Below are 121,216 nucleotides of genomic sequence, written 5' to 3'. Positions count from 1 at the left end.
CACTAAAAACATCCCTGAACAGAGCTGCCTTCAGATGTCTTTTGAAAAACACATAGCTGTTTTATCAGTTTGGCATCTGCTGGGAGGGCATTCCACAGGGTGGGCATACTGCCGAAAAGCCCCTCTGCTGGGTTCCCTCTAACCTCCCCTCTTGCAATGTGGGAACCACCAGAAGACCCTTGGCACTGGATCTCAGCGTCTGGACTGAGTGAGATGCTCTGGCCCCATTCACATTTTCAGCTTTCGTTTCACTATAATGTCTACAGACTCACATACTTTAATGCTTATGGAAATGCCCCTTTTGGCTCCCTCCTGCTTCTGGAGTAGAGCCAAGCACTGGATGAGGTTTTGGAGCAGTGTCTTGGGAAGCTGTGGCTCAGATGTAAGCCTGGTTTCCAGGGAAGACCATTGTACAAAAAGGAGCAATGGGACAGATAGGAAGCAGGGGAAAGAGGGCCAGGGCAGAGGGGAGAATGCAAAAGAAGAAAGCTGAGATGTTAAAAACGGGGAATGGAATAGAGAATAAAATACCGAGTGGGCAAGAAAAGAATGGAAGAAAGGGATGTGTAAAATAGAAGGAAAAGGTTGTGGAGAAAACAAGCAATGGTAAAATGGGGAGTGGCTCTTCTGAAAAGGCAGGTAGATGTGAAGGAGGAGGTGGAGCAACACCCTGCACAAAACGGCAGCAGCACACAAGCCACTTTCTGCTGTTCACCATCACCTGTGTCAGCTCCCCGTCCCAGTGGTTGTCAGTGATGTCTACAATTTTCCATCCCTCAGCAGAAGAGTGAACTGGAAGGAAGGGAAAGATGCAGCAGGCTCTACCAGCAAGCACCAAATGAGTTGCATTTGTAACCTCACAATGTATTTTGACAGTACAGCGAACTTGGGAAATTGAGAATTTTCAGGCAATTATCTGTGCAAACAGGACATCAAGATAACAAAGCACTGGTGCACTTCAAGTCAATGGGAATAAAAGCACGTTTCCGAGCACAATTCAAAGTGTTGGTGCTGACCTTTAAAGCCCTAAACTGCCTCGACCCAGCATACCTGAAGGAGCGTCTCCACCCCCATCGTTCTGCCTGGACGCTGAGGTCCAGTGCCGAGGGCCTTCTGGCGGTTCCCTCATTGCGAGAAGCAAAGCTACAGGGAACCAGGCAGAGGGCCTTCTCGGTAGTGGCGCCCGCCCTGTGGAACGCCCTTCCAGCAGATGTCAAAGCGATAAACAACTACCTGACATTCAGAAGACATCTTAAGGCAGCCCTGTTCAGGGAAGTTTTTAATTTGTGATATTTTACTGTATTTTTGGTTTTTATGGAAGCCGCCCAGAGTGGCTGGGGAGGCCCAGCCAGATGGGAAGGGTATAAATAATAAATAATAAATTATTATTATTATTATTATTATTATTATTACCAACCTATTCTGCCTTGCTCAGACCACACCTGGAATACTGTGTCCAGTTCAGGCTGCTACCATTTAAGAAAGCTGTTGACAAGCTGGAACGTGGGCAGACAAAGGTAAACAAGACGATCAACGGTCTGAAAACCAAGCCTTATGAGGAATGGTTGAAGGAGCTGGGGATATTTAGCCTGGGAAAGAGGAGACTGAAAGAAGATCTAGCCAGTGTTGGGTTTTTCTGTGGGAACTCAAGCACACTCGGTACCGGCACCTCCGTCTTCAGATATCTAAAGGGCTGCCACATGAAAGATGAAGCGAGCTTGTTTTCTCCTCTGGGTGGTAGGACCCGTACCAATAGATTCAAGTTACAAGAAAGGGTGTATATATAGGTGTGGGGGTGTCGTATTCAACTAAGTTTTACTCAGAGCAGATCCACTGAAATTAATGGGCTTAGCCATGTTCATTCAATTCAGCTAGTGTACTCGGAATAATACCACCCATCAACTACACACAAACAAATGTTGAGAAAAACATGTAGTGCATGCTTCTGGAACTATATGGACCACTTCAGAATGCAGGCAGTGGATCGTTTTTCTTGAAGAGAGATTTTTCTTCTTGAGCCAGTCTGTTCAGCTACTATGCCGTTGCTCTGTTGGCAAAAATAAGTCTTGTGGCTCCTTAAACACTATTTTGGGGGCAGAAACTTCATAATACTGCTACCCCTCTGTCAGCTTTTTTTTTTTAAAATGTACAAGTCTTTTTGAAGTGTAGGTGTCTATTTTTAAAAATAAAACAGACAGGAAAAGAGGAGGTTAAGGGGTGATATGATAGCCATGTTCAAATATATAAAAGGATGTCACATAGAGGAGGGAGAAAGGTTGTTTTCTGCTGCTCCAGAGAAGCGGACATGGAGCAATGGATCCAAACTACAAGAAAGAAGATTCCACCTAAACATTAGGAAGAACTTCCTGACAGTAAGAGCTGTTCGACAGTGGAATTTGCTGCCAAGGAGTGTGGTGGAGTCTCCTACTTTGGAGGTCTTTAAGCAGAGGCTTGACAACCATATGTCAGGAGTGTTCTGATGGTGTTTCCTGCTTGGCAGGGGGTTGGACTCGATGGCCCTTGTGGTCTCTTCCAACTCTATGATTCTATGATTCTAGGACAAGCCTTTGTTTTGTGGGGGGAAACCCAAAAATGATCAGTGTTCTTTGGCTGCCTCTAATTCCCTTTGTTTAAGTTTACAGTGGTGCCTCGCAAGACGAAATTAATTCGTTCCGCGAGTTTTTTCATCTAGTGAATTTTTTGTCTTGCGAAGCACGGTGTCGGAAAAGTTTTGGAAAAGCTTCAAAAATCGCCAAAACCCTCAAAAAAGGCTACCACACCACGTTCTATGAGTTGCTCCTTGAAGTCAAGTTGCAACTGTATTAACGGTGTTAAGAAAAAGGAAACAAACTTGCAAAAAACGCAAGACGTTTTCGTCTTGCGAAACAAGCCCATAGGGAAATTCGTCTTGCGAAGCAGCTCAAAAACCGCAAAACCCTTTCGAACCGCAAAACCCTTTCGTCTAGCAAGTTTTTCGTCTTGCGAGGCACCACTGTACTTGAGTTGCTTGGTGCTACTTACAGTCAGACATGACAGTATGGCATGGATATAAAATATACATGTCATAAATGCCCTCTAGATTATGTTTGTTAGCTGTCTGTGGGGTATACATCTTAATGAATTACAGTGGCCAGGTCTAAAGAGAACAGGTTGTTTAATGGGCATATAGAAGATGGAATTTATACATCTCTAACAGGTGTAACGGGCCGTGGGGGGCGCTGTGGGTTAAACCAGAGCCTAGGACTTGCTGATCAGAAGGGCGGCGGTTCGAATCCCCACGACGGGGTGAGCTCCCATTGCTCGGTCCCTGCTCCTGCCAACCTAGCAGTTCGAAAGCACCTCAAAGTGCAAGTAGATAAATAGGTACTGCTCAGGTGGGAAGGTAAAGGGTGTTTCCATGCGCTGCTCTGGTTCACCAGAAGCGGCTTAGTCATGCTGGCCACATGACCGGAAGCTGTACGCCGGCTCTCTCGGCCAATAAAGCAAGATGAGCGCGGCAACCCCAGAGTCAGCCACAACTGGACCTAATGGTCATGGGTCCCTTTACCTTTATAACAGGTGTAAAGAAGAGGGAATTTCAGCAAGTATAGCTTGTCATATAAGCTACTAGTAGTGCAGATAGGTAATCTAAGACTAGAGCCTGGGACTTCCCCTCCCCCTTCCCTTTAAGCATCCATGTGTATTACTTTACTACTGAATCACACAATTAACACTTTCCTTCTCCCACCTGCGGCCAATTACTGCTGCATCCCTAATAGGGCAAAACCAATTTGTCATTCCTTTTTTTAAAAAAACAATACTCTGAAGAACACAAATCATAACACCATCAATACAGGAAATAAAATGCGAGTTTTGCTTCTGCCAGCTTGATGCACAGGTCCTTTCAAATGAGCAGTTTTGTTTTTAGAAATATATAATACATTTTTAAAAGTTATAAAAATTACTGGAAGGAGCATCCATGAAAAGGCTCAGCCAGCCTCTCCCCTGTTAAATGTTTTGTATGGTTCAAAGTAGGGTTGCAAATTTTTCTTTTACTGTTTTGTAAATGGCTTTGAGGGTTGGTTTTTATTGGCAGTCAAGTGGTGAATAAATTGTGCGCATGCCTGATGATCGTCTTCCAAAGCAACTACTCTATTCCGAACTTAAAAATGGAAAGCGTAATGCTGGTGGTCAACAAAAGAGGTTGAAAGACTGTCTCAAGGCAAATCTAAAAAAAATGTAGTATAAACACTGACAACTGGGAAACACTGGCCTGTGAGCACTCTAATTGGAGAACAGCCTTTACCAAAGGTGTCATGGGCTTTGAAAACACTCGAAATCAGGACGCAAGGGAGAAACGTGCCAAGAGGAAGGACCACACCGTGATCAGCTCCTGCCCGGAAACCAATTTCCCCACTGTGGAACCAGTTACAGATAGGTAGCCGTGTTGGTCTGCCGTAGTCAAAATAAAAAATTCCTTCCAGTAGCACTTTAAAGACCAACTAAGTTAGTTCTTGATATGAGCTTTCGTGTGCATGCACACTTCTTCAGATACACACTTCTTCAGATACGTGTATCTGAAGAAGTGTGCATGCACACGAAAGCTCATATCAAGAACTAACTTAGTTGGTCTTTAAGGTGCTACTGGAAGGAATTTTTTATTCTCACTGTGGAAGGACGTGTGGATCCAGAATAGGCCTCCACAGTCACTTATGGACTCTTTATTAAAACTGTGTTTATGGAAGGCAATCTTACTCAGCTACAAGCGATCGCCAAAGAAGAAGAGATTTTACGAAATGTCACAGTTGGGTGGGGCGGGGGAGATGTCCCTGCCTGCCCCACTGCAACCTCCACCTGCTGAAAATCCCTCTGCAGAAAGAAAAAAAGGCAACCCTCAACTCAACCCTATTAAAAGTGCAGGAGCCTCGTCCACTTTCCCCAGTAAATAAAAATAATAGAAAACAAAGTACCCCGCCCCCCCCCGCCCAGTATGCAACGGCGGCAGCCTCATCATCCCGTAAACAGGGTCTGTAATCGAACGGATGGATATAAACTACACTTCCCATCGTGCCCTGCACGCCACCTCCGCCTCGAATGGAATCCGCGATCTTGCGCGTTGCATTCTGGGTTTAGCAGCAGCAGCAGCAAGCGGCCCCGCCCCTCCTCCCCGGCACCCGCTCGTCCTTAACCACCATCCTGAACTCACCCTAAGGAGGGCGGCGGCGCATGCGTCCTGGGGCCCGGGCGCGACCCGCGCGTGCGCAGTGGCGGCGGCTCTGCAGTGATAGGGGAGGGGGGAGCGGCCGCCATCTTGCCAGTCGGTGCCGGAGGGGGCGCAGCTGGAAGGACCGGCAACGGCAGCCGCCTCAGCGACGGCGCCACTAGGTGAGTCCGGCCAGGCGGTGGTCGCCGCCGCTTTCTTCTTGCGGCCCATTTGCCGGCCCCTTCGTCGTTAGGGTGGTTGTCATTGTGGCTCCTTCTCCTCTTCTGAAAGGGGGCCTCGCCGACGCGGGCTGGGCTCGTCCTCCTCCTGAGGGGCTTCTTCTTCGCCCTTGAGGGCCGCTGTTCCTAAGCCTCTTCCAGCCTTCGAGGGATGTGGTCGGACGCCCTTTCCCGGGAAGCTTTATAGTGTTTAATTACGTTTTTCTATATGTTGGGGGCCTCCCAGAGTGGCTGGGTCAACCCAGTCAGATGGGCGGGGTACAAATAATTTTATTATTATTTATTCTTAATTAATTAATGTGGCCTGCTGTGGCGACAGCCGTGAAGCGGGCTGAGGCGCCGGAAGCGGGTTTCTGAGGGAGAGAATCGCCCTTCGGCAAACGGGGCGTGCGAATAACGGGCTGCCTTTTCCCTGTTCTGGGGTGAAGCTTCCCATGGCCGCTTCGGCTTTTCAGAGCAAAAACACCACCGCACGTCCTCGGTAAGGATGTCTCCCCTCCGGGTGCTCGTGGCTGTTCTGGGTGGGATCGGGACGAGCCCGTGGCTCGTGAGGAGCCTCCCATTAGGCTTGGCACTCGCGGAGCGCAGGAAGCTGCCTCATGCCGAGGCCACCCAGCTCAGTGCTGGCGGCACTGGCTGGCAGCGGCTCTCCGGGGTTTTTGCTGGTCTTCCCTAGAGATGCGGTCAGGGGTCCTGATCTGGGACTTCCTGCTTCGCGAGGCAGGCTGTCTACCAGTTAGCTTTGGCCCAGAGGCGGGGTGAGAAGGGAGAGATTCTGTACAGAGAGACAGTGTGGTGTAGTGGTTAGTGTTGGGCCTGGGAAACCAGAGTTCAAATACCCACTCGTTGGGTGAACCTGGGCTATTTACTGCTTCTCAGCCTAATCTACTTTACAGGGCTGTCTTGGGGATTAAATGAGAAGATCCATGTGTGATGCCTTGAGGTCCATGGAGAAAAAGGTGTGCTATAGATGCAAGAAATGATTAAATTTAAATAAATAAATCAATCCTGCAGGGTGTGTGAGGCCCGTTGTTTTTGAACTTGGGTCAGGGGAAAGGCAGCGGGTCCGTCCTCATCACTCTCTTCATCCCTTATTTATAATGCTTCTGAAATTACTCAACTGGCATGCAGCGAATCCTCAGCGTGAGGTAGAAAGGCCTTGTGTGGTTCCCCCATGAGTAAGTCCCTTTGCCTTTTGTCCTTTACCTTTTGAGCGCATTAAGTCAGAAATTGTATTTTGAGGGCAGTGCTGGCTGTCCCAATGTTTGAGGCTCTATGCAGCTTAATGCAGAATTGGAAAGCTACAAATGTTTGCCCCCCCCCCCAAACTTGGGGTCCTGTTGATGTAATAGCTCAGGATTGTTGGGCTTCAAATTTGGCTAGCATTTGTGGGATCAGGGCCAAGTTAGTGTGACTCAATATTTGAGGGGGGGTGCTGTCAGCATGATTAAGCAAAGATGGTACTACTGGTATTCTTTATGGGGCAGGAGACTTTTGGCTTCTTGGTAGCTCTTCTCTTTTGTTCCCTGCCCCCACAACCTTGCCCAAAATTCCTGCGGTTTGGTGTCTTGCACACCCCGCTATAAGAAGCTTTGAAGATGTAACTTTATCATTTGAATGAGGCATGTGGCAAGTGCAAGAATAAGGGAAGGTTTTTATTTGGAAGTGTATTCAGTTTAATTGGCTAGATGCCAGGAATAACGAACTTCATCCAGAGCTGGCTGCATGTTGTTGACCAAGGCAGTGAAAAGAGGCATTTCCTTGGGAAGGAAGTTGGAATTGCTGTTAGTCCTCTATCCAAAAGTTTTAAGTAATTTATGTCCAAAGGAAATACAGTGGTACCTTGGCTTAAGAACAGTCCGGTTAAAGAGCAATTCGGTTTACAAACTCTGCAAAACCAGAAATAGAACTTTACGTTGGTCTAAGAACAGAATCCAAACGGTATAAGGGCACCGGTGGCGGAAGGCCTCATTAGGGAAAGCGCGCCTCGGTTTAAGAAAGGTTTTGGTTTAAGAATGGACTTCGAGAACAGATTAAGTTCGTAAACCGAGGTACCATTGTACCAGTAATGTCTCTGCAAGTGTGAAACGGGGGTTGGGGTAGAGGGTGCAGGAGGTTATTGCCGACTTGCTTGAGTTAGCATAAAATTCAGCTCCCCCACCTTCCTCCCAACATTTGTTGGTAACATGTATGTTTCTTTCGGTTGTGGAGTGTTTCTGGGTGGAGAGCAGCATATAAGGACCAAGTGATGTATGAAGTCTGTGCACATTTATTTTGGAAAGCAGTAGAAATATCACATTGCTGAGAAGATGTGATTTTTTTGTGCCTGGAATACCAGTCATACCAACCATGGTTGCACATAAGTATTGTGACTGAAAAAAATAGCTGGCTGAAATACACAATAAATCCTTTTCTCTTAAGCCAATTTCCAGTGTGCAGATGGCTACCTTATTTTTCTTTCCTCCAGAAAGGAAGGCAGGACTAGTAGCCGGCATAGCATTCTGCTGTGACTCTTCTTGCCTTAAAGTGCTAGTATCTCTTTTAAAAGTAGGTGGAAGAATGAATTATACAGGTTTCATAGTGCTTCATATTCCACAGGACCATGATAACTGCATGGGTGGTACTATTCCTACTGCCGCTATAATAGTATAGCTGTAATCCTGACTATAATAGTAGTGTTGATATCTTGCTGCTTGAGGGTGATTGTGACTTGGCCAAAGGTCACCAGAACTCATTAAATTTTAAGGCTGCTTTATTGTTTCAGTGGTCTGGTAAACCTGGATGAAGAGACGTGGGTGACTTTGTGGTCTAAACCATTGGGCCTCTTGGGCTTGCCGATTGGAAGGTCAGCGGTTTGAATCCGTGCGATGGGGTGAGCTCCTGTTGCTCTGTCCCAGTTTCTGTCAACCTAGCAATTCGAAAGCATGCCAGTGCAAATAGATAAATAGGTACCACTGTGGCAGGGGAGGCAAGTGGTGTTTCCTTGCACTCTGGCTTCCACTACAGTGTCAGGTTGCACCCGAAACGGTTTAATCATTCTGGCCACATGACCTGGAAAGCTGTCTGTGGACAAACACTGGTTCCCTCGTCCTGAAATGAGATGAGCGCCACACCCCATAGTCACCTTTGACTGGACTTGACAATCTAGGGGACATTTACCATATTTTTCACTCCATAAGGCGCATCTAGTTTTTAGAGGGGGCCTGTCTGCTTCTCCCAGAGCTTCTCGGGGCTGCTGGGGGAAGTCCAGGTCCCCCCCCCCAGCCCCAAAGAGCAAAGAAGCCAAGACAGCGAGCGGGATCCATCCCGCTGGCTGTCTTGACTTGTGTCTTGGCAGCTATCCCTGAAGCCTTCGGAGCGCAGCGGGACCTCCTGCTGTGTTCCGGAGGCTTCAGGCAGCTATCCCTGAAGCCTGGAGAGCGAGAGGGGTCGGTGTGCATCGACCCCTCTCGCTCTCCAGGCTTCAGTGAAAGCAACACGAAGCCTCCGGAGCGCGGAGGGAGCGCTCCCTCTGCGCTTCGGAGGCTTTGTGTTGCTATCGCTGAAGCCAAGGAGCCTGCATTCGCTCCATAGGACGCACACACATTTCCCCTTAATTTTTGGAGAGGAAAAAGTTCATCCTATAGAGCGAAAAATACGGTACCTTTTTAAACCTGGATCGCCCCACCACTCTGGGCGACACCCAACAAAATATTAAAAACACAAGAAAGCTTCAAACATTAAAAACATCCCTTCAGATGTCTTCTAAAAGTCATATAGTTGTTCAATTTATTTTTGGCTTTAATGCTCATGGACAAATCCAAAGGACTGGCTATATATGTATATCAATTGCATAGATACAGTGGTGCCTCGCAAGACGAAATTAATCCGTTCTGCGAGTCTCTTCGTCTAGCGGTTTTTTCGTCTTGCGAAGCAACCCTCTTAGCGGATTAGCGCTATTAGCGGTTTAGCGGCTATTAAAGGCTTAGCGGCTAAAAGGCTATTAGCGGCTTAGAAAAAGTGGGGGAGCGAAAAAAATCGCAAGACTCGCAATACTTTTTCCTTTTGCGAAGCAAGCCCATAGGGAAATTCGTCTTGCGAAGTGCATTGAAAAACGGAAAAACCTTTTGTCTAGCGGGTTTTTCGTCTTGCGAGGCATTCGTCTTGCGGGGCACCACTGTAGACTAGAAATGATTGATGGTAGCAGTACCACCTCACAGTCTTGCTAAAAGTTTACAAGGGGGCCTTCTGGGACTTGGGGTGTTTGTGTAATTGCCCATTTCTGTTTGAATGTTCTAAAATTATATTGAGATCACTAGTAAAGATCAGCTATCCTTGCTGGAGGACAAGGTCCAAACTCTTCAAAGAGCATCCTCTTTCCTGGAATGGCTTTCACCTTCCCCTCAGGTTTTTGCTAGTTAATAGGGAACCTAATGTAAATTGTCAGCAGCTGGGCTGAGAGGGGTGCCTTTAAGGGAAAGGTAGAGGGCTAATGGCAGAACTTGCTTGCACTGCCACTTGCTTTTGGCCTTTCTTTTTGAGGGCAAGCTGCTTCTTTTTTTGCATAGTCAGTGCTCTAGGCTTCCAAACAGGAGGCAGACTTGGAACAGTGTCAGTCAGAAATGCCAATGGTGGACTCCTCCATAGTTGAGTAAATGCCTTGGCTCACAGAAACACACACTTCTTTTTGTCCAATGGCTTCTCATTTTCAGTACTGAAAAGTGTGCCTTCAGTGTTCGAAACTCCCATTGTTCTAGGCACAATTTGCGACAGGGAATTTCATTAGTGCGAGCTGTTTCTGAGCTCTGGGCACAGTACTGCACCCCTAATTTCAGATTGAAACTGCAGAGTGGAAGGAAAGTAGAAGAGACCCTCTTAGGAGACCCTATTAGGAGGGTGGGCAGGGGAAGGACTAGACCATGGAAAAATGAACATAATATTTTAGCTGCAGTTCATTCATTTTCAGCTTTGTATTGTTATATAAATAGCAGGCCAAGACATTCCATTGTTGTGCCCATAACCTAGGTTTAAGGTGCCATTTAACTCTCAGCTTTCATATCTCAAATACTGTGTGACTTCTCTGTTAAGAGGTTGGAGAAATGCTACTATAGTTAACTGGGTAAGGGGAACAGCATTCATTATAAGTGATGGTGACTTGAGCTGATTAATCTGTGTAGCAGATGGCTCTCAGAGATCAGAGAGCCATATACTGTCATACCTCATATTACGTTTGATTCATGATACGTTTTTTCAGGTTGTGTCCTGTGGCGACCCGGAAATACCGGAAAGGGTTACTTCTGGGTTTCGCCGCATGCGCACAAGCACCAAATTGCGCCATGCACATGCACAGATACGGCACTTCATGTTGCAGGCTTTTCATGTTGCGGACGGGCCTCTGGAATGGATCCTGTTCGCAACCAGAGGTACCACTTTAAATCTAGGATTTTCCAACTGGGGCTGGGTGTTATGTTAATACATTGTTCCAAACCGGTTTGAAGTCCATATCATGATATTGGTTTCATAATTTTTGACCAGCCAAAAACCCTGAAGCCAGCCAATACCTCTACATAACTCCATCCTTATTTCAGACATCATGATTCATCACGATGTTGAAACATTGTGATATATCACATTGTTGAAAACCAGCTATCACCCAACCCTACTTCCAACAAAGTGTTTCTTTGAGATTAGGATAAGGCTAACTCCCTTTTAAGTTGGTGGCCATTTCTTGTTACAAATTCCATAGCTTTACTTCTCACTGTATGAAGAAGCTCCTTTTGACCTTCCTTGGTGTTCTACCACTCATTTTCATTGAATGATGATTGGCTTTAGTATTATGAGAGGTGGGGGGGGGAACCTTTCACTCCACTCTATGCATACTTTTGTAAATCTCTATCATATTTTCTCTTTCTGATGAGCCTGTTCATATTCTGCTCATTTGAGCTCCGACTACTTAGCTTGAGCTGAGCTGTGGAACTCCTTGTGACAAAGTTAGTCAGCAGCATAAATTTCTCTAATTTGTTGGGGTGTAAATAATATTTGATACATGGAATAGAAAGTGTTCCACTGTGTTGAGAGGAAGTCTTCCCAATAGGGTTGAGAAAAGCAGCAGTGCTCTAAGACAGTGTTCTTCAACCTTGGGTCTCCCCTCATGTTGTTGTGCTATAGCTCCTGTCATCCCTGACCATTGGCTATGTTGGCTCAGGATGATGGGGAAGCAAGGTTGAAGAATTGTGCTCTAAGGAGCATGAAGTTATTTGAGAGAGATACTAGTCTGTACTGATGCTATCTGCATTACCGTATTTTTCGCCCTATAGGACGCACCGTCCCATAAGACACACCTAGTTTTTTGGGGGGGGAAATAAAGGGGAAAAAATTATTTCCCCCCCAGGCGCGGGGCTGGGGCAGCCTGAGCTTCCCCCGACCCCAGCCCCCAAACAGGCAGCTCTCTGCAAGCCGTGGGAGCCCAGTGGTGGCTCCCGCTGCTTGCCGAGAGGTCCGCGAAGCCTGGACGTGCTGAGATCAGCGCGTGCAGGCTTCGGGATGCCGGCAACTCTCCCCAAGCAGCGGGAGCGTTCCCGCTGCTTCAGGAGAGATCCGCGAAGCCTGCACGCGCTGAGATCAGCGTGCGCAGGCTTCGGGATGCCGGCATCTCTCCCCAAGCAGCGGGAGCGTTCCCGCTGCTTGCCGAGAGGTCCGCAAAGCCTGGAGAGCGAGAGGGGGCGGTGCGCACCTACTGCTCTCACTCTCCAGGCTTCAGCGAAAGCCTGCATTCGCCCCATAGGACGCACCCACATTTCCCCTTCATTTTTGGAGGGGAAAAAGTGCGTCCTATAGGGCGAAAAATATGGTATTTGGAGAACGGAACAAAATATGCATGGCTGGCTGTGATCTGTAATTGCCATCAGCTCAAAATGGCTATGTGCAAGTCTGCTGTCTATAATCTCCCTTGCACAGTACTGTTAGGAAGCTAAGATAAGAGCCGTTGTTAAAATGGATGTGCTGATTTGTGTACAAGACGAATTTGTGCTACACCCTTCAAGCAACGATAAAGCCGCTTGCTTCTCTCAGAGCAGTTTGTGAAAGTGGTAATCCCAATTTGATATCAACTTGGATGCCCACAATTCTGCTTGCCAGGGCAGGCTAGCTTTTCCCTCCGACTCACAGCAGCGTCTAATAGGTGTTCGCTTGTGCAGTTTGGATAAGAAAAGAAAATGGCTGTAATTTCCTTATCTTTGAACCAATGAAGCAAGACCCTGTTGTGTTTGCAGAATCAGTAGCCAAAAAGGTAGAGACTTGGCTAGTAGCCCAAGCTGATACTTGTGGATTATTGTATAAGAAGCTAGGAACAGTGGTACCTTGGGTTACAGACACTTCAGGTTACAAACTCCGCTAACCCAGAAATAGTACCTTGGGTTAAGAACTTTGTTTCAGGATGAGAACAGAAATCGTGCGGTGGCGGCAGCGGGAGGCCTCATTAGCTAAAGTGGTACCTCAGGTTAAGAACAGTTTCAGGTTAAGAACGGACCTCCAGAACAAATTAAATTCTTAATCCGAGGTACCACTGTACAGTAGTGTCTTATTCCACCTAGTACTCTTAGAGCATGACATTGAGGGGGGAAATGCAAATTTAGAGCCTAAGGTTATTGATTAAGAAACAAGTTTTCTCTTTCATGTGAGAAGATATTTCATGTAAGATATTTGAAGATGGCTATTAGGCCTGGCCAGTGTATCGATGCATCTCAAAAGTTCTCACTCAACCCTCCCACCCATCCCAAAAAACTCTCAGCTGCACTGCTGGGAAACTACACAGAATGTGACTGATTGTGACATCTGAATCTGTGCTCATAGTTTGTGTCTCTCCAAACAAACCATAAATACTAGCCAAGTCACGTTGAGGCTTTTTTCTTTATAATGATCAGATGGTATATAAATTTTATGAAACAAATTTTATGAAACAATAAATTATTGGCTTACTGTTTGTGGTTTATTTGGAAAGCAGCAAACTGTGTGCCTCTACCTTGGATGTCATGATAAACCAGATTGTGTCTTGTTTCCCAGCTGCATGGCAGCAGTAGGCACTGGGGAGGAGCAGAGTAAGAATTTGGCTGCTCATTCACATTAAACCCTTAAAAAAACAAAAAACAAACAAACTTCTGTGCTATTCCATAATTTGGTACAAATGGTGGATTCTGTACCCAAGCCTACTTTACATTGTTTAAAATATAAACTTTCTTGCTACATATCATGAGCTGTTGGTTCAAGGCAGAACTGAGAACAAAGCTTCCTCTTCTAATTCCAAAGAACAGCTATGGACAGTTACTTGGAACATGACTTTGTCTTTATGTGGAACAAATCATGGCAACCTTCCGCAATGAGTCATCCTGCTGTGTTATGTACTACAATCTAATGTTGCCAGTTCTGTGTCTTACAAGACTGTTCTGTTTTTGGAGTTGCATACAGCCTGTCCCAACACTGCAGGAGAGATTTCTAGAGCCACCTGCTGGGTGGTTTCTAATTGAAGATTTAAAGTTCTGGGCTTCCCCAGGCTCTCCATGGAAACTTAGAGCTGATGAGAGTTCTCAAGTAGGAATAAGAAGTATTGATTTCATAGGGTCCACAATTCTCATGTTTCACCAACTCTTTATGTTGATAAGTGGCACGCTTTATAGGTTGGATGATGTAATGTTAGCTATGAAAGTGCCCTGCTAAGGGCTAAGAAGGCATGCCAGCCAGCCATAACCATTTTCAGAAGCTGCATAAGAGCAAAAATATGTTACAATTTTCACTTAGTGTGGCAGTGAGCTTTATGATTGTTCACCTAAGCAGATACAAGTGTGTACACTTGACTCAACTTTTTAAAACAGGAAGGTAGGCATCCTTCCAGGAGCAAAGCATCAAGGAGATAGAAACAAGAGAATATTGTTAGTAGCAACAACTGCCTCTCCACAAGCCTTATTCTTATTTGCCAGGATGCACCTCAGCTCTTTGAGGAACTCTGACAGATGCCTACCTCCAGCCAGAGAAACCAGGAGCTCTAGACATCTTAAGGAAAGTGGGGTAGGATAGATGCTTTTAGATAAGAATTCAAGGATGTACCACCACAGTTCTGGGAACAACTGGGCCAGAAAACTTGTGTGCATTCAATTATATAACAGAAAGGAAGTAGTTCAGGAGTAAGTGTCATAGATAGTGCTATGAGTATTCTGAACGAATCGTATGCAGATTCATGTAACTAGGAGCCTATTGAGTGGTGAAGCAACTTGCACTGTTTGCAAGTGTGCTTTCAAGAGCTGCTTTTGCAAGGCTGATACTGAAGTTAGACCTATGCAGGTACAGACGAGCAGCTACTTAACTCTTTAGCTGCACCTTGCAAATAAGTCTAGCTTAGACTCTAAGGAACACAATATGAAGTTTGCCTTGACCAGAGATCATAACAAAATATCTTATTGGACTACCTCATTTAAGTATTGCCGTTCCATGTGACTAATTAGGGGAATTGGACAAGCTTCCAAGCCAGTGTTTGCTTATTAGGCAAAGAGTAGTTTTGGGACTAGAAGTCCACTGATGGCAGTTGGTATTCTACCAAAACCTGAAAGGACTCAGAACCTTGTTCTGGCAATTGGATTTATAAATTTGAGCACTGCATATTATGGAACTGTCTGTGTAGTAGGGATTGTTGGTTAATGATGTAAGCATTAAGATGACAGCATGTTCTGTTAGGATGCATAAATACTGATCGTTTGGAATAGAAGTGCAATGCATATGCTTCCTTGATGGGAACAGGCCAGTGTCCAAGAATAATCTTGATCTGGTGAAATGGGAGTTGGTGAATTAGCCGACTTATCAAAGCTATTAAATTGTCTTAAGCCTATGCTCTGTACTGTAAGTCTCATAATCTCCTCTCTTGTATCTGTAGATATGATTTAAGCACCATGGAAAAGAAAGATTAAGATTTCAACATGATTGGAGGCCTATTCATTTATAATCATAAGGGAGAGGTTTTAATCTCTCGAGTCTACAGGGATGACATTGGGTAAGTACTTCAAAAACATTTTCACTCTGCTTTCATTCTGCACCCGCATCCAAGTTCTTGTAGCTTCTGAGCTGCTGCTTTAACTGTGTATGCATGTTGAGATTGTGTGCTATGTGTTGCATCCAGTCTGTGTCTATTCTGCTACGTCTCTGGGTATATCATGGCTTGAATCATTCCCAGTCAAATGTCCATCATGGTAGTGTAGTTGGGAATAGCTCTCCTTAAATGCCGTATTGATTCTAGTATGAGGAGAACTTCTTTAGGATGGTCTCTGATGGTTACAGGGCTACAGCCATCAATGTGACATTGATCATCGTCTGAACAGTTTCATAGGCTTTAATTTCTTTAGGAAAGTACTTAAAGCCTATGAAACTGCTCAGATGCTGATCAGTGTCACTTTCATCATTGTACTCCTGTGACCATCACAGACCTGTCTTGAATGCAGCACCTTGGTGTCTTGGTTCAGATTCCTGAGTGCTTCTCTGTTGGGTTTAGAGCATGGTTTAATTCTAGCGCCCTAGAAGTATAGCTGGCTTTTGGATCAGGACTAGATTTTAGTATTTTTTTTGTCTCCTATCTTCCTTCAGCTTAAGAAACCGATGCATGCTTTGTAGAATCCTAGAACTTGATCCAATGAGTCAACCTTGCAAGCATTTACTATAATTCTGCGCTTCAAGATTTATTTATTTATTTGGTCTATATACTACCCTTTATCCAAAGATCCCAGGGTGTGTACAACATTAAGAACATACCTTACACAGTATAATATTAAAAACATAATACAGTACATAATAGTAAACAGCATAATAAAATAATAATAAAAAACAACAACCCCATCCCAGCCCTCAAGCCTGCCTTGATGTTGTGCCACATACCTGGGTGGGCACAACTGGCTGAGAGCAGCTCCACACTTTTTACCCATCAAGGGCTCAGAGACTTACAATTGCTGTAGAGTAGTGGCTTACTCTCTGTTCTGCTTGTCAGGGCTGCTTTGCCTTCCCTGTTACAGCCCTTGTTCCAGCAAAGGAGGAATCTGAAGCCCATGTTAAGCTCCTGATTGTTCGCTTGAAGACCCACCCTTACTTGCTGCACATCTGATTGCATGTATTATGCTCGGTGTAGTGCAGCTGAGCATGGCTTCCTCTGAATGGTCTCATGGGCCAAATTGGGAAGCATGGTGGGTCAGTTTTGGCCTACGGGCCTGAGTTCCCTGCCCCTGAAGTACAAGTTTAGCATAGTTTCCCATATCTCTGCTTCAGACTTGGGCCTGCTGTGGTGATTGGTGTCTGATCTTTTCTGTTATGCTTTAGGCAGCAGGACCTTGGATCCCTTTGGTGACTGTTGGTCTCATAACCTGTTACTGTTAAGCACTGTTCTGGCAGAAGCTGTAGCCTTTAAGTGCATAATTATAGTCTTAAAGATGAGTTTTTCCTCTTAAGGAAAGGTAAAATCCGGTTCTTAAAATCAAGAAAAAATCATAACCATACATTAAAACATACAAAAGAAAGAAGAAAGGTAAATACCTCTTTACTAGTTATAGATTTGTGAAGTATAGCCACACTCCAGTAGCTGGCAGATGAGACGTAATAGAAAACATTCTGCACACCAGATGAGGGAAAGTAAAAGTCAAATTCTACAGCTACATAACTTCTTAGGGAGTTACTGTATTTTTAATGAAAAGAGTGCAACTATAACTTACAGCCAAGGCCACACTGTCAAATGAGTTTTTGATTTTGCCTGCAGTGTCTTATTCTGGATCTACTGGGCAGCTGCATGTTCAAAATATCTCCAAAATATCACTCCTCAGTGTAATGCATAATGCATTATGCGTGAATGTGTCTTAACTTTGTTCCTAGCCTTGGAAATTTGTGCCTTAACGCTTGGAACATGGCACCTGACACTTAAGCGTGGCTCTACCCCAGGAGCTCATGCTAAACTGGTTCTCATCTCTTTTTGTATAGCTAATGTAAGCCTCACTATTCAGGTTTGTAAATAGCAACTTACCCATTACCTGCGGCTATTTTATCCCTGCCAGGAGTCCTTACAAAAGTTGTTAAAGCAGAAAGTTGTTGGTATATGTGGGATAAGAGGTCACCTACTTCTTGTGGACAGATAAAGCTGGATCAAATTTATTATGATGAGCCCAGCATTCACTATTACCTAGTTGCCAGAAAGTTGGTGCATTTATTTTATTTTTTTAAAAAAATTCGTCTTGTCAAAGTGCCTCTTCTGCCTCCTGAATGGTACATTAAACTATTGGTTTTGGGGAGGGGAAGGGGTTTGAAGCCTGTACACTATGGACACACGGAATAAAGCTTCAAATGACACCTTTATCTGGTGCCTAGACATGATCAGGGTGACTAATGTAGACTGTGGATTGGTCACAGCTCAAATTTCTAAAAACAAAGAGGGCTAATAGTAGCATGCCTGCATGAGCTTGGAACTTCTGCACAGCTTATTACAGCTGATCTGTGCTGCCATCTTCTATCACAGGACTCTCAATCCTCTTCTCATAAGAGGGCTGTGATATGAAACTAGTTAACTATTTTGAAACATGTTTCCCTTTAACTATTTTTAAACGCACTTGGCTGCAAAGGATTGGGGCAGAGCTTTAAAAACCTGTAACGCTTGTGGCCAGTCTCAAGTGGAGCTTCTGGCTTTCATTGAACAGCATGTGTCTGCCTAATATGTGAAAGTAAATTCCATGAACTTCGCATGGTTTAAACAGTGTAAAAATTAGTGAGTCAAATTAAGAGTTCTGGATTTTGTCTGAGAGCTTTGTACTGTACAGATCACAGTTAACACTTTAAAAAACACACCGTTATGCATGTATAGAGAAGTGGGGTGTAATTTGCACAGATCCCGTTGCACGATTGTGTATCGATAGAAAACTAATACAGCTAATCCAGGATATGTAGCATGGGAGATAAGCCCTACCTGCTATTCTTGGGTGCATCTAGTGCATTATGGAAGTGCTACAAGTAGAAAATAGATGGTTGTATCTTACTCTTAAGCAGCCTGCTTGTCAAAGCGGAAGCTGCAAGGAAGCAGGGTTGCTGACTAAGCCCCAATTGGGCCAAATGATAGTGAGATGGGAAGGAATGTGCATGTTTGCAATAACGCTTGTCCAGATAGTGCTGTTATTTCCCAATAGATGCCACACTATTAATAACTCTGTCCAGGGCAGCAAAATAATGTAACAATGTTATAAACCTTATGTAATTCACTTGGCAACAGATTTGTTAGATAACTCCATCTCTTTGCTGAGATATAATTTTCATTCTTGACACTCCAGAAGCCACTGATGCAGAATTGGCTGCAGTTCTAAACAAAAGTGATGCCACTACTAAGTTTCTGCTTGCAGATTTTAGTATTACAAGCAGGTGTGGGGAGCAGAATTTATCTGTGCTGGTGTCTTGCAGAGAACATGCAAGGATCTATTGCTGCTAGCCATGCCTTTCCTAGTTTCTACAGAAGGAAAGCTTTATTGGACAAATCATAACTTCTTTTATCCATGAAATGTGTTTTCATGTATTGAGGGCAAATTACCAGAGCCATGTGGCTTTGGAATGTTGACCTTGTATGCCTATATAACAGTTTGATAAAGCAATGTCCTGAATTACTATACTGCTCATGCAAGACTTCTCTGGTCAGGTTTGTAGTATGCATGGAGCATGTCTGTCTAGTGTGCAGCAGTTATCTTCTAGCTGCATGTTGGCTTGGCAAAAAATAAAAAAATATTGCAGTACAGACAATCATATTAGGCAGCTGTGAAGTTTGGGTACCGGTCAGTCATTGTATTTCCTCATTAGCATTGCTGCCAGATACTGAATTTTGAGAACTTGCCCCTTCAGTAGCTTTCAAGAATCTGTTCCAAAACATAACTAGCATTTAGGTATTTGTATTTCTACCAGTTTATCTCAGTTAGAGCACACTTGTTCAGATTAGGATATATTTCAGTGCATTGACTAATTCAACGAAGTATTCTTTAGGAAAGGAAATAGAAATATCAGATTGCAGCCACCACTTTTAGATGGAAAAGGATGTGGCAAAGGATGTGTAGGCTAGATATAGGCTGCTCTGCCCACAACAGCACACTGTCTTCGTTTAAATGGTAATAACAGAATCTGAGCATATTCTAACTTGAACTTGCATATGTAAAGTTGCTGCCTTAAACATCAAAGGAAGTGAGACTTTACAACTTGCTACTTGAATTCTTTTAAAATTTGTGTTTCTTCATATTGCATTTGCATAGCAGAGTCAGAATGGCTTGAAAAGTGCAACCATCCCTCTGAATCTTCAGTTGATGTAGAAATTGTCAACTGGGGCTAAGGGCAAAGAAAAGTGTTTGGCAGGGACTTTCAAAACTCGAAGTATTTGTTCCAAGAGTTCTTGTTATAAATAGGATGAGGCTGCACTCATAGAAACAGAGTAATTTATTTCAGTTGGTGGTTTTGTGCCTCAAAGGACTTTCGAGAACTGGCAGTCTGATGCTTCCCATCTCCTAAAGCAGCTGAATTGCCCTCCAAAGTTGTAAGATGGACTTGAAAGCTAGCTAATAATGCAAACTCTAAAACATTCTGAGTTGTCACATTTACTCTTCAATATCTTTAGGGCATGAATGTTGGCATTCAAGTTTCTGCAGCTGAGGACTAGAAATAGTTAAAGCCAAAGCAAAGCAGGCTATTAAAAGTGTGGCCAAAGGCTAATTCAAGCTTTGGCTTCCTTGTCCCCTATTTTATCAGTGGCATCAAGTGCCATGATCTGTAGCTTTCTCTTGACCTTGAGTTCTCCATGAACAGTGTTAAACCTGTATGTTTTGCTGCCCCTGTAAGAGCTTCAGCTGCTGCCGCCTAGGGAATTTAAGTACCACTTTGAAACTTTGGAGGGGGAGGGGGTTGCTGTCTGTCGTCTCTTCTTTCTTTTCTTTCTTTTTGTTCAGATTCATTGTGCTTTGTGTGTATGTGTGTGTTCTAACCTTTCTCTTGTTGCTGTCACTCCTCCTTTTTCTTCGCTGGCGCCATTTCTGTTCATCCCATCTCATTGGCTGCTGTAGCAATAGGTAAGAGATGTATGGCAGGATGTAATGGGCACTGCAGTATGGGGGAACTGATTTGATATACCAAATTTAATAGTATGGCCAAAGTCACTGTAGTATTACATCAAAAGCATGTTAACATTAATGCAAATAGTCCGGCCCATTTCAAAGCAACTCATCACCCTCCCAGTTTAAGAGGTTGAAACCTACAGACTCTTAAGTCGCTTGTATAACACATTGTCTGACCTCAAGGAAACTGGTGTATTGAGAAGCTATGTACACCTGAGTCTCCTCCCATTATTCTTAGAGCTAGTATTACTTGGGCAGATTCATCACGTAGTAACGTTGATGCAAAAGAAGCTTGGAAAGTGCACTCTCTTAAGAGTGAAACAGACCCATATAACATCTGTCTGCAGCACTAAAGGCAGTTTGGAGCTCTGAGTAGAGCAGGCAGCTGAGCACCAAAGTTTCAACAAATCAGGTGTTCTGTCTTTCTGGCTTCACCTCTCTTGGTTTTTCCTTCTTCCCTGTCAAAAGGCAGATCTGGGAGGCTTTGGAGAAGATAAACTTGTACATTTTATAGTGCTCTATCCTTGCCTTGCTTTATTTATTACACCCTGCCCTTTCTCCAGTGTGCTCAACATAGCTTGGAAGGTGTCTCCTCCCATTTTATCCTTGCAGTCCTGTGAGGTAGGCTAAGCCAAGCAGGAGTGACTGTCCCCAGGTCTCCCGGTAAGCTTGGTTGCTGAGCAGAAATTTGGGCCTGGATCTCCCTGGTCTTAGTTGGCACTCTAGCCACGATGCCACACAGACTTGATTTGAGTTTGGTGGAGCATGTCTATTGCAACAGACTCTCACTCACTACTGCAACCAAATATTCAGTATGCATTGGCAGATGCATGGATGATGAGGAATGATGTGCTTTGGTACCTGAAAGCATTAAATGGTAAATAAAAGGTACTGCTTTGAAGTTTCTTACCATAGCAGAAAGGGACCCAGGAAGTTCCCTGTTGTTAACATTCCCATAGATGCTTGCAGAGCCTCCTGATTGACAATCTCCCCAGGGTGGAGATTCCTTGCCCTCCTGGGCAGCTTGTTCCACTGCTGAACTTACACCGGCAAGCAGTTGCTTCATGTGCATAACATACTGTTGTTCTGTCCATAGTGTTTTTAGTGCCCATAGAGCAGTGCTTTTCAACTTGTGATACTTCACCATATGCCTGACTGTTCAAGTGTCATTAGTTGAAAAGCTCTGATTAAGAGCTAAATTTTACATCTATTTAATAATAAACTTGGTATAGACTATACATGTAAACCAGATTAAATCCTTAAGAAGCATGCCTTCTGAAGTTGGAGGAATAGGTCAGCATGCCTGTGTCTGTCAACAACACTTTGGTTTCTTCAGCAGAGATATAGGTAAACAACTTGGTGGGATAGTATGTATCCTGTCTGCCTGGTGCTTTTGGTCTCTCACTCTTGTCTTCCTGCCACATTCCAATTCTCCAGGCGGAATGCAGTGGATGCCTTCCGGGTCAATGTCATCCATGCACGGCAGCAAGTGCGCTCACCTGTTACCAACATTGCCCGCACCAGTTTCTTCCATGTCAAGCGTTCCAACATCTGGCTGGCTGCTGTCACCAAGCAAAATGTCAATGCTGCCATGGTCTTTGAGTTCCTCTACAAGATGTGTGATGTGATGACTGCCTATTTTGGAAAGATCAGTGAAGAGAACATAAAGAACAACTTCGTGCTCATCTATGAGCTACTGGATGGTGAGGATGAGGCGTTCTGACTCAATGCTGGGGGGGCTTGTTTAGCAGTAGATGCCCAGAACTTGCATTGTAAACTTGGGGTTCTTCCATCAAGTGAATCCTAGATTTGGAAACAAGATTTCAACTCGTAATGTGCTTTGTTTGTAGAGTTTGTAGAATTAAGTTGCAGACTGAAGACTTTATTTAATGCAGGGTGTGTGTAGTACAAATACCACTTGTTTGGGAGGTAGAACTCTGCTGAACAGCCTTAGCTTACTAACTCCATAATTGTCACTAGTGTACTTATAGAAATTCTGCTTTAATGAAAGTCTCATGACTTGACTAGTCCCTAACTTGCACCAAGGAGACAATTGGCTGTATCTGAATTTGCTGCTCTAACTGCAACCTTCCAGTTGGCACCCCTAATTCTGTTTCTGCTGCATTATTTGACCATTCTGATGCAGGGACTCTGCAGAACTACCTGCCCTCAGATTAGATACATCGTGGAATGTTTCACATACAGAAAGATGTGATTAGGTTTGCGAGGGCAGGTAATTCTTCATATTACATGCTTTAAAAAGTGGACCGTGTGATCAAAAAGCAAACCTTTTCAGGTGAAAAGTGAAGTGTGCTTGCGATTCTAATTCAGGAAAAAATATACACCCTCATTTAACAGTCTGGTAAGCCTTGGTTTAAAGAATCCTTCTTAACAGCTGCTACTGAGAGATGTTTCAGTTCAACTCTATTCCCACAGGCTAACTACTACTCAAAAGGTTCAGTACTTTCATTTGCAAGGTGGCAGATGTCCACTTTAGTTCTTAATGCTGGCCTTTCTGTGATCCAAAGAATGTAATTAAGCTTCCTTAGTTCCCAGATTCTGTAGTCATGGTTTAATTACTGCTGTATCAATGTGACAAAGATAGTGGAATTCCAGGAATGGCACCAGTGTGCTGGAATTTATGAGTCTGGTTCCTAAAGCTTCATTCAAGCCTGTCTGGGAGAGAGAGTGGGAAGGCTTTATAGATCTTCAGCTTGCTGGAGTCTAGCAGGAAGCAGGTCCTCAAGCGCAGTGTCACTTCCTATTTGTGTTGCAGATCTGGATCCTGAGAGGCAGCTCAGAGGGTGGGGTTGGGTGGGGGCAGCTAATGGCAGTTTTCTTTTTCCCAAGCCTGGCTGGTCGGCCTGCCCTGCGACACCTGCTACTCTGCTGTTATTTTTTTAGGTTTTGATTTTTATGGTATGCTCATGCGAAAATCAAAACCTAAAGAAAACGCTGCAAAGATAGATTATTCTGCTGCTGTTGGATAATCCTGCTTCAGAGCAGGTTCCCTTGGATGTCTGGATTCCATCCTGTTAAGTGGACTGTCTGTCTTACCTTTGCTGCTGCAGACTATAGGGCAGCTCCGTGGGATCAATGTCGAACATGATTGCAGTTGGTGTGGGCAATTGGGTGGTTGCTTGTCAGCGTGAGCAAAGGCTGCAGTTGATGCACCAAACTTTCTGGTGGTTGCCTTTTCTCTGATAACTCTTTACCCCCTTCTGTAGAAATCCTGGATTTTGGTTACCCTCAGAATTCCGAGACGGGGGCCCTGAAAACCTTCATAACTCAGCAAGGAATCAAGAGCCAGGTAAAAAATGGGAAAGAGGGTAGGAAGAGTTGGGATATGGGGTGTGCACTTTTCTGTACATGATTAGTTAGAGTGACCACAGACTCTCAATGACTGTGACAGAAAATGGCTATTTTTAAAACATACTATGCCCTTTTAAAATGTGGTTCTTTTTTTGGGGGGGGGTTATTTGGTTGCTGTTTTTATTTTGATTATATATATTGTGGTTTTATATGTTCTTGTTTTGTGAATGCCCTGAGACCTCCGGGTATAGGGCGGTATATAAATTCAACAAATAAATAAATAAAACACGGAGCTCCTCCTATTGGGAGATGGATGGTTTTCTGGAGTCCCTCTTTTCTCATTGGGAAACAAGGTGTATGAATCCCTGAAGTGCTCTTACTGTCTTGGCTTATATCCTTGGACTGTTTTAAAAGAACAGCGTAATTAAAGGACCCTATTCAGCTTTGCCAGTTCTAGAATAACCTGCCTGCCTCCAGTTCTCTAACATGGTCCGGGTAGGTGCTTGTATAGAAGATCAAAGTTGGACGTCTGTGTGTTTACTCAGAAACCTTTCAGTCAAATATTTCAGGTGTTGGCTTCTGCATTGTAATGACTCTCTGGCGTTAGCAATTGTATCAAAATACAGTGGTGCCTCGCAAGACAAAATTAATCCGTTCCGCAAGTCTCTTCGTCTTGCGGTTTTTTCGTCTTGCGATGCACGGCTCTTAGCGGCTATTAGCGGCTTAGCAGCTATTAACGGCTTAGCGGCTTTAAGAAAAAGGAAACAAACTCGCAAGAACTTCGCAAGACGTTTCGTCTTGCGAAGCAAGCCCATAGGGAAATTCGTCTTGCGAAGCGACTCAAAAAAACACAAAACCCTTTCATCTAGCGAGTTTTTCGTCTTGCGAGGCATTCGTCTTTCGGGGCACCACTGTAAGCTGAGATGCTGATTAAAGACTAACACTGTTGTAATAAACCTATGTGAGAAAGTGACAGATCTTCTGCCCTTGGTCTCTTAGTATAGGTGGAAAGATAAGAATGAGATATGGCTTCAAGTTACAAGAAAGGAGTTTCCAACTAAACATCAGGGAAAACTCTGACATTAAGAGCTGTTTGACAGTAGAAGGGACTCCCTTGGGAGATGGTGGACTCTCTCTCCTTCCTTGGTTTTTCAGCAGAGGTTGGATGGCCATCTGTCATGGATGCTTTAGTTGAGTTTCCTGCATTGCAGGGGGTTGGACTAGATGACCCTTGGGAGTATCTTCCAACTTTACAATTCTATGATTCTATTTTTGGAGTGGAGGGCAAGAGAAGGATGTTGGAAATGGTCTGAAGCACAAGACTGGAGCAGAACTATAGCACTGTAATTCAAATGATGCTTTAGAAATTAGTTCAAGGTGGCATATGGAAGGAGTCATGAAAAGTGGCATGTTTTATGCTGTGAGTAATCTGGGACAGATTAAGTATAGATAAACAGGGCTTGTAAATTGGCCAAAAGATTTGACCTGCACTAATACTAGTGGTGCCTGTACAGCCTCCATGCAATGAGTCCTGGACAGTAATTTTGTTCAGTTTCTGTTAATTGGTTCTCGTGGGAAACTTGCAGATTCTAGCTTCACCAATTAACTCAAGCTGGTGTCAATTTACTCTTGGCAGAAAGCCCAGGTCTGCTTGACCTAGAAACTACTCACTCTGATTGGTTAACGACCAGCACTCAACTCTGTTATCAAGGGATTGCTAGCTCAGTTTGGTGTGAGGTGTGTTAGGAGTTAGAAGTGCTGTGTATGGTTTTGAGAGAGAGAAAGAGAGGATTTATTTTGCTTTTATTTGTATGCAGAAACTCTGCTGCTTTTATTTTTCCTTTTTAATAAATCCTGTAAATAGTTATTCTGAGTCTAGCTGACTAGTCATTACCGCCGCAACTAGCTTCCTCGCTGTGCAGGAAAACTCTGCTACGTTTGGGCTAAAGCCAGTAGGGCTATGCCTGACACTTCAAAGTTCCATGAAATTTGGCATGCTGTCATGAGGTAACAGGAATGTGGTTGATATGTAGATAAAAGGCTGCCCTAGAACAGGGGGACTAGTGAAGAGTTGTCACTGTGGGCAGCTGATAGGGATGAACAGTCTGGTGCTGGGAAAGAGCAGTGGAGACCAGATTCATATTGCTGCTCGGCAGGTATCTTTGGGATAATCAGTGGCCAGTTTTGGATGTAGTATTAAGCCAGCGATGGGGAAACTCAGGCCTGGGGGCCAAACCCTGCTGGCCTCAGTCTGTTTCTAGGGACTCTGCCCCCCACAAACCCCCTTCTCAGGCACACACCCCACCTGCCTTACTTTGCGCCCGCCTTCAATTTTTTTTACTTGGCTAGAATGTGTCCTTGAACTCTCTCGTAATGCCTCTTGCTAGCCTTCCTAGAGAATAAAGAGAGGTGTATGAGTCTCTCTAGAAACTAGCCTGCTGTTCAAAGGTAAATTTGACATTTGCTGTTCCGCCTTGTTTGCCCACCACTGGCATGTTACCCACCTCCTGGATACCAGATGTTGTCAAAGACATGGGTGGCCAACATGCCAGCCAGTTTTGAGAGGTGGAGTGTGTTCTGGTATTGATATAGGCATGGAGTTGGGTCAGGATGTAGGTACTTGCCATGTCCACCCCCATCGTTTAGCCCGGACACTGAGGTGCAGCACCGAGGGCTTTTTGGCAGTTCCCTCACTGTGAGAAGTGAAGTTAGAGGAAACCAGGCAGAGGGCCTTCTCGGTAGTGGCACCCGCCCTGTGGAACACCCTCCCATCAGATGTCAAGGCAATAAGCAACTATGCTACTTTTTAGAATACATCTGAAGGCAGCCCTGCTTAGGGAAGTTTTTAATGTTTGAAGTTTTATTCTGTTTTTAATACTCTGATGGAAGCTGCCCAGAGTGGCTGGGGATACACAATCAGATAGGTGGGGTATAAATAATAAAATTATTATTATTAAGAAGAAGAAGAAGCTAGCCTGTGGTCTGAATTGATCCATTGCCATGTGTCAAGTCACATGTGAATGGACAAATGGTCTCTCTCTCTATATATATATAGGTTGTAAATTTAAGAGGAAATCATCCTCTATTTCTGATGCTTCTCTCAAGGGGCAGATACTTAGCTTAGTACAGCATTTTCTGTCTCCAGATCACCTGAGTTGCAGAGGCATCCAGGCAATCTGGCCTTGAGTCTCGCCCTGCAGTCCTGCCTGTTAGATTATTTCTTCCCCATTGCTGGCATTCTCAGCCTAGTCTAGTTCAGCCTTTCTCAACCTGGTGCCCTCCACATGTTTCGGTCTGCAGCTCCTACCAGCTCTGCTCAAACCAAGTTGAGAAGGCAGGTCTACTAGAAGACTCCTCCCTCGGCCAGGCTTATTAACCGAATAGATGAGCAGCTTTGTAGAACCTGAGATTGTCCTGAGCATAACACTCTTCTCTCTTCCTCCTTCCCTCCCACTGACCTGCTTGGCTCCTAACCCTGTATGTGCTGCGCTTGCTGCTATGCATCTGTTTTTCTCACTCTGCGTGTGACTGGTGGACCTGCCTATAGCATCAGGTAGGAAAATTTGCAATTCCTCCCAGGTCCTTCCAAAGGGGCACCAGTTATGAGACGGTTCTGAAACGGGGACTGACCAGTGGCCTTGCACTGCATGAATGATTGTAGAGACTTTTTGGGATGAAAAACCAGTTGATTGGGCCGAGTGGGCAGTGACCTTTGCTCTGGCATAACTACATCTTCAGCCTCCTTGTAGTATTCAAATTGTGTTTCCTTGTCGTACTCATGGCTTGCAAGTGCCTGCTTCCACAGCACATATGAGGGCAGAGCGCACTTTCAATTGTAACATTTCCAAACCCAATGGGGGTGTAACTTTGAAATCTTGACCCTTAGAACAGATGCACCTAAGAACTTACCTCCTTTCCTAGTTGACGTGACTGATGTTCTCCACACTGATCTGCCCACAGGCCCGGTTGGGTGTTCATAGAATAAATGGGTAGTGGTTGCAGGTGTGTCTATTTGTAGCAAGTTTATTGTCATGCAGGGCAATCTTCTGTTGTTGGTAGAGTTTGCCCGTGACATATTGGGCTCCTAAAAGCATGTATGTTCTTTGTCCTTCAGACTAAGGAAGAGCAATCTCAGATTACTAGCCAGGTAACTGGTCAAATTGGCTGGAGGCGTGAAGGGATCAAATATCGTCGCAATGAACTCTTTTTGGATGTGCTGGAGAGTGTGAACTTGCTGATGTCACCACAAGGTAAGTGCAGCAAAGGGGCTCCTATTCTAGTGAAATAAAGGAAGGAGGTTGAGGGTGACGACACTTTCTTCTCTCCTGCTTTAGCAGTTGTTCTTTCTGCGTTTCTCTCCAGGTCAGGTATTGAGCGCCCATGTCTCTGGCAGGGTGGTGATGAAGAGCTACCTGAGCGGAATGCCAGAATGCAAGTTTGGCATGAATGACAAGATTGTAATTGAGAAGCAAGGCAAAGGGACTGCGGATGAAACAGGGAAGAGGTAGGGGTGGGGGCTGACTGTGGGCCCCAGTTGGCACAGCTGAACTTTGTGTGTCTTTCTGCCCTGTCTTGCTCCCTTCTCATTTGGGAAGCCACTCTAGGTTTCTTGAGGGTGATTGTTCTTGTTTTACACCCTGCTGAGACCAGAACCACTTTTGTTTATAACCCATTTCCAGTAAGCTAGTCGATTGTTGTCTAGTCTTGCTGCTGCTACTTCCAAATTGATGATGTTTTGAATGGGAGTGAGAACAGCAGAAGGTATAAATAGCGAATCTTGATTTAACGAGGTACCAAGCAAAGCTGATTTTTTCATTCCACTCAACATTCCCCTATTGTTGGCTTGGCCAATTAGCAAACTATCCTAATCTAGTGTGTATTATATGTTATGAGCCTGTAAATTAAGAGCCATGAAATTGCGTCCCTTCCCGCTGGGCTAGCTAGTCTGTGGAATGAATGGGAGTGGTGGGGTGGAATAATGCCACAACCAGCATTGGTCTGCTTCTCCCTCCACGTGTCAGCTTCAACTAAAGCATAGCTGTCTGTGGTCTTGTCAGTTTTCAAATGGACCACCTGGGGTGGTGCAGGCTGACTGGCTCTGAGGCCCTCCTTACTCCCTGATAACCACTTTTGTTAATGAATTCTTTTTTTTTCCTTTTTGTGTTCTGCTGACTCCAGTGAAACAGGAAGGTAGATAACCTGCTTACTGCTGTGTGCACGCACTCCTCACCCCTTCCCCATCTTTTTGCTTTGTGTGACTTGTGCATGTGCCACCATCTTTAGACACTTCCACACAGGTCATGCCTGTGATTGAAGGCTGAGCTGCCACTTGCCTGTTCTAGGGAACAAAGCCCACTACAAAGTGTTGCTGTCCCATCAGGCTGGTCTGTGGACAGTCCTGCGCAAGCTGGGCGAGTTTCATAAGGCTTTATAGTAGGGGTTACTACTCCTGGCGAAGGCTGTGGTTGGCTTCTTGCATTTAGCAGAGTAGCCAGATGGCGCAGGAACTCCTCCCTCCTCCCAGGTACAAAAGCAGGTGGGGAAACCCACGAGAGAAGTTTGAATAGGAAGATGAATCTAAATATGGTTTTATTGTGATAACAGTGGGCAGAGAAGTAAATTCATTGGGCTGTGGGAAAATTACTTTTCTTCAACACTGCATCATATGTGTGTGAGAGAGAGCCTGAATTTCAAAGAGAAATTCCCAGTAGAATGCAAGAGACAAGTTGCTAAGTGAAGCCTTTACCAAACCCTTTCGGCAAAAGATACTGGCCAGGCTGTTCAGCCAACTCCCTCTTGAAACAAAGCCTGAACCATATAAATATGAAGCAAGCTGTTTCCTATGCCCATTCCATGTCTTGGGCACCCCCTTCTGTACCCCGTGGCCCAGAAGCAACCCTTCTGTACTCTGGCACACCCTCCTTGAATGACGTCTGTGTCTCGAGTGTCATTCGCTTGCTCCCATTCAACACTTGCGCTAGCCAAGAGTTGCAATGAGATCTTGGTGGTGTTGGATTGTTCCTGGAGTTTTTCTTCTACAAGTGGCTGTGGGGAGCCTCCCCTGCCTCTTTCAGCAAAGGTGCAAAAAAGTGAGACCTCACTGGATGCTGCAAGTCACCACTAAACTCCAGTGACTTTGCTGATCTTTTAAGTCTGCTAGAGAGGAAATTTTCTGGCCCCCAAGTCCTTTCTGGTACATGGAAATGCAAAGGTTGGAGGGCAAAGAGCTCCTTCCGCCTTGTGTTGCTTAATGGTCTGAACAAAATCCCTCTTGTAGGGTTATGTTGCTTCTTCCACCCAAAGGGCTTGGGCAGGGCAGATTGGACTCCAGTCTGCCACATGAAGTGTTATGGGCAGAGCAGGAGTGAGCCTTGTATAGCGATCACTGGTGGGCTGCTGGGGAAAAGCCTATTACTTGAGTCTTGATGGATAGCCAAACAACCCTACTGCCTGTGAGGGAATCCGTTGGCTCCAGTTGCTCTCCTCTCTGCCTCGTTTACTTCATAATTCCTTCTGTGATGGCAAAGTGCTCTGTAGAGTAGTCTCATTGCAGCTGATAGCCTGAGTACTGCTGCAGCCTCAGATGCATGCCAGCTAGTGGTTCTGATTGTGACTCTCCTTGTGTTCTTGTGCCGTAGCGGGAAGCAGTCGATTGCTATTGATGACTGCACCTTCCACCAGTGTGTGAGGCTCAGCAAGTTTGACTCGGAGCGGAGCATCAGCTTCATACCCCCAGACGGCGAGTTTGAACTCATGAGGTATGGCTGGTGGGAATAGGCTGCTGCACAGGTTTGCCTCTGCCTTGGCTGCCATAGGGGAATCATTGGGGGGGGGGGGCTCCCTGCAAGTCACAGCTAAGTATTCTTCACTTGGTCACTTGCATTTTTGAGTACAGAACTGGCACAAGGGGTGGAGCTTATAACTATTGCATTGATCGTGAGGTGGTGATGATTGACACTTTTCTGCTTGAGACATTGGAGGCCAAATGGTGCCTAAAGATATACAATGAAGGCGCCAGGTAAACCTCCCTGGGGAGAGCATTCCACAAATGGGGAGCCACTGCAGAAAAGGCTCGTTCTTTTTTTTTAATAATATTTATTACTTTTAAACCTTACAAAAAGGAGAAAAGAAAAGAAAAAGAAAAGCAAAAAACAAAAAAAATACAGTACAATATATAAACAATACACAACACAACATTAACATTAACACATTAAACAAAACAAAAACAATTCAAAAAACACACATCATACCATCTCAATATCCTCTCTTTAATTCCCTTGTTTCATCGACCTCCTCTCACCTCCCTTTTTGTATTTCATTTCTATTACCGTATTTTTCGCTCTGTAACACGCACCCGACCATAACACGCACGTAGTTTTTAGAGGAGGAAAATCCGTAGGCATGCCACTTGTAGGCATTCCCTCCATAACACGCACAGACATTTCCCCTTACTTTTTAGGAGGAAAAAAGTGAGTGTTATGGTGCAAAAAATACGGTAATTATTTCAGCAGTTGGGCTTTGAACGAAAACTCTGTCTACCTCTCCCCAATAAATGTACATAAGCTCCACTGTTCTCAGCACCTTTTTGCCTGCTGGAAATAGATGTGGCTGCCTTTTCAGGTTTTTAAATTGCATTTTCATTTAATTGTTCTGCAAAGTAGACTGAGAGCAGTTTTTAACTTAACTGTACTTAACACCTGCTCTGTCCATTATGTCCTCTTTCCTTTCAAAAACTAACAAGTGGTTTAGCATCAGGCTGTCCTTTCAGATCAAGGGTCCTCTCAAGGAGAGGATTTGCAAGCTGTGGCATGGCCACCCTCTGTTTCTGTAAGCGAAAGCATATTGGTTTCTCTTCTTGTCACCATCCCGTGGTCAGACACTGGGATGCCTTCCCCTCCATCCAGTAAAGGATATTAAATCTTGACCCTCAGGTATCGAACCACTAAGGACATTATCCTGCCCTTCCGTGTGATCCCCCTGGTGCGGGAGGTGGGCCGCACCAAGCTGGAGGTGAAGGTGGTGATCAAATCCAACTTTAAGCCTTCCCTCTTGGCTCAGAAGATAGAGGTAAGTGCAACAAGGGCATCAGGTTTGCACAAGATGCAGCAGTATGTTGTAGTGGTGTTGGGAGGGGGCTTCTGTGGAAGGAGTCACTTCACCTCCAACTTGTTAGCCTATGAAAGATGGGGGCAGGGGCTGTTGTCCCTGCTTTTCCCTCTTGGTGCCTGAGTATAGACGCTGCCAGGCCTTTGCAAAGCCTTTGCTTTTTCTGAAGATCAGAGTGCTGTAACTGTCCTTGGATATGATGCAGGTTTTGGCTGGATATGTTTGCACTGCAACAGAACCACACTGCTAGTAGCTGAGCATGGCTACATTTCACTATCGATGGCAAAGCCAGCTGCTCCATATGTGTCCTGGACTGTTCGTTGACAAACGGGAAAAGTTCTGTTGAAATGACCATAGAAATGACATTTCTGTTGAAATGGAATTCAAACTACTTCTGTCTTCCAGGTGCGAATCCCAACACCTCTTAATACAAGTGGCGTTCAGGTCATCTGCATGAAAGGGAAGGCAAAATACAAGGCCAGTGAGAATGCCATTGTCTGGAAGTAAGTCCTGTCACGCTTCGTGCTCTAGGCAACTGTAGCCTAATAAGGGTATTGGTACTGGCGGTTCTCACACTCCCCTCCAGGCTTACCTGATTCAGAGAATGGCTTCCTCTTTATTCCCTTTTCTCCTTTCTTAGAATCAAGCGTATGGCTGGAATGAAGGAGTCTCAGATCAGCGCAGAGATAGAGTTGCTTCCCACCAACGACAAGAAGAAATGGGCTCGGCCACCCATCTCCATGAACTTTGAGGTACGAGGGCAGAGTCTTTTCCTGGATGGCTGCTGAAGCCACCTATGAATTATTCCAGCTCCAGGAAGGGGCAGCATTACTGCAAAAACAAAGGTGCAGTGAGCACAGGCATTAATTTCTTGTATGCCCCTGTTTAACAGAAGTCATAGCTTTTGTGTGTATGCCCCCAAAGGTCACTATAGGACTTTTCATCCTGATTCCCATTATGATGCAAGTTTAAGAAATCCCCTGCAAACCGAACTGCCATGCTTTCTGTCTTCCTAAGAGTTGAAAAGCTGGAATGAGAGAGTCATTAGCTTCCAAAAGCCACGGTAATTGGCAAGGTAGTTTGCTTAACTGGCATTCCACAAGGACACTACAGGGTAACTCTGGAACATGGGACAGAAGTGGGGGGTGAGGAAGGTCTCAAGTTGTACTGAAAGCAAAATTTGCACATTCCTATCACAGTTCAAGGTGGTGGTTCAGCTAATCATTAGCTACTTATGTATGTCCCTGCTGGGGAATGAACAGGATCCTGCAAGCCACCTGTGTATTTAAATCTGTCTCCCAGTTGTGTGCTTCTGGGTAACAGCTGCAGATTTCTTACTGGAATTATTAAAAGGTAGCCAGCAGTTTCACTTTTGACTTAAGGAGATCTTCAGAACTGCTGAGGTGGTAGAGAACTAAAAAAGACTCCTGCTATGAGCAGTTTCTTCAGTGCTGTATGTTGGGGTGAGCAGCTTTTACTCACGGCATCCAGGCTGTAGACTTATTTCTGCTCTCCATCCTTGCTCTCCTTTTGCACAGGTCCCATTTGCACCATCCGGGCTAAAGGTGCGCTACCTGAAAGTCTTTGAGCCAAAGCTGAACTACAGTGACCATGATGTGATCAAATGGGTGAGGTACATTGGCAGGAGTGGAATCTATGAGACAAGATGCTAGCCTTCAGCAGCCAGCTGACTCCCTCTTCCCCAGCCTCCCTTGGTCTCAAAGTACAATTGAAGAGCATCTCTCTGGCCCCTCCTCCGTACAGAGGCTGGAAGCTAGACTCCTGCAGCTTCTCTGGAAAAAGAACACTGGTGCCTGCTCTGGCTTCAGTCACTGTTGGAGTTTGCAGCTGGCGTTGGGTGGCTAGAGAGCCCCCCCCCCGCCACAGCTTACCTCTTGCTTCTGTCCCAGGGTATAAAAGGGCCAGTCTAACCACCACCCCCTTGTGGTCATTCTAGGGAACACCCACCACCATGTGATAAAACCCTCCTCTTCTGTTGGTGTCACTACTTGCATCATATCCTAGTATTTTTGGAAGTTCTTGTGCATATGTACTTGTAGAATAGGCCTGAAAACCATAGGCTGGGCAAACCTTGAGTTGATTCTGGCTCCTGTGCTTGCTATTGCTGTTGTGATTGTTGCTGTGCAGCCAGAGTGGGGCTCACACTTCCCCTCCCTCTTTGTTGTGTAGAGTCCTTGATAGGGAGCCCTGCTCTGGGAAGGTTTGTGACCAAATAGGCAGAGGGTTGGCATCTGCTCCTTGTTGGGCTGGGGTGGGTGGGCATAGCACAACATTTCAAAGCCTTGGGGCCCTGCACCTTCCCCTTCCCCACCCCCAATCAGAACTACACCCTCCTCCAAAAAGTAAACCCAGCAGGCACATGAGGACAGGTCAGCTTGTCTTTCAAAATCTCCAGGTTTTGTCCTCTTAATTTGGAACTGGCCAGTTACGTAATTCCTTGCCTCCATTCTCTTCTCTCTCCCTTGCCCCCGCCCTTTTTTCTTTCTGCCCAATCAGTTTATGCTTTCATTTCCCAAAATGCTTTTGGGTCAATAGAAATGCTACTGCAACCCACAGTCCTCTGCTTCTGATAGTGTGGTCTACCATTTTGTACACTTGTGATTTGTCCAGTTCTAAACCCAATAAAAGTATGTAGAACCAGCTTGTTTGTAAGTGGTGCTCTTATTAGGGGAGTCGTGGGTTGGATCCATCACCAGACAGTGGCTACCCTGTGCTCTAAAAACTGGGAAGGGACCAAAGCTGCATCCCTGTGCATTTGCCAGTTGTTGGCCTTCTGCAGAGCTTTCCAAACTTCTCATGTTGGTGACACACTTTTTAGACATGTATCATTTCAAATCAAATCAAATCAAATTTTATTAAACGGTCACAGACCAGATTAACTCGTACAGCTAGTCAGCGAAGCATAACACCGGAAAAAACAAAGGACAATTTCGATACATAACTGCAATTTAAAATTAGGCAGCATAAATAAAATTAAGTATTTGCCTTCGCCTGCATATTGACATTGGAAAGCTCTTGTTTCCTGCGCCTAATAGCGGCTACACAAAATTTGGCCACATTGATCGTAATTTCATGAACCTTATCTTCTACCAAGGCTCTCATACGTTGGAGTTCTGGTTCATTTTTAAGCTTTTGTAGAACTGGGGCAATAAAGGTCAAACGTAGATCCTCGTAGTAACTACAGTGCAGCAATACATGCAGACTGGTTTCCACTTCCGATGAGCCACATGGGCAAACACGTGACTCATATGGTTTGCCCTCATATCTGCCTAGCAGCAGGGCAGAGGGCAGAACGTTAAATCTGGCCTGGGTAAAGGAGTGTCTGTACTTAGGTATTTGTAAATCAGCCAAATAATTTGCGGGTGAGAACCCTCTCCCAAAGTCTCTAATTATGGCATGTTTATCCATTTTGCCCATATGACATTGCAGCTCTATGTCCCTAATGCGTTGGAGCACTTGACTTCTGGCTCTCTCATATCCTGCCGCTATCAAGATCTGCGGGGAGAATCCCAAGCTTCTTATCTTTTCAAACAGGGAAGCTTTCCAGGTGGAATGAAAGGTGTCTAAGAGTGTTAAAGGAGCCAAACCGGCCGGGAAAAAAATAAGTTTTAACCAGTAGTGTATCTTTAGAATCCACAGCCGCGCATTAACGGGTGGTTGTCCAACTTCTAAGCGGACAGCTATATTAGATACACAGGGGGGGATCCCCAATAAACACCGATAGAATTTTGTTTGAAATGCCTCCATAGGCGCAAAATTTTTAAAACTGCAAACCTGGGATCCATAAGTGAGTTGTGGGAGTATTTTTGCAGCAAAAACCTAATTCAGTTTTACTAGCAAGCAAGAGGTTAAACTAATTGCTTTCCAGCCCCTGGAGGAGCATGGAGAGCGTTAGCGCGACGCACCTACACACTGCAGCTGACACACTAATGTGTTGTGACACATAGTTTGGAAAGCTCTGTCCTATAGTGTCAGCAATCAAGCTGTATTTTTCAGCCTTGCAGTCATTGCCTACAATTGAGGGAGAGCAAAGTCTTGACAGCATTGGCACTCAGGGCCGCAACAGAACTGCCACAAAAGCACATTTCTGTTACTGATACACAACTCATATCTGCAAAGGTCATTGTGTTAAAGTACTGAGGTTTCTCTGCTAAACAATCCCCACATGACTGCTGTGGAGTTCTTGCCTGGTGCAGGTTTCTGGGAAGTGTTCTGCCATGCACTCTCAGTTCCGTTAGGGAACCAGCCAGACCTGTTGGGATTTATCGTAGCTCATAAGAACAGCATGAACGCCACACTGCAGGCCACCCCTCCCTTCAGGGCCGTGTCATAACAAGTGATTGGTCGAGGTGGAGAAGAGGTCTTTTGAGTAAAGTGTTTCAGTTATTATCACACTGACGGGAGTCATATCCAGCACATGTTGAGGTTTTTTGGAGAGGATCAGCCTTGGAAGCATTAACTTATGCTCAAATGTTAGTTTTTGCTTCACTATGAAAATCGGTCAGTAACTGTTGAGACAGTAGAAACTGCCTATAAAAACCAGGCAGCCAGCAGGGAGATGGCCAGAGTGAATTCTACTGTGCCACATCGCAGTCCTGGACCCTACAAAAAACGAAACCTTGAAGAGGATTTTTAGTCAAAGCTCACTTTGCACTTGGAAAAGGGTACTCTTCATATAACTTTGCTATAGGGCAGCCATCTCCAACCTGGTGCCCTTTGGGCTCTGATGTAGCTGCTTTAGTGCTTTACCAGCTCAACCTTCCTATTAGTATTTTTGGCTTTAGTGGCAGTTCACTGAGCCAATCCACCTCCCCTGCTTTTCCAGGCAAGCCAGAAAGTGGATGCTATCACGCTACACATTAGGCTGTGGCGTGGAGGTGTTCCTTATGTTGCTGTTGTGAATGGATTCTGGATTCTGCAGCGTCATAGAAGGCTCCAATTGAAAATGTTATCTTGCTGCTGTGAAGGAACTTCACCACCAGGGGGATTTATTCTCTGTGAAGCCTGCCAGCACTGTTTGAGCAGTTGGTGGTTGCACATGCTTCTCTTGGTCTCTCATGGCAAATCTAGCCTGAAAGGTATATTACATATTATAGGTGATTGGCAGATTACAGGGGAATAATTATCCAGGGTATCAGGTCAGGGCCAGGTAGAGTGGACAGAAACAATGATTCATCTCACTGAATGCATCAGCCTGTTTATGGGGGCCGTCATAAGCCACTTGATTTTGCAGCCTGGCTTACCCTGTCAAATGCCTAGCAGGCTACAATCTATAGCTGTCTTTGGCTAGTTGTCAGAGGTGCCGGATGAATGTCCAGACAGCTTGCGGATTGCAGTGGAAGTGGAAAGCTCAGTAGACTAGAGCCTCCTTATCTTTCATTGCACAGCTGCCTCAGAGAGTAGAGCAGTTGTGTCTTTACAACCTAGTAATAGCTGCCTCTACTTCCCTCTCAACTCCTAGTTCACCCAGATAGGAAGGAATACAGGGGAGCCCTAGGAAATACTAAAATCCTGAGACAATGCACCTTGTGTTTCCCAGCCAAATCCCTCTCGCTGTGCACAGAACCAGCCTATTGCACCCTGTCTTTCCCAGAGATCACAGCATTTACTGTTTTTTTACACCTGCAATCTTACGCTCCTATATGAACCCAAGTGGCTTAGACATATGGGAGATCACTAGATTCCCAGATTTTGGCAAACACACACTGCAGACCCCAGTAGCCAAAGTACAAGCAGTTTTATGAATAATAGAAGGAAGGGAAGGCGGCAAAGGGATAAGGCAGGGTGTTTTTTTTAAGGAGTGTTGTGGCTGAAAGCTACCTATCGCGACCTAATAAAAACTGGCTTCACAAGCAGCATAATGTAGATGGGCATGTTCTGATGGTTGAGGGCAGACGATGAACCCCAGTAGGGAGGGAATCAACAGACCCTGATGTGAGGAGTAGGGAATAAGGCGACAACTCAAATTTAAAGGGCTTTTTTTGGCACACTGGTTTGAGTGGTCAAAAAGAGACAGGTGTCATTCAGAGCCTATGTCACAGTTGATACCTTTGGTGGGGAAGTGGGAAGGTGCTAGACACCTTGGGGCAGATGGAGTTGGTTATTTTTCCAAATTTCCTGCCAGATAGCAATGGAAGGACAAGAGATCAGGCTCACAGTGGTTATTATAGGGCCTTATGCTGGGAGACCCAAATTCAACTCCCCACACTTCCATGAAGCTCACAGGCTGACATAGGCTAAGTTAGACTAAGAGTAACCAATCTAGTGACCGTAAGTATAAAAGGGTAGGGGAGTATATTGATGTATTCTGGCTTGAGTTCCTTCCAGGAAAGGCAGGATATATAAATTAAATAAAAATGGAATCCAATGACATCCTCACCAACAAACTCTGGCAATCTCACTTCAGGCTCAAGTAGCTTTATTTACACTTTCATGTTGATTAGCTGTTAGCATCAGAAAGAAGTTGAACAAGTACAACTAACCACTTCAGACTCGGTCCCCTGCTTGCAGTCAACCCTTAGTAACATTCTTAAGTGCCAAACTAGTAACAGGCTAATTTCATCCATCAAAAACCTGTTTTTAATATTAAGCACCAGAAAGTTAATGTAGGGTTCCCATTATTTCAAGAAGTGAAAATCCAGACACAAAAGTTGTTGAGCTTTTGGGAAGATCCTGCCATGGCTCAGCATCAGTATCACTAGCAAGATCTCCTGCTACTCGTGAGTGAGAGAACAACTTTTAGGCACTTTTGCAAACTTGGAACATTAAATTTGGCAGGGCTGGTGCACCAGATGGAACTCCTTCCTCCCTCCCTCCCTCCCTCAACATGTCAATTTATCACAGCTCCTCCATGGCTTCTATATTTTAGCTCTGGTCCTAACTCCACCATGATGAGTTCTCAGTCACAGAGGAGCCTGGAAGAAGAGGAGGTGGGGTTAAAACAGTGCAGGAAACGAGAGGAGCTTGAAAAAATAGCAAATAATGCCCTCCCCATCTCAATGCAGATTTCAACCAGAGTTTTGCATGCAGGCCAAAGCAGCACAAGTCTTCGCTTGTCTGTAGTGTTGATTCTGGCCTGGGCAGCTATTCTGGGACAGTAAGAGGCAGTGTGCAAATTCGGAGTAGGAAGCGGCAGGCCTTTGCTGAGCAAGAGGGGCTGCACCAAGAATATGCTGCACTCTCCAAAAGCTGCTGGCTGGGTACTCTGCTTGCAACTGCAGCCCACACAGAGGCCCTGAGGCCCTACATGTGGCAAGTGCTTGCACAGGCCAAAAATGTGAACATGGGACGCTGCCCTGTATTGCACCAGGGAACTCATCCATCTGTCAGTGTCGTCAACACTGACTGGCAGTGCGGCTTTCTGGGTTTTCAGTTGGGAATCTTGCCAGTCCTGCCTAGAGGTGCCTTGCAATGCAATTGAGATCTTCTGCAAGCTTAATACTAAGCTCTACAATCCTTTCCTTCCACGCCACTGAGGTTTGCTGGAGGACAGCGCCCCCTTCTGTCCTGATTGCAGCAGCGTCGATACTTGCTAACTGCTAACAGTTGCTTCTCCCTCCCCTTCTAATGTTTTCTTTGGCATGCTTGAATCTCTACTGCTGGGTCTTCCAACAGTAACTCCATTTGGTTTAGCCCCAGACCTACGTCTGGAAAGGGAGAGTCTTTTGACAGTTGGAGCACTGCCAGTGGTGAAGGCCTGGCAACACGGATGCGTGGATAGGCCGTGCCAGACTCTCCCTTTCCCTCCAGACAGAAACAGCAGCAGGTAAGATTAAGGAGGGCATCACCAGGGCTGCAGGACAAGATGCCTCTCATGCCTCGGGTAAGATGTACGCTTTGCATGAAGGATGGTGACCAAAACACTTAATTCAGAAGCGAAACAGAATTAAGGCTGTGAGCTGAGTTACATCTACATCAGTTTTCCATATTGAATGTTCTGCTTTTTTGCAAACACCTTTTTCCGCGGTGCTCATGTTACAGCCCTCTTGCACCTTCACCCTTTCAAAGCTGCCATAGTAGTAGTAGTAGTAGTAGTAGTAGTAGTAGTAGTAGTAGTAGTAATTTATTCTTTATGCCCTGCCCATATGGCTGGGTTTCCCCAGCTACTCTGGGCAGCTTCCAACAAAATAGTCAAAATATAATAAACCCTTTCCCCCTTTCTGACCTTGCTGTACAGCCTTCTCCTCTTCATCCCTCTTCCTGTGTTTCAGCACCAAAAATATTGCAGCAACAGATGAGAAAGGCTGGCAGCTTTAAGGCTGTAGGGAGGCAGTAAAGAGTTCTATGCTTGGGCCGGCAGAAGGTTCGTCAAGTTCTGCAACCTGCCACATGAAAAATCTCACAAGCTCAGCTAATACAGCCAACAGCTTTCTGTTCTTTTGTTCCTGACAACTGGTATTCAAACGCATCTTGTCTGCTGCAGAGGTTCCAAATGGCTTTTGCGGGTTGGCTCATCCTCTCTGAATTTGCCTGAATCTATCAAGGAAAGAAAAAATACATTGGTGGCTGTCACCACACCGGCTGTGGCAAACTGCGGGGTGGCCCCAGCCTGGTGGTTGAGCATCTGCTTGGCACCCCAGGGTCAACCCCAAACATCTCAAGGGAGGGCTGGCAAAGATTCCCCACCCGCAGCCACAGAGAGCCATCACCAGTCCGAGCAAACACTCCTGGGCTGGGTGGCAGCTTCCTCTGTAATTTCATACATTCGTTGCGCCTTGTGGTTGCGGTGCCGAGGAACTGGGATGTCGGCGGTTCTCTGGATCGTAGGGAAGAGATGGGAGTCTGCATCTGGAAGTTCCAGCAGGCGCCTGCTTTTGTTCCTGTGTATTTTGGACAGATGGATCCAATCTGGCGAGGCTGGGGGCTGGCCGTCTTGCGGCAGCAGCGGGGCTCCTTTTTGCAAGGCTGCACATCTTCATGGGGTAGGCGGCAGCGATGGGCGAATCCTAGAGGCCCAGGACGTTGGCAGGAGTGGCCTCCAACTCCATGCAGAGTCCTGGACTTCCTTCAGCTCCGAGGCCCCCTGTGTGCCCCAAAATGTCAAAGTGGGGCTGGGCAGCAGCGGTAGCCGCTGGAGCAGCAGTTGTATTCGTTCTGCTGCCCGCAGCTCCTTGGATTCTGCAAGATGTGGAGGCAGAGGTGAGTTGGGGGGGGCTGTGCTTGGCAAGGGAAGCTGATGGAATGTGGTTGACAGGAATTGAGGGGGGGAGGAATTTAGAGGGGGGTCTCTTCGCAGCTTTCTACAGAGAGGAAACATTTGTCCCTGGAAAGGGGATGCAAATTAAACAATAAACAGTTCCACTCAAGTTCATGGTGGAGGGAGGAGAGGTTGCAAAGGGGACTGGTCAAAGGTAAGACCTTTGCAGGGCAATCCTAGGCATGCCTGCGACTCAGAAGGAAGTCTCACTGAGTTCCGTGAGGCTTACTCCCAGGTGAGTGCGCACAGGGCTGCAGCTTCGAATTCCTTCTTCCACGCAAACCTCCCTGCCCCTCTCCCTGGTAGCTTCTCACAAACCCCTTTTCCTTGACAGCCTCAATTCGCTGGAGGCTCCCAAAAGGTAGGTGAGGAATTTCTCCACAGGGCAGCCAGCCAGGAAGACTAGCATTTGCATAGCTTGAGGTTAAGGGGAGTGGCACGTGTGTGTGTGAGAGAGAGAATGTGTGTGGGGGGGAGAACATGGGATCCTCCAAGTTTAAGACTAGAATGGGGCTTTCAGCTGGAATGGCTCAAAATATTTGCTGAATGGCCTCCCCTGCCCTTGCTTTTTTGCAGGGGGACGAAGCAGCCCAATCTGTTGTGGCTTCTGCTACTTGGCAACCCAACAAAGGCTTGACCAGAAGGAGGCGCTATGCAATCAACCCTCTAGGCTACAAATGGGACCACGTGAATCTGACCTACAAGTAAGCATGTTTATTTGGGGTGGGGAACCAATAGCCTGGTTATTGCAGGCTTACTAAATACAGTGTCACAGGGCAACTTATTGTTATAATAAATTTTTTTTTGGAGGTGTCATGTTCCTCTGTACTACTAGATTTGATGCTTTCCATCTCTGCTTGACAACTGGACTACCTCCCGGTGGGTGTGCCTGTTACCTCATGTAAGGTCCTCCAGACAATCTGTTTTTTGAGCATTCACCCTGATTTGCTTGTGCAAAGCTTCCATGGGGGTTTAATGTCCGCTAAGCATTTGTTCTGATTGGTTTTCAGGGAAGTTAAATGACAATGAACATTTGTTGTGATTTGCTTTTGCAGCAGTTATACATCTTATCATCAAACTATTTCACCTCTTTTATTCCATTTCTCCATCACTTTCCTAACTGCAAAAATTAAATTTTTTAAAAGTGGATTTTTGTGTGTCAGAGTACGAAAAAGAAAGTGAGCCAGGAAGGGCTGGGCGATGGGCTCCATGTGGTGGCAAATGCCTCCCTCTGTGAGGGAGTCTTCCCAGACCTGCTTAAAGAAGCTGCACCCAGCCAATACGGCCAACTATTGCCCAGTCTTAAATCTTCCATTCTTGGGCAAGGCGATTGAGTGGATGGTTGCTGAACAAATTCAGACACACTTGGAGGATGCGGACCACTTGGATCTCTTCCAGTCGGGATTCAGGCCTCATCATGTGACTGAAACTGCCTTGGTTGTGCTGGTTGATGATCTCTGGTGGGCCAGAGACCAAGGTGAAAGCTTTCCTAGTTCTGCTGGATCTCTCAGCGGCGTTTGATACCATCGACCATGACATACTTCTGGACCGTCCAGAGGAGTTGGGAGCTGGGGGCACTGTTATACAGTGGTTCTGCTCCTTCCTCCTGGGCTATGTCCAGAAAGTGGTGTTGGGGGATGAGTGTTCAGACCCCTGGGCTCTCACTTGTGGGGTGCCTCAGGGTTCTGTCCTCTCCTCCATGCTTTTTAACATCTATGAAGCTGCTGGGAGAGATCATCATGGGGTTTGGGCTGGGTGTTCATCAGCATGCGGATGATACCCAGTTCTACCTCTCTTTTAAATCAGAACCAGTGAGGGCAGTGAAGGTCCTGTGTGTCTGGAGGTGGTTGGAGGATGGATGGCGGCTAACAGATTGAGGTTGAATCCTGGCAAGACAGAAGTATTGTTTTTGGGGGGGACAGGGGGTGGGCAGGTGTGGGGGACTCCCTGGTCCTGAATGGGGTAACTGTGTTCCTGAAGGACCAGGTGTGCAGCCTGGGAGTCATTTTGGACTCACAGCTGTCCATGGAGGCACAGGTTAATTCTTTGTCCAGGGCGGCTGTCTACCAGCTCCATCTGGTACGCAGGGAAGACCCTACCTGCCCGCAGACTGTCTTGCCAGAGTGGTGCATGCTCTGGTTATGTCCCGCTTGGACTACTGCAATGCGCTCTACATGGGGCTACCTTTGAAGGTGACTCGGAAGCTACAACTAATCCAGAACGCGGCAGCTAGACTGTTGACTAGGAGTGGCTGCTGGGACCATATAACACCGGTCCTAAAGGATTTCAATGGCTCCTAGTGTGTTTTTGAGCATAATTCAAAAGTATTGGTGCTGACCTTTAAAGCCCTAAATGGCCTCAGCCCAGTATACCTGAAGGAGTATCTCCACTCCAGTTGTTCAACCCAGACACTGAGGTCCACCTCCAAGGGCTTTCTGGTGGTTCCCTCACTGCGAAAAGTGAGGTTACAGGGAACCAGACAGAAGGCCTTCTTGGTACTGGCACCCTCCCTGTGGATTTTGCCACTGGTATGCATGGCTAGACCTGGTGGTTTTTTGCGCGTGGGGTGGTGGTAACGTGACAGTATTCATATTTCAATGAAAGTGCTGAGGTTGCCATCACGAAAGAGAGAGAAAGAGACGTGAGTAGCATCACCCAAAAAATACTGGCTAGACTGACCATTTGAGGATTGTATCCTCCCTACAGCACCCCCTGGTGGAAGAACCTGCCAGCACAAGAGTTTGAAATCACCCCAGTCTTCCGCTGCTCATAATGTTCCTGGTTATGCTTTTCCCCGGCTTGCTCTCTCTACCACTTTCTGGCTGCAGGATTGTACAGTTCCCCAGCACCCTCAACAAGGTGGACACCGAGCGAGCCATAGCGAGCGCCTTTCGCATGTGGAGCGATGTTTCTCCCCTCAGCTTCCGGCGCTTGGCCCCTACCCAGCTGGCAGACATCACTATAGGTAGGAGCTGTATAATGAACCCATCCCTAATGCAATATTACTGTGTCAGGAATATGTTGCCTAAGGCACCTGCCATTGCACACCAGTCTGGAGGGGCCGCTGCCCTAATTCTGCCCATCACCCCATTCCCTTACTGTTGGTCATTTTCCCACCAGCTCCTCTGTCACTGCAGAGAGCAGTTTCCTAGTCGCTTTTCATATTCCAGGTGGCAAGTGAAGCTGTTGCTTCTAGAAACAGTTTTGAGGAGCAGGTAAGAACCTCAGGCGCTCCCAGCTGCTGCAGCAAGACAAAGGCCCATCGAGTTCAGCATCCCTGCTCTTGCAGTGGCTGAATAGAAATCATAGAATAGAATAGAATAGAATAGAATAGAATCATAGAGTTGGAAGAGACCACAAGGGCCATCGAGTCCAACCCCCTGCCAAGCAGGAAACACCATCAGAGCACTCCTGACATATGGTTGTCAAGCCTCTGCTTAAAGACCTCCAAAGTAGGAGACTCCACCACACTCCTTGGCAGCAAATTCCACTGTCAAACAGCTCTTACTGTCAGGAAGTTCTTCCTAATGTTTAGGTGGAATCTTCTTTCTTGTAGTTTGGATCCATTGCTCCGTGTCCGCTTCTCTGGAGCAGCAGAAAACAACCTTTCTCCCTCCTCTATATGACATCCTTTTATATATTTGAACATGGCTATCATGTCACCCCTTAACCTCCTCTTCTCCAGGCTAAACATGCCCAGCTCCCTTAGCCGTTCCTCATAAGGCATCGTTTCCAGGCCTTTGACCATTTTGGTTGCCCTCCTCTGGACACGTTCCAGTTTGTCAGTGTCCTTCTTGAACTGTGGTGCCCAGAACTGGACACAGTACTCACAGAACTGTAGAGTTGGAGGGGACCCTGAGGATCATCTAGTCCAACCCCCTGCAATGCAGGAATATGCAGCTGTCCCCTACATGGATCGAACCTGCAACCTTGGCATTATCAGCACTATGCTCTAACCAAGTGAGCTATCCGGGCTGATGCCTATGTGAAGCCCCCAGGCAGGACCCATGGGCAACAGCAACTAGCATTCAGAGCCTTATTGCCTTTGATAGGGCAGGTATATCTTAGAAGGGGTTGCGATCTTCTTGTCTCCAAGATCTACCGTATTTTTCGCTCTATTAGATGCACCAGACCACAAGACGCACCTAGTTTTTGGAGGAGGAAAACAAGAAAAGAAATATTCTGAATCTCAGAAGTCAGAACAACAAGAGGGATTGCTGTGAAGGAAAGCAGCAATCCCTCTTGCTCTTCTGGCTTCTGGGATAGCTGCGCAGCCTGCATTCGCTCCATAAGACGCACACACATTTCCCCTTACTTTTTAGGAGGGAAAAAGTGAGTCTTATAGAGCAAAAAATACGGTATTTCTGCATATCACATATGTGACTGTAGTGGTGCCATTTTGATTTTTATTCCACATGTGAAAACGCTCAAGGTTGGGACTGCCCTGGAAATATTAGAAAGTGCCTGTGATGGTGCCCAGATGCCGTGGGTTGGTCTGCCTTGTGCTCCCAGACGTGGATTTAGCTCAGCACAACTGGTTCCCCTGCCCTGGGCGTAGAGCTGAGGGAAGTGCCACAGGGCCTTGCAACTATGACACAAGGCGTGTGCAGAATGAAAGGCTAGAGGTGGGGGGACGGGGATGGGACGGGACACACAACCAAATGTTGACCTTGCACCACTGAAATTTGAAAGACCAAAGTCCACCCCTGGTGCTTCTCTACCTCCTCCCCCTCCCCTTTGCTACTGTTTTAACATCTCTTCCAAACTGCTTCTGGCGTAACCCAAAGAGCGGAAGAGAGACTTCCCCTGGCAGATTTATTACATCTGGGCTAGTTGGAGAAAGTTCAAAGGAGCTCAGCAGAGATGAAAAAGGCAGCAGAGGGAATGGAAGACACATGGAGAGAGGCAGCAGGAGTGGGATTTATTTCGCCTGGATGCAGGAGTGTGGGGGAGAACAAGAGAAAATGTTGGTCTAAATGGGTGATTGTTACTTAAACAGAGGGGCTGTAGGAGAATGACTTGTGTCTTGTGTTTCTGAAGGGAGATTTGGTAAGCGACAAATATCCAACATAAAATAAGTTGGGGATTCCTAGCCCTGCTTTGGTTCAAGGAAATGGTTTGTAGAGGTTGCCAACATGTTGCCTTCCAGATGTTGTAGGCAACCATTCCCATGGCCACTGGCCACTGGTCATGCTGGCTGAAGCCAATGGGAGCCTGATACATAACATTGGCTGTCCCTGGCTGAGAGTCTGGTGATGCTACATCTTTGTCCCATCTATGATTGTGGGATTCACACCTTTTCTCAGGTATTTTCTGTTGCATCAAGGCACCTGGGTCATAGGACAGGGGCTGAGAACCTATTCTCTTGACTACAATACAATGCTTCTTTCAATTCTGTGAGCTGCCCCAAGGGGGTGGTTGATGAAGGGCGATGTGTAAATTTAATAAATAAACATAATAAATAAAATAATCCTAATTTCAGCAGGGGAGAGGAACCACTGAGGGCATCAGGAATGGCCTCTGCAGGCACCATGTTGGAACACCCCCTACTCTAAGATAAAGACCATGTCTGTATTCATTTAGACTCGGCTTCTTGCACTTTTGCCAATCACTAGTAGGGAGGCTGGATAAATTTATTCACAACACACATACACCCCACGTGTTGTTAGACCCTTCTTCAGAGCCTCAAAATGCAAAGGAGAAAAGGCTCTGGTGTTAACGGATATAAGACCTTTAAAATGAAAGCACCATTTTTGTTCTTTCTGCTGCTTTCTTCTCTCTCTTCCTGCATTCCGATTCTATAGTTCTACAATTTCTCCCAGAGACCCCCTAAATTATGGCTTAGTTCTCAGTGAGGCAGGGAAACCTGATTCTGGCCTGTACCACTTCAGTTTGCTGGTGGGGGGGGGGGGAGGATCACAGGACTGAACGCTCCTCCAGAAAAAGTTCCAGCACACAGAAAATAAAAAATCTTGCCAGGTGGAATGGAATTGTTTTTATGTGGGCAAACATTCAATAAAAGGAGATTTCTTCAATAAAAGGAGATTTCTGAATGTCTCATATTTGCTTGGCTCCTGGTCTGCAGAACAGGGAAGCACGGCATTCTCTTACCCCACAAAAACAAAACGTAACACCTACCTCCATGGTTCTCTTAAACTGGTTCTGCTACCACCGTTCAGTCTAACTTATTCCCCCAGTAACCTGGCAGCTGTGAGGTACAGGAGTAATATTAAACCAGTCAGGTCCAGATACAATATTTAACAAAGGTATTTGAATAAATAAATTGAATAAATGAAATACTTGCATTTATTTATTACAAGATTATTCTGTGCCCAAGCTTATCTGGTCCCTTTAAAATAGCACTGGCTCTTTGGATGAGTCAACCCAAGAAGGTATAGGGTTATAAAGGCCAGGACTAGCTGCCTGAGAAACAGTTTCTACGCTAATGCAATTCTGGTTCTAAATGCAGCATAAGGAGTCGCTGTAGTATAGTGTATTTTAAAATGGGGTTTTAGAGTTTTTAGGGGTTTTTGAATGTTTTATGTAGTTTTGATGTAGTTTTATGTAGTTTTGTGGTAGTTTTATGTAGTTTTTCAATTTCATTGTTCCGCAAGGGACAATGACAATAAAGATATCGTAATCGTAAAAACTTGTAACTGTCACTTGAAATGGCAATTACTTATTGTCCCAGAACAGCTTGAAGGAAGCAGTTCATCCCCCCTATTAAAAACCCTTTAGCCAAATTACCGCTTTATTATCTCCACCCCCTGGTTAAACCTCACCAGCGGGATAACGGAGCCCTCCGCTGGAAAGCTCCTTTCCCAAGTGTTTACTGACCTGTACCGAAGCTCAGGTTTGCCTTGCTGCCCTGCCCTGGAAGTCTTCCCTCTGGTCCTCTTCCTACCAGTCACCAGAGGCTGACGTCCCACGCTGCTTCTCACGCCTCCCCTCAAGTGCTGCAGACGGGTTCCCCCACCGTCTCTTCAGCCTCTGTCTCGGGACGCAGCTCCATAGCTCATCTGGCAGAACACGAGACTCTTAATCTCAGGGTCCTGAGTTTGAGCTCCACGTTAGGCAAAAGATTCCTGCATTGAAAGGGGTTGGAGTAGATGGACCTTGGAGAACCCCTGTCTCACTCTACAATTCTATGATTCTAAGTCTTCTGCCACTAAGGCACTCCACCTGCCTCTCGGGTCTTCTTCCTCTGCTTCCTTTGATTCTCTGCTGTTTTCTTCTGGCTGACTCCAGCTAACTAACTCCTTTCTCCTCAGCTCCTGGCTATATATACACCATTCTTCTGGCCCCTCTTAGTCCAGCTCCAGCCAATCACACTGTCTAACTAAAAATTCCAAACCTGAACCCACCAATTGAAATATGAGTCCCTTCAAACCTTGTTATTCATAATGAGAATTCTGACACCAGCTGTCAGTTAAGGCCCCAAGTGACAGTTAAACGAACTTCTGCTGGACCAGAGAGAAGACTTCCCACACCAAATGCATTGCAATGCAGTTTACAATGCAGATGTTGGAAGACATGACACAATACCTGTTAAAGCTTATATCAAATGGATAGGATTTCGGCATGAAGGAAAAGGAAAAAGTTACAGAAGTCGGCCAAGTCCTCTTCAGATGTTCACACATCTTGGGTGGTAATCAACTTTTGTTGGCTTTTTGCAGTATAATAACGCTGCAGAGAGCTTGCTGGGGAGACCATGCATTAAAAAGAAAGGACTCAAAAATAACTTAAAGAAGGTTTTAATAAGAAAAACAAAAACTCCATTTACACTAAATATATTAACAAACAAACATGACCCAACCACCAACCCATCCCCCAGGGTAATGGGAGAGCTAGGTGCTGCTCCTTATATACTACACCCAGATGCTGACACACCTTAATCAAATGCAACTCAGCAGCACCTGCTATGTTTCACAGCTGTAAAGCTGGGTCTCGTTATCTTGCTCTGGCCCTTGCTCCGGCCCCTTAAAGACATACACATGGAGTGGAACAATGATGAACCTTTACATTTAAAGAAACCATTCAACATTTCCCCTGCGGTTCATCATTGCGGAACAAAAACATAAAGCATACTTTGTACATGTTTTTCATGTGTAACCTTTGGAAGTGCTTTAGTAAAAATGTCCACAATTTGATTGTCACCTGGAACATATTTAAATACAACCATTTCATCAGCAATTAGTTTCTTTACAAACTGTAAACGTAACCTTAAGACTCTAGTGCGCTGCGTATTGGTCTCTGAACACAGGATAGCAAGTCCGCTCTGGGAATCAAGGTAAACTTTTACTGGTAGTGTTACTTGCATCTGTAGGTCTGCAAATACTTGCAGATACCATTCTACATCACGAGTGGCCTGAACGCATGCACATAATTCACTCTCTGTTGTGGAGAGACAAATAATGGTTTGTGTCTGGGACTTCCATTCAAATGGACAACCGTTATAACAAAACACCATACCAGACACACCCCTGCAATTATTTTGTTCCACTGCATGAGATGCATCGCAGAAAATTTCAAAACCTTTGTCAATACTTGTTGTAAACTGCAACCTATAATGTTTGGTATGTTTAAGGTACATCACCACTCTCTTAAGAGCAGAAAAACATTGCGTAGTGGGCTTTTCCACATTGTGATGCATCTTTTAACAAAAGCTTAACTGTTTCATATTTTACACTTGGTGAATAGCATAAATCATAATCTTCGCCTGGAATTTGCTGAAAGCCCCTAGCAACTAGTCTTGCCTTGTACCTTACAACTTCATTTTTGTCATTCATTTTAACTCTATAAACCCATTTTGAATCAATAAGTCTCATATCTGGGGTTTGTGGTACAAGAGACCAAGTGTTATGCTCTTTTAAAGAAGCTATCTCAGAGTTCATAGCTTTATACCAATTTACAGCTTGGTGCTTAGGTAAATTCTGAACATCATTGTAGCTTTTTGGCTCAAAAACCACCTTATTGGCATACACAGTATTAAAATGTTCATCTGCGAAACGTTGTGGCTTCTGCCTCTTTCTGTCTGAACGTCTCAGTCCGGAAGGAGAGTCAGACTCCTCAGACTTAATGGGACTGAGTGAACTACTAGTTTCAGGTTGTAAATCATCATTGTCAGACTGAAGAGGTGCCTGTAGGCTAAGCTCACGGTCAGAAAACTCAAGAGAATCTAACCTCCCCTCAGGTGCCTGTGACTTTAAGTCAAACAAATTATCAGATTCAACAGGCTTTTTGTCTTTTTCTATTAATTCAGAATCACCATTTCCTCCTCCTCCTGCTGCTGCTTCCTCTTCTTCCTTAGTATCATTTATACCATCAGTATCTTGGAAAACAGCAACCCCATTCCAATTTACAGTTTGTATCATGCTTCTGGTAATATGAAATTTGCCAGTTGCTGGTATGTAAATTCTGTACGCCCCCTGCTGGTAGCCCATTAATTTTCCCTGAACACTACGTTCACCCAATTTCTGCTTAGCAGGATAATGCATAATTACATCTGAACCCCAAATGCGTAGGTATTTCAGATTAGGGCATTTTTTAAACAACTTCTCATAGGGGGTGACATCTAAACCAGAATGATAACTGCGATTTCTAACATAACAAAAAGCATGGAAGTGCTTCAGCCCAAAAGTCTTTGGGCAGATTAGCATCGTGCAGATAAGTTTTAACCCCTGCCTGCAAGTCACGCTGCACAACTTCAACAAGCCCATTTTGCCAGGGACTTCGGGGGCAAGATAACTCATGAGTGGTCCCCTGCGCTTCCAGGAATTTCTCAAAATCCTCAGAAACAAATTCCCCGCCCCGGTCAGAAAACAGGTTCTTAATAGGTTTGTTAAAGTGCGTTTTTACCCAGTTGCAAAAAACCTTGTACTTCTCAAATGCTTGGGACTTCTCAGCTATTGCATAAGTCCAACAGTATCTACTATACTGGTCTATGAGAGTAAGCCAGTACTTAGAACCTCCTAATGATGGTGGGAGTGGCCCAACTAAATCACAATGTACACGCTCAAATGGCTCAGTTACTTTCCTATCTGAGCACCTACCCTTGCGTGCAACCTTAATCTTATTCTTGCAACAGGATAGACACTGCATAAAGAATTTGCATGGTTTTAAGTTGAGGCCATTGACAATATTCTTTGTCTTAATTACATCAGCAAAATTCAGGTGTCCCAGAATTCTGTGCGCCTCGTGGACACACCCAGAATGTGGCCTTACATTCCTCAACCCCTGGCTTAACTGTGCTGCTCTGCAATTTATAGGCGATTGGGAGTAGGTGCGAAAATACAGTCTATATAAACCATCAGATTCCCAGGCATACAATAGACGTTTGTTCCCTTCAAAAAACTCACACATTGACTTTAAGAAACGCACAGTTATGCCTTGACGAGCAAAGCACCTTACTGATAATAAATTGTCCATTGACGGGCAGTAAATGCAGTTCGCTATTGTAATGTTTAAAGAGTCAAGTTTAACGGTACCCCTGCCAAGCGACTGCAAGACTTGTGAATTGGCTAAATGTACATTACCAGTTTCCTCTTCAAAAGAAATAAACAAGCTTCGATCATTGCAGATATGCCAAGATGCTCCTGAGTCGATAACAAAAGACTTCCACTTGTCATCTTTAATTCTTTTACGATCTTTAGTCCGAGCGTGAAAAGCTCGCGGCTCGTTTCTGTCTCTACTATACGATGCCGGCTGCTGGGCTGACGACCGTGATTGACGAACAGAAACAGGCTTGGGAGTACTTTGCTTTCTTTTGGATCTGCAGTCCCTTGCAAAATGTCCTTGCTTATTGCAGAACCAACAACGCTTTGCAGCTTTAAATGCAGTTGTATCACCACAGGTTTGCATATGGCGTTCCTCATTCTTTCTGGAAACAGGAGTGCTTATGGCACAAGCCTCCCTTCTATCCAACTCGCCCATTAATCTTGCCGTTACCCCTTCCACAGTTAATTGTGCTGGTGGAACGGCAGATATCTGGCTAGCTATACCATCAAAGTCCTCATTAAGGGAACAAAGGATGATAAAAACATACTGAATATCAGGTATCTCCATGTCCCTTCGAATTAACTCGCCGCGTATTGCCTCCAGACGTCTCAAGTGTGCTGCCAAATCACCACCAGGCTGCAACTTCGTCTGGTACAACTGCTTGAAAAAGGTCAATGCAGACGCTGACTCTTTTCTAACATGCACTGCTGCAAGACTGTCCCACATTTCTTTGGCAGTTTTCTTATTTCTTATATAGACTACTTGCTGGTCGCTGACTGCCAAATTAATTATCGCCCTGGCTTTTGCATCTCCTTTCGACCAAGCATTAGTTACAGGGTCAGGAGGGTCATCAGTTACATAGGTCCATACTTCTCTAGAGGTCAAAAGCGCCTCCACCCGAAAAGACCATAAACTATAGTTCTCATCTGTTAGCTGTGGGAAGACCAGAGCCTTCTCAGCTTCAGGAACCCGGTCAACCATTCTGGAACTCTTCCAGACCCACAGAACTACGCTAACAGGAGAAGGAGTTTTCAAACCTTTTTTAAATTCCAAAAATATGCAGTCATCCACTCAGCAGCTGGGCCCATAACCAAAGATGTTGGCTTTTTGCAGTATAATAACGCTGCAGAGAGCTTGCTGGGGAGACCATGCATTAAAAAGAAAGGACTCAAAAATAACTTAAAGAAGGTTTTAATAAGAAAAACAAAAACTCCATTTACACTAAATATATTAACAAACAAACATGACCCAACCACCAACCCATCCCCCAGGGTAATGGGAGAGCTAGGTGCTGCTCCTTATATACTACACCCAGATGCTGACACACCTTAATCAAATGCAACTCAGCAGCACCTGCTATGTTTCACAGCTGTAAAGCTGGGTCTCGTTATCTTGCTCTGGCCCTTGCTCTGGCCCCTTAAAGACATACACATGGTGTGGAACAATGATGAACCTTTACATTTAAAGAAACCTTTCAACACATTTTACTGCGAATAGACTCATTGGAAATAATGCCTCAAACTTAGCCAGGGTTGTTAATTTCAGTGGGTCTACTCTGAGTTAAAGTTAGTTGAACACCACCTGTTGGATTCCACGATACCAATCGCAGACTCACAAGTAACTCAAGTCCAAGCAAAATCTGACTGACTGCGCAAATTTGGTCTCCTCCACCAAGGGCTCCCTGCTGATGAGCAGAGATTTGGCAGTGGGCTGTGGGAGAATCATGTAGTTCAACCTCCTGCAATGCTCTTGTGGTCCCTTCCAACTCTACAAATTCTATGTTTGTGGCAGTGGCCCAAAGGGCCACAATCAATACAATAATGTGTATCCCTGTAAATTCTTGAGTATCCTTCTGATAGAGAAGTTATGGTAGCCTGTCACTTTAAGAAACTGCTGATTCTGCAAGTTGCCCCCTCCCCCAATTGGGGCAGAAATACAGCTAATATGTAAATCACAAAGATACAGCATAAAGCTAGAACATAAGTTGCTACATGATGCAAATGGCTACACGTAACACAGGTTCCCAACATGCACACTAACACAATGTATTCATGCAGGGTCATAGCAGAACACAGTGGGAATCAGAGCTTAGTCAGCAGAAACAGCCAATGCTTATGCGTATGGTTAGTCCAACAACTTAAATGAGGTAATGATGTATATGATTGGTGGAAATTGAAATACTTTCTTTGAAACTTTATAAATACCACTGCCCGAACCACTGGGAAGGACTGCAACCTTAGCGGAGCTATCCCATTGTAACCTATTGCTTTGCAGTAAGCAACGTTGGACTCCTAACTCCTCTCGTTTCTGAGTTTTATTGGCGTAAACTCAGGAGATAAGCTGTTTTCTGGCTTACGTCATGTTTAGTTGGAATCTCCTTTCTTGTAACTTGAATCTATGGGATCGAGTCCTCACCTCCGCAGTTTACTAGATGGTATTAGATTGGCCTGATCACTGCAGATGGTGACAGCAGTCACGAAATCAAAAGACGCCTGCTTCTTGGGAGAAAAGCGATGGCAAACCTAGACAGCATCTTAAAAAGCAGAGACATCACCTTGCCAACAAAGGTCCGTATAGTTAAAGCTATGGTTTTCCCAGTAGTGATGTATGGAAGTGAGAGCTGGACCATAAAGAAGGCTGATCGCCGAAGAATTGATGCTTTTGAATTCTGGTGCTGGAGGAGACTCTTGAGAGTCCCATGGACTGCAAGAAGATCAAACCTCTCCATTCTTAAGGAAATCAGCCCTGAGTGCTCACTGGAAGGACAGATCGTGAAGCTGAGGCTCCAAGACTTTGGCCACTTCATGAGAAGAGAAGACTCCCTGGAAAAGACCCTGATGTTGGGAAAGATGGCGGGCACAAGGAGAAGGGGACGACAGAGGACGAGATGGTTGGATAGTGTTCTTGAAGCTACCAGCATGAGTTTGACCAAACTGTGGGAGGCAGTGGAAGACAGGAGTGCCTGGTGTGCTCTGGTCCATGGGGTCAAGAAGAGCCGGACATGACTAAACGACTAAACAACAACAACATTAGATTGGCCTAGGACTGCTGGGAGCTGCTGTTCAGAACACACCAGGTTGGCAAATCCTCTGCCAGGTTCTCTCTCTCTCTCTCTCTCTCTCTCTCTCTCTCTCTCTCTCTCTCCTTATCTTACCTTGCTGGATTGTTGGGATAAATGATGGAAACTTTGTGCACTGTGTTATGGGAGCAAATGCTGGCAATAACCAAGCCCTCTGTCTTCTTGGCTGCCGCCAAGCAGGTTTCTACACGTTCAACCACACCGACTGCTGGTTCTCCCCGCTGCACCCTTGCTTCGATGGGCTCAATGGGGAGCTGGCCCATGCCTTCCTCCCTCCCCGCGGCGAGATCCACTTCGACAATCACGAATTTTGGATTCTGGGACGCTCCCGCTTCAGCTGGAAGCAAGGTACCGTGCACAAAGTAGCGCCTACACGTTTTGGTGAGGGCAAGAGCGTGGGTGGTTTTTGCTATGGGGTGCGGAACCAAATGTGGCCCCCAGGCCTCTCTAGCTGGCCCTTGGAGAGGAGGCCACGCCCCCTCTCTGCAGACCACAACTCTGCAACTGTCTCAAATGTCTTTGCTTGCCTGAACTGTGATATTGCCTCTGACTTACCTGAACGGAAGGAGTCTCTGTATGTAGAAACACTTGACTTTAGTGTGGCTTGAATGCACCTTACTGTACAAAGCAGGGGACACATTCACCCCATGTCAACTCTCCAGGGGCTGCATCCAGCAGTGAATGTGGCCACTGGCTCTTGCACAGACACTCAGATACGCAGCCCACCCGCTGACCCCATGCAGATCTGTTGAGGGCTGGAGCCTAACAACACCACTATTTTGAAATATTAAGTGGTATATTAATGCCTTCCAATAAACACATTTGGAAGCCTAAAGGTTCTCCATCCCTCTCAGAAGAGAGTGAGGCTGGTGGGATGTTGTTCCAGAGGTTCCTATAACTTTCTGCATGGGCTTTTCTTTGGAGCTGGCCTGCGGAGATGCCAGACAAAGGTGGCAGAGGAATTCTGGTCCTCTTCTTCTTTTTCTCTTGCCTTCTCTCTTTGGCAGGCGTCTGGCTGAATGACCTGGTGCAAGTAGCAGCTCACGAGATTGGCCACGCCCTGGGGCTCTGGCACTCCCGGGACGCCCGCGCCCTCATGCACCCCAACGCCACCTACAGTAGGACGTGGCGCATTGGCCAGGATGACGTCTGGGCCATACAGCGGCTGTACGGTGAGGAGCACACCTGGCAGGCGGTTCCAAACCAGTAAGCTCCAACATCTGGTACCAGTAGACTTCCCTGTTCAGCTTGGGAGCACCTGCACTGCTACGGGGCAACTGTGCGGAGATTGTCACTCCTTTGCTCATGCCTCACTTTTTCTCGGGTGCTGAAACGGGATGGGCTGCCCCCTGTTTCACAATATGTACACTATACAATATGTAGGATAAGCACAGGGACAATTCACAACAGCTGTTATTGGTGGTAATAATATAACCCTCCTAGATTAGCTCTGTAGTGGATTTGTTAAATTGTGCAAGCAGGCAGCTGTAGGCCAGAGGCAGAGGGAGTCAGCGATCCAGCTCACAGTCTTATGCAGCTGTTTCTGTTATCAGAATCCTTTTAGCAAACTTTCCCAGCCTACCTCCAAACTCCAGTTTTGATTTCTGCCCAAATGCAAACTTGTTTCATCCCTCTCAGCCCTTAATCTGAGACTGACTTTCAGCTCCAGTTGAGGCAGGAAGGGGGAATACCTCTCCAGCTGGCTTGGGCAGGTTGATGGCCTGTTTTGGACTAGGTTGCAAGAAGGCTTGGAATAGTATGTCTACAACTCCTGTTGGGCCAGAGCTAAAAGTCGGCACTTGTGAGTTTGGATGACCACAGAGGAGCAGTCATGCTAGTCTGCTGTAGCAAAAAATATTGTGGCACCTTACAGCCAAACAGGTTTATTATGGTTTTGTAGACCATAGTCCACTTCATCCAATCCAGGATGGCTACATTCTCTCTCCACTGTCAGAGGCTCTGAGTACCAGTTGCTGGATATCTCAAGTCAGGAGTTGTTGCGCTCAGGTTTTTTGCATTGAGACATCTGGTTGGCCACTGTGAGAACAGGATTCAGGAGAACTTGATGGGCCTTTGGTCTGATCAAGCAGGGTTCATTTTCTTATCTTAAGCTGGCAGGTGTTATATACACACAGGTGTAGAGAAAAACAACTCAAACAGTGAAGGGAAGTGAAAATGAAATGTAAGGATTTCATCAAAGTTTAAATGTGTGCAAAATTAAGAACTGCGAGTTAATCAACATTTGTAGTGAGATGGAAAACTGTATCACTATTTAAGCCAGAATTGACAGAAATGAATTTCTTCATATATTTTAATTCAGCACACACACACACACACACACACACACACACACACACACACGTATATATACATATATATATTCAGCTTCATATATTTTAATTCAACTTGAAACCTCCTCTGCTCCCTGAAGCCAGATCTATTTCAACCAAGGTATAGACACAGCTGCTTTATGTGTGATCCCCCCCTCCTCAATTTGCAGGCTGTGTGGATGAGAAGAGGCAGTGCCAGCTGTGGGCCAAAAAAGGCTTCTGCACACACCGACGGCGAGCCTTCATGAAGAAGCACTGCCCCAGGATCTGTAATGCCTGCTTTGGTGAGACCGGGAGCTCCTTGCTGCTCTGCAGTGGGCTCTCTGATTTTTTTTGAAGGGGGAGTGAGGGTTTGTTGTGCAAGAGCTCCAAATCAGCTTCAATTACGTAACCTGAATTTGAATCCCACCCCAAAATAGCAACAGTCATGTCTGTCTCTTTCTTACAGAGCACCCTGCGGCCACCACCGCCTCCTCCCTGCCTGTTTGGCCGTCGCACGTTCACACCAGATACATTTCCAAGGGCAAAGTCATCACCTTCCGCTGTGGACTGAACTCTTCCAGGTTGCACTTGCAAGCCAGGTGAGAACGCCTGTGTGTATTCTCAAACAGACTCTGCAACACTGGCCAGTGCGGTAAATAATATTTGCCTCCTGACCTGAGCACAATGCGTGTTTCTTTTAGAGCTCTTTTTCTTCGCTGCCACCACCCTGCTTCTCACAGGGACACATGGAGTCCAGACAGTTGTTAACATAAACAAATAATCAAGTTTATTCTTAAATGCAGGAGTAAGCGTATGGTTTCGGTTTATTTTTCTCTTGTCAGTTTCTTAAATCTTAGTTCCTACAACTTCAAACTGAATTATTCCCAACTATCTATCTAACTCCCTAACAATTCCTCTCACTCTCTCACAATACAACTCAACCAACCCACTACGTATTCCACCCTCTTCCTTCTCCAACACCCAAGCCTCAACTCCCAACTGACAACCCTCAACTCCCAACTCCCAACTCCCAAACCTCAACTCCCAACTCCCAAACCTCAACTGCCAACTCCCAAACCTCAACTGTCTTTTCAAAACCTCCCACTCTATCTTTTACTCCCCCCTCGCATTCTCACTGGCCAATCACATCACACCCATTTTTAACTCTTTCCTTGGTGCATCCTAGGGGCAAACGCCACAGTAAGAAACCCTGTGATTTCTCTCCCACCCTGCCCAAAAGGCTGCAGCAATCCAGCCACCTGCCCACCTCCCTAACCCAACTTCTCTCTGTGGCCAGTGGGACAATATGGTGGGCATGAGGTTGGGGTGGTCGGCAGTGGGGTTGTAGGCAAGATATAGGAGAGACATCTCCCTTCACTGCATGCTGAGAGCACAGTCCAAAATATGTTCCAAAACATTTAAAGCAAGCATGGGAACCTTTTGTTATAAGAATTCTAAGGTCCCAAATATAAAACAAACGTTAATAAATGTACAAGGCAAGCACATACATAAGTATATAAGCCACAGTGTCTGAAATAGTACAGGAGAGCAATTCTGAAGTCATTTTGACTCTCCCAAACCATTTTGATTACAGGTAGGTAGCTGTGTTGGTCTGCTGTAGTCGAAACAAAACAAAAAAATTCCTTCCAGTAGCACCTTAGAGACCAACTAAGTTTGTTATTGGTATGAGCTTTTGTGTATCTGAAGAAGTGTGCATGCACATGAAAGCTTATACCAATGACAAACTTAGCTGGTCTCTAAGGTGCTACTGGAAGGAATTTTTTTATTTTGTTTAAACCATTTTGACTCCCAAATTGTCCTCAATATATTTCTCTGCAAGGAGGGAGAAAATGGGGAAGCCTTCCCTTTGTCTTTTTGCTTACAAATCCTGTCTTAAGGGCATATTTGTGTATGAATCGGATAAGCTTGTGACCTGTATTCAAAAACTAAAAGTATTAACCATCACAAAAGAATGGCCAGACTACCCAGGTAAAGCAATCAGTGACCATTAATAGGTATCCTGGCAGACAGGATTTCTGCTGTAGATTGCCTCCTTCTGTGATGTATGTATGATGTTTTAGGGGGTGGTGGTCTTGAGCTACAGGGTGGGCAATTTCAAAAGTCTATATGAGGGCTTGCACGCCAGTGTTCAGGGTTCTCTCCTCCCTCCTGTGTGTGTTGAGTGGGGACCCTGTTGCAACAGTTTAATAAAGTTCAGGCTTACTATCCGCTTTGCTTCTCAACATTCTCTGGTTGGCCTCTGTTATTTTCTCCCACCAAAAGGGAACCCACTTAAGGACTCTATATGGGCTCTTGGATACCCCATAAGGGAAAAGGAACAGGTTTTTTCCTATAACACTTTGTTCCCAGGGCAGCAGGACTGAACCCCAAAGTGCAGGAGGCCAGACAGGAAGTGACCAGGGCACCCCCTTCCCCCCACTTGCATGGAATTAGGCCAAGGACCACATGGAATTTTGTCAACGGCCACGTGTGGTTCTTGGGTCACTGGTTGCCCACCCCCGATTTAAATTGATGGCACTCTCACACCCCTGCCAAACTTTATGCTGGGATTCATAGAATCAAAGAGTTGTAAGGAACCCCAAGGATCATCTTGTTGAACCCCCTGCAGTGCTGGAACATGAATCCATACAAAGATCGAACCTGCAACCTTGGCGTTATCAGCACCACACTCTAAACAACTAAGCCAGGGGTCAGCAAACTTTTTCAACAGAGGGCCGGTCCACTGTCCTTCAGACCTTGTGGGGGGCTGGACTATGTTTTGGAGAAGAAAAATGAACGAATTCCTATGCCCCACAAATAACCTAGAGATGCATTTGAAATAAAAGCACACATTCTACTCATGTAAAAACACGCTGATTCCCAAGACCGTCCGCGAGCTGAATTTAGAAGGTGATTGGGCCGGATTTGGCCCCCCGGGCCTTAGTTTGCCTATGCATGAACTAAGCTAACTGGTCTTTGCTTGCTGTCACTTATGGCAAGTGTTAAGGTCTTATTGTTTAATAAGTTATTGGTTAATATAAGGCAAGGTTACTCACTTTGCAGGTCCAGAGCAGGACGCTGTTAGCCTGCTCATAGATGAACACACAGCAATGTAGGAAAACGAGAGGAGCCACAAGCTAAAGGGTGGAGTGTTCGCTCCAACCCGCAAGAACTGGAGACAATATTTAACTCGCAATTACCAGTTACTGCAGTGAGCACCAGACCTCAACATTATCACATGTGGATAAGTCCCTAATGAAACAAGGCGCTGTTAGGTGACAGAATACATATGGGAGGGTAATCCCACATTTCCCTAGCCTGAAGTAGGGAAGTTTGCCATGCTAGCATGTGAAATGCAGAGGAGCAGATGGATGTTGAAATATACTCAGAGTCGAGTGTGGATTTCATGCTCTTTATTCAGCTCATTTATTCAGCGAGGAATGGAAGTTCCCCCAAAATGTCTGCTTTATATACATTATTTACACAATGGGCCCCACATGATTGGCTAATTCTGGGATTCTCCTGTAGGCCAATCAGGTTGCGGATTCACTTCCACCTGGAGCTGGATTGGGTGGCTCCTGCGGACCAATCAGACTGCTGCATTCTGGATCCTATTGTTCTAGGACCAATCAGACTGCTGCATTTTGGATCCTATTCAACTCAGTACATAACAGATGTGGTTTTGGTGAGGATGCGAATTGTGGGGCTGAGCTAGTCCCCTCCTTCTGACTCCTGCCTTTTCCTGCTTCCAGCTGGTATAAAGATGGAGAGCCTCTCTCTCACTCGCTGCCAGGCTTCGAATTGCTGCCCAGCCAGGATCTGCGAGTTGTCGCCACTGAGTTCAGCGAAGGGAGGTACGCCTGTTTGATCCGCCACGGCAGCAGGACTCTCCGGGTTAATTCCTGGCAGATAAAGCTCAAGCCCAGAAGTCCTTTGCCTCCCATGATGGACGTACAGGGGAGAGCATGAACAGGAGCAGCATTGTGTGAGGTGTGTTTATAGTCCTAGCTGGCTTGGCACTACCCACATGGACCTGGCATGGCATCAGTCAGTCAGCCACTGCAGGCTCTGGTCTGGACTCACCTGCTCTGTTGCCAGATATCTTGATTCGGGAGGTCCTGTGGGGAATAACATGTCCAGATTTTGGTACAGAACCTGGATGATGTGTTATTTGTCTTCTGAACCCACTGAGTTTTCACCTAATCACATCCAGAGGCAATAAGTTGAGTGTGTGGTGTCCCACTAATTTGGGGACAGGGTTAGAGTCACCTCAAGATTGTACCTGAGGCCTTCTGCATGCAGAGCAAATTCTCTGCTACTGAGTCTCACAACTCTTGCCACTTAAAAAAAAACCTGTTGAAGCCAACATTATTCCAAGACCTGCAGCAGAGGTGGGGAACTTGTGGTCTGCCTGATGTTGTTGGGCTCCAATTCTCATCAGCCCCAGCCAGCTTGCCTAATGGTCAGGGAAGATGGGAATTGGGAGTCCAACAACATATGGAAGGCCACTGGTTCTCCATGTGTGTGCTATCCCTGAGGAAAAAATCATAGAATCATAGAATCATAGAATCATAGAGTTGGAAGAGACCACAAGGGCCATCGAGTCCAACCCCCTGCCAAGCAGGAAACACCATCAGAGCACTCCTGACATATGGTTGTCAAGCCTCTGCTTAAAGACCTCCAAAGGAGGAGACTCCACCACACTCCTTGGCAGAAAATTCCACTGTCAAACAGCTCTTACTGTCAGGAAGTTCTTCCTAATGTTTAGGTGGAATCTTCTTTCTTGTAGTTTGGATCCATTGCTCCGTGTCCAATACTTCATTTCAGTACACAGAGCAATCCCCAAGCCATCTAGGCTCATTTTGGAAAACTTTTCCCAATAGTTGTTTCACTCACAAATTCTTCAAATCCTGTTAATAGATAAACCTCTGCAAAACTGGTCTGGCAAGTATTTGTTTAAGCCAAAGCAGATCGATTGAAAGAGCATCTTCTGTCTATTTCAAAGGAATGGACCAGACTAGCAAGGAAAGACAATCAGCAAACATTATCACCCATCTTGACAGACAGGAGACAAGCTACACTCTCAAATTTCTGTAGTTGACCGCCTTTTTCTGTGATGCTTGTACGATCCTTTTGGGTGGCCTTTAGCTAAGGGGCTGGGCAATTTCTGAAGCCTTTAAAAGTTATTACTCTCCTTTGTTCAGGTCCTCACATCCTTGCAAGGGCGGGGGGGACTCTGTTGCAACAGAAAATTAAAGATCTTCCTTTTTAAATTTCTACTGGTTCCTGCCTCCACTCATGTTTCTCTGACAGACTTGGGGGGCACTGAGTCCCTTGATGGAGAGCTGGGCTGTAAATGCCAACCCCATTCCCCCCCCCATGCCAGGAATCGGGGCCTCCTTCCGCATGCCAAGCAGAGCTCTGGCTTTTGCCCTATGGAATCCTCCCATGAACACTGCCAATCTTCATTTGCCCTCTCTATGGGCTGCTCCATGGCAACTTCTGGAATCTGGCTGCCTCACACCTGTATTGCCTGAGAACAATCGTCATTTACCTCCAGTCCTTGAGAAACAGGTAGGCAGCTCAGGTCCCCATCTTGCATAGGAATTTATAGGCTTTGGGTAGCTTCTGAGTTCCTAGAGAAATCACACTGGCCTTTTCAGCTGGCAGATGAAGACTTATTTGTTCTTACAGGATCTGGGAACTGACTGTTTTTTAAGGAATGGGCTGATGTGGTGATGTTTTTATTGTAATGTTTTAATAAAGCACATACACACACTTCTGTTAATGTCCAACTGTTTTTTAATGATTGATTTCCCCCTGTGTTTTAGCTGTTTCTAGTTTATCAGCAAGCTTCATTGAATCCGTATGGGGGTGGGCAGGAAATGGGATACAGTGGTACCTCGGGTTAAGAACTTAATTCGTTCTGGAGGTCTGTTCTTAACCTGACGCACCACTTTAGCTAATGGGGCCTCCTGCTGCCGCTGCGCCGCCGAAACACGATTTCTGTTCTCATCCTGAAGCAAAGTTCTTAACCTGAGGTAATATTTCTGGTTTAGCAGAGTCTGTAACCTGAAGCGTATGTAACCCAGGTACCACTGCATAAATAAATATAATGATAATAATCTCAACATTTTCTAGAAGGTCAGAAGGAATTTCCCACCCACATTTTATCTTCTTTTTAATTTTAAAATATTTCCTCCCATTATTTCTTTTTAAAAAATTCTTTCAGTGTACAACACTATAAAGATAAATAGTGATATATCCCACTCATTAAACAAACTCATCTGATAGTGTGTGCGGTATAAATATGAGAATATATTCTTCATTCTATAAGCGGAGGTATGGCATTTGCCTCATGTTGTTGCTTGACTAATGTTTCCTAGAGATCATTCACGACGCAGCACCTGACAGATTAAATTGCTTCAAGGTATGATGAAGTTATATTGAATACAGAAGTTCCTGGAATGCCAAACATAGCAGCCTTTGTGTGATGCAATTGTAATCTGAAGCAAACGGAAACTTCTCAAGTAATCACCGTGCTAAAAAGAGCTCAGTGCAAAGGTATCTAGCTTGCTTCCATCCTGTGCTAGTCTTTTGAGTCTCTTTAGAATATGGTAATTTCTTTTTACTTTATTATTAATTTTATTATGAAACAATAAGTACCACAAGCTAACAGGTAAGATGAATATATAACAAATATCAGAAAGCACATTTTGCAAAGAATTTGGGGAAATGACAAATTTGCAAATAATATTCAATTTCGGTGGATATTTTGCTCTTCTAAAGGTCCCAACCGGGTACAGTGGTACAGTGGCTATCACTGAAGCCAAGGAGCCTGCATTCGCTCCATAGGACGCACACACATTTCCCCTTAATTTTTGGAGGGGGAAAAGTGCGTCCTATAGAGCGAAAAATACAGTATGTGGCCAAAGAATGCAAAGGTTTAGGGTTGGAATGGGTAAATGCCGGTGCAAACTTAAACATGGTCTACTCAGACAAGAAACAAGTGCACTTGAGTTAAGTTGGACTTACTCCCACGTAAGTGAACATCAGGCTGAAAGGCTAAATATGTTTCTGATCCATGCCATTTTTCTTTCATGTGCTCACCAATAAAGATTTTCCGTTGATCTTCAATTATTATTATTTTTCATCCACATAAAAAATCATACCATCTGGCCTGATGAGGAGTTCTGGAGAACACATAAGCTTACACACTATTTTGTGACATTTTGGCTAGCCTAACGTGGCTTCTGGAATATTTCAACATTTTCGCTCAAAATGTGTATATCTTAATGTACTTGGATGCATTTTCTGAGCTGCAGAACATTAAGGAAATGCAAAAACTGGTGGATGACCAAGTTATGCAGATTAGTCCAATGTGTGCTCAACTTGCATCAGTAAGTCACAAAAAGGTCAACTTCCCCACTTATACCTGGGAGAGAAGACTGCTACACACTGTTAACTATATTAAATCTAAAGAATGTACTTTTTTTTGGAGGGGTAGCCTGGATGTCTTCTGAGGGATCCCCTACAGCCATGCAATTCTTGATGGTAAGATTGAGTTTTGGTCAGCAGAAGAGTGATGGAACAAGCAGAATGGACACGGACTGTAAAAGTGTTGGTGCTAACCTATAAAGCCCTAAATGGCCTCGGCCCAGTAAACCTCAAGGAGTGTCTCCACCCCCATCGTTCAGCCCAGACACTGAGGTCCAGCTCCGAGGGCCTTCTGGTGGTTCCCTCACTGTGAGAAGTGAGGTTACAGGGAACCAGGCAGAGCGCCTTCTTGGTAGTGGTGCCCACCCTGTGGAACACCCTCCCATCAGATGTCAAGGAAATAAACAACTATCTGACTTTTAGAAGACATCTGAAGGCAGCTGTGTTTAGGGAAGTTTTTAATGTTTGAAATTTTATTCTATTTTTAGTCCTCTGTTGGGAGCCGCCCAGAATGGCTGGGGAAACCCAGCCAAGTGGGCGGGGTATAAATAATAAACTGATGATGGTGGTGGTGATGATGAAAGGTCTGGCAAAAGTCAGCCACCATTCTTTTGCTAGGGAGATGTTTCTCCATGGATAGGCTCTTGTGGAAGGCAAAAGCCATATGTGAAGCACGATGTGGTTGCCCCGCTCTGCTGGCTGGAGGTGATGTCATCAAAGTGCACCAGAGAAAGAAGTGGGAGGGGAAGGTGTTTTGTCTTGAACAGAGATAGACCAACCAGATCTCTGTGAGAATATCCAAAGCCATGGCTTTGGTTCTCTCTCACTGCCTCCAATCCAGCTTAGGTCAGGACTCAGGAGCACAATACCTCAAGGACTGCCTCCCCCCATATGAACAAACCCAGACCTTGCAATCACAATTTGAGGCCCTTCTTCATGTGCCTACCCCACAAGAGGTCCAACATACCCTTCAACTGCCCTGATTAAATTGAGGCATCCCATTTTTAGGAGCTGCGCCCCCCAAAAACACAAGTTTTGGGTCAAAATGCCCAAGAGCCAGGGTAAAAAAAAAAGTTTGTTTTGGGGCTCTGTTAACTCACACAGGTCACATTACTTGTGTGGGAACACAAGAAGGTATGGTTTTCAGCCTCAACACGCTGGAGGGTATGGTCCAGAGGGTGGCAACAGGGGAGCGGGCCTTTTCTGTGGTGGCCCCATTTGCAGAATGTTCTCCCCAGGGAGGCTCTCCTGGCACCTTCATTGCATATCTTTAGGCATCAGGCGAAAACTTTCCTCTTGTCCCAGATTTTTGGCCAATTAAATGTTCAGTGGCCTTTTAAACTGTGTGGGTGTGCAGGGTCTGATGGCAATTAAGACCTTCCTTGCTTTATCTGAGCATCTTGAATGTTCACACCTCACGTGCCAAAGGAGGACAGCCACATTCCTAGGCTATAAATGTGCCTGAAATGACCGCATAATTCTTCCCTGCTTAATTATAGCGTATCTCTGGGCAGCATCTCTCCGTATGATGTGATGGAAGGGTATAAAAGAGCACTGAGTCTTTTAAGAGAAACCAGGAAGTCAGCCCAGAACAAAGTCATTCATCTAACTCAGAGAGAACGGTCAGGTAAACATGGGGCCAAGTGAAGTTCTGGTTGCTGTGGTCATCTGTTGTCTGACTGTGCAGTTTGTAAAGCTCTTCTGGAAACACCGACGGCTCCCCCCTGGACCTCTTCCATTCCCTCTCATCGGAAGCCTGTGGAGAGTTGGCTGGAAGATTCGTCAGGATACTTTGATGAAGGTATTTTTCTAAACGATAATAGCAGCCGAACCAACAACAGCATAGCTGGGGAGGTGGGTGGGGAACTCGTCCTGAAGGACCAGGACAGCACAGCGAGTTTTTTCATGTGTTGATTAATGTGCCACTCGCTTTGTGGTGATCCTCAGTGAGATGATGGCTCCTTCACGGAGCTTCAGGGAGCTGTGGGAGTGTGTCCGAGGGTGGAATCAGGACACTGCAGCAAACACTGTGTTACTGCTCCTTCCTGTCCTTGTCTCAACTCTTTCCAGTAACATGTAATGCAGTGTCAACATGGGACATCATCTAGCTGGGCTTTTTCTTTTTTCTTTTTTTCTTTTTTTTGAATATATTTATTAACTTTTCAAAAATTATACAAAAACAGACAAAAAACAAAAATACAAAAATTAACAACACGTATAATTTCATTCACTTATTTTCTTTTAACTTATTTCTCGGACCTCCTCATACCTCCCCTTTTTGTATTCCAATTCAAATTATTCTTTCAGCAAATCCTCACCCTTGATTTTCACTTAATTTTACACCTTTCTTTCTCTCCCCCCCCCCAATTGTCTTAATCATTACAGCTGATAACCACTTAGATTCTATCCAACATCAATCTAACATTCACTATAGCTGGGCTTTTTCTTGCCCCCACTAGGTATGTGGGTGAACAGGGCAGGAAAATGCCCTGTATGCAGTGGCTGCTGGTGTCCATTGGGAACTAATAAAATAGAGAAAGGGAGAACCAGGTACACTGCCTTGAGAAGAAAGGTGGAATATAAAGGTAATAATAAATAAATAGATAGGTCGAGCCAGTTTGCTCTGGTCCTGTTGTTTTGCCCACAAAGGCAACTGTAGTGAGTAGAACCACGGAGTAAGGAGCCAACAAGCAGTGGGCAGGTTCTACATAAGAAGGGCAGGTGGTGGCGCTTGAGGGCAAACTGAGGTTGGCTAACCCCACTTGCCCCAGTGGACTGCCTATATAGTGATGCCCTAATCCAACACTGAAATTGGTTTGTGTTTAATTGGACTTACAATGCGGGTGTAAATCCTATAGGGTTGTCACAGGAGCATGCTGGTCCATAATCACACAGTTCAAAGCTGGAGTTAACTCTTCATGAGCAAAAACACGATCTCCACAGAGTTGGTTGAGTGTCAGGCCTAACAACCACAGCAGCTCCTTCCTGGAGTTCTTACTCCTTAAATGTCAGCTGCCAAGACTGAAAGTTCCTGCCTCCCCACAGCTGCCTAAGTCTCTTCCTCTCCAGGGCTTTCCCCAAGCAATCGGAGACCGTGTCTGTCTGCGTGCCGCCAACCTATTTCCCACCCTTTTCATGCCTCTTCTGGTTCTGGGAGTCCAGAGGGGGAGGGGAGCAGCAGGAAGGGGAGACATTGGTGCCTCTTCACCAGCTGGACTCATCTCTGACTCTGGACTTCTCTCTGCCACCACCTCCCCTACAGACCCTCCCAGCTGCTGAGATCGGCAGAGGAGGCCCTCAGAGGCTTGGTGGCTGGTGGCTGGGGAGAGGGCATTCTCTGTGGCAGCCCCAAAGCTGTGAACTCCACCCCTCCAAAGAGGTGTACCTGGCACCTTCATTATGCAGCTTTCAGAGAATGCTGAAAATGCACTCCTTCCCCTGGATTCTGACACTTGATGTGTATGTTTACAGGGCCCACCTAATAATAATAATAATAATAATAATAATAATAATAATAATATGTTGGATCCAGCCTAAGTTTCGCTGCCCCACCTGTTCTGTTTCCACACTTGGCACTCCCCCAGAACGCCCCCTTTCCATGATTGACACCAGCTTAAGACCTGCTGGGTTCAGCTCAGCCAACTGAGCCCCAGCTAAACCTGGATGAAGGACTTAGGCTGACGTATCTGCAGCTCAACCAGGATGGGGGATTTAAGCTGGCATAGCCCTGCTGAGCCAGAAACCTCTTAGCTCAGCTGGAGATCTACTGGATCCTAACTGCTCATCCCCATCAGATTTTTCCTTAGGATTGTGCCATCGGGTGGGAAAAGTCATTTTGCTCTTCTTACTTTGAAGCAGCAGGGGATCGGAAAGCCTTGCTGTTTTAGTGCATATCCCTCAAAGATCTACCACTTGATCCCAGTCTACCTTATTCCCACTTCTGTTCTAAACAAACAAACAAACAAACAAACAAACAAACAAACAAACAAACAAACAGACAAACAGACAAACAGACAACCAGCTGAAAGAGAAAAAGAAGAGGCAGAGCTGAGAAGAAGGCATGCCAAACAGTATCAGGCGACGGATGGTTAAGCATGCATTGGAAGTATCAATCTTAGAATCAAAAGGAGATAATTAAATAATCATAGAATCACAGAATCAGTGAACTGTAGAGTTTGAAGGTGAAAGCAGCCACGAAATTAAAAGACGCCTGCTTCTTGGGAGAAAAGCAATGACAAACCTAGACAGCATATTAAAAAGTAGAGCCATCACCTTGCCAACAAAGGTCCGTATAGTTAAAGCCATGGTTTTCCTAGTAGTGATGTATGGAAGTGAGAGCTGGACCATAAAGAAGGCTGATTGCCGAAGAATTGATGCTTTTGAATTCTGGTGCTGGAGGAGACTCTTGAGAGTCCCATGGACTGCAAGAAGATCAAATGTATCCATTCTTAAGGAAATCAGCCCTGAGTGCTCACTGGAAGGACAGATCGTGAAGCTGAGGCTCCAATACTTTGGCCACCTCATGAGAAGAGAAGACTCCCTGGAAAGGCCCTGATGTTGGGAAAGATGGAGGGCACAAGGAGAAGGGGACGACAGAGGACAAGACAGTGTTCTCGAAGCTACCAGCATGAGTCTGACCAAACTGCGGGAGGCAGTGGAAGACAGGAGTGCCTGGCGTTCTCTGGTCCATGAGGTCACGATTAGTCGGACACGACTAAACAACTAAACAACAACAACAACAACAACAACAAGAGTTTGAAGGGAACATGAGGGACATCTAGTCCAACCCCCTGCAATGCAGGGAACTTTTGCCCAACATGGGGTTTGAAACCACGACTCTGAGATTAAGAGTCTCATTCTCTACTGACTGAGCTATCCCTCAGTCTGATTCTGGTGTTTTGTTGTTGTTATAGCCTGCTCTGAGATCTGCTGACAGAGGGCGGGGTATAAATTATCTAAACAATTATACAAAAAGTGGAGGTGTGGGTGAGGAACCTACGGGTACTTCCAGATTCTTGCTATTTTTGGATGGGGTTCAGCTACATACCTGCAAATTCACGTTGCACAATTGCAACCTGATTGATGAGATTGTGTGCAACAAAACCCATGTTGTGATGAGCAAGTGAGGGGAAAATGCACTAGAAGGTGTGGGATATCGGCCATGTAATCTGCAATGTCCCCCAAGGTGCCACAGAAATAGAGACCCAACTCCTACACTGTGTGGAACAGTCCTCCTGACAAGATGCAGTCTGCAGGCTATGAGAATTTCATCTTAAATAGATTTTCACATGTTTTCTTTCTTGTAGCTGGGAATCATTGCTTGGCTGCTGCTTGTTTAAGGAAGAACAGAGAGAAAATGGGGGAGAGAGGAAGCAAAGGCTGTTGACAGCTTGCTAAGTCCCACCCATGGTAATCTGAGCTCAGGGTGCAGGTTAACCCTTTCGTGTGAGTCAGTAACTGTATAATACAACACTGATTTGGAATGCAGAAGCAGAATTGCAGCAGGGTAGTGGTCCTAAGCCCTCTCCCAGCTTGCCTCTTCACGACAAACTGGCTCTTTCCATCTCTGTGGGAGGGTTTAAACAGGGAGGGGTGAAGTGTGGATTGCATTGCCTGTTGCTTGAGCAAGGTTAAGCCCCGAGGTGACATTTTTCTTTCTTCGGGTGCAGGTCATTGGGAGCTTTAGGAGAGTTTTCCTAAAATGCTGAGAATTTTGGGCTCCTGCAGGCATTCCAGATTGAAAGGTCTTTTCAGGAAGAATCCCCAGTGCAAGTCCACTGTTAAGCACAGGGACACAGGAAGTGGCCTTGTACCAAGCCAGACCATTGGTCCAGCTAGCTCAATATTGTCTACAATGACCAGCAGGGATGCTCCAAGGTTTCAGACAGTGGGCCTCTCCCAGCCCACCCTGGAGATGTCAGTGGAGATTAAGCTTGGGTCCTTCTACATGCAAGGCAGATGTTCTGCCACTGGGCTACAGACTTCTTCTGTTTTTAGCAGCTGCAGCAGCCTAAGTGCAGCAGCCTAACTGCCAAAGTAAAGTGAAGGCCTACTTGAGTGTGAGCTGGTTTACTCATGAGGCGAAGTAGGGTGGCAGAATCAGAAGGGCAGTAAAATTCAAAAGGCAGTGAATATTGTATGGTAGAGATGCTGAAAGGAAGTGCCAGCATCCACCAGTCCCTGTGGTCTTCCTCCACACTTTCTATTTTGTTGGGACAGGGATGCGGGTGGCGCTGTGGGTTAAAGCACAGAGCCCAGGACTTGCTGATCAGAAGGTCAGCGGTTCGAATCCCCACGACGGGGTGAGCTCCTGTTGCTCGGTCCCTGCTCCTGCCAACCTAGCAGTTCAAAAGCACATCAAAGTGCAAGTAGATAAATAGGTACCGCTCCAGCGGGAAGGTAAACGGCGTTTCCGTGTGCTGCTCTGGTTCGCCAGAAGCGGCTTAGTCATGCTGGCCACATGACCCGGAAGCTGTACGCCGGCTCCCTTGGCCAATAATGCGAGATGAGCGCCGCAACCCTAGACTGGACCTAATGTTCAGGGGTCCCTTTACCTTTAGCTAATGGGACAGACTTTTGTCAACAGAAACACTAGGTGTTCTTGTCCCAGTAATGGAATCACATCAAATTCTTCTCCGTGGCCCCAAAGAGCATCAGCAGAACAAACATTCAGGTCAGAAACACATGCTTCAGGCATCAAAATTTCGCCTAACAATTCCACAAGTGTCTCCACTCCACCAGTCCCAGGAGCCATTGCAGCTTTTCAATGGGAGTGGAGGGGAAGTGGGTATTTTCCCCAGAACCAAAGACCTCCCTCCCCATACATTGTGGTCCTGATCCAACTGCAATATAGTAGTAGTAATAAATTTAATAAATAATAATAATAAATACATTGTATGCTGTTATACAATCTGCATATCAACTAGCTTGGCCCTGAGCATAACATTTGTTTTGTTTGCTTTGACTCCACTTACAGCTTGCAAACAGTTATGGAAACATTTTCACGTTATGGATAGGACATACTCCTGTGATTGTATTGTCTGGGTTTGAGGCTGTTGATAATAGTCTAACGGACAACCCAGAAGCATTGTCTGGACAACCAATGTTCCCTGTTTTTAAAATTCTGGGCAATGAAAAGGGTAAGTTGTTGCACTCAGCCATTTTTATTTGGAATGTGGGGAGGGGTCTTTTCCTTTCTTTTCCTCAGCCAGCATGGAAAGTGTGGGATATATCCAGTTTCATGTAACCAATATGCTTAACTCTAATTAATGCATTAAAGGGTTAAGACCACAGAGCAAGCTGTCCTGCAGGGCTGAGCTAGGTAGGAGGAAGGGTTACCAATCTCTTTGTTTTCTCTTTCCACCATGTGAACCCTACCAGGAAGGATGTCTAGGGTGGTTGCTCCAAGCCTAGACTATGTGGCTTTAGCAAGCCATCAAATAATTTAGAAACTCTTACCAGTGGTGCACCATGCTCCACCGAAGTGAGTGTGTCCTTCTCAGGTGCCCTCCAGCTGAGGGTAGCTGAGGGGGATGCATTGGCTGTCCACCAGCCTCTGTGCTGCCCCCGCGAGTGGCCCTGGGCTTGCAGGGCTGCTGTGTCTGTTGGAGGCAGGGGCGTAGAAAGGGGGGGGGAGGTGGGGGCGGTGTGCCCCGGGTGCCATCCCTGAGGGGGGTGACAAAAAGGCACACCGCAGGGGCTCGCCCCCCGTGCGCAGCGGCTGGAGCCACCGCCGCAGCGTGCAGGGGATCGCTCTCCCCACCACCGACATCACAGCAGTCAATCAGAAGCTGCGCTTTGAAAGTCAAATGTTTTGGAAGTCGAATGGACTTCCGGAATGGATTCTGTTCGACTTCTGAGGTATGACTGTATTGATTCATTCACCTCTAGCTGTGAACCACCTAACCAAGAACGACCCAACACTGGGGTTTTTTTTAATAAAAAAATATTGTTGCAGGTATTATGTTCTCCAATGGCAAAACCTGGAAGCAGCAGAGGCATTTTGCACGATCTACCCTGCAGAAGATGGGGCAAATGAAGATGTGTCTGGAGCATCAAATAGAAGAGGAAGCTGCTCAACTCGTGGAGGCCTTTGCACAGGAAAAAGGTACGTAAGCAATGGCTAAAAAATCAGGCGCTTGTACTTGCTGATATGCAGCTGCTGGCTAGCTAGCCTACCTGCTGCAACAGCTGCAGGGATTTTGCTCTGCAGAAATGGTGATTCCTGGCCCTTCATTCCAACCCATCAATGGAGCTTGAACACATCCTCAGATCTGCCCTTAAAGTGAATTAGATGCTTCCAAGTAGGTAACAGTCTTCAAGGCTCATAGAAGAAGACCCGTGCTTGGAACTCTGCTTTACAATTTTAATCCTGAGATATATAAATATATGGCGAGTCCTTCTTCATCAGACCACAGGGCAGCCAGATGCTCATCTGGGGTACTGTTGCAGGCCACCCCAAATCTCCTATTGGTGAGAGATTCCAGGGGTTTCAGACGCTTACCCAGGGTACGGTGTCCTTGGAATGAGGGAAACCAGAGACTGTGGCGTCTTGAGGATACATGGTTTATTTACACATATGGGCAACCTGAGCCAAAGATGGAGGGGCTCAGAGCATTAGCACCCCAAAAGATCTTGCTTCCTCGAGAGTCACAGCCTTGGATTCCAGCAGTAATCAAGCATGGCTCTCTCAATCTGGCTTCTGCCTGCTTCTCTCTCAGCTCACACACAATTTGTCTATCTTATGCAGGGTCTCTCAATTCAGTCAAATTCTCCCCCCTTCACCCTGCAGAAAGAGGGGTTTAGAAAGTTTCCTTGGAAGTTTTAAACATTCTTTTAAAATTGTCAGCAACAACTGCTTTCACTTTTACTTCAGTGGAAAGGGATCGACTTCCGTAATTTAAATCCCTTCAGTCCAATTAATTGTCCAAATTTAAAGCCTTTTTTTACTCACGATTGTCCAATCTTTTATAATTTTGTCAGAGAAATTGGTTGCTCATGATTGCCGGACTTCGGAGCTTCGCGCAATGAAGAAAGCGAGTAGATTCCACAGTACCCGCGTCTCCAACCCCGCTTGCTCTCGGGGCTCTTATTAGAGCTTACTGTGGAGCAGGGGAGTCGCAAGGGGTACCCGCTGGAGCACCAGGTCCTCAGAATGCTCGATCTGAGGTTTTTTCGGGGCTCTGTGACGCTTTCGTGGGCACCCCAATCTTCAAAGCACAAGGGGTCTTTCAGATGAAAGAGCTCTCATCCGCCATTAATTGCACGACCAACTGGAAGTCCAGAGCAAGTTCTTTTGCTATATGAACGATGGTCCGTTGGTGGCAACTGTGGCCACCATAGAATCATAAAACTGTAGCATTGGAAGGGGCCACAAGTGTCATCTAGTCCAACCCCCTGCAATGCAGGAATCTTTTGCCCAACATGGGGCATGAACACATGACCTTGAGATTAAGGGGCAAAGAAACTTGCCTGACTAGTACAACCATGGAATCCACAAGGGTTAAAATTTATGCCTTGCTGGATCCATAAACCCAGGAATTAGAAGAGAGTCGGGCGTCATGCAAATGGAACACAACGGTATGCATTGCCAAAAAAGAGAAAGGGAAAGAAGGACACCAATTTGCATAAAATCTGCATATAATAATGGATATGCAAATGCAAATCAATAAATAATGTCTATAATTGAAACACCACTCATCTCAACACATTGGGAGAAGACTATGACCAGGTGGCCAGGATGCCTATTTAGTCTGCTGTTCAGATGTATCTGATGAGTAATTTCAGGACCCCAGCTCTCCTTTCTTTTGGCTCTTTATCTTTAATTGGGATGAGGTAGCCCTTCAATGGGATGCGGATGGCGCTGTGGTCTAAACCACAGAGCCTAGGGCTTGCCAATCAGAAGGTTGGCGGTTCGAATCCCCACGACTGGGTGAGCTCCTGTTGCTTGGTCCCTTCTCCTACCAAGCTAGCAGTTCAAAAGCGCGTCAAAGTGCAAGTAGATAAATAGGTACCGCTCTGGTGGGAAGGTAAACTGCGTTTCCGTGTGCTGCTCTGGATCGCCTGTTACTGAGTACAGTGGATGTTCGGGTTGCGAACATGATCCATGTGGGATGCACATTCGCAACCTGCAGCGGTGTGCCTGTGCACGCACAGGTTACGGTTTGGCAAAGCATGATTTAGCGCTTCTGCGCATGCGCGACTGCCGAAACCGGAAATAACCCGTTCCAGTACTTCTAGGTTTCGGCGGTCCATAACCCGAAGAAACTCAACCTGAAGTGTCTGTAACCCGAGGTATGACTGTATCCTGATTTGGTTGCCCAAAGCTCACATGGTGGTTAGCCCTATTGAGATAGATCAGTTGGTACATCAACCACAGTAAACTATCAAAAACATATAGAACCAACTTGAATTTATGCTGGAGGTGCAGGTGCAGAGAATTAGAGGGAACATTATACTACATGTGGGACCTCATATATAATGGATTTTAAAAATTGTTCAAGATAATGTTTAACAAAAGACCAGAAGCCTTCCTCGTAGGTATAATGGCACCAGATATCCCAAGAAAGAAAAGTATAATCTTTTTATATGCTACAATGGCAGCAAAGATGCTGGTTGCCAAGGGGTGGAAGGGAGATCAAATTCCATCAAAAGAGGAGTGGCAAGTAAAACTGTTAGAATACATGGAATTAGCATATATGATGGGAAAAAATAGAGATCGATCGACCCAAAAGTTTAAAGAGGAGTGGGAGATGTATGTTGTTGTTTAGTCGTTTAGTCGTGTCCGACTCTTCGTGACCCCCTGGACCAGAGCACGCCAGGCACTTCTGTCTTCCCCTGCCTCCCACAGTTTGGTCAGACTCATGTTTGTAGCTTCGAGAACACTGTCCAACCATCTTGTCCTCTTCTCCTTGTGCCCTCCATCTTTCCCAACATCAGGGCCTTTTCTAGGGAGTCTTCTCTTCTCATGAGGTGGACAAAGTACTGGAGCCTCAGCTTCAGGATCTGTCCTTCCAGTGAGCACTCAGGGCTGATTTCCTTAAGAATGGATAGGTTTGATCTTCTTGCAGTCCATGGGACTCTCAAGAGTCTCCTCCAGCACCATAATTCAAAAGCATCAATTCTTCGGCGATCAGCCTTCTTGATGGTCCAGCTCTCACTTCCATACATCACTACTGGGAAAACCATGGCTTTAACTATACGGACCTTTGTTGGCAAGGTGATGTCTCTGCTTTTTAAGATGCTGTCTAGGTTTGCCATCGCCTTTCTCCCAAGGAGCAGGCATCTTTTAATTTCGTGACTGCTGTCACCATCTGCAGTGATCATGGAGCCCAAGAAAGTAAAATCTCTCACTGCCTCCATTTCTTCCCCTTCTATTTGCCAGGAGGTGATGGGACCAGTGGCCATGATCTTCGTTTTTTTGATGTTGAGCTTCAGACCATATTTTGTGCTCTCCTCTTTCACTCTCATTAAAAGGTTCTTTAATTCCTCCTCACTTTCTTTTTTTTATAAAATATTTATTAAAGTTTCACAAATTATACAGACAAACACAACAATATAAACAAACACAAACAAAACAAGAACAAGTATAATTTCAAACCCTTATTTTCTTATAACTTACTTCTCCGACCTCCTCATACCTCCCCTTTCTGCATTCCAATTTCAAATTTTAATTCAGCAAATCCTCACCCTTAAATTTATCTAATTTTTAACCTTTCTTTTCTTTTAACTTAATCCTTGTTTGTAAAAGTTGTATACTTTTTCAATGCAAGTGTGTGCTTGTGACGAAAGAGAGAGAAGGGCTAACTGCCATTGAATGCAATGAATTGTGGCCATTGCCTGAAGATTTGTTCTGCAGAAAGGGGAAGGACTCTCCCTGAGCTCTTGCTTAAAGGCTGGGTTCGGAGGCTGGAACTGCGTCTACGGCCATACTACCCTGAACACGCCCGATCTCGTCTGATCTCGGAAGCTAAGCAGGGTCAGGCCTGGTTAGTACTTGGATGGGAGACCGCCTGGGAATACCGGGTGCTGTAGGCTTTTGCCTCCTTTTGCCGCTCAGCTTGCCGCCCATTTCACGCCAGGCGCTGCTGCCTGCTCTTCCGATCTTCCTTTTAATTTGCTTTCCTTCTGACCGACACCTTTCGAACCTGCTTTTCCTTTGCACGGCCCTGCCCCCGCCCCCTGCTCTGCTCAGGGCGGCTTGCAAGCATTTAAAGTCACAGCTCAGCTGAAATCTATCAAGAGGCAGCAACTGCTGGAGGTGAAGTGCAGCACAGGAGAGCTGCAAGTGGAAAGCGTCCGCAGGACGGTCAGCTAAATTGTATTCAGAGACAGCCACAAATGGACAGGAACTATGCAACGTGAAAGCTGCATGTGGAATCCTCCTTTCCTTTCTAACCTTTAAAAAGCAAATTTTGTATAATTTTGCTATTTCTTTGTCTGTTTTATTTTTGTGTTGATTTTAAACCAATCAAGATTAATATTTTTTTAAAAAGAGATGGTAGAGCATGAGATTCTTAATCTCAGGGTGGTGGGTCTGAGCCTCATGTTGGGCAAAATATTCCTGCATTCCCTTCAAACTATACAGTTCTTCTTCTTCTTCCTCCTCCCCCCCTCCTTCGCCATCCAATTATGTATTTATTTATGGCCTGCCATTCTCATCCTAAGGTCCCAAGGTGGGTTGCAACATTAAAAAAAACTATTATAAACAATTAAAAACAACTTACAATCATAAAAATATGGCCAATTGTTAATGGGTGTTCATTCTGATTTTTTTGCCGGGCAGTTATGTGACAATGATCATTCATCCAGATTTGCCTGCGGGGTGTTTATACACTTCCTGTTAATCATTTGTCCACCCCCCACTTTTCAGTGCATTTTTCTAATTGTAAAAAAGTTGTTTTCTTCTTTTTTATTTTTTTTTAAAACAACAAACAAACCACCAAACATATAAAATACCATCACCATACAGAGAGAAATAGTCAAAGCAAAGTTAAGAAATAAACAAAGAATGAAAGAAAAGTACATATAAAATACAATTGTTCATAAGTCGTGTTTTCATAATCTTTGGACTTCCTCACATCACCCTTCCCTGCGTTCTCAGTCACATAGTTATAGAAAGCAATTTATTACCTTATTTCAGCTCTTATTTTATAAATCTCGGATATTATGTCCCAAATTTTAAATAACTTTATCGTAAATTAAACTGCTTGGCTTGAACATAGTGTTACTTCAAATTTCATCATTTCCTTGAACCTCACTTATTCTCATATATCTTACAACAAAATTACTGCTGCCGTGTTACTTTCAGTCGTGCATTCTCCTAACATTCATACAGTTTATAGTGTTTTTGTAGGTAGTCTTTAAATTTTTTCCAGTCCTCTTCCACCGTCTCTTCTCCCAGGTCCCGAATTCTGCCAGTCATTTCAGCCAGTTCCATGTAATCTATCAGTTGCGTCTGCCATTCTTCCAGTGTGGGTAAATCTTGGGTCTTCCAGTGCTTTGCGATGAGTATTCTTGCTGCTGTTGTTGCATACATAAAAAAGGTTCTATCTTTCTTTAACACCCCTTGGCCGACAATGCCCAAAAGGAAGGCCTCTGGTTTCTTAAGGAAGGTATACTTAAATACCTTTTTTAACTCATTGTAGATCATTTCCCAGAAAGCCTTAACCCTTGGGCACGTCCACCAGAGGTGAAAGAATGTTCCTTCAGTTCCTTTACATTTCCAACATTTATTATCAGGCAGATGATATATTTTTGCCAGCTTGACTGGGGTCATGTACCACCTGTATATCATTTTCATAATGTTTTCTTTCAAGGCATTACATGCCGTGAACCTCACTCCGGTGGTCCATAACTTTTCCCAGTCAGCAAACATAATATTGTGCCCAATGTCCTGTGCCCATTTTATCATAGCTGATTTGACAGTTTCATCCTGCGTATTCCATTTCAACAGCAAGTTATACATTTTTGAAAGTACCTTAGTCTTAGATTCTAGCAGTTCTGTTTCTAGTTTCGATTTTTCCTCCTGGAAACCTGTTTTTTTATCTGCCTTAAAGACCTCCCTAATCTGAGCATAATGTAACCAATCTCGCACTTTGTCCTTTAGTTTCTCAAAACTCTGCAATCTCCAGGTATCTCCTTCTTTTTCTAATATTTCCCAATATTTCGGCCAATTGGCCTCCATATTGAGTCTTTTCTGAGCCTTGGCTTCCATTGGTGACAGACACCTTGGGGTCTTGTTTTCTAATAAGTCTTTGTATTTTGTCCAGACATTAAACACAGCCTTCCTGACAATATGGTTCTTAAAAGCCTTGTGGATTTTTACCTTGTCATACCACAAATATGCATGCCATCCGAAAGCATTGTTAAACCCTTCCAGATCTAGGACATCAGTGTTCTCAAGAAGAAGCCAATCTTTCAGCCAGCAGAAAGCTGCAGATTCATAATACAACCTCAAATCTGGCAGGGCAAACCCCCCTCTCTCCTTAGCATCAGTTAGTATTTTGAATTTTATTTGGGGCTTTTTGCCCTGCCAGACAAATTTGGAAATGTCTCTCTGCCACTTTGTAAAACATTCCACTCTGTCCACAATCTGTAGGGTCTGAAACAGAAACAACATTTTTGGCAATACATTCATCTTTATCACAGCAATTCGGCCCAACAAGGAAAGTTTTAGTCTTGACCAACTTTCTAAGTCCTTTTTAATTTCTGTCCAACACTTTTCATAGTTGTCCTTAAATAAATTCAGGTTTTTGGCAGTCATGTTGACCCCTAGGTATTTCACCTTTTTAACCACTTTTAAATCTGTCTCTTCCTGAAACCTTTCTGATTCCTCAGTTGTCAATTTTCCCCCCAAAACCTTAGTCTTTTGCTTGTTTAATTTAAAACCCGCCACCCGACCAAACTCGTGAATCAATTCTAGAACCCTTTTCGTACTAGATTCTGGCTCCTGCAATGTCAAAACCAAGTAATCTGCGAAAGCTTTAAGTTTATACTGTTTGGCTCCGACCTGAATCCCTTCAACCAACCGGTCCCCTCTGATCATATTCAGGAGCACCTCCAGGACCGAAATAAATAACAAAGGGGAGATAGGACAACCTTGTCGTGTTCCTTTCTCAATCTTGAACTCTTCTGTCACCACATTGTTAACTATTAATTTAGCTTTTTGTTCTGAATAAATTGCCTCTATGCCATTTTCAAACCCCCGTCCCACTCCCATCCCTTCAAGATTTTTCTTCATAAACTTCCAAGAAATATTATCAAAGGCCTTCTCCGCATCTATAAAAATCAACATTGCTTTTGTATTAATGTTCGTTTGTAAGAGTTCCAAAATGTCAATAATGTTTCTAGTGTTATCAAACAAATGTCTGCCTGGGAGAAAACCTGCCTGGTCTTTATGAATTACTTCATTTAACACTTTTTTAAGTCTACTTGCCAGAATATCAGCAAAAATTTTGTAATCCACATTCAGGAGGGAGATGGGACGGTAGTTTCCAAAGTAGTGTCTTTTCAGTTTCCAATTTGGGTATCAATGTGATGAAAGCTTCTTTCCACGATTCCGGTGCCTTCTTCCCCTCCATAATCTCATTGCAAACCTCCATTAATGGTTGTGTCAGATAATCTTTCAATGTCTTATAGTACTTGGAGGTAAGCCCATCTGGCCCTGGAGACTTGCCCAGTTGCATATTCTGAATGGCACCTTCAATCTCTTGTTGTGTTATTTTATAATTCAGGGTTGTTCTATTTTCTTGAGACAATTTTGGTAGGCCATTCCTTCTCAAAAATTGGTCTATCTCAATCTCATTTTGCAGCCCTTGAGTATAAAGTTGTTTAAAGTATCTCTGGAAGCACTTTCTAATCTCCACAGGATTCTGAATGTTTTCCCCTTCAATCTCTAAGTTGGTAACCGTGTTTAGTTTTTGTCTCTTTTTCAGCTGCCATGCTAACAGCTTTCCACATTTATTTGCCGATTCAAATGATCTTTGTTTCATTAGCTTGATTTTCCACTCCACTTCCTGATTTATTAATTTAGAGTATTGTGTTTGGTAAAGTTTAATTTCTCTCAGAATCTCCTGTGACTTCGGTTTCAATCTTAGCTTTTTCTCACATTCCCTAATTTTCTCCCAAATCCTGTCCTTTTTCTCATTCTGTGCTCTTTTCTTTATGGAGTTCTGTTGTATCAGAAACCCCCTCATTACAGCTTTGCTTGCGTCCCAGATTACTCTTTTTTCCACCGTGGTGTTCAAATTTATTTTGAAATAGTCCTTCAAAGCTTTTTGGGCCTTTTTAATAATCTCCTGGTCTCTGAACAGGTTGTCATTCATCTTCCATCTAAAGGAGCCGGTTGTAGCTAGTCTCATATCCATCTTTACTGCGTTATGGTCGGAGCAAGTCTTTGGGCAGATTTCCACTTTTCTAGTCTTAGGTGCCAGATCTCTAGTTATCCAAATTTGGTCGATTCTTGTCCATGTCAGTTGGGCTTCAGAAAAGAATGTTCCTTCTCTTCCTAGGGGGTTTTTTGTCCTCCAAATATCAATCAAGTCCATATTGTCAGTCAGTTCAAAAAAAGTTTTAGGTAGTCTGCCATCTTTTGTGACGTTTTGGCTTTGTGACTTATCCATGTTTGTAGACACCACCCCATTCATATCTCCCATCATAATGATGTTGCTATAGTCCAGATAGTCCAGCATTGTCTCGTGCAGCTTCTTGTAGAATTCCGATTTCCCTTCATTCGGTGCATAGATTCCCAATATCAAAAACTTTTCACCCTGAGTTTGTACTTCAATTGCCAAAATTCTTCCTTGCTCATCTTTAAAAAGAAATTTTGGTGATAGGCTCTCCTTTGCATAGATCACCACCCCTCTCTTTTTAACTCGGTCTGATGAAATAAATTCTTGGCCTAATCTCTTATTAATTAGCACTTTTCTGTGGAGCCTAGTCACATGTGTTTCCTGCAAGCAAATAATGTCCAATTGTTCTTTCTTTAATATATGGAATATCCTTCTCCTTTTTTCTGGGGAATTCCCGCCATTAATGTTCCAGCTAAAAAGTTGCAGAGACATCCTGGGCAGATCTGTTATTCAGTAGGTGGTGGCGTTTCTTTCTTCTGGTCGTCAGATCCCAAAGGTGTAGGTGCAGGCGGTGGCGGTGGCGGTGGCCAAGACCCAGGCCCTGTAATCCCTTTCTGAAGGTCTTCTTTGTGGTCGTTCAGGAACTTGTCTTTGTCCTCAGGTGTTTTAATTTTCACTTTCTTCCCTCTGAATGGAAAAGATAATCCTTGAGGAAATTCCCACCTAAAAGGAATTGTGTTGCTTCTCAACAATTTTGTTAGTTCTGTGTAGGTGGTTCTAAGATCCAAAAGTTGTTTAGGGATATCTTTATAAATTTCAGCTCTCCTGCCCTGAATTTCAAGTGACTTTTCGTAATGTAGGCCTAGTATTTTATCCCTTTCTTCCTTAGATCTCAAAGTGATCAAGCAATCTCTGGGTCTATCTTTCTTCACTACTCTTCCAAGTCTGAAGGCACTCACAATTTCAAAGTCCTTATCTTCCTCCAAATTCCAGAACTTAGAAAGTTCTTTTGTCAGATAGTCCATCAAATTCCCCTGTTCAAGTTCTGAAATTGACCTCAGCCTCTGATTATTTTCCCTAGAACGTAATTCAATCATAGACAGGTAGGCCTGATGTTCACCAACTTGTTTGTGCAATGGTTTAACCTCTTCCTTCACTGCATCCACTTTCTGGTTGGCCGCCTCAGCCAATTTACGATTCTCTGTAGTAGCTTCAAAAAGCTTCCCAATTGATTGTGCATGTAGGGTAACTTGTTCAGTTAATTTATTTAGGCTGGCAGTGTTTTGGTCAATCTTAGCCGATTGTACATCTGCTTTTTTGTCCAATGTTTCCAATTTCTCCAAGATTCTTTCTAGTACTGATTCATTTCCTCCAGCTGCCATGCCTTCTAGTGAAGTCAACTCAGTTTCTGCTTCTTGTGTTCCCAAAACAGTGGGAACCGATGATCTGCGCAACTGGGAAGTTAATGTTGATTGAGTTAATTGTTTAGCTTTAGCTTTGGCCGATCTTGTTTTCCCAGTGCCACTCATTCCACTCCCGTCTACGTGCCAAGGTCAAATTATGTATGCTCCCATGGGAATCCACAAGCCCAGAGAGTAAACAACAAGTTAAAGGAAGAAAGAGGAAAAATACAAGTCACAGACAATTGTAAATCCAAAGTCCACTAGGGGGAGTTCAAACCAGTCTTGAGGGAAACAAAAGAAATTTTTCCAAAAACTTATTCCAAAACTAAAAAGTTTTTTCAATGTCCAACAATGTCCAACCAGTCATAAATTTCAAAAAGACCTTCAGCTCTTCTTTAAAATCAGCAGAGTAAGTCCTTACTTAAACAATGTTTCAGGAGAAGTGCCAGAAAACAATGTTTCAAAGTAGCTAGTCCAAAGACACTCAGATGTAACAGTTCACTGTAACAAAGACAAAGTCCGCAAACTGACAGCTCCAGTAGTTTGGCAGTCAAGTACCTGGGTTTCTTTATGTAATTTTGTAAATCCACAGGGAGAGGAAAGCAAGACCAAAACCCAAAAAGAAAAGAAAATTTAAGTCCCTTAATTCCTATAGCGACAGTTCAGATCATGCACAGAGTTAAAGTTTAACTCCTCTTCAAAGGCTTCAGATCAAAGTCGTTGCTTTAAAATTTTAGCAGAAGAGGGAGACGGACTTCCTGGTTGCATCTCCCGCTTTATCCAAATTTTTTTGAGATTAATTTTAAGTTATTTTAGTCCCTTTTACTCACTGGTTGCTGTTTCCGAATCCAATAATCCAGGAAAAAAGGTCAGCGCTCACCGTCAGCAGCTATGCAGCTTCGCTCACACGGAAAGAGCGATCGACTCACAGCACCGCGCTCCCTTCCACGTTCCGAAACCCCTTACGGGGTCCCTTCTTCGTTTCGGGGGGCGCTTCTGGTGCCCGCCGAGTCCCACGGCCACAGGCTCACTCTGCCTGTGGTTTTCCGACGTGGGTCTCCGCTTCGCCGTAGCGGACGACCCGTTTCCGCGGAGCTTCCCCTTCAGCAAGTGAAGGAGACCGCCATTGCCGTTCGCGCCGCCTCCGGAAGTCTGTTTTCTTCTTTTTTTAAATATAAAAAGTGGGGTTTGTTGAAATAGGTCAACAGAGTATTTTAATTCACTTTAACCGCATAAACCCGAATCTCCAGTAAACCCTTGTATCCTTTTTGCAAAATAGTGAAAGACTCGACTGGAGGCACCTGAAATGTCTGGTTCTGAGGCCACAATACTCTGAAAGATTCAGAGTGGGGTAGATCTGTGGTTCTCTCCCAACGTCTCTAATGCAAGGGTTGGCAACCTAAGGCCCATGGGCCGGAAGTGGCCCACAGAGGCCATTTAACCAGTCCATGAGCCGCCCGCTCGGTGAGTCCTTGCGCATTGTGCTAAACTGGCGCAGCGTGGCGCGGGGTCTCTCTTCTGCAGCTCTGAAAATTGCTTCTGTGCATGCCCAGACACCAGAAACTGCATCTGCGCATGTCTGCGGCGCCAGAAATCGCTTCTGAGCATGCACAGATGCCAAAAATCACTTCTGCGTAAGCGCGATTTCTGGCATCTGGGCATGCGCAGAGGTGATTTCCGGCACTGTGGACATGAGCAGACATGATTACCAGTGTTGTGCTGTGCTGGCCCGGCCCATGGAGGATCTCTGCGGCAGTGATCTGGCCCATGCCCGGTAAGCCTTGCCGACCCCTGCTCCAAAGCCCTGGGCCAGTGGAATGATTGCTGATGAGATTGTCTTGGCTGTTTGTCTGCAGGACGGCCTCTGGACCCTTCGCTGCCCATCATGCATTCAGTCTCCAAAGTGATTTGTTCTCTGGCATTTGGACATCCTGTTCCCGTGGAAGAGAAGGCCTTACATGAGCTGACTGAACACATCAGCACTGTTACAAAATTTAGGGGCACCGCTGGAGAGATGGTGAGTAATGAATTATCCCCTGTTCCTTCTCGCTCTCCCAGCTCCGAGGAGGGCAACGCTGTATCTGCACACAAACATGTCCAGTGTTGAGTCAGAGCCAGGCCAGGTTTTCCTCATCCCTCCTCACTGTGGTCCTTTTTCAGTGGACGTGATGGAGAAGGGACCTGCCGCATTCTGCATGCAAATGGTGCAATCTGCCATTAAGCTATGGCTCTTCCCTAAGAGCTGCTGTATAATGATGATGATGATAATTACCCACTCTTTATCCTAAGGTCCCAGGGCAGGTCACAACATTAAAACGAAACATTGTTGTTGTTTAGTCATTTAGTCATGTCCGACTCTTCATGACCCCCCTGGACCAGAGCAAGCCAGGCACTCCTGTCTTCCACTGCCTCCCGCAGTTTGGTCAGACTCATGCTGGTAGCTTCGAGAACACTGTCCCACCATCTCGTCCTCTGTTGTCCCCTTCTCCTTGTGCCCTCCATCTTTCCCAGCATCAGGGTCTTTTCCAGGGAGTCTTTTCTTCTCATGAGGTGGCCAAAGCATTAAAAACAGCTTAAAACAGGTTACAACCACAAAAATAAGGTGGCTACTCAGTCCCAGTTTTGAGGCTTCCTGTAGGCATCCTGTAGAACACACTGAGAACAGGTTGCTGGACTAGATGGGCCATTGACCTGACTCTTCTGATGCCCTTATGTTCTCCCAAGTGACCTCTTTACCAGCTCTAGTCATATCAGTCATTTGGGGTGGTGGGCATTCTCTGTGGCAGCCCCTGAGCTGAGAGATTCCCTCTCCACAGAGGTGTTCCTTCCTTGTATGGCCTTCATTGCTTCCTTCTGTTAAGTACAGTTGTTTAATTGACACTGAAATGGAAAATCCCTCTGGAGTCTCCCAAGCAAGAAGAGCTCTCTGAGCTGCCTAGATAGGTTGCTAATTAACTATTGTTATTGTTTTCTGTTAGCTCTGACATGGTGTTTTAACTTTAGATCACATGAGAGGTACTGAATTGCAAATTCGCCTTCTTGGAAGGGGGGTGGCTGAGTCTTTGTTCTCAGGCTCTGTAAAAGTAAGATGCCTCTTCAGGAGCTGCATAGCCTAGGGAGCTGGAATGCAGGCTAACGGAGCCTGTGTGTTAGAGAGAGCTATGTTTGTCAGCTCTGGTTATAAGTTCATTTTATTTCTAAGATGCTGAGCCTGTGCTGGACTTGCACAAGATATTGTATGAAATGATTTGGATTTATTGGCACTGTAGGGACGCGGGTGGCGCTGTGGTCTTAACCACAGAGCCTAGGGCTTGCCAATTAGAAGGCCGGCGGTTCAAATCTCCGTGACGGGGTGAGCTCCTGTTGTTCGGTCCCTGCTCCTGCCCACCTAGCAGTTTGAAAGCACGTGTCAGGGGTTTAGGAGCAGAGGCAAGGGCAAGGGAGGAAACAGAGAGCGAAGGGGAGGAGGCAGAAGAAAAGATGAGTGATGACGACGACCCGAGATCTCCGAGTCTTTCCAGTGAATCAGAGGATTCACAGAAAGGAGCACCAGTGGCCAGGGCAAGGGGGGAGTCTAGGGGGGCACCCCAGGAAGATAGAGCCAGAGGGGACTCAGAGGAGAGCAGTTGGAAATCGGGACCAGCGTCACCGCCAGAGAGCAGGGAAGAGGAAAGGAGCCAGGGGGCAAGCGCTGGCAGCTCACCACAGGAGGGAGGGCACGAGTCAGGAGTGGCCACACCTCCATCGGGGAGCGAAGAAACGGTTAAGCGGAAAGTGGAAGGTTGGGCGCGCGCGCCAAGTTCAAATGCAGAGGAAGGTGACGCAGTAAGCAGCCCGGAAAGGGAGCCAGGTCCTAAAGCCCGGCGCAAGGAGACAGGAGGGTCCGGGGGGTCAGCGTCAGAAGAATCCCGGAAGGAAGAGACCTCGGGGGGTAGAGGGACCCAGAGGAGGACAGTCAGGCGGAAAAGGTGGAGCCGGGCTAGGATATTAAGTTGGTGCACACGGGGCGGAGACTCAGACGGAGCTTCGCCGATCTAGCTACTAGACGTAGAGTTGCGCGCAGCAGCGTGAGAATGGAAACTGTAACTCAATAAAGACTTTTACTTAATGATCGCTGGCTAGCGTGATCCTCTGTGAGCTAGGATCTTCAAGCAGCTCTGACAGTAAGCTCCGTCTCGTAATTGTGGGCATCTACAGCCTCGAGGAGGGGAGAGAAGCAGGTGCCTACTAGCGAGCTCACGAACGGCAGACGACATGACGGCTGAGCAGCAGATAGAGGAACTCAGAAAAGCAGTGTCACAACTGAATGCCGAGGCTCTCGCATCCAGGGAGGGAGAGGAGGAGGCAGCTGCCGCCTGCAGGGATCTCCAGGTCAGGTTAGACGTGCTGACAAAGCAGACACCCAGGCAGGAGGGAATTGGGTTGGCGAGACGAACAGGCGGTCTGGTCTCTCACTTCGATGGGAACCTGCAACAGTATCCCAACTTTAGAGCAGACGTACTGTGCGCACTGCAACTGCTGAATAAAGACTTTAGAGATGAGCAAGAGAAAGTGGGATTCATCATGTCCCATTTGCATGGGGATGCTAAAGCATGGCTGCGCAATTTATGGAGAGATAAGGATCCGGCGCTCCAAAATGCGGATGCCTTTATTAAAGCGATGGATGGGTGTTTTTTATCAAGCATTGACGTGGATCTTGCCCGGAAGGAGGTGCATGGACTAAGGCAAGGGAGGGCCAGCGTGAGGCAGTACCATGCCCGCTTTTTCGCTTTGGTCAGTGCCCTGGAATGGGACAGAGATTCGGCCCCTGTAAGAGACCTCTTTTGGGAGGGGCTGCACAGCTCGATTAAAGATGAGATCGCGAGGAGGGAGAGACCCCGGACCACGCAGGAGATCGTTCAGAGGGCACTGGCGGTGGGGGTGCGGCTGGAAGAACGTCCGTGGAGCAGGGACGAAGGGCGTGGAGGGCGCGAACCAGCCAGGGGCTCCTCCTTCCTTCCCAGAGAAGCAGCGCGTGCGCAATCCACGCCTCCGCCAGGAGGAGGAGCGGAACCTATGGAGGTTGGAGGTGCAAGGGCTCAGTCAGCAACCAGAGCCCTAGCACCGGCAGCAGTGAAAGCGAAGCCTCCTAGAGGGAACAGGAAGTGTTACGTCTGTGAGGAGCCAGGGCATATGGCGAAAGAGTGTCCCCAGAGGCTCCACAAGCTCACTGCAGCCTCAGCAATGGTGACTGCAGCAACGCAGCAAGGAGGACCACAGCAGGGAAACGACGCAGTCTGGCTGGAGGAAGAGGCCCTGGGGCCCAGCCAGATGTGTTAGTGACGCAGTCCCCAGAGATTTTACAGCCCGTGAACCCCCTCCCGCCCAAACCAGTAGTGAGGCTCACCGCATCTCTCCAGCTGCCCAATGGAATCACCATGGATGTGCCAATCACAGTTGACTCGGGCAGCAATGCGGACTTTATAGGGCAGGACTTTGTCGACAAACACGCTATACAGTTGCTGCCGGCCACACTGCCCCTGCAGGTTGTCACGGTGGATGGCAGGGAGTTGCTAGGGGGGCAAGTGGTGAAGCAGACGCCACCGATGGCGATGCGACTTGGGAATCACAAAGAAATCATCAGCTTCAATGTCACTCAACTATCGGATACGCCCATTGTATTGGGAATGAGTTGGCTGGACAAGCACAGCCCAACGCTGGCTTGGTACCAGAGGCAGCTGATCTTCGGCTCTTCCTTTTGTGCTGAACACTGCATCGTGCCCCGGCAGGAAGGAGAGGAAGAGGAGTCACAGCTGCTGCTAGGCACGCTGCAAGCGATTCCCCACAAGTACGCAGAATTTTTGGAAGTTTTCTGCGAGAAGGAGGCAGACAGGCTACCCCCTCACAGACCATATGACTGCAAAATTGACCTGCTGCCGGGGGCGGCGCTGCCTAAAGGGAAACTGTATTCCATGTCAGAGGACGAACTGCAGGAACTCAAAGAGTTCATAGATCATAATTTGGAGCGCGGTTTCATCCGAGAGTCCAAGGCAGCGGGGGGCAGTCCTGTATTCTTTGTTAAAAAGCGAGACACGCCCCAAAAAAGACTGGTAGTGGACTATCGCATTTTAAACAATGGGACCAAGCCATCGGACTTCCCCATGCCCCGAATCGACGACCTCCTCGCAAAGGTACGCAAGGGAAAAGTGTTCACCAAGTTAGACCTGCGAGGGGCGTACAACCTCATTCGCATGCGGGAGGGAGATGAGTGGAAGACGGCCATGTTCACGCCACTGGGTACCTACGAATATAGAGTTATGCCTTTTGGATTGCAAAATGGCTCCCACGTTTTTCAAGCTTTCATGCATCACGTGTTGGCGGGACTTCTCTACAAGACGTGCATCTGTTTCTTAGATGACATCCTGATCTTTTCGGAATCGCAGCAGGAGCATGAGGAACACGTCAAGGAAGTGCTGAGCAGGCTAAAGCAGCATAGGCTCTACGCCAAGCTGGAGAAGTGCCAATCTGACGTGACGGAGGTGGATTTTCTGGGCTACAAGTTGTCTGACAAGGGGCTCGCCATGGACAGCGCCAAGGTTCGAGCGGTATTGGATTGGAAGAGTCCACGCAACCGGAAGGAGGTCCAACGGTTTGTCGGCTTTGCGAACTTCTATCGCAAGTTTATCAAGGGCTTCGCTATGCAGACAGCGGCCATCACAGACACGCTTAGCTCCAAGAAAAAGAAGTTCGTTTGGACAGAGCAGGCGGAGCAGTCCTTTCAGGCACTCAAGCGTCTCTTCGCGTCGGAAGAGCAGCTGCTTCACGTCAACCCCAGCAGGCCGATGAGGGTGGAGACAGACGCCTCGGACAGAGCCGTGGGGGCGGTCCTGCTGCAAAAGGACCCGCAGGGGGTGTGGCGACCGGGAGCGTTTTACTCCAGGAAGCTCAGCAAGTCCGAGCAGAACTACACCATCTGGGACAGGGAGTTGCTGGCCATTCATGCAGCGTTCAAAGCGTGGAGGCACTTCCTGATCGGCGCCAAGCACACGGTGCAGGTTTGCACGGACCACAAGAGTCTGGAGCACTGGCGCACGGCACAGTTCCTAAACCAGAGGCAGATACGTTGGGCTGAGTTCTTTGCGAACTTCGACTTCCGCATAGAGTATGTCCCGGGGGACACCAACATCATGGCGGACGCTCTCTCCCGTAAGCCGCAGTATCTGGAGGACGCAACGCCAGCAGCCGCCATGCACATCTTCGCACCAACAGTGTGGGCGTGCGCCGCGGCAACCGTGGACCTGGAGGTGGTGCGACGAGCGTTGCAGGATGACTCCTTCGCGCAAGCAAAGATGGCAGAGGTGCAAAGGGGCAAGGCAGCGGCCGACGGTTTCCAGCTACGAGATGGTTTGCTCATCCGTAAAGGGGCCATCTACGTGCCGGGAGACGACCTTCGCGCCAAGGTGCTGCAGCAGCTGCACGACGCGCCCACTGCCGGGCACTTCGGCAAGGAGAAGACGGTGGAATTAGTCGCCAGGGATTTCTGGTGGCCTGGAATGAGAGGGGAGGTCGCAGACTACGTGGCGAGGTGTGACACCTGCCAGAGGGCCAAGCCAGTGCACAGACCACCGGCCGGACTGTTGGAACCGCTGCAAACTCCGGTCGAACCTTGGGAAAGGGTGGCCCTGGACTTTGTCACGGATCTGCCCAGCTCGAGGGGCAAGACGGCAGTGCTGGTGGTGGTGGACCTGTTTTCCAAGATGGCACATTTCATTCCGTGTGCTAAGGTGGCCACGGCGGAGCAAACCGCCAAACTGTTCCTAGACCACGTGTTCAAGGTTCACGGTCTGCCACGGTCTATTCTGTCCGACCGGGGGCGGCAGTTCATCTCGAATTTCTGGCAGAAGCTGATGGGCTTCCTGAACGTCAAGATCAACCTGGCGTCGGCGAGACACCCGCAGACCAACGGGCAAGCGGAGCGGGTCAATGCCATCATGCAGCAGTACCTGAGATGTTATGCAAATCAACAGCCTGCGACGTGGGTGGATTACCTGCCGCTTGCCGAGTTCGCCTACAACAACACGAAGCACGTGTCCACGGGGGTCACGCCGTTCTTCGCCAACAACGGGAGGCACCCCAGAACCTTCCCGGGACTGGAAAGAATGGGGGAGGGGGAGCCGCAGACAGCAGATGCGTTCGCGTCGGAGCTGCAGGAAGTCCACGATCAGCTGAGGCGCCACCTGGAGCTGGCCAAGCACGCATACAAGGTACAAGCGGACAAACGCAGAAGGGTTGGCGAAGAGCTCCACGTGGGAGACTGGGTCTGGTTAGCAGCCCACGCAGTGCCGGCCAGGTCGTTGGCCAAGAAGAAACTAGGGCATAAACAACTGGGGCCCTACCAAGTCGAAGAGCAGGTCAACCCGGTAGCTTTCAGACTGGCACTTCCGGAGGGTTCCAGAATGCATCCGGTGTTCCACAGATCGGTGCTCACTCCCTACAAGGCACCGCACAGGTTCCAGGAACCCGGAACGGCGCCGAGTCCGGTCAGAGACAGAACAGGGCACGCGGGAGTGGCACAGAAGGAGCGCATCAACGAAGTCACGGAGATTTTGGACTCCAGATGGGGGGAAGAGGGGGTAGAATACTTTCTCGCCAAGGAGGGCACCCCGGCCAGTGCGAACAGCTGGGTGCCGGGCTACGCCTTGGACGAACCTCTGCTCAAAGACGAGTTTCATGCCCTCTTCCCACATAGACCTATGCCAGCAGACTTTTTCGACGACTGGCTTTTCACGCCCACGCTTTCGGCCAGCACGTTCCGGGGGTTCGACTCGGACGAGGACCCGACACGAGACGTCCGTTCCCCGGAGGGGTCACCCTCGGGATCTGCATCAGAACCCTCGTATTGGTGGGACGATAGGCCAGAGGAGCAGTTCCGCAGAAAGTGGCTGGAATGCTCAGGACGAGCAACGCCGCCAGGAGGAAGTGAGGGAGAGACGGACATGGACATTTTCGGGGACGACCCTGGTTTCGAGCACGGCGGCACAGAGATGGAAGCGGAGGTGACCATCGTCGACGAGAGCAGGGAGGAAGACCCGGGAGACTTCAGATGGAGACCCGCCACGGGAAGCGAACGGTATCCGACGTTCGTCCCTTTGCAACAGCAGCACCCAGCTCCAGCACCGGAAGGAGGGGAGGGGGGAATGGGGGGCTTCGAGGGGGGGATGGATGTCAGGGGTTTAGGAGCAGAGGCAAGGGCAAGGGAGGAAACAGAGAGCGAAGGGGAGGAGGCAGAAGAAAAGATGAGTGATGATGACGACCCGAGATCTCCGAGTCTTTCCAGTGAATCAGAGGATTCACAGAAAGGAGCACCAGTGGCCAGGGCAAGGGGGGAGTCTAGGGGGGCACCCCAGGAAGATAGAGCCAGAGGGGACTCAGAGGAGAGCAGTTGGAAATCGGGACCAGCGTCACCGCCAGAGAGCAGGGAAGAGGAAAGGAGCCAGGGGGCAAGCTCTGGCAGCTCACCACAGGAGGGAGGGCACGAGTCAGGAGTGGCCACACCTCCATCGGGGAGCGAAGAAACGGTTAAGCGGAAAGTGGAAGGTTGGGCGCGCGCGCCAAGTTCAAATGCAGAGGAAGGTGACGCAGTAAGCAGCCCGGAAAGGGAGCCAGGTCCTAAAGCCCGGCGCAAGGAGACAGGAGGGTCCGGGGGGTCAGCGTCAGAAGAATCCCGGAAGGAAGAGACCCCGGGGGGTAGAGGGACCCAGAGGAGGACAGTCAGGCGGAAAAGGTGGAGCCGGGCTAGGATATTAAGTTGGTGCACACGGGGCGGAGACTCAGACGGAGCTTCGCCGATCTAGCTACTAGACGTAGAGTTGCGCGCAGCAGCGTGAGAATGGAAACTGTAACTCAATAAAGACTTTTACTTAATGATCGCTGGCTAGCGTGATCCTCTGTGAGCTAGGATCTTCAAGCAGCTCTGACAGCACGTCAAAGTGCAAGTAGATAAATAGGTACCGCTCCGGCAGGAAGGTAAATGGCGTTTCCGTGTGCTGCTCTGGTTTGCCAGAAACAGCTTAGTCATGCTGGCCACAGCCGGAAGCCGGCTCCCTCGGCCTATAGAGCGAGATGAGCACGCAATCCCAGGGTCATCCGCGACTGGACCTAACAGTCAGGGGTACTTTTACCTTTTTATTTGGATGTATCGGTTTTTGTTCAGCTTTTGAAGAAAGTTCTTCAAGTAAAGTTTTGAACAATCTAATGAGTCTGAACAATGCTTCATTCCCAAAGGAGTCAGTTTTTATGCATCGAGTCACTTCAAACTGCACAATATTCAGTACTATTTTTCTAGAAAAAGAGGTGCCAGAACTCACCATGAATGCCTTCCTTGTTCTCTTAGAATGGCAATGGGACCAACCTGAGAGGTGCTAGAACTGAGTTCTGGTGAGTTCTGGCTGGAAAAAAAAGCCCTGGAAATACTGATACATGCAATATCTTCCAGTTCTGAACTTTTTGCCTTGCTCCTGAACCGCCATTCCCGAGCTTTATGTCTGCTCCCAAGCCTGTCCCTTGACTTCCCTGAATCCAGGTCTCTTCCTTAATTACAAGAGCCCAAACAGCCCAAATCAGGGATTACATTGCCAAAGCAACACTCACACATTTTCTTTTGCATTTCCTGCAGCTATACAACGCTTTCCCTTCACTGATGCGGCACATTCCCGGGCCTCACAAAAAGGTTTTCTCCTCCTGTGAATTCATACGTTCTTTTATCAGGAAGGAGGTAGAAAATTGCCAGAAAGGTGGGGTTTCCCAGGAGCAAAAGGACTACACTCACCTCTATTTGGCTCAGATAGACAAGGTAAGTTTCTGCTGGAGTGCCTGAATTTGGCACAGCTCATGAACCACTGAGACAAAAGCTGCCCACAAATGGCTGGGAAGCTGTGGCTTTGCAACAAGAAATTGTGTCTCTGTGGCGATCACACAGGGCCCCCGGATGTTTCATGATCTATTGACCCTGTGCCACCACTGTGGTTGCTTTCTTCGCTGCCACCACCCCGCTTCTCACGGGGACACACGGAGTCCAGACAGTAGTTAACATAAACAACTAATCAAGTTTATTTTTAAGTGCAGGAATAAGCGTATGGTTTCGGTTTATTTTTCTCTTGTCAGTTTCTTAAATCTTAGTTACTACAACTTCAAACTGAATTATTCCCAACTATCTGTCTAACTCCCTAACAATTCCTCTCACTCTCTCACAATACAACTCAACCAACCCACTGCGTATTCCACCCTCTTCCTTCTCCAACCCAAGCCTCAACTCCCAACTGACAACCCTCAACTCCCAACTGACAACCCTCAACTCCCAACTCCCAAACCTCAACTGTCTTTTCAAAACCTCCCACTCTATCTTTTACTCCCCCCTCACATTCTCACTGGCCAATCACATCACACCCATTTTTAACTCTTTCCTTGATGCATCCTAGGGGCAAACGCCACAGTCTCACACAAGACTTTCTTTCCCTAACGGAGCATAGCCTGTGTATTTCCTGTTACGGTGAAAATATCTTGTTCAAGGTGCTCCTACCAGACCCTCCAAGTATCCCTATTTTCCAGGGACAGTCCTGGATTTATGGAAGCCATCTCGGTTTTGTCCCGCTTTTCCTTAGGATGTCCCTAGTTTCATCAGAGAAATGTTGGAAGGTATGCAGTTATGCAACGCCCCCGGCTAAGGAGATAAGTAACTATGCAACCTTTAGAAGACATCTGAAGGCAGCCCTGTATAGGGAACATTTTTAGTTTTTAATATTTTATTTATATATGTTGGAAGCTGCTCAGATTGGCTGGCGCAATCCAGTCAGATGGGCAGGGTATGATGATGATGATGATGATGATGATGATAAATAGAGTGTTCCTATTTTCATTGGAGAAAAGTTGGCAGGTTTGTAGTACTGAACTATTAGAGCCCTATACAGTTCAGGACTAGGTTACTTGAGAGGCTGCCTTATCTTGTATATAGCCAGTAGGTCACTGCAGTCAATGGGAGAGTATTTCCTGAAGGTTGTGAAGAGATCCGAGGCCCTCTCCATAGCAACTCGGAGCTTTTAGCATGGTTGCCCTAGTTCTGTGGAACCGCATTCCTATCAAGATCTGACAGGCAGCCGTTATCCGCACCTCCTGGAAATAATTGTAGGCATTTTTGTTCCGACAAGCTTTTCCAGCTGGGCGAATAAGCCTCTTCCACGGATAAATATCACTTGCGGTGTGGTAAAGCAGCATTTAAATAGGCCAAACCAAATTAACACAATACAAATCTCTAAGCAGTTTACAGAAAAGCAAGGATTGGTCCTGTGTGTCAGCACCAGCATCCATTCCAGTCCACATTGTTTAGTATATTGAATAATATGGTACCGTTTTGGATAGAAGTCAACTGGGAGTGATGCAACACTCCCTGACGGTTCAGTATTAGTGATAAATGGATTATTTAAATTGTGCATTGTTTCTGAAGATTGGATGTTCTGGGTATGAACTCTCTCCACTGGCTGCTACTTTAAAAAAATTCCTTCCAGTAGCACCTTAAAGACCAACTAAGTTAGTTCTTGGTATGAGCTTTCGTGTGCATGCACACTTCTTCAGATACACTGAAACAGAAGTTGCCAACACTGGCCCCAAAAACATCACACATACCATCTCGGGACTATTTAATTGCTCATCGTCTAACATTGTGTATGCCATCAAATGCCAACAGTGTCCTTCAGCTCTCTATATTGGACAAACAGGCCAAACCTTACGCCAAAGAATAAACGGACATAAATCTGACATCAAGAATCACAAAACAGAGAAACCAGTAGGAGAACACTTCAATCTCCCAGGACATTCTATACAAGATCTCAAAGTAGCTGTTTTACTACAAAGGAATTTCAGAAATAGACTGGAAAGAGAAGCTGCTGAATTGCAACTCATTACCAAACTTAAAACCATGGAGAGACCTGGTCTGAACAAAGACATTGGATTCTTATCTCATTATACATGACTAAGCCATTTTTCACCTTCTCACCCCTTGCCTTTTCCTGTAAGACCCATTGTAGTCGTTAAGAGTCGTCAACAGGCTCATCTCAGCTACCTGCCAATCTCCCATTCCCACCACCCTTCTGAGTAATACCCCTCCCCACCTTCTCACTATATAGAAGGATCTGGCAACTTCTGTTTCAGTGTATCTGAAGAAGTGTGCATGCACACGAAAGCTCATACCAAGAACTAACTTAGTTGGTCTTTAAGGTGCTACTGGAAGGAATTTTTTTATTTTGACTATGGCAGACCAACACGGCTACCTATCTGTAACTGGCTGTTACTTGTTTTGTTTACAATTATGGCTTACTATGTTGATTTATAACAACAACAACAACAACAACAACAACAACAACAACAACATCCTCTACCTGCAGAAAGCTAGCCTGTCAGGGAGAAAGTTCTTACTCTGGCTTCTCCCTTGATATGCTGCTTTTCTGGGTGCAGAGGTATTTTTGACGCAGGTGGCACATACAGTCATGCAATTCTTTTGTTTGCTGCCTGCAGCTGCACAGTCCCATTATCAACATACCCATTCATTTGCCAGGCCACACTCATTTTTATTCCAGCCCCACCCACCACGGGCATGTGGTCCCCACTAAGTTGTCTACAAGGTAAGGTGGCCCTAGGCCTTGTTTCCCATCCTTGCCTTAACCGGCTCCCAAATCACAGGAATGGCTGGCGCAGTGGGGCAGGGCTGCGGATCTGACACCGAAATTGCTGCCGTTTACCTGGATGGGGCAGGACACAGGTGAGGTTGTGGGTACACAGGCCCAGCGACAGAGTGAATCTAGTGTTCCCGCTGGTGCACCTATGTGGCAGGAGGAGGGCTTCATGGTGCAGCCTCACCATCCTGGCTGCTGCCACCAAATCACAAAACCCCAAGTGTTCTTGCAAGCTAGGAAGTGAGGCAAGGCTTCCATGGAGCCAACAAAGGAGGTAAAAATTAGTCTCAAGAACTGCACACAGGGCAAAGGCAGCACAGTGGTTGCAACTGAGACAGCCAAGCTTTTGAGTACCTTGGGTTGAAATGTCATGCTTCTAATCCACAGGAGAAAATCGACTCCACAACTACGTTTGATGAAGACAACCTGGTACAGGTTATCTTTGACCTGTTTGCTGGAGGCACAGACACTCTAGTTGCCACTCTCTCCTGGGCTTTGCTTTTTATGGTGGCCCATCCCAATATTCAAGGTGAGAGGGGCTGTATGGTGCAAGTGAAGGATGCTTATTCTGTTCTATGTACAGAACAGCTTGGGAGGGGCGAAGGCTGTAGCTCGGTGGCAGAACCTCTGCTTTGCATGCAAAAGGTCCCAGGTTCAGTCCTTGGCATCTCTAGCTAGGGCTGGGAATGTCTAGAACCAGAATTGTAGAGTTGGAAGGGACCGCAAGGGTCTAGTCCAACTCCCTGCAATGCAGGAATCTTGTGCCCAGTGTGGGGCTTGAACCCACAACCCTGAGATTAAGAGTCTTATGCTGTACCAGCTGAGCTGTCCCTGAAACCCTGGAGAGCTGTTCCCTGTTGGTGTGGACAATATTGTGCTGGGTTGCCAAATAACATTAAGCAGGCCCAGATGTTAAAACAAAATTCTGGGGTTGTAATTGAGGGAAGCCCTATATATTATTTGATTGATTCTGCTTCAGTTTGTTCTCTGATGCTTCCCCAATAAGGGAAAAAGCAGGACAGAAAACCATTTCTTTCACATAGAAAGTGATGGGATTTCAGGAAGAAGTTAGAGGATATGCACTGATTGGAAATGAAGCAGCATGACCACCCCAAAACATTTGCAGGCACAGACATAATAGAAAGCATGATCATGTGTGACCGCCCCAATAGCAATGTGAGAACAAATCATCGTCAATGTGCAATAAAGGGCCAAGGGGCCATGGAGGGGCCAAGGGGTTCTCTTTCAGAGCTGTTTAGTGGCTGGCACTCTGGTGACCCTTGAGACAAGAGTGCTTCCCAAATACAACCTTCCCTCTGCCCACCTATGAATTGAAACACCTTTCCCCCCGCCCTCAGAGCAAGTCCAGAAGGAGCTAGGAAGTGCTCTCAGTCCCTCCAAATTGGTCTGCTATGAGGATCGGAAGCGATTGCCCTATACCAGTGCTGTGATTAAGGAGACGCAGCGCTTCAGCAACGTCATACTATTTGGGGCACCCAGAGTTTGTGTAGACGATATGAATGTGCTTGGCAACTTCATTGAAAAGGTACAGAGTGACTTCTACCACCACCCTCCTCTTTCCCAGGTTGAACGATTGTTTGGCAACAAGTTTTAGCTAGTGCAATTGTTGCGTTGGATTCCTCTGTTGAGTGGCATTGAAACTCACCCATTCACTAGTGCAAGAGCCCTTTTGTGAGCAGACGGAAAATGTTGAATATATATATCCTTAAAGACCTACCTTGGCTCCCAGAATGTTTCGGAGCACAATTCAAAGTGTTGGTGCTGACCTTTAAAGCCCTAAATGGCCTCGGCCCAGTATACCTGAAGGAGCGTCTCCACCCACATCGTTCAGCCCGGACACTGAGGTCCACCTCCGAGGGATTTCTGGTGGTTCCCTCCCTGTGAGGGAACCAGGCAGAGGGCCTTCTTGGTAGTGGCACCCACCGTGTGGAACACCCTCCCATCAAGTATCAAGGAAATAAACAACTATCTGACTTTTAGAAGACATCTGAAGACAGCCCTGTTTAGGGAAGTTTTTAATGTTTGAAGTTTTATTCTGTTTTTAGTCCTCTGTTGAGAGCCGCCCAGAGTAGCTGGGGAATAATAATAATAATAATAATAATAATAATAATAATAATTTGCTTGACTTACAGCATTCCTAGGAGTATAAATATTGATTTGGCTTTTATTGCAACATTAAGAATATATTTCTTTGTTCTGTGGAACAATTATGAAGTTGGCTTCCTTCTCTTACTCTGAAGAAACTCGTCAGTTTTATCATATTTGCTATTTCAAAGGTTTTGATCATTCACCCTCAGGGTCCTTGTTGCGACAAATTGTTATACAGGTAGCTGTCAATAAATTTGTGACCATTTATCTATCCTGATCTTTAACACAGCCAAATAGAGGCGTCCATTGGAAGTGAATACCTGGTAATTAATAATAATAATTTTATTATTTATATCCTGCCCATCTGATTGAGTAGCCCCAGCCTCTCCGGGCAGCTCCCAACAAAAAATTAAGAACACCATAAAACATAGCACATTAAAAATTTTCCGATACAGGGCTGCCTTCAGGTGCCTTCTAAATGTCAAATGCTTGTTTATCTCCTTGACATCTGATGGGAGGGTGTTCCACAGGGCAATTAATAATAATGTTCTGTGGCTGTGATCTCCTGGGTGATACGGATGCCGTTAGGCAGTTGAATGAGCCCTCCCACCCACTGCCTTTGCGTGGTCCCGGGCACTGGCAACCCATGCTATGACACTGCTCCAGAGGTCCTAGCATTTGCCCTAATAGGCTATTTGCTGGCCTGGGTGTAGGACAGGCTTCCTCAACCTCAGCCCTCCAGATGTTTTGAGACTACAATTCCCATCATCCCTGACTACTGGTCCTGCTAGCTAGGGATCATGGGAGTTGTAGGCAAAAACATCTGGAGGGCCAAGATTGAGGAAGCCTGATGTAGGAGTTCTCCACCTATACCTGTCTGACCAAGATATTAAGAAGTATAGCTAAACCCTCTTTTCTCTTCTTTGCAGAATACTCTGGTGATTCCTGATCTGTGCTCTATTAATCTTGATCCCAAGCTTTGGGAGACTCCTCGCCAGTTCAACCCTAACCACTTCCTAGATAAGGATGGGAAATTCACAGTGAGAGATGAATTCCTCCCATTTGGAACAGGTAAATGCACAGACTTTTAGAAAGCACAACTGCAAACTTGACCTGCGATATTGAACAGCAGTGATTGTTTTTAGGACAAAATCTTGAATGAGGAGCTGAGAAAATGCAGAGAAGCCATAACAGGCTTTTGAAAGTAACCCTTTAAATTTTCGGACCTGCTAGCAGAGGACCAGTAAGGAACCAAGACGCAATCAAATGCAAGCCTTTTAACTTTGTTCAGGCAACACTACGTGCCAAGCAATTTCGACAGAGGAGTCTTGGCAACACTCTTCTAAGTACAGGCTTCCCCAACATGGTGGGAAATAAAAGCTAGAGACCTAGCAGAAAATACATCTTTTTGCCTGGCATCTGAAGATATGTAATGGTGGTGCCAGGTGAGCCTCCCTGAGGAGCGAATCCCACAGGTGGGGAGTCACCACCGAAAAGGCCCATTCTTGTGGACCTCCCATGGAGGGGGAAACATGGAATAGAGCTTCAGATGACTATCCCAGGGTTCAGGTCAGTTCATATGGGGAGAGGAAGTTTTTGAGGTACAGTGGTACCTCAGGTTAAGAACTTAATTCGTTCTGGAAGTCCGTTCTTAACCTGAAACTGTTCTTAACCTGAAGCACCACTTTAGCTAATGGGGCCTCCCGCTGTTGCTGTGCCACCGCCGCACGATTTCTGTTCTCACCCTGAAGCAAAGTTCTTAACCCGAGGTACTATTTCTGGGTTCTTCAGATGCTTTGGTTGCGCACCATATGCAAATGTATACCATGCACTCTTAATTATGGAGTATTATGTGGCGCTTGAGAGAATGAGTGATGCAGGTACGTGATACTTATTTTCTCCTGTTTATTACTTCTGCAGGAAGCCGTGCATGTTTGGGGAAGCACATAGCAGAGGTGGAACTCTTTGTTTTGTTTACCAGCCTCGTGAGAGCATTTACCTTCCGGCTGCCAGAGGGAGTGAAGGAAGTGAACACTGAACCTGTAATAGCTGCTGTGATGCATCCCCGTCCATTTAAGCTCTGTGCTGTTCCTCATTAGGCTACAGCCCACAGAAGACCAAGGCTGGAGAGTTTAGAGTGGCTTATTGCTCACTGGGGATTTTTCAGCTCCTACTGCAAAGCTTTATACTTTACATCTCCATAGCCTGGTTGATCTGCTCAGTTTGTAGAGCAAGAGATTCTTAACCTCAAGGCTGTAGGTTCGAGCCCCATGTTGGGCAAAAATATTCCTTCATTGCAGGGAGTTGGACTAGATGACCCTCATGGTCCCTTCCAACTCTATAATTCTGTGATTCTGTAACACATGCATTGTTTCGGGAGAGAATTCAGGTAGAAATAAATGACAGAAATGGATGAAAGGATCTGAGAACAGTGGCAATGAGTGATCTGAACAGATGCCATCGTTCTAACACCCACATTCAGATTCGCCTGTTGAGGAGTAAAAGCACTGAGAAAAATGAAATCAATTTGCACCTGAGTGCAGATGGTCGCATTACATTTTATGTACTCTGGTTCATGATAAAAGGTAAAGGGACCCCTGACCATTAGGTCCAGTCGTGGACGACTCTGGGGTTGCGGCGCTCATCTCGCTTTATTGGCTGAGGGAGCCGGCGTGCAGCTTCCGGGTCATGTGGCCAGCATGACTAAGCCGCTTCTGGCGAACCAGAGCAGCGCACAGAAATGCCGTTTACCTTCCCGTCGGAGCGGAACCTATTTATCTACTTGCACTTTGACGTGCTTTCAAACTGCTAGGTTGGCAGGACTGGTTCATGATACCCAGGGACAAAATGCACACGCTTCTCATCAAATGTGAAAAATTGCACACGTGTAAAATTTAGCATGTGGCCCTGTAAAATAAAGTGTATTTTTACAAAAGCATTTTTCAGTCATGACTTGAGTATTTTTTAAATATAATTTTTATTAAACTTTCACTTTAAAGAATAAACAATAATTTCCAATATACACCTACCAATCTCATTCCCTACCGCTCTACTGAGCTTATGACTTCCCTCCATCCCGCCAACAAGCTTTCCCTTTTCAAATCTATATCTCACAGTTTAATCTTATTTTATAAAGTCCACGTCGTAGGATTTATTTCAGTCCTGCTAGTGTCTTCAAACTTCTACAGTTATTATTTATATAGTCAATGAATTTACTCCAGCCACTTTGGAATTTTAGTTCGTTGTGGTTTCAAATTCTGCAGGTCAGTTTTGCCAGCTCCGCGTAGTCCATCATCTTTGTCTGCCACTCCTCCATCGTCGGTAATTCCTGTAACTTCCACTTTTGGGCTAATAAAGTTCTCGCCGCAGTTGTGGCGTACATAAATAGTCTTTGATCTGCCTTTGCTGTTTCCTCTCCCATCAAGCCCAGCAAAAAAGCTTCTGGCTTTTTGGGAAAGGTATATTTGAGCATCTTTTTCAATGACTTCTGAGTATTTTAAAGGACTGAATATGAATTCTGTAGCTTCACTGGTACATGCTCCCTGTCTTTTCATTCACCCATCCATTCCAATTTGTCCTCAGATTTTTACATTATAAATTAGACCGGGGCTGACGTTGGAGTGGTGGCCATGCGCCGCCTTGATCACCTTTGGCGTGGTGGGAGAAGCATGTGAGATAGGTTGAGTGGTGTGGGGTGTGGCCACTGGTGAGCCAGTGAGTCTGGTGCGGGTTGGTTGAATTGGGGAGAATGTCGCGAGGGGCAGGCAGGTGCAAGTGTGTGCTTGTGACGAAAGGGAGAGAAGGGCTAACTGCCGTTGAATGCAATGAATGGTGGCCATTGCCTGAAGATTTGTTCTGCAGAAAGGGGAAGGACTTTCCCCGCGCTCTTGCTTAAAGGCTGGGTTCGGAGGCTGGAACAGCGTCTACGGCCATACTACCCTGAACACGCCCGATCTCGTCTGATCTCGGAAGCTAAGCAGGGTCAGGCCTGGTTAGTACTTGGATGGGAGACCGCCTGGGAATACCGGGTGCTGTAGGCTTTTGCCTCCTTTTGCCGGTCAGCCTGCCGCCCATTTCACGCCAGGCGCTGCTGCCTGCTCTTCCCATCTTCCTTTTAATTTGCTTTCCTTCTGACCTGCACCTTTCGAACCTGCTTTTCCTTTGCAAGGCCCTGCCCCCGCCCCCTGTTCTGCTCAGGGCGGCTTGCAAGCATTTAAAGTCACAGCTCAGCTGAAATCTATCAAGAGGCAGCAACTGTGGGAGGTGAAGTGCAGCACAGGAGAGCTGCAAGTGGAAAGCGTCTGCAGGACGGTCAGTTCAGTTGTATTCAGAGACAGCCACAAATGGACAGGAACTATGCAACGTGAAAGCTGCATGTGGAATCCTCCTTTCCTTTCTAACCTTTAAAAAGGAAATTAGAAGAAAAATTGAAAGAGCAGACAGCAACGCCTGGCATGAAATGGGCGGCAAGTGGAGGAGCAGAGTTCAAAGCGGCAAAGCCTACGGCACCCAGTATTCCCAGGCAGAATCCCATCCAAGTACTAACCAGGACTGACCCTGCTTAGCTTCCGAGCAAAGATGTGTTCAGGGTAGTATGGCCGTAGATGCTGTTCTAGCCTCCGAACCCAGTCTTTAAGCAAGAGCGCGGGGAAAGTCCCTCCCCTTCCCCCTGCAGAACAAATCTTCAGGCAACAGCCACAACTCATTGCATTCAATGGCATCACAAGCACCCAGTGTCTTAAAGCAGGAGCCTAGAACTCAAGCACCCATCCCCCTGGACCACAAACTCTGAAGAGGCACACCTGTCCCATTGCAACCCAGACAGATGGGCAGGATAGAAATAATAAAATTATTAATATTATTATTATTCCATCCTACGTGGGGCATCCTTTCTGTTTCTTCAGGAGCAGGGGTCTTTGTCTCCCTGCCCCTCAGTGCACTCTCATGAAGACACCCGAGCCTCATTCAGAAGCAGCTTGGGCCCTCAAGCGCCCAAGGCACACCTAAAGTGACCCCCCTTCCAGCCCTGAGGGGGAGGAGGTGGTGGCCGCAGTGTTTGGGGGTGGCTTGGAAAGGAAGGCACCGTGAAACAATATGTTTGAACCTTCACTAATTGGATTGGGATAACGTGGCCACTTTGTAGTCCTTTTTGTAAACTTGAGACTAGATTACTGCAATGTGCTTTCTGTGGGGCTGCCCTTGGCCTTGGGGCAGAAACTCCAGCTGGTACAGAATGCATCAGCAAGACGTACAGCTCAAATGATTTTCTTACGCAGTCCTTGCGCAACGGGCCTGGAAAAGTAGAGCACCTCCTGCAGAAGATCTTGCACATTGATTACAATGTTTGAAAAGGAAGTATGTCATTCCTATATGTTATGCCAGTGTCTCTGGATTCAATGCTAATTGTACCTAATTGTTATTCAGCAGAACACCCAAGTTGTTTTATGATGTTAATGATGACTCTAAGAACATGACTCTTCCAGGAGGAATCTAAAACTGACTCAAGGGGCCTCAGAATCTGCTCGGTCACTACCCAGGGACCTAGTTATATGCTAATTGCTAGCTTCAGAAAGGACTGCTGGCTTAATTTGCAAATGACTAGGCTTGCAACAATTGTTTACAGAGACTACCTGGATGTAATAGGAACCTATACACTGCCAAGCAATTTATTCTTAAATGGAAAAATGTGGATGTTGCATGACACATCTTTGCATATAGATTTAAAAGTGTATTTTTCTACATATGAGCTTTGGATTTGACCTTGCTTTGTTAGAGAGTGTTGGTGCATTTTGAAATACACATAAGCCCACACTTCCATTCGACATTTCAAGCCTCTTAGTAGGCTATAAAAACCTGTCCAGAAATCTGATGCAAGTAGGGTTGCCACCTTTGGTCGGGCAAAAGGCGTGGTGGTGAAATGGGGGGGGGGAGGGCTAAAAATTACTTTCACTGGTGCAGAATGAAATGACTTCAAAGGAATCCAAAGCAATTCCAATGCTGGTCATACTGATTGAGTAGACCCAATGAAATTTATGGAACTAAGCTAGCAATGCACATTAATTGCAATGACTCACATCCTCCCCACCTGCTGAATTTCTGCCTATCAGAAGGATGGTAAATGTAGAAACCCGGCCAAAGAAAGAAAGAGCGGGAGATAGCAACAACTTCTGTTTCTCTCCCCAACAGAGCTTTGCCTCCAACATGCCTTTCCATATAGCTGTTAATGATAATTCATTCACACACACACACACACACACACACACACACACACACACGCATCATAGTCAGACAAGTTCATCCAGCAACTAGGGTTACATCTTTTCTTGTCACAGATTTGAGGCTTTTTTTAAAAAAGCCATTTGTTATCTATAGCATTCATAGAATCACAGAATTGTAGAGTTGGAAGGGACCCCGGGGGTCATCTAGTCCAACCCCCTGCAACGCAGGAATCTTAATTAAAGCATCATTTAAAGCACTCTTATACCACTTTAACAGTCACGGAGTCCCTCAAAGAATCCAAGTTTGTTTGGAGACCCCCTAGTCTTCTCCTAGAGATATAATCCCCGGAGTCTTGGGCCAACCCAGTATTGCCTCTTTAAACAGACTAGAATGGCTTCCCTGAGCAGGTCACCATTTGCAGTTTCAGCCTTTGCCTAGAAGAAAGTCACAAAGTCCTAGCGATTCTGCCAGTCTCTGCTTCCTCCCCCTGCATTTGTGATATAAGGGGTAACAAGGCTGGTCTGCAATAGAGGGATATAAGAAGTGCTGGGGGGGGGGGGAATACTAATTTTATTTTTTAAAAAAACGCAACCAATTCTAACAATTGTAGGTGGCATGTGCCATCATAAAATATGCATTTAGTTCTGTGTGTGACAAGGGGGGGGGGGGAGAGCATCTTTCCAAAAACTATTAATTGGCAGGATTAATAGAGGACACCTCGTATTCACAGGCACCAGAGCTGCTGCTTCTGGGACAAAATGCTAATAACAGAAGTTCCCCTGGTGCGGGACTTGACATCTTTCCTCAGGGCCTGCAAGACAAAGCTGTTCCACCAGGCCTTTGGCCAGGGCACAGCCTGACTCCCTCCCTCGGCAATCTTCGCGGAGCTCTGGCCCAATGGTTGCCAGTGGCTTGATTTGAATTAATTTTATAATGAATGATTTTAGAGTGTTGTTTGTGCTGTATTTTTGTACTGTTTTATTGTTGATAGCCGCCCTGAGCCTGGCTTCGGCTGGGGAGGGCGGGATATAAATAAAATTTATTATTATTATTATTCATTATACACCTTTAGGTGCCAAGCAAAAACATTCCTTTTTAACCAGGACTTTGGTTGATTTGATTGACATCCTATGTCCTTTTAAAATGTGGTTTTATTTTGGGGGGGGGGCAGGGTTATTGGTTTTGTGGCTTTATACTTTGATTTTGTTCTATGAACCGCTCTTAGACCTCCGGGTATAGGGTGGTACAGTGGTACCTCAGGTTAAGTACTTAATTCGTTCCGGAGGTCTGTTCTTAAGCTGAAACTGTTCTTAACCTGAAGCACCACTTTAGCTAATGGGGCCTCCTGCTGCCACTGCGCCGCCGGAACACAATTTCTGTTCTCATCCTGAAGCAACGTTCTTAACCTGAAGCACTATTTCTGCGTTAGCGGAGTCTGTAACCTGAAGCGTATGTAACACGAAGTACCACTGTATATTAATTAATTAATTAATTAATTAAGTAAGTAAAAAAATAGAAGGCAGTGGACCAAAACAAAGAAAGCTCCCTTCCCCAAATGCCTGGCCATGTGTTTCATCTTACAAACAAAACAAAACAAAACAAAACAAAACAACAAAACAAAACAAAACAAAACAAAACACAAAACAAAACAAAACAAAACAAAACAAAACAAAACAAAACACACTCATTAGGCTGCTGCTCCACTATTGGCTATCCTGGAGCATCAATCAGCCAGCTATGAAGGGGAGAGTGGCCTCAACTTCCTAAGTACCTACCATGTTTAGTTGTGCATGAGAGAAGCAAGCTGGAGTGAGCACCCAAATGCCCACCTGGCCAACCCCTAGGTGTGGTTCTGCCAGCAGGGCTCTTATGGCACCATTAAAAAGTTTTGGAAATAGGAAGTTAGCAGGCAAAATGAAATAACAACACAGCACTTAAAGGATCATGACATGCTGCTGAACCCCTGTTTCGTATTGCTCAACAGTGGATGGAAACAGGTAGGACAGTTTAGCTATAAAGATAATATCGTTAGTCTGTTACTTGCAGCTAAACTGTAGGTGGCTCAGAGTTGGAAGAAAACTCAGGCAAATACTTGAGTCGTAGCTCAGTGGCTGAGTAAAGTGTTTGGGTATATACCAGCAATTCCAAAATCAGCAAAAGCTGCATGTGATCCAAAACAGGAAATTCATAGGGTCCCTTTCCTTGGTTAATCAAAAGGCAAAACTGGATACATGTTAAACAATATATATGTTGCGATAAGGGATGAGGATGTTTCAGAAAGATGCATATACTAGGGTGAAGCATGCATATATTAGTCAAAGTAACATACAGCATGGGCAAAACTGCATGCAAAAAATATGCATATTAGGCAAAAATGACAAAGGTGTGGTATATTGGGAGAAAATTGCAGGAAAGTGCTGGTGAATGGACGGTGTATAAATAATAAATTATTATTATTATATTATTATTATGAGGATTTAATTTTTTCAAGAAAGAACAGAGGCAGAAATTTGGGGGACTGAACTGAAGAATGGAAAAATGAGAAAATGAAATGGATAATTTGCTCATCTTTGGGACAGCATGTTTATGCTGGGATAAACTTGCCTGAGCCATAGAGCTATTGGAGACAGGGAAGTGGACAGGAGAAACAATAATAATAATTGTCACAGAAACAATAATAATAATAACAAAAAATGCAAGACCTAGTTTAATATGGGACAAGCAGCTCACCCTACTTAAGGGTTAGTTAAATACAACCCTGATATCTCAGTTTTCTGTTTACAAGAAGAGAAGCGAAAACAAAATTTGTATAAAATGAACAAATACTATAAAAATAACTATTGACGTAACAGAATCCGTAACAGAACAGTAGAGGAAAGGAGGCTAGCAAGAATGACTAGAAAACAAAACCTAGACCCAAAGGCTGTCACAGGACAGAAACATTTTGATTCACTGCAATGGAAACCCAGACTATAATATAATGGGGATAAAACAATTAGCCATCTTGATAACAGTTACAGTCATGAGGGTGTGCTATAAATAGATAATTATAATAAATGCTAGTTAGTTAGAGAGTCAGATGAGTCCAGTTTGTCTTTCAAAAGTGGAGTACATAAATAGGTGCCGGCCAGGAAAATGAGAGAGGTGGCGATGTCTCTGATGAACGCAAAATGCCCTCAGAAAAAGGGGATTCCTCTCACCCGGCTCTGCCTGGAATAAAGGAAGACCGGACCATGGTGCGAGCATCGGAATCTCTGATTACTTTGGTTCTGCGTAAGATTCTGCGCTTGATGAAACTGCCCTGGTCCCGCAAGCGCTACCCTCCTGGACCCCTTCGACTTCCCATCGTCGGAGGCATGTGGCGGTTTGGGGTCATGCTCTCCCTGGATACTTTCATGAAGGTACTTCTTTCAAAATACTTCTTCAGCTGAAAAACAGGAAGAAAGAAAAGACATTGCAAATTATTTCCTTTATTTGAGAACTGTGGATAATGATTCACCTGTGAAATCTAGGGCTTGAGCGTCTTGGCAGATTTTTCTGCCTGCTGTGGCAATTGCAATGTGCTGCATTGTTGAAATTGTTTTTCTTGTTGTTGCTTCTTTCATTTCTTACATATTGAATTTTAATGTATTACAATTTTAATTCCATAAGAGTAAAAATGTAATGCAATAAAATGCACAGTGTAAGAAATAAAAGAAGGAATACAAATACAATAAGAAATCAAAATGAATATTCAAATCCACAGACATGCTGTGGAGCATATTAATGCAGCTTGTGGTGGACATGGATTATATCTGGGAACGCTTGATCTATGGGCCTTTTAAGAATTTGTGTGCAGAAGAAATCCTTGAAACAATATATTTTTGGTTATCTCTCCAACAAAACTACTGATCATATTAAAGGTTAGTGTGTATCCTATCAGAAATTTAGTTACGCAGTTCTCAATCCAATTAGTTTTTCAGGGTTTTTTCCAGTAATTCCAGCCAATTAGTCAAGAATTCTCTTCTGCTTGGTCACATCGCCAACGAAAATTATCTTTCTTTTTTTATAAAAATTAACCGATTGTGAAATAACTCGGTGAATGGCCACATTCATTATCTCATATAAAAGTTTGTGATATTCTACCCATCGATGGATGTGGAAACAAATAAAGAGACCTCAGTGGAACAAATAGCAGATCACCAACCTTTTGCCTTTGAGAGAGAGATCTGACTCTTTGGGAGTAGGTGATATTCTTGTGGTTGAAGGGAAGCCTGTCTGAGCAGGTACAAAAAAGTTATTTAAGGCCATGTGCTAACTGCAGAAATACCTTTTATCATCTTAATTTGATATGTTACCTTCTTAGAAAGCTACTGTCTCAAGGCAGAGATCTATAGTGTTCTGTCCTCAAGGAGTGACAACCACAATGTGCTTTACGTGAGACTGCTGTTAGACTGGTGACCGGGAGTGGCCGCCGGGACCACATAACACCAGTTCTGAGAGATCTGCATTGGCTCCCAGTACGTTTCCGAGCACAATTCAAAGTGTTGGTGCTGACCTTTAAAGCCCTAAACAGCCCTGTATCCCTGAAGGAGCGTCTCCACCCCCATCATCCAGCCCGGACATTGAGGTCCAGATCCAAGGGCCTTCTGGCAGTTCCCTCACTGTGAGAAGTGAGGTTACAGGGAACCAGGCAGAGGGCCTTCTCGGTAGTGGCACCCACCCTGTGGAACGCCCTCCCACCAGATGTCAAGGCAATAAACAACTATTTTACTTTTTAAAAGACAACTGAAGGCGGTCCTGTTTAGGGAAGTTTTTAATGTCTGATGCTGTATTGTTTTTAATATTTGGTTGGAAGCCGCCCAGAGTGACTAGGGAAACTCAGCCAGATGGGCGGGGTATAAATAATAAATTATTATTATTATTATTATTATTATTATTATTATTATTATTATTATTATTATTTCTTCAAAAGCTTCAGCTAACACTGCAGCAAACCCCCCCCCCCAAGTATGGCTTCTTATATATCCAAAAATGGCACCACCCATGAACCGGACAGTGGTTCTGTGGCTCAAGGAAATCCTTGGGTTTGCAGAAGTGCCCCAAAAACCCTTTAGAAAATGCATTAGGCTGTGTGGAGGACACACCCCAAAATGTCACATTGAGGGCTGCGAAGTTTTTTTGGGACACAGCCTGCTGGTGGGAGGAGGTGGAAACCAGCTAGGAGGTGGTCCTGGCTGACTGGCTAGAGCCCTGAATTGCGAGTGACACTTGCCCAGCCCAGACGGCTTACACTGCAAAACTGAAACCACAAAAGGTTCAAAAGAAACACAACCTGCAGCCGGCAGAGTAGATCATGTTCTGTCCATTCCCAGTAACATCCAGCTGGGTGGCCTTACATTATAAGTTCTAAGACTTCCCTGGGCTACAGCATTCATCTCTCTCACACACCTTACAGCTCCAACGTTTCCTGAGGGATGATTCAAATCAAAATGCCCCTACGAGACAGTACTTGACGCTTCCAAAATATCCTGAATATAACTAATCCCTTCTCTCTCTTTTTTTATCTGAATGGCAGTTGGCAAAGCAATATGGGAACATTTGCACGGTATGGATTGGGCCTATACCTGCAGTCATACTGTCTGGCTACAAAGCAGTCAAGGAAGGCCTAATCAACCATTCGGATGATTTTGCTGACCGCCCAGAAACTCCGTTCGTGAAAAGTGCAGCGAAAAATAGGGGTAAGTTGTTGGTTTGAGTAGGAGGTTTTCTCTTAGCCTTTTCTCCAGTGAAGGAAACAAAGGACCCTTCCATATGGGACGTACCTTTCCCCCATGGGTGTCTTCTTCTGCAACATTTCATTGATGCAAGAATAGTGGTGGATTTATACTGGACAATCCACACCGCTTTATTAGTTGTTCTGCTTTCCCAGTGTTAGTGAATTATCCAACAAAAGCTGGACAACCCTCCACCCGGAACATTTGCGGAATGGAAAGTTACAGGATTTCATTAGGAAGTAACAGGACATGCACTGATGGGAAAGGGAGGAGCTTGGGACTGTGCATTCATGATGGTTTGCGCTGGGGTAGCGGTTAAGAGTGGTAGACTCGTAATCTGGTGAACCGGGTTCGCTTCCCCACTCCTCCACATGCAGCTGCTGGGTGACCTTGGGCCAGTCACACTTCTTTGAAGTCTCTCAGCCCCACTCACCTCACAGAGTGTTTGTTGTGGGGGAGGAAGGGAAAGGAGAATGTTAGCCGCATTGAGACTCCTTGGGGTAGTGATAAAGCAGGATACCAAATCCAAACTCTTCTTCTTCTCTTCTTTCAATGTTGTTTGTACCTGCAAAGTGTTGGGGCAGTGACTCACTCCCAGTCTGTGCATATCAATTAAAGAGCCGCAGTTCCATAATGGAACTGGTAGTGCAGTGTAAAAAAGAAGCTAGAAGTACTAGCATTGTAACCAGTAAAACTAATGTAAAGAATTCTTTTAACAGTAGTTTTCGCATGCGCTAATTTTCTCTGATTCTTGATGGCCCCAGGTATTCTGCGAACCTTAGGACCCCACTGGGCATGCTGATACCTCCCTGCTGTTAGCCTCATTTTGGCTCCAATCCTGTTGGTACTCAGTGCTTGAGTTTCGTAATAGAGGGAGTGATGATGAAGGTCTTGTTTCTCATATGCATTTTCTGAAACATTCACTGGTGTCCCACATCAGAGATATAACACTATACAAGGCAAAAATTGATTCTGCACCAGTCTTCCTGTTCTTAGGTTCTTTAATGCCTAGGCATGGACTGCACTGGTGTTTTCTAGGCTGCAGATGTAATAGCTTTTATATGAATTTTGTAAGCAATAATTTCTCACTGCTCTGTGATGGTTTTAGGTATCGTACTTTCAAACGGTCACACCTGGAAGCAGCAGAGACGGTTCAGCGTGGTTACTATGCGGAAGCTGGGGCTGGGGAAGAAAGGCATGGAGCACCAAATAGAAGAGGCGGCCATTGAGCTTGTGGAGATCTTTGCACGTGCAAAGGGTATGTGATAGAAGAAAATGAGGCTAACTCAGGCTGGTTTGTTATCCACCTCTGCCTGAGACAATCTGCGGGTTGGGGCAACTTCCTGGGACTCACAGCAGGAGAGTGGTTCAGTTTTGGAAGCTGAGAGAGAAGAGTCCACTGGCATCCTGTAAATTGGGTAGGGATTGCTTGGGAATACAAATATTTAGCAGCTGCAGTGCAAAGAGTCAGTGCCTAGTTTGCATCCTGCTGGTGTAAAAAATAAAATAAAATCCTTGATGGAAGATGATGGATTGCAGAGGTGACAGGACTTGCTGTTGTTTGAGACCATTACATTGTTTGTAAATTGTGCAATTGTCTCACCCTGATTTTATTAAGTAGGCAAAGTGTGTTAAACTGTTTTTTAAACTAAGGAACTTTCTTAATGGTTTCTTTCTTCTTTGGCGATCACTCATCGCTGAGTAAGATTGTCTTCCATAAACACGGTTTTAACAATGAGTCCGTAAGTGACTGTGGAGGCCAATTCTGGATCCACATGTCCTTCCACAGTGGGAATACTGGTTTCCGGGCAGTGTGGATTTGCCACAAGAAAGGAGCAAGAAAGACTGATTTTGAAAAGCTGTTAACTAATCACAATTTCTCCTTTTGCATAGCAAAAGAATAATAAGTATATGTGTGTGTGTGTGTGTGTGTGTATGAGCATTGGATCTCATTAGGATGTCATCTGCAGGGCAGCCATTTGACCCATCCTTACACATCATCAATTCAGTCAGCAACGTGATATGCGCCATGTCCTTTGGATACCGATTTTCTGTTGAAGATAAAGAATTCCTGAGGCTGGTGGAAGCCATTCGGATTAGCTTACAGTTCGGAGGCAGCTTCTTTCATGGCGTGAGTAGGTTGAAGCTTAGGCTTGGTGGTGGGCGGGTGGAGGAGAGCATGAGGTGGGAGGCCCGTGAGCTGTGGTTGCCTACAGTAGACATCAGTTCAAACTGGGATAGCCAGCAATGTCAACTCCCGATGCTGTGGACTACCACTCCCATCGGCCCCAGGCAGCATGGCCAATCATCAGGAATGATGGGAGCTGTAGTCCAAATCATCTGGGCAACACCACATGGGTTACCCCTGTAACATTATAAATGTGAACAATACTGAATTTCTCCTCCATCTCACCTTTCAGATACTCAGGGTGAAATTTCTAGCCCTCAAGAACAAGCCAAAGCATTATTATTATTATTTATTTTTATTTTTATTATTATTATTATTATTATTATTATTATTATTATTATTATTTATACCCTGCCCATCTGCACACTCTGGGTGGCTTTCAAAAAAATATTAAAATACTGTAGTACATCAAACATTAAAAGCTTCCCTAAACAGGGCTGCCTTCAGATGTCTTCTAAAAGTCTGTTAGTTATTGTTCTCTTTGACATCTGGTGGGAGGGCATTCCACAGGGAAGGCACCACTACTGAGAAGGCCCTCTGCCTGGTTCCCTGTAACTTGGCTTCTCGCAGTGAGGGAACTGCCAGAAGGCCCTCGGTGCTGGACCTCAGTGTCTGGGTAGAACGATGGGGGTGGAGACGCTCCTTCAGATATAAGCATGAGGTTGGAGTTGACTCGTGGGTTGTGTTGCTGATAGGATGTGCCTTTTCTTCCCTTGTAGCTCTACGAAATTCTCCCGTTTGTCATGAAATTTCTCCCGGGGCCTCACAAAACCGCATTGTCCTCCATTGAGATGGTCGTTTCATTTGCGAAGAACGAGATAGCGAAGCACAAGGAAGACCAGACTGTGCATGAGCCCATGGACTTCATTGATTTCTATCTATCTCATATAGAGAGGGTAAGGAACTGCTTTGTGGGCGAATGCTGCTTCTTCAATGAATCGTTGCATTCTCTGTTACGATCAAACAAGAACATCTGCGGGACCGCTGGGAATCCCCCCCTGCCCTTATTAGTCATTTTATGTAAACTGTGTTACTTTTACTGTTGATAGCCGCTCTGAGCCCGGCTTCGGCTGGGGAGGGCGGAATATAAATATTTTATTATTATTATTATTTTATTATCATGGGAGTTGCAGGCCCAAAACATCTGGAGGGCCGAGGTTGAGGAAGTCTGGTATAGGAACATAATAAGAGCTGCTGGATCAGGCCAGTGGCCCGTCTAGTCCAACATCCTGCTTTCACAGTGGCCAACAGGATGCCTGTGGAAACTAGCAAGCAGGATCCGACCACAAGAGCAACTCTCCCCTCCTGCGGTTTCCAGCAACTAGGATTCAGAAGCATTGCTGCCTCCGACCATGGAGGAACAGCATAGACATCCTGGCTAGTAGCTGCTCATAGCGCTCTTTAAAAGCCATCTAGGTTGTTTTTTCTTGTTGTTGTTTTATTCATTTTTCTTTTTTATTCATTACATACACCTCAAATTCTTAACATTTACAATATATTCCTCCCTCCCTCCCCTCCAAGGCTTCCCCCAACTTCCGTTTCTGGTTTGTTTCTATTTCCTCCCATTTTGATATCTCTTAACAGAAAAAGTTATTAATAACATAACTTCAAGCCTAAAGACATAAAAATAACAGTAAATACACCATCATCTTTCACTATTTTTCAAAACATTTTCTAATGCTAATAATGTGAATGTTTATTTAAATCCTGCCATCAAGTCTATTGACCTTCTTTGTTTCTGCACATATAATATGAGTGGTTCCCAATCCTTTTTCAAAGTCTTTTTCTCTTAGTCTATCTGTCATTTTTGCCAGTTCTGCATAGTTCATCAACTTCTCTTGCCATTGTTCTTTAGTTGGTATTTTTCCAGTCTTCAAATTTTGTGCAATCAACACTCTTGCTGCTGTAGTGGCACACATAAATAAAGTCCTTATTTTCTTTGGTATGTCTTGACCTAAAACAGCTAACAAAAAGGCTTCTGGTTTTTTTTTTTTTAAGTTATTTTCAACATTTTCTTCAATTCATTATATATCATTTCCCTGTAGGACTGCAGAAAGGTAAAACGCTACTAAAGCCATCTAGGTTGATGGCAATTGCTCTCTCCCATGAGAGGGAGTTCCATAGCTTACCTATGTGCAGAGACTGGAAGGCCACCTGCCATGAATGATCTCGTTGAGATTCCTGTATTGCAGGGGGTTGGACTAGATTCTAACAATAAGAATGGGGTTTTCCTTCCAGACTGTCATTGTTGTTTTTTTGGATGGGATTCAATCGCAAACAAGCAAATTTAGGGTGCACGATTATAGAGGATTGTTGGAGGTTTTGAACAATGATGTACTCCCCCCCCCCAAGATACAGAAAGTGACAGGGAATTGCACTTGGAAGTGCGGGGTAACAATTGCTTCGATGCAACAGCATCTAACCTCCTCACAAACAAATCAGGATGAATGCTCAAGGAGCAGGTCACCTGGAAACACCCTCACATTAAGGTCTAGTATCAAGAAGAGAAATAGCATGGTGTTCCGATAGTGGCAGGAATCAGATTACTCAGGTGGTAATTCCTCTACTCATCCTTGGTCTTTCTTGTGGCAGTCACTGTTTGACCTCTGCTCACTAGACAGGTGGAACTTCCTCAGTTTCTGATGGAGGTAAGTCTTAGTTGATTAACTGTATGCACTTATGTTGATTAATCAATAAAATTTACGTACGTAAATGCAAAAAACAATAGTTTTGAAGCAAAAAGTATACTTTTCTGATTTAGCACATCTGTGTCACAGCAGGCATAATCTCAGGAAAGGCACCCCCTCATTTAAAGAGGCACTTCGCTGCCTGCAATTTTTATTAATACTTGCATATTATATGGAAGGCCCATTTTCCAGGGGTGTAAGATCCACTGGTCTTAGTTTAGCCGACTGGGGCCTGTGAGTGAACTGAATCTAACCTCCGCTATTGCTTACAACAGAACAAGGATGACCCCTACTCTACCTACAATGAGGACAACCTGGCTCAGTGTATTTTTGACCTCTTTATTGCTGGAACAGAGACAACTGCTACCACTCTGCAATGGGCACTGCTCCTCATGGCGACACACCCAGATATTCAAGGTGAGAGGGAACTGTGCAATGGCAGCAAGAGGCCATTTTGACCTCTTGATCTTGGACCTGAATTCCTTTCAGATTGGCCCCCATCCAGCCCATTACTACTTCTGGGCAAACACCTTCAAAGCCTCTCTTGATTCAGATGGAATGGAGATACAGAGCTGTGTGTCACCAGCATACTGACAGCACCATGCTCCAGATCTGTGGAAGATCCCAGTAGATCTTGCTGCAAGAGGCTACCCTTCTGAAAATCATTATTTAGGTTTTCCGCCCCAGCAGGTCTAGGTGGAATACTTTCCTGTGGAACAAATACCCCTTAATGATTGCTCAACTTGTTTAATTTGAGATGCTTCATCCAAAACAAAGCTTAATTCTCCACCATTTTCCTCAGAGAAAGTCTATCAGGAGATGGAAGATGTTTTCGGTTCATCTCACTCAATCCGCTATCAAGATCGGAAGAAGCTGCCCTACACCAATGCTGTGATTCACGAGATCCAGCGTTCAAGATATATCTTTTTAATTGGGCTTCCAAGGCAAACCGTGAAGGATGTGAACTTGCACGGTTTTCACATTCCAAAGGTACAGACGATTGTAACAGTTGCATTTCTATAGCCCAGGGGGAAGGCAGATTCCCTTGCAGTGCAAATTCTGTAGAAAGTAACTATAGCTCCTTCCATTTCCAAAAAAGAGAGGGGAGTTCATGCAGGGACATCTTGTGCTGTGTCCTCCAGATGTGGACCACAACTCACATTATCTGTGACCCCCATCATTGATCTATGTTGGCAGGGGCTGTTGGGAGTTGTAATCCGCAGCAGGAGCGGTTGGTGAGGAGAGGTGCAGCTGCACACCTAGCCTCCCAGCAGCAGAGTTGCTCCTGCTTCCTGGGAGGAAGAGGGATGAGATGACAGGGGAGATAGCATCTGTACAGGCACACTGGTGGGAGTGCCCCAGAAATGCACAGGATCGCTTCTGCGGAGCTTCTTCACAATTTGCATCCTTCCATCAGCACTCAAGACTTTTAAATTCATGAAATGCAAATCTGAAAATTCATCATTTACAGTGGTGCCTCGCAAGACGAAAAGAATCCGTTCCGCGATTCTTTTCTTCTAGCGGTTTTTTCGTCTTGCGAAGCAACCCCATTGGCGGCTAAGCGGATTAGCGCTATTAGCGATTTAGCGCTATTAGCGGCTTAGCGGCTAAGCTGTTAAAAGGCTATTAACAGCTTAGCCACTTTGAAAAAGGGGGGGGGGGGAGCGAAAAAAAAGGGCGAGACTCGCAAGACGTTTTCGTCTTGCGAAGCAAGCCCATAGGGAACTTCGTCTTGCGAAGCACCTCCGCGACGGAAAACCCTTTCGTCTAGCGGGTTTTCCGTTTTGCGAGGCATTCGTCTTGTGGGGCACCACTGTATTAAAGAAAGAAAATGCAATTTTTCAGTTCTAGGAGAATGAAGCTTGTATGTAAAGATTAGTGGAAATAATAATAATAATAATAATAATAATAATAATAATAATAATAATGATGATGTTTATACCTCACCCATCTAGATGGGTTTCCCCAGCCACTCTGGGTGGCTCCCAACAGATTAAAAACAGAATAAAACATCTAACATTAAAAACTTCCCTAAACAGGGTTGCCTTCAGATGTCTTCTAAAAGTCAGATAGTTGTTTATTTGCTTGACATCTGGTGGGAGGGTGTGCCACAGGGCAGGTGCCACCACCGATAAGGCCCTCTGCCTGGTTCCCTGTAACCTCACTTCTTGCAGTGAGGGAACTGCCAGAAGGCCCTCGGAGGTGGACCTCACTGAGCGATGCGGGTGGAAAATGGGGGAACTGAAGGGCAAAAGTGCAATGTTCTGTTTAGATGCATCCTGAAACAAGTCTTCTTTCCCTGCAGGGGGCTGTGATTGCTGCAGATCTCCGCTCTGTTCTTCTTGATCCTAAGGAATGGGCAACACCTAAAAAATTCAACCCAAACCATTTTTTGGACGAGGACGGGCAGTTTGTGGACAGAGAAGCATTTTTGCCATTTGGTGCAGGTATGTGCAAGCAGCCCCAACTGTCGCATTCAGACAACACTTTATTCCATTTTCTTGATGTTTTCTTACCAGATGATTTTCACATTCTGTGTGATCTTCCACTCAACATAAATGCCACTTCTGCAGATGTAGCAGAATCTAGTGGAAGTTTAGCGCTCGTTTCAATTTGTTTCCAGAAAGCAACCTGTTCTCAGCTCTGTTAGCATGGAAAATAGAGCCACAAAATTATGCTAGTCCAACATACAGTTCCCTCCCACCATTTTCATTGGTGCATCATGGCAGAACAGAAGCACACATGCGCCCTAAAGACTAGCATTGGATACAACCCAATAAAAATAGTTATAATAAGTATTATTATTAGTAATAACTAGTATCATTCATAAAAACAATGGTAAGTATTAAATACTACTATTAGCACTACTAGCTAATGATAGAGATTTTAGCATACAGTTTTAACATGTAATTTTAGTATGTATAATTCTTTTTAAATTACTGGTTTGATTCTTTATATTATAGTGTTTGCTTTTACTGGTATTTTTAATGAACACCTTAGATTGTCTTTTGTAAGCCGCTTAGAGGTATTTCGTTTGAGGAAGCAACTAAAGCAACTTTTACTAGACTCAGGAATTTGGGGAGATCTGGCCTCCCGCAAACCCATAACAATACTTGAAAGGGAGATTTAAATAAACACATTACGGAAATAAAATAAGTAACCAGTCCTGATCTCATGCTGAGCCAGGTCTTGGCATCCCCTGAAATAAAGCCCACTTTCTCAGTGACATCCCCACACCCCAAAGTTGAAATGGGGGACTCGGGAATCGTAGAAAGAGGAGTTGCTGCAGGATGCTTTCATCGACTGAATGAGGCCTTGGCCCAGACACCCAGATTCTTTTCTCAGAGTCAAAGCAAATTGGTGCCCTGGGTAGATACTCTGGAGTATAGGTGGAATAGCAGATAATTCAGTTCCTGCTTTCCTCTTTTTTCATTTTCCTGCAGGTGCTCGGGTGTGTCCAGGGGAGCAAATGGCAAAGATTGAGCTCTTCATCTTTTTCACCAGCCTGCTGAGAGCATTCAGGTTCCAGCTGCCAAAAGGAGTGAGAGGAGTCCATAAGAAGCCTATAATAGGGCTGACGGTCCGTCCTCGCCCCTACAAACTCTGCGCTGTTCCCCGCTGCAGCCACATAAACAATTAGGGGGGCTGATCAACTACTGCAATCTCCTCCTTTAATCATTTCCCGCCATCCTCACATTCTTTCTTGGCTTCCTCAGTTGAGATTCTCCAATCTGTGATGCCACTGTGATGCTGCTGCTGCTCTAGTGAGTGCTGGGTAGACCGCTCCCTTTCCTGCCAACTCCATCCGGCCTAGGGGGCACAGCCTGCACTCACCCCCACAGCTTAAGAGGCCTGAGCAGCTCCCTGCAGCAAGTGACAAAATGGTTTTAAATGCTTTAAGTGCTTTTCATTTGCTGCACCTTAAATGGTGTTTGTTGTTTTTTTATAATTTTTCATAATATTTTATAATTTTATAATTTTATTTCTGCTTGGGGTTGGATAAGTATTTAGTCAGGGTGGGGAGTAGTTTAATTTTAGCACGATTGTTTCTTGCTTTGCTTCTATTTTTATTATTCTGTTAAGTTATTATATAGTTTGTATTTTGCTTTTTAAGGGGAAGGGTCAGGGCTGCCTGGGAGTAGGCCTCAGCCAATAGAATGGCTGGGGCAGGTTCCACAGGGGGGAATGTATTGGGACAACCGATCTCAGTGATTACGGGCAGGAGGAGGAGTTATGCTAAGACCAGACCATGTCATTACAGAGGAGGCAGGGTTAGTCGTTGTTTGAGGACCATCCCTGCCTCCAGGTCCGGTCCTGACTGGAAGGATACTGGAATCAGCAAGGGAAACCCACATGACCTGAAATTGTTGCTGTGCAATGCCAGGTCAATGATGAATAAAACCACTGCCATCCACGACCTGATTGTGGATGGAGGATTTGACCTGGCATGTGTGACAGAGACCTGGTTGGATGAAGCAGATGGGCCTGTCCCTGCCGCTGCTTGCTCACCAGGTTTCTCTTATGCACAGCAACCCAGGTCATGTGGGCAGGGAGGGGGGTTGCAGTGATTTTTAGGAAGTCATTAGTCTGCAGCAGGCGTCCTATTAGGAAGACCCAGTTTTCTGAGTGCATGTTCTGGAAGTTGGGCAATAGGGGCAGTACAGGATTCCTACTGGTGTACCGACCTCCCTGCTGCACCAAGGATTCCCTGCCCGAGCTGCTTCAGGTCATGGCGGATATGCTCCTGGAGACACCTAGCTTGGTTGTCCTGGTGGATTTTAACATCCATGCTGACACAACCTTACAAGGAGCCGCTCGGGACTTCGTGGAAAGCATGGCCTCCATGGGGCTGTCCCTGAATAAGTTTGGCCCAACTCATAGCCGTGGACATGCCTTAGACTTGGTGTTCACCTCTATGGATGTTGGTGATCTGACACTAACTAAAAGCGAAACAAAAGAAGTGCCATGGTCAGATCACTTCCTGGTGCAAATGGACTTCTCCACAACCCTTCCCCTCTGCAGGGTGGTGGGACTGATTCGGATGGATCCAATTGGTTTCCAGAGAGTGGTAGGGGATGTTTTATCCCAATTTGATGGCCTCTCAGCTGATTCCCTGGTGGCCCGCTGGAATGCGGAGTTAACCAGGGCTATTGACTGACTGGCTCCGAAGCGCCCTCTCTGATTGCACGGAGCCTGGACAGCCCCGTGGTTTTCCCCGGAGCTGAGGGCGATGAAACAATCGTTGAGACGGCTAGAGCGCCGCTGGCGGAAAACTCACTCTGAATCAGACCGGACATGGGCTAGAGTTCAATGTCGAGCCTACCAAGTGGCAATGGCGACGGCGAAGAGGGCCTTCTTTGCCGCCTCCATTGCATCTGCAGAAAACAGCAGCAGGAGACTTTTTCAGGTGATTCGCAATCTATCAGAAGCACCTATACCACTGGGGCCTGGTAGGGACTCCAAGATCTCCTGCAATGCTTTTGCAAAGTTTTTTGCAGATAAAGTCGCTCAGATTCAGAAGGAGGTAGACTCCACCGTGGGAGCAGGGCCGGGGTGGGAGAGTGCTAGAGTTCTGTCTAGTCCTGTTACATAGGATCAATGGGTGTTCATCAGTATGCAGATGACACCCAGCTCTACCTCTCCTTTAAATCAGAAGCAGTGAAGGTGGTGAAGGTCCTGGGTAAGTGCCTGGAGGCGATTGGAGGATGCATGGGGGCTAACAGATTGACGTTGAATCCTGACAAGACAGAAGTACTGTTTTTGGGGGATAGGGGGCGGGCGGGTGTGGGGGATTCCCTGGTCCTGAATGGGCTAACTGTGCCCCTGAAGGACCAGGTGCGCAGCCTGGGAGTCATTTTGGACTCACAGCTGTCCATGGAGGTGCAGGTTAATTCTGTGTCCAGGGCAGCTGTCTACCAGCTCCACCTGGTACGCAGGCTGAGACCCTACCTGCCTGCGGACTGTCTCACCAGAGTGGTGCATGCTCTAGTTATCTTCCGCTTGGACTACTGCAATGCTCTCTACGTGGTGCTACCTTTGAAGGTGACCCGGAAACTGCAATTAATCCAGAATGTGGC

General features: G+C 45.8%; 4 protein-coding genes and 1 long non-coding RNA gene across 13 annotated transcripts; 4 read left to right on the top strand and 1 right to left on the bottom strand.

The window, feature by feature from the left end:
- Nucleotides 1–5,099: 5,099 nt before the first annotated feature.
- AP2M1 (adaptor related protein complex 2 subunit mu 1) lies at nucleotides 5,100–34,623 on the top strand. 2 transcript variants are annotated; one of them, XM_083504396.1, is made up of 11 exons: nucleotides 5,100–5,364; nucleotides 15,320–15,436; nucleotides 21,981–22,246; nucleotides 23,771–23,853; nucleotides 27,970–28,105; nucleotides 28,218–28,359; nucleotides 30,494–30,613; nucleotides 31,787–31,922; nucleotides 32,367–32,464; nucleotides 32,602–32,713; nucleotides 33,500–34,623. In XM_083504396.1, exons 2-11 carry the CDS (start codon nucleotides 15,363–15,365, stop codon nucleotides 33,632–33,634), a joined length of 1,302 nt encoding a protein of 433 aa, XP_083360522.1. In that variant the 5' UTR covers nucleotides 5,100–5,364; nucleotides 15,320–15,362; the 3' UTR covers nucleotides 33,635–34,623. The 2 variants fall into 2 exon arrangements, 1 of the variants encoding a protein (XP_083360522.1); XR_014526430.1 differs by having other exon boundaries at nucleotides 5,212–5,364; nucleotides 32,602–33,115; nucleotides 33,190–34,623.
- Nucleotides 17,643–21,973, bottom strand: LOC310707518. Its single transcript, XR_014526535.1, has 2 exons — nucleotides 20,237–21,973; nucleotides 17,643–19,896 (listed from the first exon to the last, which is right to left on the bottom strand). It is a non-coding gene; the product is annotated as an uncharacterized lncRNA (long non-coding RNA).
- Nucleotides 34,624–36,916: 2,293 nt separating the features above from the next.
- Nucleotides 36,917–61,606, top strand: LOC310707352 (matrix metalloproteinase-23-like). 3 transcript variants are annotated; one of them, XM_083504461.1, is made up of 9 exons: nucleotides 36,917–37,010; nucleotides 40,193–41,120; nucleotides 41,755–41,882; nucleotides 44,007–44,143; nucleotides 54,935–55,102; nucleotides 55,762–55,926; nucleotides 57,255–57,368; nucleotides 57,533–57,665; nucleotides 60,819–61,606. In XM_083504461.1, exons 2-9 carry the CDS (start codon nucleotides 40,968–40,970, stop codon nucleotides 61,033–61,035), a joined length of 1,215 nt encoding a protein of 404 aa, XP_083360587.1. In that variant the 5' UTR covers nucleotides 36,917–37,010; nucleotides 40,193–40,967; the 3' UTR covers nucleotides 61,036–61,606. The 3 variants fall into 3 exon arrangements, with proteins under 3 accessions (XP_083360587.1, XP_083360588.1, XP_083360586.1); XM_083504462.1 differs by lacking the exon at nucleotides 36,917–37,010 and adding an exon at nucleotides 38,812–39,747; XM_083504460.1 differs by lacking the exon at nucleotides 36,917–37,010 and having other exon boundaries at nucleotides 38,812–41,120.
- A 3,155-nt stretch (nucleotides 61,607–64,761) lies between these two features.
- Nucleotides 64,762–101,309, top strand: LOC310707305 (cytochrome P450 2J5-like). 6 transcript variants are annotated; one of them, XM_083504325.1, is made up of 10 exons: nucleotides 64,764–66,304; nucleotides 69,810–69,912; nucleotides 71,480–71,642; nucleotides 72,461–72,610; nucleotides 84,334–84,494; nucleotides 93,132–93,308; nucleotides 96,568–96,709; nucleotides 97,539–97,726; nucleotides 99,219–99,360; nucleotides 100,210–101,309. In XM_083504325.1, exons 2-10 carry the CDS (start codon nucleotides 69,910–69,912, stop codon nucleotides 100,386–100,388), a joined length of 1,305 nt encoding a protein of 434 aa, XP_083360451.1. In that variant the 5' UTR covers nucleotides 64,764–66,304; nucleotides 69,810–69,909; the 3' UTR covers nucleotides 100,389–101,309. The 6 variants fall into 6 exon arrangements, with proteins under 6 accessions (XP_083360452.1, XP_083360449.1, XP_083360451.1 ...); XM_083504328.1 differs by having other exon boundaries at nucleotides 69,810–69,948; XM_083504323.1 differs by lacking the exon at nucleotides 69,810–69,912 and having other exon boundaries at nucleotides 64,763–66,304.
- A 6,292-nt stretch (nucleotides 101,310–107,601) lies between these two features.
- On the top strand, nucleotides 107,602–119,661 carry LOC310707267 (cytochrome P450 2J2-like). Its single transcript, XM_083504261.1, has 9 exons — nucleotides 107,602–107,909; nucleotides 110,066–110,228; nucleotides 111,373–111,522; nucleotides 112,235–112,395; nucleotides 113,172–113,348; nucleotides 115,415–115,556; nucleotides 115,942–116,129; nucleotides 117,445–117,586; nucleotides 118,583–119,661. Exons 1-9 carry the CDS (start codon nucleotides 107,679–107,681, stop codon nucleotides 118,777–118,779), a joined length of 1,551 nt encoding a protein of 516 aa, XP_083360387.1. The 5' UTR covers nucleotides 107,602–107,678; the 3' UTR covers nucleotides 118,780–119,661.
- The last annotated feature ends 1,555 nt before the right edge of the window (nucleotides 119,662–121,216 follow it).

Source organism: Podarcis liolepis (genome assembly GCF_965112155.1).
Source record: "Podarcis liolepis genome assembly, chromosome: 5".
NCBI classification, from domain to species: Eukaryota; Metazoa; Chordata; class Lepidosauria; order Squamata; family Lacertidae; genus Podarcis; species Podarcis liolepis.
The sequence above is the reverse complement of the archived record's forward strand: the minus strand, read 5'-3'. Positions and strand labels throughout refer to the sequence as shown.

Bases quoted from the DNA above. Each gene is read 5' to 3' on its own strand.
- LOC310707267 (XM_083504261.1), top strand. From the start codon at position 107,679: ATGCCCTCAGAAAAAGGGGATTCCTCTCACCCGGCTCTGCCTGGAATA. The intron at 113,349-115,414 runs GTAAGGAACTGC...TGCTTACAACAG, and splicing joins ATCTATCTCATATAGAGAGG to AACAAGGATGACCCCTACTC. The intron at 115,557-115,941 runs GTGAGAGGGAAC...CATTTTCCTCAG, and splicing joins GACACACCCAGATATTCAAG to AGAAAGTCTATCAGGAGATG.
- LOC310707352 (XM_083504461.1), top strand. From the start codon at position 40,968: ATGCAGAGTCCTGGACTTCCTTCAGCTCCGAGGCCCCCTGTGTGCCCC. The intron at 57,369-57,532 runs GTGAGACCGGGA...TCTTTCTTACAG, and splicing joins GATCTGTAATGCCTGCTTTG to AGCACCCTGCGGCCACCACC. The intron at 57,666-60,818 runs GTGAGAACGCCT...TCCTGCTTCCAG, and splicing joins AGGTTGCACTTGCAAGCCAG to CTGGTATAAAGATGGAGAGC.
- LOC310707305 (XM_083504323.1), top strand. From the start codon at position 66,137: ATGGGGCCAAGTGAAGTTCTGGTTGCTGTGGTCATCTGTTGTCTGACT. The intron at 71,643-72,460 runs GTAAGTTGTTGC...ATATTGTTGCAG, and splicing joins AATTCTGGGCAATGAAAAGG to GTATTATGTTCTCCAATGGC. The intron at 99,361-100,209 runs GTAAATGCACAG...TTACTTCTGCAG, and splicing joins ATTCCTCCCATTTGGAACAG to GAAGCCGTGCATGTTTGGGG.
- AP2M1 (XM_083504396.1), top strand. From the start codon at position 15,363: ATGATTGGAGGCCTATTCATTTATAATCATAAGGGAGAGGTTTTAATC. The intron at 23,854-27,969 runs GTAAAAAATGGG...TTTGTCCTTCAG, and splicing joins AGCAAGGAATCAAGAGCCAG to ACTAAGGAAGAGCAATCTCA. The intron at 32,714-33,499 runs GTACGAGGGCAG...CCTTTTGCACAG, and splicing joins CCATCTCCATGAACTTTGAG to GTCCCATTTGCACCATCCGG.